Source organism: Vigna umbellata, chromosome 5, assembly GCF_029865625.1.
Source record: "Vigna umbellata cultivar VRB3 chromosome 5, Vumbellata_1.0, whole genome shotgun sequence".
NCBI lineage: Eukaryota > Viridiplantae > Streptophyta > Magnoliopsida > Fabales > Fabaceae > Vigna > Vigna umbellata.
Window position 1 is genome coordinate 68,071,115 of NC_142169.1, and position 140,056 is coordinate 68,211,170.

Below are 140,056 nucleotides of genomic sequence, written 5' to 3' on the forward strand. Positions count from 1 at the left end.
AAAAACAAATTGTTTGGTTGGGAAATAAAATCGGCGAAACATTTCTTCAGGGACTAAAATCTTGAAAAATGGGTTTCTACTTTTATAGGTTTTTTTTACAGTTTTCAAAACGAAAACAACAAAAATATTTTTTACAAGAGTAGCACGTAATATTAATAGTATAAACAATAACCAATGTGATATCATGTATCATTTAACGATTAAGTTACTAAAAATGCAGACACAAAATTAAGAGAAACAAAAATTGGTTAGACAAATTTAGAAACTAAAAAACAGAATTCCATTTATATGGAAGGAGTACAAATATAATTAACTGTGAATAAATAATGACTAATTTATATCATTAAACAAAGATTTTTTTTTTCTGTTCACAATTTGTTTTCTATTTTATTCTTTAAGTAATATTATTTTAAATCAATTTTACCAAATTTATCTTTTAAATAACTTGTTTAGTTTTATCATTTTTAATTTAAAATAATGATTTATAATAAAAAATCTGCTGAATAAATAAAATCATCTACAATTAAAACACAAAATCGAATTATATATTATTTTTTTTTCATCATATAAAAAGTGAATAGATATATGCATATTTTCATTAGTATTTATAGTATTTATAAAGTGTTTCCTCAACCCCATGGTTGATTTTTCATTGCTTAAACTATGTCGGGTCAAACATATAGCCAACGCCCAAAATATTGGGTCTCATTTTAACTTTCGGAGTGATTATCCCTTCACTACCTCATCTTCTCTCTACGTCTCTTTACTTCTTTTTAAATTCTAAATTTATCCTTCTTACTTTTACTTTTATCAATTTTACCTTTCATTTTCTAAAACTCTAATCTCAATCTCATCTCACTTTCACTTTCCCTTTCACTCTCAACAGCAAGCTTCCATCCCCCACTATTACATTCTCTTTTTCTCTTAATTTTCACTTCCATTAACACAAAAATTTGACAGAAAAAGAAAAAGATAAATTGAACTAACTATTTTTTCATTTATTCAATTTTTATTTTGTACTCAACAAATATACATATTTTTCATCACACCATTGTAAGCACAGATGTAATTTTAGGCATAGATTTTCAAGTTCGGTTATTTAAAGATAAGGAAGTGGTGAATAAATTTTTAGCAGATTATATTATGGAATCATGATACTTCAAAACTCATCAGAAATAATGTTATAATTTAATTTAAAATTTAAGTATTATTTAATATAATTTTATATTTTAATAATTATTAAAATATGATTTATATTATAATAATAGTAATATTAAAAAAATAATAAAAAATAATAAAAAAAAGTATAAAATTTGATTTAATATATTTAAATATATTAAATTATATTAAAATATTAAAATAAGTTAAATAATTATTAAATTTTAAATAAAAAAAATTTAAAAATTTGTTTATCACATACCAAAATCAATTTTGTTTTCTAATTAAAATTTAATCAATATTTAATTTAATTGAAAATTATAATATTATTTTATATTTTTATAATTTAATAATTATTAAAATATGATTTATATTTTTATAATAGTTTTATTAAAATATAAAAATAAGAGTAACCATGAAAATAAAAATAATATTAAAAATCACATTTAATATATTTAAATATATTAAATTATATCAAAATATTAAATTAAATTAAATAATTATTAAAATTTAAATAAAAAACAAAATTTTAGAAATCGGATATAAAGATCCGATAAATTTATGATACGAATATGTAGAGTTGTCAAAATGAGTCACAACCCGCGAGTCAACCCGGCTTACCACGGGTTTGAGTCAGGTTGAGTTTGAAAAAATTGTATTTTTTTTATGCGGGTCAGATTTAAACCCGGCTCATGCGTGTTGAATCCGTGGTGGGCCGGGTTGGCTCACCAACCCACCTACCTAATTTTATTTTATTAAATTTTAATTTTAATTTTATAAAAAAATATTTATTATTATTTTTTGCTTGAAAAATTTATTTAAGTTATTTATTTTCAAAATTAATTAAACACCCATGTTGGGAGTTAAATTTGTTTAAATTTAAATTATAAAAAGTTTGTAATTATTTTTTATTTTAAAAAATTGTAATTAAGTGAGCCAACCCGTTTACCCACCAACCCGTGGTGGGTTGGGCCGGGTTAAGATTTTTCTGGCTCGCTAATAAATGAGCCGGGTTGAGTTGGCTCACTAAGTGACCAACCCGTGGTGAGCCGGGCCGGGTCGGGTCGGGTGACCCGTTTTGACAGCTCTACGAATATGGATATCTGATAAATAATTTTTTCAAAAATTTTGATTTTTATTTAAATTTTGATAATTATTTAATTTAATTTAATTTAATTTAATTTAATTTAATATTTTAATGTAATTTAATATATTTAAATATATTAAATGTGATTTTTAATATTATTTTTATTTTCATTATTGTTACTCTTATTTTAGTTATTATTTTTTTTTATTTTTTAATAAAACTATTATAAAAATGTAAATCATATTTTAATAATTATTAAAATATAAAAATATAATAAATAATGTTATAATTTTAATTAAATTAAATATTGATTAAATTTTAAATAAAAACAAAACTGATTTTGATATTGATAAACAAGTTTTTGAAAATTTTTGTTTTTATTTAAAATTTAATAATTGTTTAATTATTTTAATATTTTAATATAATTTAATATATTTGAATATATTAAATCAAAATTTATATTATTATTTTTATTATTATTATTATTTTATTATTTATTTTTATTTTTTTAATATAACTATTATTATAATATAAATCATATTTTAATAATTATTAAAATATAAAATTATATTAAATAATATTTAAATTTTAAATTAAATTATAATTATTATTAAGGTGGTGTATAGTGTCTTTAATAAGAAAGAGAAAAAAATAAAAAGATATCTATTAAAATGTCTTTAATAAGAAAGAGAATAAAGTTAAAAATGAAATTTTTGAAAATGGTTGAGTTAGATGTTAGAAGGATAAAAATTAAATTTTTGGAGGTGCATGATGAGATGTTGGTATAGGATGAAACACTCAAGACCCAATTAATGATATTGTTGGGCCCAACCTAGTTGTATCCAACTATTGTTGCCATCATTAGGGTAGGAGTGATGCTCCCTCCAACACCCCATCTTCTCTCTGCACCTTTCTAATTTTTTTAAATTCTAAATTTACTCTTTTTACTTTTTATTTTTATCAATTATACTTTTTATTTTTTAAAACCCAAATCTTAATTCCCTCTCACTTTCACTTTCCTTTTCACTCTCAGCAGCAAGTCCCCACCCCCCAACTTTCACTTTCTCTCTTTCCTTAATTTTCACTTCCGTTAACACAAAATTTGACAGAAAAAACAAATTTTGCATGGTATAAATTTAAAACATTTATAACTTCTGGTGAGTTTTGAATTATCATGATTCTATAATATAATCTGCTAAAAATTTCTTCCCCACTTGCTTGTCTTTAAATAATCAAACTTGAAAATTTGTGCTTAAACTTGAAATTCTAAACCACCATGAGATAACCATTGCCGCTGTAAATCAAACCGTTTAGGTCGCAGGAGCTGAACTTCTCTTCGATGATCATTGGATGTTTGGTGAATCTCACGAAATTTGAAAGGAAATGAGAAATGTTGTGTTAATGGAAGTGAAAATCAAGAGAAAGAGAGAAAGTGACAGTAAGGGATGAGAGCTTGCTCCTGAGAGTGAAAATGAAAGTGAGAGGGGATTGAGATTAAGGTTTTAAAAAATAAAAAGTTAAATTGGTAAAAGTAAAAAGTAAAAAGAATAAATTTGAAATTTAAAAAAATTTGGAGAAATGTAGGGAGAAGATGGGGTGGTGGAGGGAGCATCACTCTTAACCTAGTCAGAAGCATGTGCGAAGGAAGTTGGCAAGGACTATGATATGTTAATAATTTTTTTAACAACTTTTTGACAATAGATTATGTGTTATTATTTCATTGGTTTGTATATTTGAAACAGACTAATCACGAACCATCACATAAGCGATTATAAAAAAGTTGTAAAAAAAAATTGTTAAAAAAACATTTTTCACCTATTAATTATATTTTAAATTCCTATTCTTTTTCTCAGGGTAAAGAAATCCCTAGTTAACAATTATCACAGATATTATCATTTGTTTATTTTGTATAAAGAGGTTTAAGCAAGATTAAGATTAAATTATACCTACACCAACTGTAAAACATATCTATGATGGATACGAGTATTTTGAAATTTATTGAAAGATTTTGAAAAAACTACAATAAATTTTGAAATTCGTTGAAGACTTGAAAAATCTTCATCGAATTTTATAATCCATTGAATACGATGGATTTTAAAATTCGTTAAAGAAAATGAAATATAGAATTTTTTGAAATATAAAAGATAGTTTAAAAATTAGAAACAAAATGTGAGAGTACAAATAGAAATGTGAGATGGTACAGAGAGAAACCTTTTAGCTTTCGAGGTGGAAGACCCAATGACCGATATTGTTGGGCCCAAACTAGTTGTATCTAACTACTCCTGCCATCATTAACTAAGCATAAGCATGTGCGAAGCAACCTGGTAATTATATTTTAAATTCCTAATCTTTTGTGTATTTTGTATAAAGAGTTTTAAGCAAGATTAGGATTAAATTATACCTACACCCACTGTAAAACATATCTATGATGGGTTTCATAATCAAGATGTGGATGAGTATTTTTAATAAAAACTGCGTGTAAAAGATATTTTTAAAATAAAATTGATATTCCGTCTACATCTCTGTAACTCTGTAGTTACAACTCAATTTATTTAGATCAAAACATGCGTTACGGAGAGGATTGTTATTATGTTATTATCACTTATCTTTCATACAGTATACTATATGTTTCTTATTATTTTCCTTTTTGGGTAATAGCTGTATATAAACTAAAAGAAAACAGCGATATTAATTTATAAAAATGTACAACGTTGCATATGGGTACCTAATTACAAGCTGGAAAAAATAGGTACATATGCAGACATTAAAAGTTTGGAGAAACTAAGAATTAAATAAATACAAAAATAGGTCACTTTCATGACCAAAAGGATCCCCATGCTACACGGAAGCAGAGATTAATACTCACCGCCCTAAGGACAACGGCACCGTCCCACCTTTCTATTTCAAAATTCCCCAACAAAAAATTATTCGATATGACCCTCTTCCCTCCTAAAATTCTACCAATTTTCTCACCAATCACTCGCATCCGATGAATCTCAACCTCACGAAACTCATCACACTTTTTCTCCTCTTCATTTCAATAAATTCTTTAACTAATCATAAGAGAAGACTAAGATTTTTTTTATGCCATTTGCATTCCAATTCCTTGGTACAAAACTGAAGGCAAATTGGTCAATCATGATCATGGGGATCAGAGGCAGACTTCAGTCTCTAAATTGTTCAAAATGGTAGCCACTTGAGCGACAGAAGGCCTACATTTCCGTGAGTTACCGACACATGCTGAAGCAACTTTGGCTAATCTAACCAGAGGCTTGGTGTCAGAAGGAATCACCAACCTAGGATCTAAAAGTTCACTAAAACTTGTTTCTCTAATTAAAGGCAATGCCCACTTCACCAACAACCCTCCCTCACACCCTTTCCCAGTTAAAAGCTCCAGCAGGACTACTCCTAAACCATAAACATCACTCTCTTTGGTAGCTCCACCACCCCTTCTTTCACTCCAATATTCATCATCCACATACCCCACCACTCCTCTCTTTTCCACAGGTGCCAAAAAGTTAAGACCATAATCACAAATCCTAGCACAGAAGTTCACATCGATCAGGATATTAGACGACTTAACACACCCGTGTACAATGTTTGGTGCCACCACTTCGTGCAGGTATTGAAGCCCTCTGCCTGCTCCAGCTGCAATCCTCAACCTCTTGTTCCAATCCAAAAGTGAAGCCCCGTCTTGGTTTTTATGCAAGTAGAAGTCCAAGCTCGCCATGTGCACAAACTCCATCAGAATAACTCTCTCACCCGGTGCTTCTGAGAACCCTATGATCGGAACTACGTTCGGGTGTTGAGCCAAGGAGAGCCATTTCAACACGGATGAGAAACCAAAACCTGCATTGCTCAACACGAGAACGGGGTGAATCCTTTTAACGGCTACCAGCTCTTCTTTCTCCAGTGTACCCGCATACACGGTTCCCAAGCGACCCTGCCCGATGATTCTCCTGTGGTTGAAGCCGTCGGTGGCGGCATCAACTTCCGTCAAGGGGTATGCACGAGCACACAACTTCACGGGAAGTGTTTCTTCGGATTCAACGGGTTTCTTCTTGCAAGCCAGGAAGAGGATGATGGCAAGAACGATGAGAGATACGGATAGAGTGATCATGACCGTGTCATAAGCGATATGCTCCGCAGCGTTCATTTTGAGTGTTTTGAATGGGTTGGTTTGAAGGGTATGGTGTGGTTTGTGATTGGCAGTGATGGGTTATTAGTGGTTGAAGGAAGAAGGTGAGATTGGATGGTTCGTGGAAGAGGTGTGTGTGAAAAGAAGCTTATATACATATGAGTTTGATGGGGAGATATCAAACAGTTGGAAGATAAGTTGAAAAGGAAAAAAGAGAGAATATGCTTGACAAAATGGGTGGATGGATAGATGGATCGGTCGGATTAGTTGTGGTAGTTGATAGCTGGCAACCCTACCTCTCATATTATCAACAAATTGTATAATTTTTTAACTAATTAACATACAACATCAACTTAATCAAATATACAATGAATTGTATGGAACGAACTATTGCTTGCCAACCATATAAGAAATTCATCTAGCAAAAATCGACGAATACTCGGCCTAAATAACTCATTTGTTAATTAATATTCTTAGATTATAAATCGTAATTGAATTAGCTCTAATTAAAAATTCATTTCAAAATCTATAAATACATAGATAACATAATAATTGTATTTATTAGATATTTAAGATTTAATTGTAATAAGATAACTGAAAACTAACTTGTGAGAGTGTCAGCATGTATCTACTACTCGGATTTAAACTCTGCAAAAAGACAATTGGCATGTAAAAAAAGAAAAAATGAAATTAAGAAAAAATATAAGATTATACTGTAAAAGTGTAATTCTGGAACGAAAAAATAAAATAAAATTGTGAAAGTGTAATTCTCTGTCCTTCCTTACGGACAGACATTGTAAAAGTATTATAAGATAACTAAAGTAATTTAACACTCTGTGAGCAAGCCTTTAAATGCTCAATTAAAACCGTTCGATTATTGAAACAACCTAATGTTATTTTTATATCTTACCGATTGTATGTGTACGTGGGACAATCTATGGGCTGTGTAATACTTTTAAATTATATTATCTCCACCAAAGTTTGTTCATTGCATACAAATTTCTTCTCTTTTGTTTTACATTTTGTCTCCTACTACGTATTGTTTATACCTTTTTGTGTACGGAGATTGTTATTCGCCTGGAAAACAGGAGGTTTGGTCGTGTGGTGCGTAGAGCAATATCTGAAGACAATCCAATTAGAGACAGCTTAACAATTGTGTGTTTCCATTTGGGTAGGTACAAGTTTAGAAAATTGTTGATTTAAAACATTAAAGTATTGTTCTCGTTTAAAACTAAACATTTTAAATTCAAAAATAGAGAAACTAATGACATATTTTATTTTCGAGGAAACAAATTCATTTAAAAAAACACATGCATTCAATGTATAAAATTATGTTGTAAATAAATCAACTTATGGCCCATAAGCGATTGACCATTTGAAAAAAAAAAGAATATATAAACTATTTAAAAATAAATAATCATGAGTTCTTTAAATGGGGAAACTGATTTAAATGGTAAAGATACTGAAGAAAAATCGGTGTTTTTCATTATTAGAAAAACAGTATATTGAAAAAATCTTTTCACTTTCAAGAACAAGGATCTGTATTATTATTATTATACACAAAGAAAGGTACGAGAATGAAATATCTGAACTCTCTTTCAAATTGAACAGTAATAATAATAATTGACAGAGATAATAGTAAAAAAAAAATAACAACAAAAGAAGATGCTTTATCAAAAGGTATAATTGAAAGAAAGTGATAATAATAGAATAACAATAGTATGAAGTGAAGCAGAGAAAATTAAGAAGTGTATTGGAATGAAGCAATTTCCCGCCAGAAACATAGCTATAAGGCTACAGGCCTGTAATGGAAACCACAAAATTGGTGAGAAACCTAGGTTGGGGCCCATTGTGTCTTCATGATGATGTTGGGCTTGGCTCGTAGCTCCGATAAGGCCCACCAATTAATGGTGTGAGATGTAATGAATCTCTCATGATGCTTCTTCTTCAGCTTGTATTATTTTTGTAATCAGACAACCCGGAATCTGGTTGCTGGATTTGGTGGAAGGATATGTTGAGTGAGGTTATGAGAAAGAAAGAAGCGATAAAGTGGTAGTAATAATATTAATAGTAACAGTATTAGTATTGCCCCACATCATGCTCTATCTTCGAAACTAAAATCCAACATGTTCGATAATGAGTGCATGATATAAGGTCAGATCAGACATGTATCATCAAAGTTGAAGGAGGAATCTGTAGTGTGCAACAGGTGGCCATACATGGAACCTCTGATTCATGCTCCTATGAATCACTTTAGATATTATTATAATTGCTCTAACTAAATATAACAACGTAAAAACTGAAGGACTCAATTAAGTAAAATAATTATATTAAAAAAAATAAAATGAGTTAATTGAAAATCCGAAACCAATTAAACCAGCCAATCAGAACCCAAAAACAATTAACAAAATCTTAAAGAACCAAAAATGAATTTTATGAAAAGATAACAAAAAGAAAAATAAAATTTACCCCAATTATTACACGCTACCATCACATTAAATCCCTAATCCACTTATAGTGATCGTGATTATCACCTGACGTGATCTCTAATAACGTGGAGTAAAAAATATTAACAGATAAAGTTCTAAAACCTAAAGCTCAATAAAAGTTGGTTTAGTAGCTAAAGTATAAATATTTCAAAAGATACAAATGACAATACAGAACCAAATATAAACCTAAAGCTCAATAAAAAAATTAGATCATTTTTTTATAAACCAAATATGGGCCGGGCCAAAACAGAATTACTCAGCCCACATTATCGTCATCTCTCCAAGTTGAGAAATTGACACTATATTTTGTAAAAAGAAAACTAAATCACTTTCGTTTTGGTAGAATTTAAACCAAAAATAACATATTAATCAAATAAATTGTAGGCTCTTTAAATTGAATTGGATGGGAGGGTTTATTATGATGTCTGTGCCATCAGATGAACAGCAATAGGTTTTATTATTTTGATGATTGGGCCCTTAGGTTAAATTAAAACCCTTCGTATAACTCAGTGGCTTTATCGGCTCATGAAACACAGGGAAAGCTTCGAAACTGTCATCGGTGGCGTAACCAATTTCTTCAAAGTTTTCTACTTTGCGAACAAAGATTAAACCGCTTCCTGAACTCACATACCTGGTTCGTTCCATCCCCCATTCATTCTCGCTGTTTCTACTTGCTACATGCCAATCAATGTGTCGCAATTCTTGTTACTTATATTTGCCTCTTCTTTTATCCTAAATTTCTCTATGTCAAAGTTATGTTTGGAAAACACAGGTTTTTATTTTTTTTTTTGTTCAGGGTTGGTCAACTTTTCATCGTTGTCTTTTACTTTAATAAGTTTTGTGCTGCAGTTTTCTTTTCTGTGTATTGTTTTGGGCCTAATATAATGCATAGGATTTTCGTTGATGTTGTCTTCAACATTGATTTGAGTGCTAAAACTTTCACTACAGATGACTTATGTTATTGGTTCTCTCTTTTTGGTTATCAGATAATTGTGTTTTTTGACTACTTCAAGACTTGAAGACTTCTAAGATGTTGGCCTGTCATCCTGAAAAAAAGTTATCATTTAACCGATCAATTAGTGATGGCGATTTGGTTATTGTTTATGAAAAGCATGAAAGCATGAAGGCTGTTACTGTGTGTGAAGGTTCAGTCCTGCAGAATCGTTTTGGTGTTTTTAAACATTCAGATTGGATAGGAAAACAGTTTGGGTCTAAAGTATTCAGTAGTAAGGGTGGTTTTGTGTACTTGTTAGCTCCCACACCAGAATTGTGGACTCTGGTATTAAACCACAGGACTCAGATTCTCTATATTGCGGATATTAGTTTTGTTATCACATACTTGGAGATTGTTCCTGGTTGTGTGGTTCTTGAATCTGGGACTGGTAGCGGATCTTTGACTACTTCACTTGCAAGAGCAGTTGCTCCCTCAGGACACGTCAATACCTTTGATTTCCATGAGCAAAGGGCCGAATCAGCTAGGTAAAAAAATAAGGAAGAAGTAATGTGATTTTCTATATAGAAATTGACATAATATCATGTTTGGTATTAGCATATTTGCGTGTTGCTTTCTCCTGCTTCTTCTGGCTTTCTTCTATGGGTCTATTTTCACTATCATCCAAAATGGTGTGCTGACATGTAATGAGATGATAGCAATTAAAACATTACTTTGGCCGTGGATGAAATTTAAACTTGTTTTATTAACTTTGCACCGTGGTTTTATTATTCTTATGAAATTGTGGGCAAGATATTCGATGTTCAGAGACTCTATAGTTCATAATTTAAAATGCTAATACCGGAATACTCTGGTATGCTCTTAGATCTTACCATGATTCTTGTCAGCAGGATCTAGCTTGATAGGATGCCTACCTAGAAACCAATCTATAATTTTGCCCTGTAAATTACTCTTTTTTTTTATTCACTTAATTTTTGTCATCCTGGTAGGGCTGATTTTGAGAAAACAGGTCTAAGCAGCTTAGTCACGGTGAAGGTTAGGGACATTCAGGGTGAAGGATTCCCTGATGATTTTACAGGCATGGCTGACTCTGTATTTTTGGATCTACCTCAACCTTGGCTTACCATTCCTTCAGCTGCAAAAGTGTTGAGACATGATGGCACATTGTGCTCTTTCTCTCCTTGTATCGAGCAAGTACAACGAACATGCGAAACACTCCGAACCCAATTCACAGGTAGTTTTGCATTTTCTTCTCTCTGTCCCCCCTCTATATTTCCCTAACTTCATAATCTTTGTGTGCTTGAATTAGACTGATAGAATACCCATGTAAATTTTTTCCTGTGTACAAAGACATAAGGACATTTGAGGTGCTTTTACGCACGTATGAAGTTCGGGAAGAGAAAATGCAAAGCCTAAGTGGGGATGGGGATGATTCTAATGGTTCTGTTCCTAGGAAGAGGAGACAATGCTCTGATGGAAGCTATCTAGTCAGCGGCAGTCCTTCTATTTCTTCTGTCATGGCCAGACCTTGTGGTGAAGCTCGAGGTCACACAGGCTATTTGACATTTGCAAGAGTCAAATGCGTCTCATGAAGAGTGTTCTCATGTCCATCACAATTTTGTATCTCCTTTCATATAGAGCCTCATGCAGAGATTGTTTTTGTTCGTTATAGTAGGGTATGCTCATCGTCCATGCCTTGCTACAAGAAGTAAGGCCTACCTCTTTGCAGACTAGTAATCATTAGTGGCTATTTTGTGCTTCTTCATATTCTTTACAGATATTTAGATGGATCAAGTTTCTTAACATATTAACATTGCTTCAGCAAAGTGGCAAAAGACTTGTCACTATTGATTGATTTGCTCACTCCTATTGCGTGAGAATTTCATGTTTAGACATTGTCTTTATGTAGCAGTATACAGTATGCTGAAAGTAAAAAACTGAACACTTTTCCCTTTACTCTTTTAAGATAACACTTTCTATTAGAGTTTTGAGCTTGCAGAATTAGGAATAGCAACCAGAATAATGTTGTGACGTTTTATAGTTAGAATGCATTATATATCTAATTAAAAGATTTGAAAGAGAAAAATGCAAGATGTTATGAATTCAATTCTTTCCACTAAAAATATATTAATAATTCATATTTGTTAATAAAAAAAAACCTTCTTGAACTTCACAATCACGATTCTTGAACTTTTCCTTCTCTCCATCTTCTCATTCCTCTATCATAGAAGTGGCTGTGTTCTCATTCATTTTCCATTGTAGTAGATGCATTCTCCTTCTTCACCCATAGCAGCAGTCACATTCTCTTTCTTCTCCAATTATTGTATCCGCATTCTCCTTCCTCTCCCATAGCAGCAGCCGCATCCCTTGCACCCTAGTGGCTGCTGTTTAAAAGTATACATTCTGGACTATGCATTTCGGAATTCGGGATGTATTTTCATATCCTGAAAGTATATTCTGAAATATGCAATGCCTATTTTACAGGTTTCCTCCAACAGAAAAAAAGAAGCAAAGATAACAGATGTTGGATAATTCTTCCCTTTATTTTATAAAGAGACTCTTGTAAGAATAGTAATGTCAATAGTCCTAAGGGATACGTCACACAACTGAGAAGCAGATGTTAGAGAAATTCTAAAAACTTGAGAAAATACTACTTTTCCCTTATCCTTATCATTGTTTACTTCATTATGTTTTTAACACTGCAATCGTAGTTATTAATGTATTTAGGTTTGGTATTGTGACGTTTTGTTCCTGATCTTACTACTGAGCTTGAGCTGTTCACTTGTTTAATTTTACAGAGGTTATAAGATTGACTTAATTGTAAAAGTAAAAAATAGAGAAAAATGGTGAGTTCAATTCTTTTATTAATATTTAAAAGATATAAGAGTAATTGGAAAGATTTAAAAAAAAGGACGAAAGATTTTATGATTTCAATTCTTTTCACTAACCAAGTACTCATAATTAATATTTGTGAATAAAAAAAAATTGTTGAACTGCAAAATAACGATTCTGTCCCTTCTTAGCCATGACAAGAAAAATCCGGAACATGTTAAATTTTTTTTAATACATTCCGTAACGTATTTCTACTTTTCCGTTGAAAAAACAACTAAATCAGAGTGTATAGGGATGGATGGGGCGTATGGGGGTGTGGCTACTACTATGGTAGAGAAAGGAGAACCATGTCGGTGAGAAGAAGGAGAAAGTAGTATTATGATTAATTTTCAATAAAGACAAAAATGTCTTTTCACTAGACTCACCTCCATGCATTTACTTCTTCACCCATATAAAATTAATTTCCCATTTTACTACCCTTTGGGAATGATGTAAATACTTGCATGATTTTGTAAACTAACAACACCTAAAGATATTAATAAATATATTAAAATAATATTATCTTATGTGCAAATCCAATTTTAAATATTTCTACTTTTTAATAGCCTCTAACCTTGCTAAATTCTGAAGTAAAACAAACATTTTAACACTGTTTCAACACAGTTTATTATTTTTAAAAAAATTAGTATCTGTCCCATACATTAATTGCTTGCTAACTAATTACTTTCCAAAAAGAATTTATATTCTTTCTTAATTTGCGTTTTGATAAATTATTGTGTAATATAATTAATTTTCTTTTCTTTCCTTTATCCAATGGAAACATATGATAAACAATGAGTAGCCAAATAAAACTTATAATAACTGCTTCACTTGGTCCTTGAATGGACAGGTGGCTTGCTTCTAGGCCAACCATTTATGACTCATCACTTGTCTTGAATTTACCACTCATTTATTAGTATTACCCACGGTCAACACAAAGCAGTCGCAGCTTTGAGGAGCCAATGAACTCATGTTATGTTCGGAGGATTATTATATAAATAATAATAATTAACATGATATAATTTAAATTAACTAATTTAACTTATAATTTTAAATTTTTTATTTTAGTTCTTTATTTCATTACACTATAAAAAAAATAAGAAAGCAATTAATTATTTATTAAGTTAAAATAAATTTTAGTTTTTTTAATTGTCTATTTTTATAATGTAGAGAGGGGTGTGTGAATCGCGTTGCATTTGGCACCAACTTCCGCACGACTAAAAAGAAACAAAAGGCCTGCATACAATGGAAACGCATAATCGGAAAAGCTTAAAAACTGAGTTATCCAGCGTTGGATCTTAGTGTAGGTTAGTACAACTCTTTTTACAGACAACTGAAGAGTATAGTACCCGATGCTGCTGAATTGATGAGCTAAAAGATCAGTATTGTAATGCAGTGATGATTATACAAATTGGTACCCTTCTGCTACATTCATAGCCCATCATCATTTATCTTATGTACTGGTGGTAGGCATGACAAATAGATGGAACCTGCAATTAAACAAGATGGCCCACGAAGGACAAGGTCTGTCCAGCCACCTCATTAACTCAACTCCCATAGCTGTACCCTGCTCATACTTCACACCACTGCCACCACAAGTAAATCTTATGCGGGAACATCCACACAATTACAAACATTTAAGAATGATTTAGATACAGATTCCCCCAATCCGGTGATAATTTTTCCATCACGTGATTGAAGTTAACCCAAATTACTACAGAGCTGATTTTCTACTACAATTTTGACCCACTACTGATTTTACCATTCAAACATTCACCTGACCCACACCAGACCGGTCACGTCTATTCTAATCTTTAACAGTCAGAATATGGTTTCTGAATATACAAGAGAAATTAATGCAGACACCAATTTGAACCTTGTAGGGACGCGCCTCGATGTCAAGCAACTTCAGAGGGCAAAAACTTGAACTTACTCTTCTTTCAACCCCCAAAAAAATTTATGTCCCCTTTTGTAGCCAACGTTGTGAAGCAAACCATGGCCGAAAAAACAGCAGGGGGAATTTGGCTCTGTTAAGTTAAAGAAAAGATTAGACCTTTCCGCTCCCGCTCCAAGAACTTGAACTAAGCAAGACTTCCATGATCAGACCCATCGTCATAGTAATATGGGGACAACTTTCCATCTTTCTTGGCTGGTTTCGTTAGGTTCTCTATGCCCACCTCTTGTAACATCTTCACCACTCTTCTCATCGCAGGCCGGTTGATTGGAAGAGGACTGGTGCACATGAGGCCAATGTTGAGGACCTTGCAAATTTCTTCTTTGAAACAAGAATCAAGCCTCGAGTCAATCACATGCTCCACGCCTTTCTGGTCCAAGGTGGTGCACGCCCACATAACCAAGTCTTTTTCCCCAAATTCAGGGTCAATGGGTCTCCTTCCCGTAACCAACTCAAGTACGACAACACCAAAGCTATATATATCACTCTTCTCATTAACTCTGAGTGTGTATGCATATTCTGCAGAAGGAAAGAATCATATCAGTTTGACTCCATTAAGACTATGAAACTGATCGCTATTGTAAAAAATAAAATAACGAAATGACAACTTCCTAAGCAAAACAAACCATTTGATACCAAGCATAATTTTCTGATTAAAATTGGTATAATTCATTCACATTGTTTCTGTGGGCATAAATCTTCTCCGTATACTTATAGACGATTATCTTTAGATTTAAAGGTTTCTCAAATTAATATATGATAGCAGTGATTAGTGTGTGTTAAGCTGAACTGGCACCATACTTAATTGTGTCACATATCTATCAAAATATGATTGAACGTCAAGAAAAACTGGAAATAAATGACAAAAATTCTGCAAACCTGGTGCTATGTATCCACAAGACCCAGCTATAACAGACATGGATTTAGTTCCTTTCCCGGTGGCATCAACTACCTTAGCTACTCCAAAATCTGCCACCCTTGCACCGAAGTCCCCATCCAACAAGATGTTATTAGATTTCACATCTCTATGAACAATTGAAGGAACACAGTCGTGATGCAAATAAGAGAGGCCTTCTGCAGCATCAACAGCTATCTTATACCTAGTTGGCCAGTCCAACAACCCTCCTTTATTGCTATGCAGTAAATCACCCAGGCTACCATTCGGCATATACTCATAAACCAATAGCTTGCTATCCCTAGTAGTGCAGCAACACCACAGTTTGACAATGTTCTTGTGCCTAATTTTGCCCAAAGTTTCAACCTCTGCGTCAAAAGCACTGTCTTGATGAAATTGACCCCTCTCCACATCTCCGCTGTCTATATCCTTCTTGACGCCGCCCCATATCTTCTTCACAGCAACCACTTCCCCGCTGGTCAACACAACCTTGTAAACCTTCCCGGAAGACCCACTTCCTATCACATTATCTTCATCCAGGCAATTCAAGATCTCATCTTCGCTGAAACCCAGTTTATGAAACGACATCAAAGTCCACTTTGATTTATCAACAGATCTCTCAGCATTCTTGAAATTCTTGTACCTTAAGTAAAACCAGACAACACCGATGACAAACACCAAAGTGGCAACTATAAAAATAGCTCGCAGAATCCACACAAAACCCTTACCCTTATCCCCATTTTTGCCATCACACAAACCTTTGAAATCCTCGCACAAGCCAGGATTGCCAATAAAACTAGCCCTGTACATATCCTTGGCCAGCAGTGGGGGTAGCTTTCCAGTAAGCCTATTATAAGACAGATTGAGCTGATTGAGCTTCAAATTCTGCAATGCCGTAGGAACATTCCCCGAGAATTGATTGTTGGAAAGATCAAGAAAATTCAACACAGCCAAACTGCCTATTCCATCAGGAATCACCCCACCAATCGCATTATTAGCCAAATTCAAGTCATTCAGTTTCTTCCACGACTGAATCTCCTTGGGGAGCTCCCCGGATAACATATTGTTATGAAGATCAAGAGTGCCAAGCTGCCCGAGATTCACAATACTCCCAGGCAACGACCCACTGAGCCTGTTATCACCACCAGAAAACTCTTGAAGATTTTCCAACCACCCAATCTCCTCGGGGATCACACCAGAGAAATTGTTCTTCGTCAGAATCAACGACGACAAATTCCTCGCCCCACCAATGGTCCTCGCAATCGAGCCACTAAACGAGTTACCCATCAGTTCAAGCAAATACACATGCGGAAGGCCCCACATACCCGCCGGAACCTCGCCGGACAACCGGTTCGTACCCAACCTCACACGCGTCAAGCTCCGACACGAGCCCAAACTCGCCGGTATCTCCCCAGAGAACTGGTTCCCGAGCATCAACATCTCCTCCAACTCGCCGTGATCACAGAGGCTCGCCGGAATCCCACCGAAGAAACGGTTGGTGGAAACGTCAAGCCATCTCAAAGGACCGGACTTCCCTAAATTGTCCGGCAATGACCCGGTGAGTTTGTTCCCGAACAACCTCAGCTCATAAAGGTTGGGCGAGTTAGCAATACTGGGCGGCAACTCCCCGGTGAAACCGTTCTCATAGAGGTTGAGACTCTCGAGAGGCAGACGACACAGCTCATCGGGAATGCTCCCACTCAAATGGTTCATGGAAACATCAAAGAGCCGCAACGAAGTGAGGTTGGAGATTCCTCTAGGCAATTCGCCGGAGAGCGAGTTGTTGTACAACTCAATCTGCTTGACAGTGGTGATGCGAGTGAGCGAACTAGGGATGGGTCCATAGAGGTTGTTGAAGGTCAAATCCAAGACGCGAAGGTTTTTGAGGTTCCCGACGGAGTCGGGAATGGGGCCCACGAGATTGCAAGCGCTGAGCCAGAGCGTCTCTAGATTGGTGAGGTTGCCGATGGAGTGAGGAATGGGGGAAGGGATGAAGGGGTTATAGGAGAGGTTGAGAGTTTTAAGGGAGGTGATATTGAAGAGAGAAGGCGGAAAGACGTCGTCAAGGAGGTTGAATACGAGGGAGAGGGTTTGGAGGTTCTGGAAGGTTCCAAAGGAGGGGGGAACGGGGCCGGAGAAGTTGTTGCCGGTGAGGTCAAGGTAGCGGAGGCTGGGGAGGAGGGGGAGTGTATGGGGGAGGGTGCCGGTGAGGAGGTTCTGGGAAAGGTCAAGGTGGAGGAGAGGGGTGCAGAGGGATATTTGGAGAGGGAGGGTTTGGTTGATGGAGTTGTTGAAGAGAATGATGGAGGTGAGGTTGGGGAGGCGGCAGAGGAAGTTGGCGGAGAATGGGCCTGCAACGTTGAAGTTGGAGAGGTCGAGTGAAGTGACGGCGCTGCTATTTGGGCCGCATGTGACGCCGGCCCAGTTGCATGGGGTGGTGTCGCGGTTGTTCCAGGACGCCAGAGACAAGTCAGGGTCGTCGAGGGATTGCTTCCACTGGTACAGATATAAACCGTCTTGGTTGAGAGCAGAGATGAAAAAGTGATTTTGGAGGAGAAGCACGGTGAAGAGGAAGAACAGAGGAAGCAGGGACATTTTGTTGTTTGGTTTTGTTTTCAGTTCACCAACACTTACAATGCTGCTTTCGTCTTCGTCTCCTCGCGCTGCTGCTAATGCAACTTCCAACTCAACTCCTTTGTGGTTGCTACTACTGCTGCTCACTATCTTTCCTTGCCTTTCCTTCAGCTCCCAGGGACCATTTTGCCTCTTCTTTCTCTATAACCCACCTAGCATCAATGTACCCATTATATAATACTCTTTAAAAAATATTTTTTTTATACAAAAATACATTAAAAGAAGTATTCCATTTTCTTTCAAGGAGGCACTAAGCCAAAGCAGCATTTAGTTCTACAAATTTGGTTGGAGATATTAAAACTAATTATTACCTCTATATTGGGAAGCTGTCTAAAAGAATACTGATGTTTTCGATTGAGAAAAAGCCGTGTAGCTTTTGTTTTGTGAAGTCTACGGCCCAGGGATTACTAGATTTGATCCTGAAGATAAATCTTGTTGTACCAATTTAATTATGGCATACTAGGCAGTCCTCAAATGTACTCAAAATACTATATATATATTACCCTCGAGGTCAAGGTTGCAATCCCCAATATGTGATTTTTCAGATCTACCAAGCCCGTTAGTACACCATAATGATGTCAACTAATTAATTGCCTATATTTAAGAAAACTGATTGAGCTAGTAGTTAGAGGTAGATGCACCATGTGCAAGTCCATTTGGAGCAAAATGTTCTCTTTGAGTAACAAAATGATGTTTTAAGTAATCTATACTGATCATTAGTGTCTGGTCAGAGAAGACAAAAATAACACATAACAAGTATTGTGCTATATATGAAGAAAAGGGTTGTATTTCTCATAATGTATCTCGCATCAAAGAATCAGAAAATAATGACGCGTGACTATCATCAGGCTACAAGGAGAGAGGAAAGGATGTAGTAACAAACAGCAACAACCGTTTACTTTGATAAAGTGCAGTGAAATAGTAACTGTAGTGACTCCACAAAGGAAAAAGCAATGTTAGTGGAACACTGGAGTGTTTGTGCAATGAACATGAATTTGGAGACCGAACCGCTGGGAAAAAGATGCATTACCCGTGCCAGTTACAACAAACACATCATGATGGTTTGTAGACCAAGAATTGCGTAAGAAAAACAAACAACAGTGGAGATTCTTGTATGCTATAGCATATTGATTACGAAGAAGGTTATACAAAACAAAATTTTGAGTAATGTTTTAATGGCATCAAACACTACGCTCAAGTTGTCTATTGGTTTCAAAAAGCTACATTTTTTGCGAATATGTATGATTGTGTCTGTGACTCTAGTTCGTGGTATTTATGAAAGAAATGGAATTCTTTGCGTTGATGTCTGCTTGTTTTATTCAACACGTAAAAGTTAAGAGTCTCAAAGCATTCTTATAGCCAAACAATTTTTTTCATTTTGTATTTGTTAGGTTCAAAATTGAGTTTAAGTTTCATAAGTAAAATTGTATAATCTAAAAAGTTGAATACCGTATAAATTTAAAATTTTGAATTAAATGTAGTATCAACCTTTAATATATTGGTTAGATTCATATTTTATCGATTTTATGTCTTTCAAGTAATCCTCTCTTACAAGATCTATCATTGTGAAGGAAAAAATGCTATTTGGACTCGAATAATTGGAAACAAAGGATATTGTTTGTATTATGCTATTGGGACAGCAAAATCAAACACATAAGATCTGATGGGTTGGGATTTGTTTTTCCATTTTGTGTGAATGATATGGAGGAAATATGAAGAGGCCAAGGTTATGAATTATATAGCAGTGCTTGATATTGTTATATATGATTGAAAGATATATATTGTTGTTATCTTTTGGGAAGGTTCCAGTTAGTGCAATAATTTGCCAAAGTATTATTGGGGGAGTGAATGAATAAAGAAAAAAGAGACAGAAGGTAGGACAAAATTATAAGCGTGAATGAAGAGAAGGATTGTAAAATATTGGATTGGGAAGGGCAACAGTGGATGAGATTGAATAACACGAAGTGAAAGGACATATCTTAGGCTGAGAAAAGAGGAAGAGGACAGAGCTTAATGCAAATGGACAATTCTTAAACGTCTCATGTTTCAATGAAACAGCAATACCGTCAATCTCAGTCAAATGTCGGAAAAACCCGCCATTTTTCCTTCTTTTATTTATGAATTTGAAGGCAGGGAAATTCACTATGGATCAGGAATGACAGCAAGGTAAGGTCAGAAATCGATAGGATATATTTTTTATTCAGTGCGTAACAAAAATTTTATTTCATTATCACGTGATATTTGTTTAAAAAATATTTGCAAAATCTTGCATATACTTGTATATATTTAAAAATATATATTTTATAAATTTTAAAATAAAAATCACAGAAAAATATATAAAATATAATATAAATTTAATTAAATATAAATTAAAATTTAATTTTAATTAATTTAAATTTGATAAAATATAAATTAATTTTAATTTTAATTTAATTTAGTTTAATAAAATGTAAATTAAATTTTTATTTTTTATTTTTTGTGAGCAGCAAATACATCTTGATACGAGTAGTATAATACTCACTCTCAACCTGTTTATAAGCGTAGTATTTTTGTCATCTTACACTATATCATCTTAACTATTCTCTCCATTTTCACTCTTAATATATTAATTGATTTCTTTACTATAAATTGTTTAATGTTTAAATATTTTATATTAGTCAATTTAATTTTATTGAATTTCTTTTTTAAATATAATGTTTTAATCATCACTAAATACAAAAGTCATTGCATCCACATATTCACAAAACAAGTCCTACTTGTTGGAAACCTAATAAATTTTTGTGAGTTGCATAATAAATATTTGAGTAATGGAAGATAATTAAAATAGAATAACTTTGTATTATTTAGGACATCTTCAGAGCTTTTTCAGAGAAACTTATGCTTCGTGATGAATATCTGATTCCTCTCTTTAGTATAAAACTCGTAAATAACATTTTATGCTTAAAATATTTGTTGGAAGTATATCACTTAGTATACTCTAAATTTATTTGTTTCTTAAATATAGTGTATATTTACTGTGAAAACATCGATACATTATACTGAAAAATTAAAATAACTAAAATAAATAAATGAAATTTAGAGAAAGATTTTTCCTTTTCATCTTCTTGTAAAAACACAATAAAAGCATATGAAATAAATAATTTATTTTAAAATAAAACACATTAGGAAGTTAAAGAATTTTGTTTTTAACTGTCCCATCTATTTCCTCAACTTTGACTGTTTGACACAAGTTACGAGAACTCTTAGGACACTCACAATGGTTGATCCTATTCCAATGTGACAAGTATTTTCAAATTTAAGGAGTCGTTCGATAGTAGTAACTATGGATGAAACCTTGGCGTTCAAATTAAGGTCTTGTGTTTGAAAATCAGTATGTAGTCAAATAGGTGTTGTTGAGTTTGCCACATTTTGTTTCGGGGAAGAAGATCGCGTTGATTACAGATAGCTTAGTAGCCTATAAAATAATGATGCACCGTAAACGAGCCATGTTCATTTATCACAAAATTTAATTCATTGAACTTAGAGCATTTAATTTCAATTATCCGCGTATCACATATGGTGTCTTGATCTTCAATTTGTAAGATCTTTCGGGATTTATTAAGGTTATACTTTAAGTTTTGAATACTTAAAAAAAATATCTGTTTAAGATTGTTTAATAAAAACCAAGAAACAAAAGGACACTTAAATGATAAAAAGATTAATACTTTATTCTTAAAATAAAATTTAAATATAAAATTTTATTTCAAAATTTCTCCACAAAAGTTAAATATAATTTAATTAGGGATTTAGAAAAATATGAGTATTGTAAAGAGATGTGAAAGTTTTGTAAAATTTTAAGACAATAAATTTATCATTTATGAATCATTTTATTTATATATTAATCATCTTATTTATTTTTATTTAATTTAAAACTTTCAATTTATCTTGAATTCATAACCATACTGACCTCTAATTATGGAAAGTCAGTACTAAACAACCTAAAGTCACTATTTTTGTTTCTTATGAGTTTGCATTATTGATATTACAGGTGATGGTGCTTGTCGTGCACCTTTCTGTTAGACACTTTTTGTGAGTGAAACCTCTTGAACCACTTTTTCTCCTTTGGTTTGGTAGATGGTATAACAAACATATGATATGATTTTGTAGTGGGGAAGAACAAGGAATCATGACTGATTGTAAATGTGTTTTTTTACACTTTATACCATTGCTTCTCATATCTATGCATGTATACAAAATCATACAAAAAAAGCGATTACCTTACACAATTTGGGGAGTTATATACGAGAGAGTCTTTGTTTATACAGAGACAAAGTCATTTTTAACACATTACAGAATATTTAAAAGCGTTTTTCATTATACTTTCATGGTTTGTGAAATTTTACTTTTATACAAATACCATTAGCATTAGGAATGACAAAAAAATCTCTATCTATGGATACTTTGGATAAAATATATAACGAGTACTAAATATATATTAATAGATTTTGGCAAATAATGAACACGGGTATTTAATTATATACTTACTAATGAAATTGCTTTATATTTAAGAAAAGATGAATTCAAATGCTTCAAAAGATTTGGTAAAGGAAAAAGAAAACAGTGAAAAGGGTGAATGTGTATAGTAATGCGTTATGTAAGATTTTACTACACAACTTTTAACAAAGACAAACAGTTGCCAAAAAGGAGTTGCGAAAGAAAGAGCATGAATTAATTATTCACTCCTTTATTTTAACTTTATCAAGAAAATACACAATAATAGTCTAAATTAATAATGTAGGTCGTTGTCCAGGCTAATTAAGTGGACTATTAAAGCACTTTGTTGTCGTCCATGACGACTTAATTAAATCTGCTTTTTTATAATAAAATCAGAAATAGAAAAAATAGTAACAGGTTTCTCATATTGTTTTGTTTGTCGGATGCAAAAGAATTTAGTGGTCCAAGAAACAGAAACCCATCTAAATATTTTCCTGATCCCAAGATGTCACACACTCTCACTAGCATCATCCATTAAGAAAACAACAATTATGAGAGACTTTAAAGGCAAAACCTTTTAGAAGAGTACAGCGCAGCCAGGTTCACATTGAAAGATATACGGTGGAGCCCCAGGGGAAAATCTGCGGGGTCTATAACTAATAGCTTTTACAAACTTTGAGGCATGTTCATGGCCCTTGTTCATTATATTAAGCTAGACAAAGTTACAAAAGCCTAGTACAGCAGTAAAAGGTAATGGTTCCAACCCATTTTAGCCTGTTCCACTCACATACATACATTATTGTCGTCTTATATTTCAACTATTTTCAAACCTTTTTTCTCTCTCTAATAGTGCTACTTTGCAACCACTGTTTTGGGAATTCTTTTTCCCCATTTTGGTGTGGCTTTCTCTTCTTTTCGTACGAAACCTCTTGTTGCCAACTCCTTTGCATGATTAATGAATTAAAGGAGATTTGGAGAAGATCCTTGTGGATGTTTGTACCTTTTATCCACATTGTTTAACATACAACACATGTTTAAAGCATTCTTAGAAGAATATAAGTACAATGTTAGCTGTATATATGTATATAGATTCCAAGCATGATCTCTCTGAGTGCTGGTTTGAAAATAAACCAGGGTTCATGGAAAGAAAAACATGCATATTGCATATTATATAAACCACTTATAAAACCGAAAGGTTATTACGCCATCAAAATTGAACTCCCACCAACCCTCGATCACTTAAGTTTATGCTTCCTTTTCACGAGTCATGATTCCTTCGCTTATCAAGCATCAATCAATTACGAATATTTTTGACAAAAGTGTGAAATGAAGAAAACAATTTCAATTCTCTCATTGGAATTTGCTGCACATTCGAAGCATTTTAAATGGACGCAGAGTTGGCCGGTGAAGGAACATATATGAAAAAAAAAAAAGTTATAAGTTTGTATTTTTTTTATCAAATTTTATAGGTTTAAATAAGCTGCAAAGTCTCTTTTGATTTTAAATATCTTTTATTATCAAATCCTTCTTAATTTTGTTATTTTTAATTAAAGTTTTATTATTTAATATTTCTGTTAATTAAATGATAGAACATATAACGTTATGCGATTAATATAAAAATATATTATGGTTAATATAAAATAAGATAGTTCACTTGATTTATATATTTTTAAACTATAAAATCTTATATTTTCTCAATATATGTATAAACAAGTATGTAAAATAACATAATATAATTAATAATTACATAACTCATTTAATGGAAAAAAAGTAAATTAAAAATATATTCAATAAACGAATAAAATTTAACAAAATTCAATTAAACATATAAAAATTTACAAAGAAATTGAAAGTTAATTTTATATGATAAATTTCAACAACAACAATTCATATTTTCATATATTTAAAAAAAATGCTTATTAAAATAAGACATTAGATAACATTATATTAATACAAACTTTTGTACCATATCGTAAAAGAATTATATACATAATTTGGCTTTTTATTCTATACAATTAACCTCTTTAATTTTCATATTTATTCAAAGAGGTGTCAAATCTGTCTAAAGGGGTGGTGATGTCGATGCCATATTTGATGTCAAAGTGATGGGTGAGTGTCAGGGTCATGCATTGGTTCAGAACGGAACTGCTTACCTAGTATCAAATTCTAGGGTTTAGTTTTATATTATTGTACATTTCTCATCTCTTGTAATCTTGTTGGATCACGTGATTTTGATTTGTTGTTTAGGAATAATGATAAATGAATGGAAAGAAATCTCTCGCCATCGCCTCCATTCATTATAGCATTAACATATAGAATCGTATATGAGTGAATGTTGTTTGTGACATACGAGTAGAATCTCAACAAAAACACCACTTGGCATTTACCACTGAAGAAAACAATGCAACTCTTTCGTTAAATCGAAATTTGAATCATTAAATATGATAGCGTTGCCCTAAACATAGCCATATATATATAGGGACACCCCAGAAAACGATAACCATGGCAGGTCTGTAGGTTTTCCTTCCTTCTACCCAAAAAGGCCAACGAGCGTTGAGGGTAACCTGACATTAATGCTCTTTGGATAGGGTTGCCCGGTGTGGTAGGGCAAGAAATAATGGAGAATAAGCCTCAAAAGTAAAATTGTTTAAATAAAGGAAAAGTGTATTAAAATAAGTAAATAATAATAATTATAGTAGGTTTAATTTACATGATGGGAACGGAAATAATTAAATAATATAATAAAGTAATTTTAATAGGTATAAAAGTAATTTCAAATTTATTAATTATAAAATAATATATAAAACTGAAATCAAAGTTAATTATAAAATAATATAAATAATATAAGTTAATTAAATTTCCAATATAACTTATATTTTTATATAATTATAGTTCATTTTGTTAATATTTATTTTACAAGAGTTTAACAAAAATCCCTTATGTCAAATTAATATTTAATTGAATTTAAATTTATTTCAATCAAAGTAAAACTAAATAGAAAGATTAAAATTTTAAGATCAATATAAATCAAAATTGAAAAAATATGTTAATTATTTTTATACAAGAATATATATATATATATATATATATATATATATATATATATATATATATATATATATATATATTAAATCTTATTAATTAAAATATCAATCTTCATATTAGTTTATAATATTCTTTTTGTTTAGATAAATTACTACTTTTCATAGGATTTTATATTAAGAATAATGGCGTTATTTAACTATGACTATCATTAATTTGCTTGTACGTATAGAATGAAATTAATTTCAAATAACAAAGATTACATAAAATATTTTATATTACAAATTCAATTCAAAGAGAAATGTTAAAAGTTGCAAGTGAAAATTCTTAACATTCGATTTAAACTCACTATAATTAATATATAAATTTTTGTAGTAAATGTGAAAAAAAAAATATTTAACTGTTAGTTTATTATTCTGTACAAATCAGAAAATTTAATATTTGAAACACTTCATGTATATATTTTTAATAAAAAATAATTTATTTGTATAATTATGATTATTACGTGAAAAATTTAGAAGACAACAAAAAGATAATAAGAAAGAAACATAAGTACGGTATAATTAAGTTTTTAAAGAATTTAATTTTGTAACTTCAATTGTTGTGATTGAAAATTAATTATATTAAATAACAAACTTGTATTTGTAAAGTAAAGAAAAAGGAGGCACATAGTAACTTATGCCTCTAAGCATAATAATCATACACTTATGTTTTTAAGAAAATTTAATATAGTTCGCTGTACTTTTCAAACAAAACAAAAAAAAATCACATCGAGGATTTTCTTGGATAAACCTACTATAAAACGACGTCATTCCACTTAAATAGTATAAACCTACTATAAAACATTTACCTTAGACCCACACTCTCTTATATTTTGTCTTTTATTTTCTTCTTCTTATATTTTTTTTATCAAATGTTAGTTATTATTTTTTTTTTTTGCTGAAAAATTTGAATCCAAAATCTGTCATTTTCATTTCCAAACCTTTCGATAGGATATGGCTTAACTGAAAGTCAATTTTTTCTTAACATGTTACCATAGATTCAATTCTAAATTTGTGTATAAAAACACATTGATTAAAAGATTTAAACTTCTTCAATAGGATAAGTAATATATTAATGGATTTGTATTATATGATGGTTGGATGAGTCATAAATTACATTATTATCTTTTATTTAAATTCATGAGTTATTTTCAAGATTTGTGATCATCAAAGTGAACCAATCGATTATAAATAAGAACAATTAACCTTAATAAAGAAATTATTTTAAAACCTATAAATATATATTTAAAATAAGAATAAGAAGATAACGTTAACTTTGATATCGAAACTTACTTACAAGATTTTAAATCAACTATAACACCAAAATTTGGATTTCAAATCAGCTTTTAAACCTCAACTCATCAAACTTTTAACTGTAGAACTCGACCATCGAAAGACGATTAAAAACGAATCTAAGTTCACTCGAAAAAATAACAATTGATCACTTTTTCCCTTTATCTCTCTCTCTTTCTTATCCCAAATTACTATCTTGGACAGACTATTAGAAGTAGTGGTGATGATTTTATGATGGGAGCGAGATTGAATAAGAGACAACATCCCAAGATGGGGAAGTGACTGGTGGAGGGATACCCAAAGCATGTGTCTGGTTCCTTGCGAATTGCAACCATGTATCGTATCCATCCCGTCACATGCGTTTCGAAGCACTACACTACAAAACCATCTTGTTGGAACTTTTCATCAAATGCCATAACCCAAGGTTTAATGTCTTTCTTATTTCAGTATAAAAGAAAAGGACTATTTTCACACCCAAAATTTTCTTTTTCTCTTATTTAACAATATCTTTTGTACCGGAGGAGTCCCGGACGGCCAGCACCGGACAGCAATTGAATAGTGATAAGGACGGACGGCAGCAGAAGGTAAGCGAACTTCTAGTTGATTACAGTAAAGTCCTTGTAATAGAAGATTCACAAGAGGGTCAGAACCGAATGATAAATGAGTAGTGATGAGGCCGGACGGCTGCAGAAGGTAAGCAAACTTCCACCTGACTAAGGTAAAGCTCTAATTAATTAGTGATTGGGCTGTAATTGGGCCCTTATTAAAATCTTGTTACCTCCACCGTAACCAAAACTATAAATACAGGTAAAAGGTAAGTAGATTCATTAATTGCGTATTTATTACAGCACTTAGATTATAGATGAGACTGTTACTAATTTTGGCATCGGAGCACCTTTGTCAGGTACACCTCCGGTCGGCGGTGGATAAAAGATCGGAAAAGAGTATTGACCGGACAAAACTTGAAAGAAATTGTGCAAAACTTAGGTGACTCGACCTGTACCGAAACATCTTCTGTACTTTTCACTTTTTTTTATAAATACAAAAATTTATTTATTTTTATCATGTTTTACATCTCAAATGATTGTCAAAATAGTGTCAAGCAACTTTTTTTAAAAGAAAATTCAAACAAAGTAACCGATGGAGGAAACACAGACGAATGGAAGACCCTTAAAGTGTTATGGGATTGATTCCTTCGTGTCATTTCTTTTTGACATACACCAGTAGTGGGGTCCCCACATTTTGGACAACTTCTTCAGATTATAATGCAGTGCTGTGCTTCTGTAGACCCTTCATACACAAACTCAGTACTGCATACACTGCTATAATTGACTAGACTAAAAAGGTGTAAGAGCACAGCATGTGAACTTACATTTTCCTCATTATATTTTGTTAGTGAAAATTGATTTCTGTGAGATACATATCGATAGAAAGACAAAAAGAAAAACCAATTTCTTGCAAGAAGTTGATATCATCAATCGTCATAAGCAGTGGTGCACTCCATGCACCATATATTATCATGAATGATTATCAATGTGGATATGTTAGGCCACCAGTATCCTAAAATTGAGGGGAAAAGGTCATAAAGAAATCGATTAGTGGTAGAAACAGAAAGCTGAAAACTCTGGGAGTCAATTATTAGGGAGGGGAAAAGATTTTCCCTTCATGATTTCCATGAGCTATTGCGCTATCAACATACTGGTTTGTGCTGAAAACCTATTTGTTTCTTTATTTATGGTCTGTGGCGTAAAAGAGTGGTGAACTTTCACAGTCCATGCAACTCATCATCGCTTTCTCTGTCTCTCTCCTTATGATTAAAAGAATTGAAGTTGAAACGTGGCTTATAAAGTGATTGATGACATCTTTATCAGAGTGATTTACATGCTAGTTCCTTCCCTGTCATTCAAATCAGTGTTTACTGCTGTTATTGACTCAGTTAATTAGTCCAACAATTCACAAGGGTCCACTTCTGCTCATGAGTTTCATAATCTTCAAGACATAAAAAATTATAAATAATTTTAGAGTAGTTTTTAAGGATTGTAATCATCATGATGTTTCGATTCTATTGTCCATCTTTCATCAACTGACCACCATAAATAAAGTACAAATTCTATTTCTTGAAAAAAGAAGATGGTCTTGGTTAATTCTGAGAAATTCACATCACTTTGGATGATAACGTTGCTTTAAAATGAATCTCATTTCTTATGTGTAGCAGAAAACCCAGTCACAGTCCACTTGGATTAACGTACTTTTTTAAGTTAGGCACTGATTAACGAAACAAATCCTTTACTTCCTTAAATGATTTTTTTTCATAACGTTATGAACTTTTACCATATAATAACAGAGTTGGTAGCTGCGTCAACCATATAAAGTTAATCTGTCTAGGCCAAAAAAAAAGGTCATGGAAGTAGTTTTAAAATAGTGCTATATTTATCGTACCATTTAATTTACAATATATTCCTAATCACTCCAACCATTAGCGTCATAATCTAATCTAGCATGATTCAGGGTCTTAAAAATGTTCATGATTATTAATAGCATGATTACAAATTAATCCAAAACGTCCAAGTGGAACATTGAATTTTTATTAGGAGTACATATCTAATGTTTATATATGACATTAACATGGCATTAAAGATGTCATATGAAGTACATATCAGACCAATCTATATTATATAAAACCTTGTCACATTCTAATAAACTAAAATGTTAACTAAATACAATTCACTATAAGTCATTTACTTCAAATACTTTTATATATTAATATTATTTTTAATACTATCGTTATTATAATTACTGATTACCAATAAATTAAAATTATTATTGCGTACCGATAATCTTTAGCTACTACAGTAATAACTATTATGTATCACAATTATTATCTTATAGTATCACTGTTATTGTTAGAATATTATACACAGTATATCAATTTTGACGTTGTTATAGTTAAATTGTTTAAATAAAATATTCATTAAATTAGAAAAACTTCATCCTTATATAATTGTTTTCAAAATTGTCTTTTACATGATGTTAGCATTGCACAGGAAGCAGCACAATGAAGTGAAAGAATAAGACCAACGGTGAAAGACGGAGGTATGTCATACATATGTGTCTCATAAGACAGCAGCAATTTATTCGAGTTTAGAGTTAACGAGTTTAATGTTACTAATAAATTAATTAACTTTTTTAATTAGTGTGACTTACTTTGGAAAACCTTATGTGAGAGAAGGGTGGCATTTAAGCATAATTTAAGGTTAGGATATCGGTACACATTCAGAAATGAACCTTGCGTTTAAAAATCGGGACTTTACTCCCTGCATGTCATAATTACTAACTGCGCCCCTATTTTAAATTTAAATTAGTGACTGTTATATTACCAATTCTGAAATTTTTCTACAAGAAGATTTGGAAACATATAAGATATTTTATAGAACGTGTTTTCGGAATAAGTTTTTTAAAGCATATAGATGTTTATATAGATGCTTTTTAAGAATAAAGTTTTTGAAACAAATTTTTCAACACGCTTGTGTTTACTCTCTTTTCCTAGTTTTCTTTTTTTTAGAGAGTCTAATTAGTATTAGAGTTTAATAATGAGTGAGGGGCCTTGGTCCCCCTAAATTTTTATTTTTATGATATAGAAACTAATAGGGAAATGAAAATATTTTTTTTAAACTTTAGTTTATTTTATATATTTGTATACCCAAAAAAAAAATTACCATACCAAAATATTTTCTTTAAATTTGCTACCGGGGGGTTGGAGGTGCAGCAGAGAATAAGACATAATATAGTAGTAGCGGCAATGAAGTGGCGCCAGAAGAATATTTTAGTCTTTTTAGTATTAGTTTGAGGTGCCGGTAGTAATCATAGCGGTGCAGTAAAAGAAAGACAAAGGGAGTTTCATCAAAGCCTGTTTTCTTAGGTGGACCTTTACACGGGAGCCCAATCTGTTTTTTCTTTTAGGCCGGTGAGTTTAGAGTTCCAGTAATGGATTCTTCTCCATTTCACTGAAATGAATATTTTTTTTTTCTCAAAGAAGAGAAACAGATTACTAATTCGGCAATATATGAATCAAATTTCTATCTTTTCAGTTCGGAGAAAGCTACCAACTGGGTATAGAAATTACTAGGAAAATCAATGTCAATTTAAAAAAAAAGTGAGAGTAGAAGATTTCTTTCTTGCAAGATTAAACTGTCTGTTTAAACGTTTTCTTTCTGAATAAATGATTATGTAAGGTAAAAATAAACAATAAATTTATTGATTAATGATTATTAATTGAGTATATCAGTGAGTCTTAATGATTGAAAAGAAGACCATACAAACCTTGTGTGAGTATGATGTGTACCGTGTAAGTGTTGGATTGTTGAAGTATATGAATTGTGGGAAGAGATTGCAACTGACGTGTAACTGGGGGAATTGTGTTGAGAAGATCCCATGAAACAGTGATCTTATCCTAGTTTTTATTTCTACAAAGGTTGTATTAATAAGCATGAGTTATTTCTAACTAACTCTAACAGGAATCTCGGGAAAGGTGGTTTATAAAGTTTAGTTTGTGTTTCTTGCAAGTAATCACAAACCTTCCTTCCCTTTAGCGCCACTCAAATATGCTGAGCTATATAGATACACACCATTACACAGAGGCTGTGAAAAGGTTCAACAAGCGATGGACATCAAGATAGAAAGTGATGATCGTAGGAATGAGAAGGATGAAGAAAGGGTACCACTGCTGAGAAATAGTGAGGTACCAGAAGCAGAGAGGAATCTGATTCAGAAAGCCATTAGTCAGACATTTCAGAGCACTGCTCATTTGGCCAACCTTTTACCAACTGGAACAGTCCTTGCTTTCCAACTTCTCTCCCCGATCTTCTCAAACGTTGGCAACTGTGACTCTGTCAGCAAGACCATGACTGCTGCACTTGTATCTCTCTGTGCTGCTTCCTGCTTCCTGTTATGTTTAACCGATAGCTTCAGAGACAACAAGGGGAACATCTGCTATGGGTTTGCCACCCTCGGGGGCTTGTGGGTCATTGACGGATCAACCACCCTTCCACCTCAACTTGCTGCAAAATATTGCCTGAAGTTCATAGATATCATGCATGCAGTTATGTCAGTTTTGGTGTTTGCAGCAATTGCGTTGTTCGATCAAAATGTGTTGAATTGCTTCTTTCCAGCACCCTCGACTGAGATACAGGAAATCCTCACGGCATTGCCAGTGGGAATTGGCGTTTTCGGCAGCATGTTCTTTGTTGTGTTTCCTACACAGAGACATGGAATTGGCTTCCCCCTTTCAACAAATTAATCATCTTTTATGTTCTTACACTGCATGTACTTCGTGTTTCTCAGTCACCGATTTCTGTAATTTAACGGGATGAATTCGGCTTGTGTCTGGAACAAATTACTTATATTATTGGAACAGCTGTTCAATGAAATGAATCTTGCTTTGTATAAATTATGTCTTTCCTCGATAGTTTTATATCTCACGACAGGGATTCACTGCCTTGTATAAACTATGTCTTTCCTCCATAATATGTCAATACGTAGGTGTGTCTCATTCCGCATGAATGTTGAAAATGTAAAAGAAATTTAACTACTTGAATCATTACACATTTATTATGTAATTAAATGAATCAATAGTTATATTAAAGAGATGGTAAACTACTGACGCTGTTGCTATCTACATATACTACGTATAATTTGTTTAATTCATTTAGCTGTCAAATGAATTAATTACTATAATTTATTATGTCTGACATATACTCATGATTATAACTATAATCATTAATTATCAATCACAAAATAAATTCACTTTTAATCTCTATCATTTTGTGAATCTGTAATTTTGATTTGCATAAACATACAAACATAATTTATTATCCTATCTGCAATTATTATTACAATCACGCTTATTAAAAAGTTTCTTTTATCTATTTTATTTCTATTTAACTGTTATTTTCAAAACTTAAGATAACATTAATTAGATTATGTATGTATTTATTATAAGATAAAATAGAGGATTCATACATATTTTAATAAAGTAAATAAAACTTATTAGTTTCCTCCAAAAGACTTTAAACGGTACTAAAAAAACACATATCTATTAGTAACAGAATTTCATAACATATTTACTAAAATTTTGTCTTAACAGCTGAAAATGAGTGCTAGACTAAAATTACTTCAATTTAGAAAAATTAAAGAATTATATATATATATATAAAAGTCAGGATAAATCAATTAAGCTGGTTATTTTTTATCGATTACCCTTGAATAGATCATTTATTGAGTTGATCATTCTTAGTTTGATTACCTAAATTAATCATTATTTAATTGACCATTTTATACCAATTATTTTTAGATCGATAACTATCGAGTTGATCAACTTAAACTGATAATCTTGAACTAATTATTTATCGATCAGTTATCCTAATCTAATCGATTACAAAATAATAGTCGGATTAACATTTAATTAATAATAACTACGGTTTCGGTTGAATTTGTCCGAGGGTCGGTCGTTCTTCCTTGCTCTGCTATTCTTTTGATCTTCAATCCTCTTAGAGAACTTGATCCACTCCAATGGATGGTTGACCTGTAAAAGACATTCCGATGCTCAAGTCAGATATGTTTAATAAAGAGGTCTATATTTTATTATCATAGATAAATGTGTCTTTACCTGGGCATTAACCCTATATTTATAGGGCTTATAGCAATTAAACTCATTATTTGATATGACAATAAATCCAATAATACTTACTAATGTACGTGCTAACTGTCCACTAATATCATATTCTTGTGCAACATGATCTGTCAATTAGTCATAAATAACGTATATTCGCATTTAATATAACCATTAAACGTATTAATTGATCACTAATAATATTTATCTTTCCTGACTGGTGTGTCTGACAGGCGGTCGGTTGTTTGTTTTGACTCCGGACTCTCCTTAACTGATCGGTCACCAGGTATAGTACAACTACGAACAAACCAATATATATTAATTATGATATAATTGGATTGTGATTAAACTAAAAAGAATAAAAACCTATAACTATTACTATAGTTCTTTTTCCTTATTTACAAATAAAATTTTAACCAAAGATGCTTCCCGGAGAGAACCAAGCATGTACTAATTAAAACAACCACATGTTGGTCATTCGGTAAGATTAATGATGTAGTTTATTTTGTACCAATATGATTATCAAAACATAAAAAGGACAATTTTTTCACTCACTACAAATTGCAAGGTTTTGACTTGATCGGCCACATTAACAATCATTGTCAAACTTTCGTTAGTTGAACCCTTTTCTGCCTTTGACCATTAGTTTCTGTTTCTTTTTATGAATTTCTTTGACCATTAGTTGAATATTCCCATTTATATAACGTATTGCCATTAATCAATTCAACAAATTTCCAGAACTTAGAAAGAGTCCTCCACACACCAACCAACACGTGTGATATTGTCACGAACTCTTAAACCAAGACTAAAAAATATAATTTTGAACTGCAAACCATTAAATGTTGTAGAAGTACACACATTGGGAAATCGTATCTGATTGTTTACTTAAATTACTATTTTGGGTTCAAGATTGAACTCAGTGTAAATGAACTTTCATTTTCCTGTAAGAAGAAAAAAAAATGGTTTCTTTCGGTGAATGGAAGAGAGCAGCGTTTGAAGAGTGCAGAATCTTGATCCGAGGCCCAAAAGCACTGGAAGTCCTAAAAGAAGCCCAACTCGATGCTGTTAGGCAGCCACAGGAACAAGAACGGGCCCCACAAAAACACAAACCTTAAACATCGATTCGATCATAGCACGCCGAAGATACCGAATCACCAAAACTGAGCCTTGGAAACCAAATCATCTTTGTAAAGAACCAATCCAACGCACCAACTTGAACAAAAACACATTCAGTAATTCTTCTCTCTCCAATTGACCAAAGTTACGTCCGAAACTAAAGTAATATGAAAAAAAAAGGCAAAAGAAAATTCAACGAAAGAAAAATCAAACCCGAGACAAGAAAGAAGCTCAGAATAAAAAGTTCATGGAATTAAAACAACGTGGGGGAGAGAAAGTGATGCACACAAACACACGCAGTGAGAGAAACATCTCATTTTGGTTTAAAAAAAAACAGGAAATTTGGAAACGTAAAGAAAAGAGAAAAAAAGGACACCCTTCTTTCTTCGGGTTTGGTTTTGTTTTTTAGCTGGCCCTCCTGTTTGACACGATCATCAGATGATCACACCGTTCGTTCATAAAATAAAAGAAAAGAAGAAAAACAGATTGAGATTATTATTATCGTAATTGTAATTAATAATTAGAAGAAATTATTATGAAAGGTGGCAGAGGAGTTATAGTAGTCAAGAAGAGGAACTGTTGTTGTTTGGTTATTATTTTTGGTTTCGGATTATCACCCTTTTTATTATTATTGGTTTATTATTTTGTTTTGGATTTTGTTCTTTTATTCTTCATCTTCATTGTTCTATCTTTTCAATCTCTTATTACACGCTGCTTTTCTTTTTATCTTTTCCATTTAAATTATCGTGTTGCCATTTATTTATTTTTCATCAAAGGATAATAATTCTGTGCCTTTCCATTCCTTGACTATCACGGAATTTTTGATTTCCAAAGAGAAAAGGAGATGACAAAAATAAATAAAAACAAAGAAACACTAAAATCGATTCCATTCAGTTGCCCTAATTATTTTTTCCCCTTCCTCTCTGTGCTGCGTGGTTGTGTTTCTTTTGGTGGCTTCGTTGTGGATTCTTAGGGTTTGAAGGGGAAAAGTGGTTCGATCTCGATCCATGGAGGCGGAGCCAGAGAACAACGAGGTGAAGAGGGAAGAAAACAGCAATGACGACAACAACAACAACAATGAAAGTAACAGCAAATTTGGAAATTCTAGTGAGGGTCAGAGCAAGCCCAAGCGCCAGATGAAGACACCGTTTCAGCTTGAAACGCTCGAGAAAGCTTATGCTGGTTTGTGCTTGTTAACCTTTATTTCTTGTTCAATTTATAGGTTTATTGTTCACTGATTTTTATTTTATTTTTTTAATTTTTGTACTTTTGCTCAGTGGAGAATTACCCGTCCGAGATGATGAGAGCAGAGTTGTCTGAGAAGTTGGGGTTGTCGGATCGGCAGTTGCAGATGTGGTTCTGTCACCGGCGGTTGAAGGACAAGAAGGACTTGCCGTCGAAAAAGCTGCGTAAGGCTGCGGCGTTAACTGATTCTCCGGTTGAGGAGCCCAAGCTGGCTTCTGAAGTGGGTGCTGAATACGGATCCGGGTCGGGTTCAGGGTCCAGTCCGTTTACCCGTTCGGAGTTGAGGAATGTGGTGCCTAGGGGGTACTATGAGTCGCCACAGACTATAATGGAGCTTAGAGCAATTGCTTGTGTGGAGGCTCAGTTGGGGGAGCCTTTAAGAGAAGATGGACCTATTCTTGGAGTGGAGTTTGATCCGTTGCCGCCAGATGCATTTGGGGCACCCTTAGGTATGGTCTTTGGTTCTTTGACTAGGTGGATGGTTGTGTATCTCGGTTGAATTTAGGACCGCTATCAATGTATAATAGTGTGTTTTCTTTTTAATTCCTGTTTATATGTTTTTTCTTTTTTTAATTTATTAGGGTTTTATGGGATATGCAATTCAACTGTTTACCGAACTTGTCTTCCATGCTTTGTTTAATGACTTTTCTTTGTATGTTGGTACATAGGTTTCATGGTATTGATGTGAACTACGGACTTTCAATTTTTTATTTGAATGTGGCTTTTATTTTGTGAAGCAGTAATGGGATCAACTAGTGTCTAGGGTGTTCTGTTTAAGTGTATCATCAGAAAGGGGTGTAATGTTCTTATTTTGCTTTTCTTGTCATCTTTCTGGCTGTTTTTCAACATTAAAGGATTTTAAAAAGCATTACTTTTACGTTATAAGTTGGTGATGATTAAAGAATGAACTCTCATTTTAATCTGATAAGCATCTGTTGATCATTCTAGTTGATAAATTTGCTTAATCTCCGCTTTTGTTGCTATATTTGTGGTACACCCTTCACATTGGACTATACATTTTTACGGACAACGATGAATGTTTCCAAATTTTGGGACCAATGTGAAGTTTTGCAAACTCGACTAGAAGGACTAATGCATGCAATAATTTAAGATACTGAAGTGAGGGTTTACTTGATGAATAATTGTTTGTGATAGGTGCATGTGCCTTGATTAACTACTTATATGTCTAGTATTTTCCTTTGGTGCAGCTGTTACAGATCCTCAAAAGCGGCCTAGTCTTGCCTATGACAATAAAATGTATGAAAGACATGATGTTAGGACAAATAAGGTTGGTTTTCGTTATGCTATGACTTTCTAGTGTATTTGTCTGTAAAATTGCGGTAGGACACAGAATATTCAGAAAAGGAAGCAACTGTATATTACCACTGGAGTTGACTGAAAATCAAAGTTCACTTCAAGCTCATCTGTCATCATCCAGAGTTCAAGGCTCTCAAATAACAGCATTGCTTTAAAATGATACAGTCCGTTCAACACCCTACAGTCCTCCTTCGGGTGGCAAACTTGGCACCTCAGTGTTCTTCCTAACTTCCTCTCAGTCTATCTTTTTTCTGGCTTCTGGAATAAACCTTCCAGTTCATTCATTTCATTGGACTTTAATCCAATAATCAGTCCTTGTCCTTTTCATCTCAATGATTGGGCTTAAGCCCAAAATTCAGTATCCCATCAATTAGTCTTGTATTGAGCTCTGGGTTATTAATCATGTGTAATATTGGCGTGGAGTTGCCATTTCAAAGGGTGTTTGTTGTTATGGTCATGCCATCCAAATTGTGGTTCTGTTGCACACAACAGTGGTGCAATCTTGACGGGGGGGGGGGGGGGGGGGGGGGGCGGGATCAAACCCAATGTTGCCCGTGCTCTAGGGTATAAATGATGTAACATTGGTCAGACCTACAAAGGTAAAACCCTAATTCCCCTTTTCTTCTCTTCCATAGACCACTGCATCTCAGGCCACTGCCAGTGCAGTAGCCTTATCTTCGTAAAAGAGTAGGCCATGTCTGTTCTCTGTTAGTCTGTTTACTTATCTGTACCTAGTGTTACTTTTTGTTAGCTTGTGTTATTTACTTGCACGTTTTGTTTAAGATCTATGAATTTTTTTAGACAATTCTTAATATGCCATTAAATTTGGGAATTTTTGGAGCATTTTATAGTTAACTATGCATAGTACTTAGTATTGATTATACATATAAAAATATATTTATAAAATTTTAAATAGCTTTCATCTTGCTGTGATCTATCCTAGAGCATTTTTGGTTTAAGTTACACACTGCTGTCTGAAGTCGATAACTATGATTGAGATGCGTATTAAAAGAAAACCCTTTTTTAATCGTGATTGTGTGATTTAGTTATCAAGATTGGCACACTTCTAAAATTTTTGTCCTTCATGTCTGTATATAATGGTATTCTTTTATTTAGGGTTTAGGGTATTCTTTTATTTGTTGCACTATTTGGTGTTTAGTTTTTTGCCGTTTTTCCTAGTGGCATAGTGGTACTGTCAACTTAAATTGTGATATCAGGCATATTAGTACTTTAGCCTCTATCATTTATTAGGACTTATTTGTGTTAAAGAATAAATAAATTTAATGCACATGCGTTGTTGCGCATATCCTTTGTATGCTGTTTATTCTTTATTTTGGTCAGGGGTATATTTATTTAAATGCTTTCATTCACAATGTTTTTAATTGCTCTTAATAGTCTATCCTCAGTTTACTTATGTTTGAGAAAAAATGGCTTTTATCTTTTCATATTTTGATCATATTTATTGTCAACCCTTTCTCTTCGTTGTTAATATGATATTTGGGTTTTAAATGGAATCCATTACAGGCAATAGCAAGGACATTCCATGAATATCCCTTTCTTCCAAGCCAGTCTGGCATTAGATCTGATGTTTTTGGACAACTAAACCTGCCCCATTTACATGAACCGATGGAGGGTCCGGCAAGAACCCCTTTTCCCCTTGGAAATGAACAACCTAGAATTCATGCTCCTCAAAGTCATTCTGCTCGTGTTCGTCTTTTGTCTCAACCACAGGACAAACAAGTGATTCCCTATCCATCTCCCCCTCGAGAAAATGATGTTGTACCCAAAAGGGAACCTCACATAAACATAACAAATACTGGAATGAACTCCCACTATGCTACTGATCACCCAATTGTTGGACAAGAAATTCCATATGCTTTACCTGGTGGGCAAGTATCCCATAATGATGCAGTATTGAGGATGGAGAGGAAACGGAAGGTATTTCTTGAATTTTGTAATTTTTTTGTCAAGTGTTTTTTGTCATTTTCCTTGGCAATGTTAAAACAATATTACTTGAGGAGGATGATGTATATTTTTGACGTTTATGTAGATTGATGAAGCCAGAGTTGCAAAGGAAGTTGAAGCCTATGAAATGAGGATGCGGAAAGAGCTTGAGAAACAAGATAACCTCAGACGAAAGGTTTTAATGTTTATTAACAGATTTTTTGCTAGCCACCTTGCCACGGTGCATGTTATAGATCTTAAAAGACATCCCCTTCTCTATAGCTAACCCTCTACTTCCCCTCTCCCTTTCAGAGTGAAGAGAGATTGAAGAAGGAAATGGAAAGGCAAGATCGTGAGAGAAAGAAGGAAGAAGAGAGGTTGTTGCGTGAGAAACAGCGAGAAGAGGAAAGATCAAAACGTGAGCAAAGGCGGGAAATGGAGCGAAGGGAAAAGTTTTTGTTGAAAGAACATTTGAGAGTAATTTCCAAACCCTATTGATTATAATCCATTGACAAATATTTAAACATCTGGATTTTTAATGTACGTTGCTCCTTTTTCTTGCTGTCTTTTGTAAAAACAGGCTGAGAAAAGGAGGCAAAAAGAAGAGATCCGCAAAGAGAAAGAGGAAGAGAGGAGGAAAGCTGCACTTGAGAAGGCAAATGCTCGGAGAATAGCTAAAGAATCTATGGAGCTTATTGAGGATGAACAACTTGAATTGATGGAGTTGGCTGCTGCAAGCAAGGGGCTTTCCTCTATTATTCATATTGATCTTGATACTTTGCAGAACCTTGAATCATTTAGGGGTGAGCAATTATCATGATGTTGCTCTTTATAATGTTACATAATTAGGTTCTATTACTAATTCATGTTGAACTTCAGATTCATTGAGTGTATTCCCCCCCAAAAGTGTAAAGCTGAGAAAACCATTTGCTATCCAACCCTGGAGCAACTCAGAACAGAATGTTGGCAACCTTCTCATGGTATGTTTGTATTTCCTCTCTTTCACCATTTTATGTAAGTGTATGTTAATGTTGCTCTGAACCAGTTGCTCTGGTACTGCCCAAACGAGGAAGGGGAATTTTACTCTTTCTCAGTTTCTGAAATTGGTTTATATTAGTCCATGATTTGAAATGTTTGGTTAAATTTACTCGTCCACCTGTATATGATAGTGAAGGTTATTTATATTTAGCTCGTATATGTAATTCTGAGATAATTCATATTGTTCTTTATTATTCTTAAGCTTAAAAATTGAGGATTCTGAATTTAAAGTTTGAAAGCTGTGTTCTACTGCTCTATTTCAGGTTTGGAGATTCTTGATTACTTTTGCTGATGTTCTTGATTTATGGCCTTTTACTCTTGATGAGTTTGTACAGGCATTTCATGACTATGTGAGTAAATCTGACCTTTGCTATTGATTTTGTACTGCGGATGAACTGAATTTTGTGCACTCGTTGCTTATTATGTGTGTTACGTTCAAACCATTTGATTGCAGGATTCTAGATTGTTGGGCGAGATACATGTTGCTCTTCTCAAGGTGATAATAAAGGACATTGAAGATGTTGCTAGGACACCTTCTACAGGATTGGGGATGAATCAGAACGGAGCTGCTAATCCTGGAGGTGGCCATCCAGAGATCGTGGAAGGAGTAAGTTGAAATATATCATAAATTTTATTTTTCCTTTTGAGACATACTAGTTTTGCCTGAGACTGTTGACTCAGACAAATACGTCTTCATTATGGTTTAGGCATATGCATGGGGCTTTGACATACGAAATTGGCAGAAGAACTTGAATCAGTTGACATGGCCAGAAATTTTCCGACAGTTAGCACTGTCTGCAGGATTAGGACCACACCTGAAGAAAAGAAGTATTGCATGGTCATACACAATTGATAAAGACGAGGTTCACTTTCTTTATTTGCGTATAAATATTTAGATCAAGATCTTATGTTAAAGGGATGCTGCGATATTTTTAGTGCCCATAGGCTGAAGCATTTGTGTTATCATATCAGTTCACTGAGCATTTGTTTTTTTGCAATTGTTTTAAGCCATGGATTTGTGTCCTTACTCTGATTAGTGGTTAAAAATGTATTTGTTATTCCAGGGAAAAAGTTGTGTAGATATCATTTCTACACTTCGTAATGGTTCGGCAGCTGAAAGTGCCGTGGCCAAAATGCAAGAGAGAGGTCTATTAGCTCCCCGAAGATCAAGGCACCGGTTAACTCCTGGAACAGTTAAATTTGCAGCATTTCATGTTCTCTCATTGGAGGGTAGTAAGGGCTTGACAGTACTGGAGCTTGCAGAAAAAATTCAGGTGAAATGCCTATCTTCTTATCAGTTGATCTTTCTAAAATTTTCAAATTTGTTCTTATGTTTCTTTTCTGTCAGAAATCTGGTCTCCGAGACCTAACGACCAGCAAGACTCCTGAAGCATCAATTTCTGTTGCTTTGACAAGAGACACTAAATTGTTTGAAAGAATAGCTCCATCAACATACTGTGTACGAGATGCATTCAGAAAAGATCCTGCTGATGCTGACTCCATTCTTTCAGAAGCAAGAAAGAAAATTCAGATATTTGAAAATGGGTTTCTAGCTGGTGAAGATGCTGATGATGTTGAAAGAGAAGAGGAGTCAGAAAGTGATGAAGTCGATGAGGATCCTGAAGATGATGATTTAGTGAATCCTTTGAGTGCAAACCAAAATTCTGAACAGTATCCTGACACAAACATTTGCTCATCAAATGGAAAAGAAAATTTGGGTCACAACATAGATCTTATTCAAAATGAGTTTGATACAGATTTACCCTGTCTTCCTAAGAATGGTTCAACAAGTGCTGATTGTCCCAGTTCTGTCACCAGACCTGTTGCTTGTGGAGATTTAAATGCTGGCAATCTTGATCAAGATAATATGGAAATTGATGAAAGCATATCTGGAGAGTCCTGGATTCTTGGACTTGCAGAAGGAGAATATTCTGATCTCAGTGTAGAGGAGCGTCTAAATGCTCTTGTTGCTTTGGTTGGTGTGGCAAATGAAGGAAATTCAATCCGTGTTGTCCTTGAGGTAATATCTTTTCTGTCTAAAGGGTACTGTAAGTTTATTTTTCTATAGTTTTTAAGTTGACATGATGAGTTTTCTAGGATCGACTGGAATCAGCAAATGCTCTGAAGAAACAAATGTGGGCAGATGCTCAGATTGACAAAGTTCGTCTGAAAGATGATAATATTAGTAAATTAGATTTTCCATCTCTTACTGGAAATAAAGTTGAAACACAATACACATATCCAGCTGCGGAGGGACACCAAAGCCCAATAATGCTTGACATTAATATTAATAATAATGAAGCATCACCCAGCACTGCAGAAAACCAAAAGGGAGCTCCTGTTGCGCTGAGCATGCCTATGGAGAAGTCCTCATCAATTCAAGATTTTGGCATTGGTACTGGTGCAGACATCCCACAGACTCAAGTACCTGCACAATATTCAAAAAGGTCACGTTCACAGTTGAAATCTTATTTTGCCCACCTAGCGGAGGAGATGTATGTCTACAGGTCTTTACCCCTTGGCCAAGATCGCAGACGTAATCGATATTGGCAGTTTGTTGCATCTGCTTCTAGCAGTGATCCTGGTTCTGGCAGGATCTTTGTTGAATGTCATGATGGCAGGTGGTGGCTCATTGATTCTGAAGAGGTATCTTGTGTAAACTGTATTTTACTCGAAATGATCTCTGCTTTGCTGATAAACTAAATTGTAAATTGATTTTGACATGTTTATTATATTTCATTGCATGCTTTTAATGGCATGTATGTTAGGACTTAGGGCACAGCAAGTCTCCTTTTAGATATCCAACAAGACATTCCCTCTAAATTTATATTTTCCCCCATCAATATCTGATTATTAGCAAATGGAATAATGAGGATAGCCTTTGAATTCAAACATTTGCTTGCCTGTTGTTTTATTCATTGTAATTATTTTGTATGTCTTTTATGTAAGTTTCATTTTTCGTTATCATCAATTTGTTGACACTGCCATGAAAATTATTTAAATGTGTGATTCGTTTAAATCATGAGGGGCCAAATTTGTTGAAAATATGATGCCTTTATTATCCTTTGGTTTAGTTACCACGTTATTTATTCTACTGTTAAAATGCAGGCCTTTGATTCTCTTTTGACATCATTGGATTCACGTGGGCTCAGGGAATCTCATTTGCGCTTAATGTTGCAAAGGATTGAGAATTCCTTTAAAGAAAATGTTCGTAAGAGGAATGCACATTGTGCCAAAAATGGAAGCAGAGGCGAAGTTTCTATTAAAGTTGAAGCTAATGAACCATTTTCCATCCCTGACCACAATGCTGGATCTGACAGTCCTAGCAGTATCCTCTATGACTTGAACACTGATACATCTGAAGTTTCATCGTCCTTCAAAATTGAGCTTGGGAAAAGTGAGAGTGAGAAGAAAGCTGCCTTGAGAAGGTATCATGATTTTCAGAAGTGGTTGTGGAAAGAATGCTATAATTCATCAGTTTTATGTGCAATGAAATATGGGATAAAGAGATGCAAACCTCAGATGGACATTTGTGATATCTGTCTCGATCTTTATTTTGATGAAGACTCCCATTGCAGTTCCTGCCACCGGACTTTTTCCTCAAATAATGGATTTAATTTTTCTAAGCATGCATTTCAATGTCGAGACAAATTATCCAAAGATAATTGTATTTTGGAATACTCTCTTCCCTTGCGGACAAGATTGCTTAAGATCCTGTTGGCTTGTATGGAGGTGAGTTAATGGTAACTCTGCTTTCACCTTGAACCCTGGTTTCTATTAAATTTTAAGCTGTTATTTTGTCCTGTTAGTTTGACTTTGAGGAGTATATTGTACTCTTTTCGTTTACAGGTATCTGTTCTATCTGAAGCGTTTGGAACAAATTGGACCGATGATATTAGGAAGCACTGGGGTGTAAAGTTGAGCAAATCATCTTCTGTTGAGGAGCTTATACAGGTTCCATTTCAATTCTTAAAGTTCTAGCTTCTGTTGATCTGAATTATATGCCTACTCAGACATGTATGAATTAACCAATTCATTCTGCAGATATTGACCCTATTTGAGAAAGCACTACGGCGAGATTTTCTGTCATCTAACTTCTCTACAACAGATGAATTGTTGGGATCAAGCAGTATGTTAGAATGTTCTGGGCAGGCTTCAACTGATCCTGAATCTGTTCCTGTGCTTCCATGGGTTCCACTAACAACTGCAGCTTTGTCTCTCAGACTTTTTGAGATTGATTCATCCATCAGCTATGTAAAGCCCGAAAGACTTGAGCCTTCTGAGGAAAAAGAAGCAAGAGAATACATAGTAAGTCTCAATTTTTCCTTTATAGTGTATTACTTTTAGTCTTATGTGATAGGAGATGTTATCATGAAATTTTTTCTATGCATAAGCTCTGCCGCAGCTTTTCATTTTAATCTGAACTCAGGCTGAGCAAATGTGTCCGACAGACTAGAAACAGATTGGGTGTCAAGTTCCCCTAAATTTCTGTTCCTTTTGTCATATTTCCCGTGTCGGGATCTTTTTATCTGTGAAATATTCATGATATTGTGATGACAAATTAACATTTAACTTACTTTTTTTGCAGAGGTTTCCATCAAGATATACTCACTTGAAATCTAATAGGGAGGTTGAACCAGCAGAATTCGACCATGATGAATTCGCTAAAGATAAATCTGTTCCTAAGAAAATTGTACGAAGTGGCAATAAACGTCGTCGAGGGAGTAATGAACAAAGACGGGGCAAAAAACTGGCTAAAAGAGTGTACAATTCCAAACGAGACGGTGGTCGGAAGAATGCTAAGGTCACTGTCAATCTAAGTCACAAATTAAAACAGCAGGCACGAGGAACACAAGGACAAGGTGCTGGGCGAGGTCGCCGAACTGTAAGAAAGCGGAGAGTGGGAAAGCGAGCTGTTGAAGATTTGTTGCTGGGCCATACAACAGCGAGCCATAGCTCCAAGATTGATAGAGAACCACTGAAAAACTTGGATGAGGAATGGGATGGAGAAAAGGCAAGTCCCATGACTCCGGTGCACATTGGGGTTGCTGCTGACCATAGTAATAGTGCTGAAGAGGTAGAATCTGATTATGACCACGCTCAAGCTGTGGAATATGATCAAGGAAACTGGGAGGTAGGTTTTAACGGTGTTCCCTCCAACAGGTGGAGTGGGGATTTGGTTGGAATGAGTGACGAAGATGTGGATGCTTCTGAAGACGACAATGACAATGGCATTGAAGAGAATGAAGATGAGGATTCAGAAGCGGATGTTATGAGTGAGGAGGGTTCAGATGGGATGGGAAATAGGGTAGTAAACGTTGGAGGCTCATACTCAGCTTTGTCCGAAGATTCTTCAGATTAGAACATCCGATTTTAATTTCTCAATGAAGGGATTCGCACCTGAAGGCTGCGTTGCATTTTTTATATTGCAGCTTTACAAACACCTGACCTCCAAGTCATGTCATGGCTTTGACGAGTTTATGGTAGAGTAGATTTAGTGTATATTATCCATGCAAAATGGAGCCTTGTATTTTAATAGTCTTAAGCAGAGGGCATAGTAGTAGCCAACCTCATTTTGTTTTTGTAATTTTTTCTCCCCTCTTTGTAATAGATACTCATTAATTAATAAATTTTTATTATATCATATTGTTTGAACTATTTTGAACTGAAATTATTATTTACTCCGAAATACGAAGAAATTAAAAATCAAATCTAAAGTATATCAACCATTTGAGCAGGTACTTAACCCTGTGGTGTTTAATACACCTTATTTCTTAATGATTTTTCGAATTACTGCTCTTCAGAATTAATTTAAAAGGCATTGATGATGCCACACAGTTGAATTACTCTGTTACCCATAATTTAAAAAATATTATACTTACGTGGATGACATTGTTAACGCAACTCAGAAACTTCACCAGTCACATACCATCTAAATGAAGAAGGAAAAAAAATGTGAATACCAAAGACTACTATTATTATATACTAGATACTCTCTGCCACAGTTGGCACTCATGGTGCCAAAAGTTTCTTAATTCTGGCTTTCCACTCAGGCACCGACTACATCTGGGATTTCGATGTTGAATTTGATCCTAAGGTTACCCCTCTTTGAAGGATCTTTCGCAATTGGCATGCCTTCCCCGGTGACGACTTCTTCGTAATCTGGATCAGTGGCGTTGTTTATGGCGATGTTCAGATCCCTGCCATCAAGAGTTGTAAGTTGGATGGTGTAACCTGGTAGAGCTTCAGCTTCCGTAAGAGATATCTTTTTTGTCACAACCAAATCATTACCAACTCTTGTAAATATACCGTGAGGTTTCTCATCAATTATAAACACAAGATCAGCTGCAATGACATTTGGCTGCTCATTTCCTTTCTCTGGGAAAGTGATTTTGGTTCCCTTCTTCCATCCCGGTTGGATTTCAATGTTCAATATTTCCTCCACAGGAAAAACTCTCCTGCAAACATAAATGTATTATATCAATTTGACTGTGCTTATATAGGCATACACAAGTGAAAGAATAAGCTTTTGTTTCTTATCATTGAGACAAATTTGCAGAGCTCAAACAGAAGAAAGGGTAGCTGAGGGAGTCGGGTATGCACCCTTTGCACAGTTGAGTGATAAATTAAAAGTCAACATCACTGACCACCTATACTTTCATGCATATCTTCAACCTTTAAGTGTATATAGGAATTTTATAGCAACCTGAAAAGGTTTTGCCAAATGGGTATGGATTTGACCAAAATTGAATCAGGAGATTATAAAGCAGGTCAAGCCAAGCTTGGCAAGACCTTGACCTCACTTAGCTATTTCCATTCCTAAGTTTCTTCCAATTAATATTCAATAAATCACACTTCGGAGCCAACAATGAGTAATGCCACAAATGCAATGACCATATCAAGATTGTAGCAATGAGTCTGTACACCAATCCTTACCCAACCACAAGAACTCATTGACCCAAAGAAAAGGAGGGGAAAAGTTAACAGATTGCTAAATTTGTAGCATCAACTGACTATCTCTGAAGCAATTATATAAAAAGAGATGGAAATACAGCAAATCAAGACATCTAACAGACAACTATCTAAAGTCGCAATCACATTTTTTTTTTGTGGCTTAGATAAAAATATTAGAAACATAAAATTTTAGTTGACACATCCAGCAATAGAACTCATTCTGTTCAAGACATTTATTAAGAGAAGGCTTAAGTACAAATTGTTCTAAATTGAAATGACAGTCAAAGAACACTAACCCGCTTGCAAGTGCAACTTCCCTTGAGATTTTCATCTTTCTGGTACTGCCCTTGTAGAGTTCCTCAAGGCTGCAAAACAGTGTATTTTGGATAGGAGGAGCCTTGCGGCGTGGAGCTTCATTCATTGGCCTGCCTTCTCTGAAGATGTCATTGCCAAACATTCCGCCAAAGGATCTTGATACCCACGATCCCCCCCTCATGCCCATGCCTCTGCCTCTGCTACCACACTCAAACCCCCTTCCCATTCCCATTCCTCCAAATGGGGTTGAACTCCCAAACACTTCTGCAAAAATGTTGTTTGCATTTCTGGGATTGAACCTAAATGGTTGTGGGCCATCCCCAGTTCGGAAGAAGGAAGCCATACCTTCATCCCGTGTTGGTATTCCACCTTTAAGCCCACCTTCTCCATACCTATCATAAATTTCTCTCTTCTGAGGATCGCTCAGAACCTGCATCAAAACAAATAACCAAACAGATATACCAAATCACATTCCATATTCATTTCACAGTTTACACAGCCTCCAAAAGAAAAGTAGACTCAAGGGGAGAGATTAATAATTGAAACAAACACAAGGATTCCACAACTTAGTATGTGAACAAACATGCACCCAAGCAACCATGTGAGTTATGCAGAGCAAACTGTGTGGCAAGCAATTAACCGAGTCCCCAAACTTATCTCACAAGTAGTTTATCTCAAAAAAAACTTTAACCATACAATATTGTAAGAGCCCTTGCAATCTAGAGGGTGCATAAAAGCATGAAAAATAAAAAATACAACTCAGATGATTGATCAACCATCACCAAGTGAAAAATACAACAAAATAAATTTGGCCAGAAAATTAAATCGTGACCTAATTACAAACAAATTAACAGGAACTGAAGTCAAACTAGGAACAGTGTCATCGAAGTGCAGTTAAAGTATGATCAAGGTTTAACCATAAAATCAAGTTCAAGGTTTGTCACTAAGTAAAAGGGAGGATCAACATCATGGATAAGGAATTGGAAAAAGGAATGATAGTAATGACTAAAATCAAACATAGGATCTAAATCTAACATCTTTACCACACCGACAAAGCAAATCAAGAACATTGACGGTGTTACCTCGTAGGCTTCAGATATCTGTTTGAATCTAATCTCAGCCTCCTTTTTATTGGTTGGGTTCTTATCAGGGTGCCATTTCATTGCAAGCTTTCTGTAGGCTTTCTTCAATTCTTCATCTGAGGCATTCTTGTCAACTTCCAAAATCCCATAGTAGTCCATCTGATTCACTCCCTCTTTTTCACTTTTCTCTTTCTTCACAAAGTATCTTATGATCAACAACAATTCTGGTGAAAATTTTTGAGATTGTGTAACAAATGTTTGTTTTTTTGACTTTTGATCAATATATCAATATATGTCAACTCTGTTTAAAAATGGTTGTTTGTTTCTATTTTCTTATGAAACTTAATCATATTATGTCTGTTTATATTTTATTTTTATAATATATCTCCTTGCTATACACGAGCCGAAAATATCACTTGAGATTGATTTACAAAATGGTACACACTGAATAGAGAATAAAGATGAGTGTGCAGTGATGCCCAAAAGGATAAAACCGTAATAAAGGTTTTAGATAAAGAGTTATTCTAAAGTAGAGTGAATATTTTAATCCCACCATGTAACCTTATCACTTTGTAACAATAGAATAAAGAAAATAAATCCATCAGATTTTCTTTTATTTCAAAGATTACATTTTATTTATTTCTTCGTAAAAACTAAAATAACTATTAACTTATATATTAAATAATATATAATCATTTATGGTTAATATATATATATATATATATATATATATATATATATATATATAATATAGTTTGCTAACTTGGGTCTGTTTTCAGTTTGTATATTTTAGTAATAAATATCATAATGTATCATGAATTCTAAGTTTATATTTTAATAATTTTCATTCTCGAAACTAAACAAAATAACAAACTCTTCAAACCCTTTTTCACCTCTTTCATTCTTCTCAACTCTTTCTGTTTCATTTTTCTCACTCCAACATTTTCTCGGTTATCTGTACGTTAGCCCCAATTAAAAAAAATTAGAAATACTTGTCTAACCCTAATTTACCTTCCTCACTTATCCAATTTATTTTTCTCTCATCAACATACTCTCTTTCACCCACACAGCAACCCGCGACACCGTAATTTGTTATTCTTGCTTTCTTCGTTCATTTGTTTTCCAGTTTAATAACAAAATTATGTTGATGTTAATTTTTGATTGGAGAGTTGTGTAATATATTTTCCCTTATTATTATTATTTTTTTTTAAATTTTAGAATTAGTAGTTTATTTTTAGAGAAATTTGATATTTTGACTATTAAGATAAATTTGATATTTTGACTATTAAGTTGTCCGATTAGAGTTAGGTAAATTAGGATAAGTGAGGAAGGTAGATCAGGAGGGTTAGGCGAGTCTTTCTGATTTTTTTCAATTGGGACTAGCTTAGGGATGACAAATAAAATGTTGGAGTAAGAGATATGAGAGAGAAAGGGTTGAGAGGAATAAGGAAAATGAGCAAGGGTTTGAGTTTTTTTTAAAAAATTATTAAAATACTTTAACCTTAAAACTTATAATTTATGATATGTTAAAGTATTTTTGTCTACTAAAACCCGGTACACAATGCTAAAATGTATCAACTGAAAAACAAGCGTATACAAGTTATATATATATATATATATATATATATATATTCAACTCAATTTAATTAAATAATTTTATATTTTACACGTTGCTAATAAATTTCTTTTAAGTTTATATTGTCCTTTTATGCCCAACAAAAAAAAATCATAACTAAATTTTTTATCAATTGATAAAATAAAATATCTATTAATAATTACTGATAAAAAAAATTATCAATAAATTTTGTAAATTTTGTAGTAGGTAAAATATTTGTGTTCAACGACACGAACCTATATTATCACACATGACATAAAAATGTCACTACATTGTATCATATTCATGTTTCTTTCTTGTCATCAGTTTTATAAAGATCGTTTGAGTATTCATTAACCATTATAAATTGAAGCTCCATCCACATGTGTAACAACACAAATGGCACATATGAACTATGATCACTACATGCAAATCATGTGAAACCTTATCGCACCCTTGAAACGTATGTCGACACTGCATACCACGAGCACTACCATTCAACTTTATACATCTTCTCCTCCTTCTCACTTTCTTTCTCCTTTCTTACCTTATCTTCTGCATCTAACCTACCAATTTAATTTAAAATATATTTCTTACCATATCTAGACAAAAAATTTATCACCGAAAAATTTGATTATTGACAGGTTATATATGAATAGATTTTAAAGTATGAAATTACCAACGGATAAATCCGTAAATAATAAGAATTTTTAATTATCAATGAATTTTTCCAATAGATTTTAAGGTAGGTAATTATTAATAAATTTAAAAATTTGTTAGTAATATCTTAAAATTCATTGATAAAGTTGATTAATAATTCAAATTTACTGATGAATTTTATGGTATGTAATTATTAACAAATTTTATCGACACACAAAATCAATTGATAATAAGAATATTCAATTATTGACAAATTTTATCGATATATTTTATGGTATATAATTAAAAATAGACAAATTTGTAAATAATTTGAATTTCCAATTACAAACAAATTTTACGGTATGTAACTAACAAATTGTAAAATTCGTCAGTAATTACATATATACCTTAAAATATGTCAATAAAATTAATAGGTAATTTATACTTACGTGTTTTTGTGTATATACCTTCATAAACAAATAAACTATTTTCATAACTTTGATCTTGTTTTGTTTTCATGTTTAGTGTGTTTTTATGTTTTATTGTGTTTTAGTTAATATACCTTTGTTTTACCCCTAATCTCTCTTTGAGTGTGTAAAATAAGAAAATACAAAGCAATTTTGCTGGAGGAAAATAAGCTAGAACTGAAGAAAGCATGATTGGTAATAAATAATTATTTTTAGACAAATACCCACTTAAAAGGCTCTAGAATCGCATTTATGGTTGTAAACATGAATAAAATACTCACTTGTAGGGTTATATTGTCATGGATCACCCTTGAACGACCAGAAAATCATCATTGGGCGTTAGGCTGACTCACTGGGCAAGTTAGTTATAGTATTCGAGCCGTTAGACAAAAATTTGCCCTGCTCAACGAGTTACAAGTTATACATCATCAATTTATGGGCCTGTTAGGCGAGAATGAAGCCGATGGATGAGTATGTGATATGAAAAAATGGGTATTTGATTCATGTTTTCGCGATGATTTTCATTATACGTCATTTTCACATAAATAGAATCACCTAGGGTGCTTGACAGAGACTCTTAGAGATTGTTTAAAGTATTGGGAAACTCTTCCTATCTCCTTGGGATTCCGCCTTCATCCATGGTGGTTTCCCTCCTTTTGGGAGAGGAAGAAAGGTTATGAATTGAAGGTGTTGAAATTAGAGCATGGAGCAACTGCCAATAACCTTAGGAGAGAGCTTGCTTCTTCTCTTTGATTTTCGTTTCTTTTCTATCTCTTCAATTTGTAGAACATTAAGTTCCCCACCATGGATGACTATTCTTATTTGTTGAGATTAATTGTAAAACATGGAACTCTTTGAGTAATTTTGTGTTGATAATGATATATGTTTTTTTAATTCATGTTAGTATTGAATTTTCATGCTTAGTGTTTGTTATGACTTGATCTGTGATTCTTGATGTATTGAGAAATATGACTTGAACCTATAATTGAAATTAAATACCTAATGAATGCTTGTATATAGGAATGAAACATGATTCATTAATAATTATAAGACTCTTAGAACTTAATGCATGGTTGTTTATTAAGGATTCAAGGAATTAAAACTTGATAAGTTATCATATGTTCAAAGTCACTAGAGATAAGATTTGAGTATATTGGTGAATTGATTTTGACTTGAATATATAATTGAGGTGTTTGTTAATGCATGAAGGTGAAGTGGATGAACTTTAGTCTTAATAAATTGTAAATAATCTGTTACATTTTCTTCCACACCAACTGTTTGTTAAAAATGTAAAAAGAGTTTATTGTATTTTTGTAAATATTATGGTCTAATTAAGTTATTGAGTGCAAGAGTTGTCGATTCTTGCACAAATTTCTTAGAAAAGGAACGATATTTATTATTTGTTACACGAATGCATATGTTTGTCTTTATTTAATTTGTGTGATTATAATTTTTAAACTATTCATACTTTCATGGTATTATGAAAACATAAAGGATGAGGAAAAGGAGAAGTGAAAAGAAAGAAATGAAAAAAAGAAAACTAAAAAAAGAAAAAATAATAAAATAAAGGAGAATAAAATGCAATCACAATATTTATTAACAAATTTTTTTAATGATCCAAATTCATTACTAATTAAGATATTTACAAACAAAATTGTAATCTTTGATAATATATCAATAAATTTAAATTATCAACAATTTTATTGACTAAATCTATTTATAAATAATTACATATTTTATTGCACTGAAAGTATTATTCGCATCTTACTTTTCTTTGATTTTCTACATTTGGATAATAAATGTAAATTTGTCTACTTCGAAACGTTTTTATTTTGATTTTATATGTGATTTTGTGTGTGATTTTGTGTGTGATGTACTTTTTCAAAAAAATTTAAATTACCGATATATAAGTAAGTTAGGTTTCTATAACATTTATAAAGTTATATAAGTAAGTTAGGTTTCAATAACATTTATAAAGTAATAATTTTATAAATTATAAAATGATAAAATGATAAAATTATAAAATTATAAGGTTGTTAAATTATAAAATTACAAAATCAGACATTATAAAATTATAAATTATAAAATGATAAAATTAGAAAAAGTTAAAAAAATAAATATTACAGAAATAATAATAATCACACTATCAATTTAATAAAAAATATTAAATGACAAATGTTCTTTTAAAAGTATAAAATATTTTAGAAGTCAATAAAAAATTAAAATTTAGTTTTTTTTAATTATAAGATTATTAAATTATAAAATCAAACCATCATAAAATTACAAAACCAAGATTTACCAAAAAAATCAATTTATCCAGTTAAAAAAATTAAATGACAAATAGTTTATTTAAAAGTATAAAATCTTTTAGAAGTCAATAAAACTTAATTAAAACTTAGTTTTTTTAGGTGTGTTCGAAGTTTCTTATCAAATTAAGAAATGTAATAAATTGTTTTAATAAAACATTTATACAATTTTTTAATTTATTTTAATTTATTTTTACATTATAAAATACCAAGTAAAATTATAAATTAATTAGTATTGTTTTTAAACTCTCAAAAACTAGATAAAAACAAAAATATTTTAAAATTAGTGCTCAACTTACCTTGTTAACTGTTCATTATCGGAATACAAATTATTCCTTGAATTCACAAAACAGTACTTGCTAGACAATCAGCATCACAGGGTGCTTCGAGCCGCCCTGGCCACCACCACCCATCACCACCTTCTTTGGTTTTGTCCACTGTCTGTTATCGTCGAAACAGAGTTGTTTGTTTTGCAAACTGTTGCTTTGTTGTGGATACAGTTGCACTCGAAATTGGATTTTGAGTGGAGATGGCAGGCAGAGGGCGAGGAAGAGGAGGACGGGGATGGGGACGAGGAGGTGGATTTACTACATTTGCTTCTCAAGTGCCGTTTGATCTTTTTCCTGAGGTATGTTTTTGTTTCCTTTGTTTATATTAATTCATTCATACCCTACTTCCCTTTATTCTTCATTCTCTGTTGATGATCCTTTCCCAATCAGAAAAAAAGACGGTCTCAGATTAATAATTCACCATTTTTTTTTTCTTTTTTGTGGCTCTCCAAATCCAAGGCCCTCTACTATAAATGATTTGTAGCTTTCAGTTCTTGTTTATTGAAACCTCAACATTATCTCCTTACTCGAAACTGATAAATAAAGAGGGTGGATGGTATGTTTCGATGTTTCTTTTTTGTCTGCATAATGAACTACCTATGCTTATTGCTTGTCACCATCTTTCTGATGTTGCAGGATGTTACTTTGCCTGAGTTTAAAATTGATGATATAGATGTTAATACCAAAAAGTTGCTTAGTTGGAGTAACAAGTTACAAAATTACTGGAAAGCCTCTCCTTATCTTTTGGAGGAGACAACCTCAAAGAGTATGCATTTAATTGTCTTTACCTATGCATTGTGACATGGGCTTAGCTAAATATTTTACTGTAGTGCATCATTATATCATTGTGTAAAAGAAACTGAACCATAGAAAGTCTTGCAACAAACTGATAGGCTTATGATACCAAATTATGCTCCCCATATCAGCAGCGGTATTGAGATGGTTTCTGGAATGAGCTGGTTTACACCAGTATACAGCCTGACATACTATTTCTAAAACATGTTTTATGCTTTCACTGAACCATATTTATCCTAAATATCTGCTTCCTTCATTCACTGACGGGCATACTTTCTTTTCTTGTGTTAACTTTCATTGGAAGATATTAATTTTCTTGTTTTACCAACAGAGAGGCAATCAATGCACGTAGATAGGTTTTCTGATAAGAAGACAAACGAATTTACCCGTGACTCTCTGTCACAAGTGTTAACGTTCAATGGTTTTCCTCATGAGTTGGTTCAAGGTATGAATAATGGAATGGACTGTCAAGGCAATGGTTATATTTAACATGAAAAACCATTCTGTTTTTCTTATCATGGATTTGAGGTTCATGCTAGCAAATAATATCAACTTAAATTGGTGTTTTCAGGTAAATCCAAGCGAATGTCAAGAAGAAAAAAGTTTCGATGGAACCCAGAGTCAGGTTTAGTGATTTCCTATGACCTTTTTGCCTTTTATGCAGTATTATCAATTGGTTAAATCACTATAGCGTGTACATTCTGAATTTGAGATTAGCTCAAAATAAGCTTAATCTTTGTAAAAGGCTTTTACTCTCTTTTGAGAAATTTATGAAAATTCTCATGTTGTTCTTCTGATTGTTGTATGTACTATGGATGCAACATTCTACTTTAGATTGTAATATTGTTGTATAAATGCTTGATAGGTTATGCTGTAGAAACTATTATTTATTCGATAGAAACATGTTATGGAACTTGGGATAATATCCACATCTATAAAGTGGATCATTGTTTACTTATAACAATGATAGTAAGCACTAGATTTCTATTTAGACTGATAAAGATGTTTGTGTGACAGAGATGAAGAAAATGGATTTCTTTGAACAACAAGAGAAAACAAACCAGGTAAAGCACCTATGTTTAAAACAACTTCCTGTGTATGTATGTGTGATAACAAGACACCTAACACTTTCATTCATTTCATCTCAGAACATACCAATTATCGGGATTTGGGTATTGAGGGGTATCTAAGTTCATGCTGAATAATATTTGGTTATTATAAGATGCTCGATAAAGTATTTAAGGTTTTTCCTGTAATAACTAGCTTTTGAGGATAGGTTCCCCGTGTGCTTGGATGCTTATCACTTTCAGTACACATTATGGTTTTTTGTGGCCTTTGGAATGTAATAGGAATCTACAGTTTTTTATTTCTGCCTTGATATACATTGTAAACTCAAAATTTTAATTCCTGATAGCATTTTCAAGGAATTGAGCTATTACTAATTGAATATATCCTCAGTTCTTATTCTAGATCCTTAGATTTCTAATTGAAAGAACCTCAAATTATTAAGAGGCAGTTTCTGATCCACACATACGGTAAAATAAGTTACTGCGACCTCAGTTTGATACCTTTAAAACCCACTCCTGCTACTTTCACGTTGCCTCTATAATTGCCACCATCATTGCAAACAGTGCCACAACCTTTGCCATTCAACACCAACACCATAATTGTTCTCACCACGTTGCTGATCCCATTAATATTGCTTCCTTCACTGTTTCCATCAATTTTTTTATCTTTACATCCACCATCCCTTTTACTGCCACCATCACATCTACTCCCACTGCTGCAACTCTCCATTAGCTAAGTTAAAGGAATGTTGACCACTAGATGATTAATTTTGGGAGTAAGATTGCATTTGGTCCACATGAATATTGTATTTATTCTTTTATTCCAGTGTTGGACTACCTTTTCTTTTCCAGTGAAATATGTTGATGATGGTTTCACTTGCAGGGAAAAGAGGAAACCGATGAAACCGAAAAGAAAGAGGGAGAAGATGAAGATGGAGATGGAAATGCAGAAGAGGAGGATGAAGAAGATATGAGTGATGATGATTATAATCAGGTTCCACTATAGCCTTTATTTTGATGTGTTAATTTTTCCATTTGTCTCTGATAAGAACCAGCAATTTCTGCTGGGCCCTATCGGTCTCTATGTTGTAATAATACATTTAAGTCACAAAAACTTACCCAGAAATATTTTCAAATTGAAGACAAAGGTAAATAGGGAAAAAACTAAACCTGCGCAGCTCTCGACCATGACAAAATTGCATTTACATGGTTTCATGTGTCTAAGTTAAAACCTTATTGTTGAATTTAGTCAAGGTTACCTTAATTTTTTAACTAGATATACTGAAAACAGTAATATGATGATGGAAGCAAGTTTTTAGCTGTGTCAGCTATCATCTTTGATATTCCCCCTCCTTGGTAGGAGAGTCTAACTAGCTCTCGTTTGCAAAAATAACAAGTGTACGTGGTCTTGCAGATCCAACTGATGACTCATTAGCTGTCCACAATGGTCCTCTGCTTCTTCTGACCCCATACATAAATACAAAATTAAATAGGAGAAGACCCCATACATAAATATAACATTGAAAAGGAGAAAATATTAGGATTAGAAAATATCTTGTGCTTGCTCAATACTATGTGAAGTTTCTTTGAAATTTTAAGTGGATTCCATATCAAAATTGCCCTGTTCAAATGTTACACATAATATGCACTTCACGCAATTGGAAAGTAAACAATAGAAAATAGTTTGACCTTTGAAGGAAAAGGACAATTCGATGGTCAGAATTGCGATGTTTGGTTTGGGCTATCTTGTTCTTCCTTTCCAATTTTTGAGGTTTCTTTTAAATTATAGAAGTGAACTCTATGAATGTGGAGTTTGTTTTCACCTATTGCACTTTCTTCCATCCACAACAGGTGGTGGTATAGACTTTTTTCAGCATTCAATGAACTGTTACTAAAATTAGATTTTGGCAATTGCTTAATTTGACATGGTGGCGGCATAGGGAATGATGTATCACTTCATATAAATTTTTAGCGGTTGGGGGGCTCTGGTGGTAGTAGTTTGAAGAGTATTTATTTCACTGTTTTCCCTCTTCTTTCTTAATATGCCTGTATGTTTTTGTCTTGTCTTATTTAGCATACGGTTGCTAGGCTGTGTTTTTCGTTTCCATGTTAAAACGAACAATTAAAAAATTGAAGTATCTAACTCAAATAAAATCTTGCAGAATATAGATTTTGACGACGACGATGATGATTTCAATGATGTAGATGACGGGGATGGTATTGTCACGTTACTTTCTCATTGCATTTATCATTTACATTCATTTTAATAATGTTAATAAATTCAATTATAACATGTTTTATTGTAATCACTTTACATAAATATTTTCTGTTATTGCAGATGAACCTATCTATTAAATATCAGTATGGAGAAAGTTCTGCCCCTCCCGTGACAGGCTATAGCTTCTGTAATTTTAACAGGTTGGGAGTTCAAATTGTACGTTAGCCTTATCTGGCTTATATTTTTCTGCTAATTTGTCTACCTCCTTGTAAATGTTTAGTTTAAACAAGTATACAACTTGAGCAGAGAGAAATTTTGTTTACAGAAAACTTGAAAAACAGCATCTATTTATTTAGTAATGTGTTAGTTTGTAATCTACCCGAGTAACTTTAATCCTGTTATGGTAGGTTTTCTTAGACCAAAACGAGTGTCACATTTGTCATGTTGTGACTGATTTGATCTCGTTTAACATCAGCTCGGTAAGTAACTCTTTTGTATCCATCGATTTTGCTAATTTCCAATTTGCCTAAACACCTGTTCTATAGTAACACACCCTATACAGATGAGACATTACATTTATCCACAATACCAACTTAGTATAAGATATTCATAGCCGCGAGTTGCACCACTGTATTTGATATATATCACTTGAGTCATTTAGGTAATCTTTTTATAGTTGATATAATAGTTCTAACGAAATATTTGTCTCATTTTTTTGGGTTTAGAGCATAAAGTCATGGAGGTATTAAAACTTTAATCAAATCCACCGACATAAATCATGAAATTTAGCTTATAGGATCTGTTTGAAGGAAGGTAGGAAAGAAAACTAAGAATTCTTTTTCCTATAAGCTAAAGCTTTAGAATTTAATTTTAGTTTGTGCATAAGATAATTTTAATTGATGACAGTTAATTTCTTTAGACGTGTTCCTGACATTCTCATTATAATATTGAAATGAGAGATAAAGGTAAATTACGAAGATCGAGTCACCAATTTGCCTTAAGATCGTGTAACTCTGGAGGGAAAGAATGATCTTCAAGCAATGTTCTTTGTCAACATATTTTAAGAATATACAAGACCGCCAAATTTTAAGTGTGATAAAATATGCTCTATGTCCTCTTTCTCCATGTTGATCATAAATGGTTTCTCTTGGAATCATTCATTTTTTAAAATCAACAAAAGGAAAAAAACTCATTAAAAAAAAAGACAAATAGACCAAACATAAAATATACATGTACACTACAGATGTATACTTAGATTTAATAAATACAATAACATCTAAAACTTAATCATTTTAGGATGCATGGATTCCATAAATATAATAACATCTAAAACTTAATCATTTTAGGATGCATTTGTAAACTATAAAATATAGTTTTTAAATATAAGTAACGAGTGAATTTTTTATGCGACTCAGGTGGATAAATGTTATCTGTATCTGATTTAATCCGATATCATTCTCACCTCTGACAGTTAAAGAAGGAAAATATATTTAAATTATTCTTAACTTTTAACAATGTATGTAGATATGTATAAGAGGGTCTAAAAGTAAATATTCATTTCTCTTAAATATTAATTTAGAAACTTATTTTGGTATTTTCAATGTTTCACATTGTTTAGCACAAAAAATAAGTTATATAACGTTATCTTTTAACCAATTTTTAAAGATAAAACGATAAGGAAACTCTAAACTCAAAAAATACAAAAGGTCAGATACAATCATTCACCCTAATTTGAAGTTGAAAAAAAAAACATATATTTAGAAAAAGCAATTTTGTAAAAAATTTTGTTTTTCTAATCAAAGAAAATATAAACATTAGTAAAATATATCTTCAGTTGTTTCTTTTAATTTTACAAACTTTATTAAAACTAAAATATTATTTATTTTTTCTTTAAATAAGTTTGTTCGATGAATTTATTATATTAATATAATATAAAAATTGCATAAACATGGACACCCTTTTTCTAGCTAGGTGAGGACACATAAAAGTAATATTTGACTTTATAATTGCGGATTTATTTTAAAAATTACATAAAATATTTAATCGATAGGAGAATATATTTAGAAGAGGTGAAAGGACGTGGTCCTAATATTTATTTATTTTTGTGTTTATTTGTATTGCATATTCGGAGAAAATAAGTTTGGGTTCGACCGTGTGAGCACTGAGCGACATGGGCACGAGTTGCATATCATAAGCTTCTTGCCTCCTCTTATCGGAAAGGCAAACTCCTTTTAAAAGTAGTTAGTTGAAACTTGCAACACATCACGATTCCCGCTATTCTTTTCTCTTTCTTTCTTTTTTCTTTCTTTTCTTTTTCTCACTGTCATTTTCCATTTCACTCATACAACATTCACTCATGTCACCAATTCACTAATTCCAAGTTCTTTCCCAAAATGCAAACACTTTCATTTCCTCTCTTCACTCCCTCACTCTCATTTCCGATCACTCCACACTCTCCATTCCCTTCTCTCACACACTTATCCTCGCTTACCGAGCCCTACGCCACCGCTCGTCGGAGCATCCCGTTGCAAGCTTCCGCCAGCGACTCCGCTTTCGCCTCCTCCTCCACCATTGCCGTCGACAACTCCGACGCTGATGACTCCACCGCCTTTGTGATCCGCGCCCGCAGCCGAATCGGCCTCCTCCAGGTCATCACCAGGGTTTTCAAGGTCCTGGGCCTCACCGTCGACCGCGCTACCGTCGAATTCGAGGGCGACTTCTTCGTGAAGAAGTTTTTCGTCACCGATTCTCATGGCAACAAAATTGAGGACTCCGACAGCCTGGAGAGGATTAAGCGAGCGTTGGCCGAGGCGATCGGCGGGGACGGCGACGGAATGGTCTCGGTGTCGAGACCGGCAGTGGCGAACTCGGGGGTTGTGGTAAGGAGGTCTGGGCTGGTGGATGGCGTTGGCGAGCGTCGCGCGAAAGCGGAGAGAATGTTTACCTTAATGGATGGGTTTCTGAAGAACGACCCTCTCAGTCTCCAAAAGGATATTCTGAATCATGTGGAGTACACTGTGGCCAGGTCACGGTTTAATTTTGACGATTTCGAAGCGTATCAGGTACGCTGCCTTTCAATTCCATTGCTTTTGGTTTATGGCTGTGCTTCTTTATGATTTGCTCTGGTATGGTACATTTTCGTGTGTGTGTGGATCAAGCGTGGTTATCCGAAAAGAAAGAGGGAAAAGGAGAATTTGTATTTGTGCATTTTATTTGAAAGGCAGATAGAGGCATAACCAAGAGTAATTGATTTTCTAAAAAATCCATAAACTTGTAAACTTATTGCATAAGTAATAAGGAACAAATCTTATAATAAGGAATAAATCTTATATGATCATCACTTTCTGCTTTTTAGATATTAGATAGATAAATTAAATTCATTTTTGTGTTAGCTCATCATGTGTTTATATTATTATATTTGACTAATTTTGTTTATAGATGATTTTGAAGATGTAAATACATAATGATCTAATATATTGATCCGTGTCCCTGTCCTACGTTTTAAAGACTATAGATCTAATATATAGATCCGTGTCCCTGACCTACATTTTAGAGACTATATGTGTTGAAGTGCCCGTGTCATGTCTAGAGTCTGTGTTACTATTCTAGACGAATCAGGTACGACCACAGTTGGTTTTTTTTTTTCTTTTTCTTCGAGTATCTAAAACAGCTGTGCAGGAACAATGATAAGATCTACAAAGTGATAGTTAGAGAAAGAGAAAAAGAATATTAAACAGAAGTGTAAAATGAGTAATATAATTCGAGAGTAAAAGGGTATTTCATTGTCAATGGAGGCTATATGTCAGAAAGATTTAAGTTACTCCTCAAGTTTCGAACCATCATTTTAAAAAAAGTTTTTTAATAAACTTTGTTAGCCCTAAGTCCACTGTGGCAACGATTTGTTATATGTACATTAGACTATTTTATCAAATTTGCTAAGCACTGCACAATATTTATTGAATAAATAAATGAAAAGTTTTACTTAGAAATTATGACAGAGATACATTGATGACTTAACTATAACATTTATTGATAAAATGTTTTCTCTAGTGTTGTAAACGAAATTTCATCTCTTTAATTCTTCAATCATTAATTAGGGCAAGAAAATGGTTTTCAGAATCCTTTCTTTTCGAGTTCAATTTAGAAATCCATCTTGTTTAAACTTCATTAAAATCATTAGGGGTGTTTGGGGTTCCGTTTGGCTTGGTTTGGTTTTAGTTAAAAACTAGTTTTAAACCCGTAAGCATGGATTAGTATTTGTTTTGTTTGTGTTTATTAAAATAGATTTAGAAGTTAAAAAAGGAAATAATAAATCTTTTTTATTAATATATATATATATATATATATTGTGACATAAATACTAGATAACCATTCAATATATCTCTTATAAGCCTATCAAATCTAATAATGCACAAAATTCAAAACATAAACATTAAAATTCGGTCTTCTATTTTGTTTCCTTTCAATTATATTGTATGTTGTTTTAGAAATTTTCTCTTCCTAGATTGATAATGTAACTTTTACACTACCAGGGTAACCCTTCTTCCACCTCATTCATATATTAAACATATTGTTGCTACTCCAGTGCATATTTATAGGCAATAGGTAATTAGATTTTTGTCTCCAGTAGACATCTCTCATATATAAGTGAAGTAATCGGTAATATGATAATTTTAGATAATTGATTTCAGTTCAGTTTGGATTGGTTCCGAAATTTCAAACTGCAAATTGATTCAAACTGCTTGGTTCTGTGAAAAAAAATCCTAATCGATAAAGAAAATTGTTTTTGATCGGTTATTTGTTTTTTGGATCAGTTTTTCAGTTATTTTCTTTTGTATCCGTTTGGATCTGAACAACCCAAATGAAGAAGTTTACTGCAAATTCAAGGTTTTCTACATGGAAAAGAACTAACACTACCCAGTCGATTATTAGCAAGTAGAAATTGAAAGTATTTATTTGGAAAGAAAACATTTATTATATAAAAAAACACCAATATTATTATGTGCATGTTTTTTTCATGTAATTGTAATGAGTATTTAATATGATATATTTAGTACTCCTAAACCAACACTCTTTTCGAGTGTTCATTGGACCCTTTCTTTGACTAAATGATGTTGAGAGGATGAGTGTGTGACTAAGTAATTTTGATGATAGATGTGTCAATGATCTGTTTATAGGAGTTTTTGGTATTGACCTTGAAGGAATACATCGAATATTGTTATTTAATATGATATATTTAGTACTCCTGAACCAACACTCTTTTGAGTTTTCGTTGGACCCTTTCTTTGACTGAAGGATGTTGAGAGGATGAGTGGGTGACTAAGTAATTTTGATTATAGATGTGTCATTATGATATGTTTATAGGAGTTTTTTGTATTGACCTTGAAGGAATACATGACATATTGTTATTCATGTTTTCATTTTATCCAGCAAATCTTGTTGTAGAGGAACTCAGTCTTCATTTATGGAACATTAAAGCTTATTCCACTGTTATCTGTTTGAAGATCTTGAGATTCAATTCTTGTAGGTTATAAAGGGCATCAAATAATATATTAAAGTGTTTTGACCTACTGCTTTCCATATTCTTAATGGCTATTATACAAAAGTTGATTTTTGTGTGATGATATTTGTAGGCTTTGTCACACAGTGTCAGAGATCGGTTGATTGAACGCTGGCATGATACTCATAGTTACTTCAAAAGAACAAAACCTAAGCGCCTCTACTTCCTTTCTCTTGAGTTTCTCATGGGTAGTTAAAGTGATGCCCTAAATTTTGTTTGGCACATCAGCCATTATTTATTATTTATGTGCAAGTTCCATGTATAAGTTTAATCAGTTATCTATGATAAAAAAGTATAATAAACTTTCTCTTGGATAGTATCTCTCCTGTTTAGGGGCTGTATTTTCTGACTTATTTTCCTCTCTAAGTTTCCTCAAATTAGTGAATGTTAGTCATAATTTTTTATGCAATTGCACTGAGAATTACCTATAGTGATTCAGAAATCTTTCTTCCTTTTCAAGTCTTTCTTTACTTGCTAGTTATTAATTAATTATGAAATTCTACGTAACCAAATGAACTCACAATAGAATATATATTTACCTGTAATGGTTTGAGTTGCAATGAGCAAGACACTTGAATTGAGTGGGTGGACCAAATTTCATATCTGGAAGGGGCTCCTAATTAAGGGGTTAGTCTGACAGTAATTCCATTGGGGATACCCAAGTCAATAACCAAAAGATAAATAATATAAGAAATGTTTATTATTTTGAAAGAGAAGCAAAAGCACGAATTAATTCCTGTTTAAGGTTATGATGTGTGATCACTGTGAATAAGATTTTTATTATATATTGTGTTCTGATATAAGTATATATACGATTTAGTACTCTGGTGGTTTAAATACGAAGGAAACTACAGCAGTCCAAAATTTCTTCTTAGATTTGTTATATCAAAGTCAAACAATTAAATAAATTGATACCTCATTCTTTTCATCTATTTGATGAATGATTAATCAATGGTTGTGCTTGAGAAAGTGTACAATTACTGCTGTTCTTGTATCCAATTCTTAAGAACACGTGGCCTTTTTGATATCAGGTCGTTCCTTGTCAAATAGTGTAATCAATCTTGGCATCCAGGATCAATATGCAGAGGCCCTAAGCCAACTTGGATTCGAGTTTGAAGTTTTGGCCGAGCAGGTGTTATTTATGTTTTTAATTTAATCATTTTGTATTTCCCAGTCTACCGTTGTAGATTTTTTATCTCAGTGAAAATTCAATATGGTTATCCTTATCTCTTGTATGTAACATCCCTGACCAGGAAGGAGATGCAGCCTTAGGGAATGGTGGCCTTGCTCGTCTTTCAGCATGCCAAATGGATTCTTTGGCAACTTTGGATTATCCTGCATGGGGGTATGGTGTGATCTTCATATTTGTTGTAAACTTTTTCTAGCAGGTTTGAAATAGTAATGTTTTCACCATGTTAATCTCAGTGAGAGAGAGAGAGAGAAGAAGTAGAGACATGTTTAACAAGACTGATTTAATTGCAACTTAACAGATTACAAAGTTCTGTACATGTATGTATTTATACTACAAGATGTAGAGGACAACTGTCTAGTATGGTCAACTATTGACTATAGTTGACCATTGACCATAGTATAGTTAACCCCTAACTATAAGATACAAATCAACTATTAACTGTGTACACAAACAACCCCCCCACCCCACTAAACTGAAGGTGAAGAGTTATCAACAGAGAAACTCTTGACATTGAGTTTGGCACATAGTAAAGCTAACTGATTGGAGGAAAGGGGTTTAGATCAAGAGCAAGAATAGGACAAATCTTTAGTTGTTTGGTCATGACTTTATCTCTCCAAAAAAAACTTCAATCTCCATATGCTTGGTACGTTTGTGGAAAACTGGATTGTGAGCAATGGAGACTGCTGATCATCGCACAACAGAACAGGAGTAGAAATCTGAACATGCAACTCTGTAAGAAGGGCAGAGATCCAGGATAATTCAGCAGAAGTTTGAGCCAAACTTCTGTACTCAGCCTCCGTACTGGAGCGTGCAACAACCTTTGCTTTCTAGACCCCCAAGAGATGAGATTTGGACCAAGGAAAATAGCTGCCTTGGATGTAGACCTTCTATCATCAACATCAGAAGCCCAATCTGCATCACAGTAGGCTTTTAAAGAAAAAGAGCAGTGTGGAGAAGCAATTTGAAAATGAAGTCCGTGAAAGATAGTACCCTTAAGATACTGCAAAATTCACTTCACTATATTCAAGAGGGGAGGCCATGAATTGGCAGACTTTGTTTACAGAAAAGCTGATTTCAGGACGAGCTAGAGTGACATATTGGAGAGCACCCCCAACTGATGTATATAATGTTGGATCAGAAAACAAATCAGCTCCATGTTTAGAAACCTTGCAATTACTAACCATTGGTGAATAAATAGGATGAGCCTCAATCATATGCGTTTCGGATAGCAAATCTCTGATGTATTTGTCTTGAGTCATGATAAGAGAAGAATCAGGTAAATATTTGACTTCAAGACCCAGAAAATAATCTAACTCTCCCAGTTCTTTTAAGGAAAAAGCAGCATGAAGTTTCTGTGTAATGGACTGAATAAGAGCAGTAGAGGTTCCAGTGATGATTATATCATCCACATAAACTAGAAAATACACCACTTGTGACTGATTTCGGTAAATGAATAAAGAGGAGTCACAGGTACTGCTGGCAAATCCAAGCTGATGAAGTGTGTGCTGTAATCTGTGAAACCACTGATGAGGGCCCTGCTTAAGACAATAATGTTGACTGAGAGAACTTTCGTTCAACATTAACTAGGATTTCTTTTGTCAATGTTGGTAATGGAAAATTTTCAATAAACATTGTTGGAAAGGTCAGGAAAGAAACCCCAACCGGCAGTGTTGTAAAAATAATCTTAATTGATGCTAATCTAAATAATTATGGTTGTTATAAACCATACAATCATGGACAACGTCAATTGAAAATAAGCTTTATCAATATCAGTTGAAAAAATCTTGATGAAGTTGGGCTGAAAAATAAAATCATCCAGGATCAACTAACAAATATCTTTAATATTGATATTTTTTAATTATTAGCAATTTATCTGACATTTAAATAATTTTTGCATTTAGTGGTAATTGAAACACTCTATCCAAACAAGAAAATTAAAATTCAATAAATTTGAATTACTTTATTCAAACAAAACATCTAGAAAATGAAATAATTTAAAATGAGATTAATTTAAATTTTATGTTTTGGATGCCTTAAAAATTGTGAAATTTTGTATCCAACACAAGGGAAAAGTTTTCCAAGTGTCAGCAGTTTGTACATCATGTGTAGTTATTGTCAAATAAGAATGAATTTGTGTCTCAACAGCTTAGTGCTTAAAATTTAGTTCACATTCTGAGTGTCTTGTCCTAAAACTATGAATTTGGAACTTATTGTACTTATTGTCATCAATACTTTTTACCACTTTCTGTACTGATTGTACCTATAAAATCTTGAGTACCATACAAGTTTACATCCAATTGATCAGTTATTTTTGGAGAGTTATTAGTATACTTCTTTCAAGTCCCAACCTACTTGCTGATTCTGGAACTGTGCAGAAAAGACAAGTGTATATATTTTACTTTTTGTTGTATGGAAAACAAATATGCCTATTATACAAAGACAGGCTGCTGTCAGCTGAGTTTGTGGGCTTGATCTTAACTATGTAGATATGGGCTGCGATACGAATATGGGTTGTTTCGTCAGGTCATAGTGGATGGCTTTCAACATGAGCAGCCTGATTATTGGCTGAACTTTGGAAATCCTTGGGAGATAGAGCGGATTCATGTGACATATGAAGTGAAGGTTTGTGCAGCTTCCATCTTTCATGTCTTTTTTAATCATTTTATGGTTTCTGTTCATATTATTGCCCTTTTTTTTTCACTTTATCACCTCAAAATTAGAAATTGACTGCATCTCTTTGTTATACTGGATGAATTAGTTCTATGGGACAGTTGAAGAGGTTGATATGAATGGAGAAAAGCAACGAGTTTGGGTCCCTGGAGAGACAGTAAGAATAATATTTTTAATTTGGTTTGTAATGACACTTCTTTCTAATATTTTAGATTTATTTCTACTGCTACCTGTGTTACATTTCTTTTAGACTCTTTGATAGTGCATAATGTTGATGACAAACTTGTTCTTTCTGAACTACAGGTTGAAGCTGTGGCTTATGACAACCCAATACCTGGTTACGGGACAAGAAATACCCTCAACCTTCGACTATGGGCTGCAAAACCTAGTAATAAATTTGATTTGGTAATTATTTTCTTATGAATAAGCATCTGTTCTAAATTTGAGAATAAATTATAGGCATGATGGTATCATAATATAGCTTTAAGCAAATAAGAAATAAACTAGGAGTGGTTGTGCGGCTTATGTGGCTTTTACATAAATTATTCAATTTAGGTCATTAATTAAATATGATCATACCTTCACCGAGACTGACTAAGCATGGAATACGATGAAAAGTGGTCTGCTGCAGTTCATTATTCTCTGTTTAGTTTGGCATATATTTTACTTTATTTGGGCTTAGAGTGAACTATTGAACCCTTTTTTCCTAATCCCTATGTAGGAGGCTTATAACACTGGAGACTACATTAATTCTGTTGTTAACAGACAAAGGGCAGAAACTATAAGTAATGTTTTGTACCCTGATGACCGTAATCATCAGGTATGGCTTTATTATTATTTTTAAGTTCTGATGTAGTTGTTACTTTGAACTGTTCAAAACTTCTACCCTGTCTCTGTTATTGATAATAAAAGCTAGCTGTGCCATATGTTCGGTTGTGGGTTTATGATTGTAAGAAACTGATATACCAACATTGATTTCATTGAAGATTACTTATTTTAGTTTCATCGTTTCCTTGTTGCATTAGATAATTTACGTATAAGGCTTTACTTTGTTAATGGATTCTTGCATTTTGATCTTTCTGTGTCTTCTGCAGTTGTTTTAAAATGATCTTTTATATTGAAAATTATCTCTTTTTTATTGAATTAACATATTTATTTATAGAATTTATTATCTGCAAAATTTTATGGTGAAAGCTCACTGAAGGAACTTGGTGCCAATTGTTGAATGTGCAAAGTTTTTTTTTTCTATCTTCTGCTTTTGTTCTCAAAGTTTTCATTCGTCAATTTGTGCATTACTTTCTTATGTTTCTCAAGCCTTCAGTGTAAGATTCCCCGCATTCTATTTTAGCTTGTTTTAGTAGTCTCCCACACAATATTGACTGTCTCGTTGGGCATACCAGTTGGTCTAGAAACATTGCATTAGGAAGTTTATAATTTTTCATGAATATGGTAAATTATGGCTTTGTAATCATTTTGCCCCATTCAAAAAGTTGAGGAGTATTTGATTCCTCTTATCACATTACCACTTAGGAGTGGCGAATCCAAGACCCAAATTAGTAACGAAAAATAGTATAATTACACATTCCTGCATTAGCTTATGGGTTTGTCACTTGGTTGTAGGGTCAACATTTCAAATTTGTGATGATAAAACATAACAATTTAATACATTTAATTGTAACTTTACAAAATTGAGAGGGTGCAACTGCCCATCCTGGAATTCTGTCGGTCCACCACTGACACTTTTAGTGTATTTTTCAGGGGAAGGAGCTGAGATTGAAGCAACAATTTTTCTTTGTCTCGGCATCTCTGCAAGATATCATCCGTAGGTTCAAAGAAGCACATAATAACTTTGATGAGTTGCCTGATAAGGTTCATTGTCAAATATTTTGTACTTGCACATTTGGCTGTTAATTGGTATGGTGATTACTACTAATCACTATTGCAATACTATCAATAACAAGTACTTTACATATTTTTTAAATGTTCCTCTTTCCTACGGTGAGAAGGTTCCCAAAATCAATTGACCAATCAAAGTTCCAGGTTATCGCATGGTCATTTCTTGATGGCACTTCCTTTTTTTTGTTTAATTATTCATTTGGTCCCTGCAATTTTTTTTTTGGTCCATACACTTAAAAAAGTACCCTTTTAGTCTCTACGCATAATTTTTAATCTCTTTTTGTCTTTGCTGTGGGAACTAAAATGGATTAAAATAGTGTTAGGACTAAAAGAGATTAAAAATGGTATGTTCAGGGCTGAAAGAGAATTTTTTAAGTACAAGTTTTTTTGTATCTATAGCAACAAAATGAGTAATTTAACCCTTTTGGTTGTTTTAGTGCTTTTATTTCATTAGGATTGAGGGAGTTTTCAGGTTAACCCGGGTTAGAAATGGGTTCTTTAGAGTTTTTAGGAGGGAGACATGAAAATCGGAAAAAGAAAAGGAAGAAGAATGCTTTGGCAGCATCCAGCGTTCACTGAATTTTAAAGATTTAAGGAGAGGGTCGTCCTTCAAAGGGTTTCCCTTTCATAAAAGGTTTCTCTCCTTTCTAAAACCAAGATAATGCTCAGTTCCCACGTGAAAACAAACAAAATTCCCACTCTTTTCCCGTCATGCTTCTGTCTCTACAACTTTATTTGCTAACTATTATAATTCCTTAATAACCATGCCACCATGCCAGATTTCTGTTTGTTGCTTCAGTATATGTGAAAGTGGACTATGAGTTTGTTAGAATAATTACTGTTACATATCATCATTAAGGCTAGTCTGTTAGATCAGTAATGAGTAGTACCTAATTTTGTACCTAGAGGTCTAGTGCAGACTCTTGGTGTTCCATGTACTCTTGCTTTTCAATATATAAAAGAGAATGAGAGGGATCTGATAAGCCCTCAAGAATATATTTTTATCAGTTTTTAATCTCAAGTTGGTATCAGAGCAGGTTCATCCTGGTTTCTGTCCTGGGTTGTCTACCAGCCGTTCGCATCTGTCCGGTGCCGGAGTCTGATTCTCTGTCCGCCGCCGTCCGCCGCCGTCCGCCGCCGTCACTGTTCCGTCTGGCGACCACTGAATCTGGTTCGTCTCTTCACGCGACGACCACCCCCACCAGTGCTGGAGTCTGATTCTCCTCCACGCTCCGCCACGCGCCGCTTCTTTGTGCGCTGCGAACAGGCGCATATTGTTCACGCGCCGCCCTCTGGCCGTCGGAAGGTCACCGCGACACCTCCATAGCTGTCGCCTGAGCCTCCTCTCTCTGTTCTAACCCTCAAAACCCTACTTCAGTGAAGTCCAGAAGCTCCCCTTGAAGAAAACCCTAAGAAACCCTCTCGGTTTTTTGGTTCCTCACTGCTGCGTTTTTTCTTTCTCCTATTTTTATCAAGAATGGCGTCTGGAAGTGTTCTTTCTTTCTCTGGAAGTGCCTCCATTACTTCTGAAAAGCTAAACGGAAAGAATTATCTGTCTTGGTCTGCTGCCATGGAAATGTGGTTCCTCGGTCAAGGACATTATGACCACCTTGAGCAGGATGGAAGCCAAGTACCTTCTGAAAAGGCTGAACAATGGAAACAAGCAGATTTCCAATTGTGTGCCCCGTTGTGGCAATTTGTGGAATCCCGACTTTTGATATCTCTTAGAGCCTTCAAAACATGTCACTCTTTTTGGATGAAAGCTCAAAGCATTTATGCTAATGATATTCAACGTCTCTATGATATAGCAAACAAGCTTGCATGTCTCAAAATGACAGACCATGATATGGATGGTCTCCTTCATGACTGAAGCCCAAGCAGCTGTGGAAGAGTTGAGAATGTTCTTGGAAGTGGAATCTTCGGAAGACATCAAGAAGAAGCTTGACAAGTACTATATGGTGATGATCCTCCGTGCTTTACATCCAGATTTGAATCATATCAGAGATCAACTTCTGACAAGTCATGAGGTCCCTTCCTTGGAAGCCTTGACCACACGTCTTCTTCGTGTTCCAGTGCCTCAATCTCAGGAAGCTCATGAAACAATGGAACCATCTGTCATGGTTGCCACGCGAGGAAGAGGAGGACGTGGCACTGGAGGAGGAGGACGTGGAGGTTGAGGACGTCCACAGTGCACTTACTGTAAGAGGATGGGTCACACCCAAGAAAACTGCTACTCCTTGCATGGTTTTCCTTCAAAAACCGCCAATATCTCTAAGGCTGAAACTCCCACTTCTGACTCCAAGTTCATTGAGGAAGAGTATCAAGAGTATCTACGATTAAAGTCTAACAGCTTGGCCCAATCATCTCAATCCCCAAGTACATCCACAGCTTGCACTTCTCAATCCATGGAAGGTCAAAATTCATGGGTAATTGACTCGGGTGCTTCTGATCACATCTCTGGTAATACCTCATTGTTCTCAACCCTTTCCCTCCAAGAAAAACCCCATTTCATTACCCTTGCAAATGGCTCTAAAACTTGTTCAAAGGGAGTCGGTCAAGTCTCCCTGTCTCCCTCTCTCACTCTGAAATATGTTCTTTTTGTCCCGAACTGTCCATTCAATTTACTTTCCTTAAGTCAGTTAACCAAAATGTTACATTGTTCAATAACTTTTGATTCAAAATCTTTTGTCATACAGGAGCGTGGCTCGGGGAGACAGATTGGAGAAGGATATGAAGCTGGAGGTTTATACCATTTTGGATCTCGTCCACGGGTATCCTGTGTTGCAGCTCTTCCCCCTAAAGTGTTACATGACCGATTTGGCCATCCTCACTTGTCAAAGATAAAAAAAATGTGTCCTGAACTTAGTGGTCTTCAGACTTTAGAATGTGAGTCTTGTCAACTAGGAAAAAATGTTAGATCTATCTTTCCTAAAAGGTCTCAATCAATGTGTAATTCTAGTTTTTCTATTATTTGTTCTGATGTCTGGGGATCTAGTCGCATCTCTTCTTTTGGTTTTAGGTATTTTGTTACATTTATTGATGAGTATTCTAGATGTACTTGGGTTTATCTAATGAAAGATCGCTCTGAATTGTTACCCATCTTCACATCTTTTTGAATGAAATCAAGAACCAATTTGGTCAAGTAATTAAAATCTTAAGAAGTGATAATGCTAAAGAGTATTTCTCCTCCACTTTTTCTGCAATCCTTAGCTCCCATGGTATTTTGCATCAGTCCACTTGTCCTCATACACCCCAGCAAAATGGTATAGCCGAAAGAAAAAATAGACACTTGGTTGAAACTACTCGTACCTTTTTGCTTGGTGTCCATATACCTGTTCATCACTGGGGGATGCCATCTTAACTGCCTGTTTTCTTATTAATAGGATGCCCTCCTCCTCTCTCAATAATAAAGTCCCTTTCTCCATTCTCTTTCCCAATGATCCTCTCTTTCACACCCCTCCTCGAGTTTTTGGTTGTGTCTGTTTTGTTCACGACGTGTCTCCGGGGCTAGACAAGCTCTCCGCTCGTGCAATCAAATGTGTCTTTTTAGGCTATTCTCAGCTTCAAAAAGGGTACAGGTGTTACTCTCCTGAAACCAAGAAGTACTACATGTCTGCCAATGTTACATTCTTTGAACAAACACCTTTCTTCTCTCCAACAGTTCCTTCCTCTTCCAGTGGTTGAGTCCAATATCTCCAATGTCTCAGTCAATCCAAGTCATGCTCAAGGTCCTCCCGAACCTTCCTCTCCACATATTGATATCTTCCGCCACAGTACCCCGATGGATAGTCCTCTTCCAGAAAATGATAGATCTCCTCCTTCAGATTCTTCTCCCTCACCGCCTCCTGCCACGCCTCCTGGTGAAAATGATTTTGGTTGGCCCATTGCTCTCAGAAAAGGTACTCGTTCCACTCGAAACCCTCATCCCATTTATAATTTTCTTAGCTATCACAGACTGTTGCCCTCCTTTTACTCCCTTTTATCCTCAGTGTCTTCTGTGGTTATACCCAAAAATGTGAAAGAAGCACTTGATCATCCTGATGGCGACAAGCCATGATTGCAGAAATGCAGGCTCTTGACCACAGTAATACTTAGGAGCTTGTGTCACTTCCCCCGGGCAAAAAGGTTGTTGGTTGTCGATGGGTATATGCAGTTAAAGTCGGCCCTAATGGTGACATTGATAGGCTAAAAGCCCGGCTAGTTGCAAAAGGGTACACTCAAGTTTATGGCCTTGATTATTGTGACACCTTTTCTCCCGTGGCCAAGATGACTACCATTCGTCTTTTCTTCGCAATGGCAGCCATTCATCATTGGCCACTTCATCAATTGGATATCAAAAATGCCTTTCTCCATGGTGATCTTGAGGAAGAAGTTTATATGAAGCAACCTCCTGGGTTTGTTGCTCAGGGGGAGTCTGGTATGGTTTACAAATTGCGCCAGTCTCTATATGGGCTCAAGCAATCACCACGTGCTTGGTTTGGAAAATTCAGCTCCATTGTTCAAAAATTTGGGCTAAAACGCAGTGAAGCAGATCACTCAGTCTTTTATTATCATTCGTCTCTCGGGAAATGTGTTTACTTAATAGTATATGTTGGTGATATAGTCATTACAGGAAATGATACTTCTGGAATATCTCAATTGAAGGAGTACTTGTGTAGACATTTCCAAACCAAGGATCTTGGAAGCCTCAAATACTTCTTAGGCATTGAAGTAGCTCAGTCAAAAGATGGAGTTGTAATCTCCCAAAGGAAGTATGCTCTGGATATTTTGCAAGAAACAGACATGATTGATTGTAGACCGGTTGACAGTCCTATGGACCCAAATCAAAAATTAACAGCAGAAGGTGACTTATTCTCTGACCCAGAGAGATATAGGAGGCTTGTTGGAAAACTAATCTATCTCACTATTACAAGGTCAGATCTATCTTTTGCAGTTGGAGTGGTTAGTCAGTTCATGCAAGCTCCATGTGTTGGCCATTGGAATGCTATCATTCGCATTCTAAGGTATGTGAAAAAGGCTCTCGGGCAAGGGCTGTTATATGAAGAAAAAGAAAGCCTTCAGGTATCAGGATATTGTGATGCCGATTGGGCAGATTCTCCTATTGATAGACGATCTACTACTGGATATTGTGTTGTCCTTGGAGGAAACATTATCTCTTGGAAAAGTAAGAAACAGAATGTAGTGGCTCGATCAACAGTTGAAGCTGAATATAGGGCAATGGCGTCACTGGCATGTGAACTTATATGGGTGAAGCAGTTCTTTCAAGAGCTTAGCTTCTATGACATCCAGAGTATGAAGATGTATTGTGATAACCAAGCTGCTCTTCACATTGCATCAAATCCAGTGTTTCACGAGAGAACTAAACATATGGAAATTGATTGTCTTTTTGTTCGGGAAAAGTTATTGTCAAAAGAAATATGTATCGAGTTTGTTGGATCAAATGACCAACTTGCAATGTGTTGACCAAGTCATTAAGGGGACCTCGGATTGAGTTTATTTGTTCCAAGCTTGGTACATACAATCTGTATGCTCCAGCTTGAGGGGGAGTGTTAGAATAATTATTGTTACATATCATCATTAAGGCTAGTATGTTAGACCAGTAATGAGTAGTACCTAGTTCTGTACCTAGAGGTCTAGTGCAAACTCTTGGTGTTCCATGTACTCTTGCTTTTCAATATATATAGAAGAGAATGAGAGGGATCTGATAAGCCCTCAAGAATATATTTTTATCAGTTTTTAATCTCAAGTGAGTTAAACTTATTTTATGCATTAGATTATCACTAGTGACATAATTATGTTTTCACTACTGTCTTGCAACTTATGTTCTTCCTTTATTTTATTAGGTTGCTCTCCATCTAAATGACACCCATCCATCCCTTTCAATTGCTGAAATTATGCGAATATTGGTAGATGAAGAACATCTGGGCTGGAATAAAGCATGGGACATTGCATGCAAAGTTTTCTCTTTTACAACTCACACAGTTGTAGCCGAAGGACTAGAGAGAATCCCTGTTGATCTGCTTGGCAGCCTTCTCCCTCGTCATTTAGAAGTATATTCATCAGACATGCTTTGAGTTTCTGCATTTTATTTTTTATTTTACCTTACATATGTATTTTACCAGCTTATTAAATGACACCGAACAGGTATGTTTGATTCTTTTTTCATCTTTTATGTTTAGCTATAGCATGGGAACATTTGACTGCATGGTCCACTCATTTTCTAGGGAGTTTTTCATGTTACAGCATAAATTTCAGTAATTTGGAATGCAAATGTTGAGGAATCTAAATTGTTTTTGTTCTTGTTCTCATAAAAATACTTCATTTTTCTTAATTATTATTGTAGTATGATTATATTTACAAATATTGTAAATGCTCTTTTCAGATTTTATATGAAATAAATTTTAATTTTATGGAGGAGTTGAAGAAAAAGATCGGTTTAGATTACAACCGTCTGTCCCGGATGTCAATTGTTGAAGAAGGTGCTGTGAAGGTATTCTAGAACAATTTGTCAATGCTTAATCTGGTAAATTTGGTAGGCTACAATTTCTTTCTGCGTGTGCTTATCTCTTGTAGTGCAATATATTTTAAGTTATTCATTTTAACTATCAGATAACGTCTAGTGTTATGTATATGAATTCTTAAAACAAAAGCTTAATGAATGACTGAAATCCAGTGGTTTGGTTACAAATACGACATTATACAAGGATTAACCTACCCACAAATCTGCTTTAACTTGGACTAGGCTGCCATATTTAGTGCTGGATTTGGAAAAAAACTTGTTATTTATGGGAGTACCATGAAATAAGGTTTGGAGCAAACTAGATGGCTGCTTCTGATGTCAACTTGCATTCATCAGGTACAGTGCCTTTTAGCATCACAATATGCCATTATTGACAAGTACTGATCTAGAGAAGCAGGAACAAACCGTAAAACTGTTTAAGTACCTTAGGATCTATTTAACTTCAATCCAGTGTGACTTCAGGGGATTTGCCTTAAATTTGTAAGCCTTGTTGACTGCAAAACCTTTCTCGGTCTAGTGATGTTCGCTTATTGTTAGTCCAGCACCCACTTGACCAGTACTTAAGTGGATCCGGCAGCAAACTTTGACAATTTAAACATGGTGCCAATGGAGAGGAAATTGACTTGGCTTCAAGCATATTGTTTTTGCTGAAAGGTCCTTGCAATACTTGTTTTGAGTGAGCAAGAGAGTGCCACCAGGTTGGCTTTAGACTTCGATGTCCAGAAACTAGTCAAGATCACCCAACTCAACTATAGTGAGACTAAAAAAGAAGGAAATATGGTAACCAATTCGAAGTGTTAACAAGGAAACAAGAAAACTAATTCTAGAAGATAATCTTAAGTATCTTCTTATATTTTAATTTGTTGCTTGGAGTAGAGTGTTACCACCCGTATCCATTCAGCTTTGTTTGTTCTCACTTTCTTGAAGCATTCTAGCTAGTAGCCATTCTTACCTTGAGGTGTCCCTCTTGTCTCTCCAAAAGTTGCGTTCATTAGCTAGCTATACCGCTTTAATCATGATTCATTCCACCCTTAATATTTTCATACTTTTGAACTCCCGAATACATATAAAGTTTAGATTCAATTCAACAACCATTTAGGCATTGAGTTAAATGACTGCAGTGCATGTGGCTCCTGATTTAGATGGCATAGAAATCCAAAACATATGCAAGAAATATGAGTTAGGATAGGAGTTTGTGGTAATTTACGATCATACAATACAACTTTGGATGTCTTTTTCCCTATAAGCTATTTCACTAACTAGCTTCTATCCTGAACAAAAGATGAATGACTCTGTATTCTTGTGCACTGAGGGATAGTAATTGCAGCATATTGAAAAATTGTTTCTGAAGTCGTAGAAATTTTTAATTGTGGTGCTTGTTTTCTAGATATGTTATTCAAGGAAGGGTTTGTTTAATGTATAGTTTTTCTGATTTTGTATTGCTTTTCCAGAACATTAGGATGGCCAACTTGGCAATTGTTGGCTCCCATATTGTGAATGGTGTTTCAAAATTACATTTAGATACACTGAAAATGACAACATTTAAGGTATGAATTAATTGTGCCAAATCACTTAACTGTTCTTATCACCTTGGCTGTTGGTGAAATCATAAAGCAATAAATTATTGGTTCGACTTTGCAGGACTTCTATGAGCTATGGCCTGAAAAATTTCAATTTAAGACAAATGGCGTAACCCAGGTAGAAAATTAGTTACTATTACAGCATATGTATAATGCAACTGTTGTTCTCCTGCTATGAATGTATAGTTATCTGAAATGGCTCATGTGGCTTACTCTCGAATGGAGTTGTATATGCTGGAAAAGTTATCTTTCTACATGTAGAATCGTTTTTTCTGACTACAAAGGCTGTCAACACTCTATTGAAATACACAAATCTAGTTTTTGCTATATGAAACTTTGTTAGCTCCTTGTGAGCACCGATGTTGGGAGACTTGTGTGTATCTTAATTACATTTTAAATAGTGTTGTCCATTGGCCAAATAAGTTTAAGATGTTTGTTTTACAATTATTTGTTCATACTTCTCTACAGAGTAAATTTTGTTTGTGGTTCTTGACAATTGCCACTATTCTTCATTAAAAAAAATGTGTGATTATGTATGCACTGTGCAACAACTAATAAGTCAATGAATTGATATTTTGTCAGCGTCGGTGGATTGTGGTGAGCAATCCCAGTTTATGTGCTCTTATATCAAAGTGGCTTGGAACTGAAGCCTGGATACGTAATGCTGACCTTCTGACAGGATTGAGAGATCATGTTGACAATCCTAATTTCCATCAAGAATGGAAAATGGTAATTTTTCAAGTTTTATCTATTACTTATTATATGGAACAGCAGAATTCTGGTAGAATACGTCATCCGTTCCACAGGAAAATCATCTTTTGAAATTGTTTGTCAACATCCCCGTCTGTGATTTTTACTTGGGGAAACCCATGTTCATTGTGTGACTACAGTACTGTTAGACAATGACCCATTGGCAGCTCAAATTCCAATTGCAGCTTGGACAAAACAGTGAAGAACTACACTGATGTTCACGTTTTCATGTGACTTATGATGAGGGTGATTAGGTGTGTGCTAACTTCGACCCAATAGGCCGCAATCTGTTGCCTGACAGATTAGCCCCTAGTTGTCTCCTCATTACTTTGGCCCTTCCCAGGTAGGTGGGGAGGTTGCTTACAAGCTCTAATTGCCAAGTTCTGCCTGCATTCACCTGGTCTTCCATGTTTCTCACTTAAATGATCTCTAAAGAGTGGCTCTGCTGTGATTGTCCTACCGACTGCATTGGAGATTGAAGAATCCAAAATCCCTTGTCCAGAGGCTGTGCTAGTCGGCCCTGAAGGCAATCACCCTTTGGAAGTCTTAACCAATAGAGGAGGAAACCTGGGAGACAGCTGCTTCCATCCAGGAAAAATTCCCCTATTTCTGCCTTAAGGACAGGGCAGCTTCTGTAGTGGGTCGAATTAATAGGAAATTAACTTCTGAGTGGGATAAGCCTTTTAAGGTGTATCCAAGAAGGCCGCCCAAAACTGTAGGGGAGGGACCTACTAACAAGATCTTTATCTGTGGGGAGATTCTGGAAGTTAGTTAGAAGAGAGAAAATGTTACAAAGGAGGAGATTTTGAATGGGAACTGGGAGAGCAGAGAACCTTTCTCTGTCTTGGGGGAACATTTTTCTCATTAATCTTTTGTGCATTTTCTTTTATTTTCCTTATTTCTTCGCACTTTGCAGGGGATTAATATCCAATACGCATCATATGATCTGCTTTATATCTCTTTCTATCCTTTTGATATTGTAGGTTAAAAGGATCAATAAAATGAGGCTTGCTGAATACATTGAAGCAATGAGTGGTGTGAAGGTTTAAGTACTTGAACTTTTCTTTTCTTTTTCATTACTACAATAGAAGTTATTTTTTCCGATATCTTTCACAATTGCAGGTCAGTTTGGATGCAATGTTTGATGTTCAAGTGAAGCGGATACATGAATACAAAAGACAATTTCTTAACATACTTGGAATAATCCATAGATATGATTGTCTCAAGGTAAATGTATGTTCCATTGGTGCCAAAAGATCTTATAAATAAATAATAATTTTAAATAGCAAAATATTTTTTTACATTAAAATAAAAACATGTTTCTTTGTTATGGTAATCTTTTTCCACTATTTATAATGCTCTTTGTTCTTTCTGCACTTGAGCAAGAAAGCCTAGCACCTAGAATCTGATATTCCCCCCAGCTATGGTTTAAATTCTTTCTCGTCTACATTCAAACTGACCACACACTCATACATACTGATCATGACTTTTCACTTGAGGTTATACTGAGACATCAACTATTTTTTTGCATTTATTCCTTGGTTTCTTGCAGAATATGGACAAGAATGACCGAAGGAAAGTTGTACCCCGCGTTTGCATAATTGGTGGGAAAGCTGCTCCTGGTTATGAAATTGCTAAGAAGATTATCAAGCTTTGTCATTCTGTGGCTGAAAAAATCAATAATGACGCTGATATAGGAGATCTTCTGAAATTGGTAATTTTCTAGTTTCTACTCTTCATTTGTGATTTTTTTTGTTATCCTTTTTCTTTCGTTTTGTTAGCATTTCTCTCTATGTAGTACAACTCAAGATGGACCTGTTAAGTATACTTTATTTTTGTTGGCATATCTCTTGCTGATCCAGTCTCTATTATTTTGTAGGTTTTTATCCCTGATTATAATGTCTCTGTTGCTGAATTGGTAATACCAGGGGCTGACCTTTCTCAACATTTAAGGTCTCCTAATTTAGCGTTCATCGTAGTTCCCTTTTCATTCTCAATATAGCTTCATCCTCATTTCTCATCATGCTTGATATTTGTCATGCTCATAATGATCAAGAACGAGCACTAAGTTTAAATAAAAGATATGGAGAATGATGCTGGGATACTACACAAATGAAATATCTATTTTGAAGGATTCCTCTTTTGACAGAGTTGAGTTTAATTTATAGTCAGTGTATTGCAGCCAGCTTGAGCAACAACCTATATAGTCCACCCATTGTTTCGAAACTGGGCATGGTCTTCATATTCTCTCTGATTTTTATGCATTTGAAATTTATTGACGACAACATGAGGACACGCAGAACAACATAGGACAAGAAGTTGATTCAGCACTATTTTTTTATTTCTGGTCTGTTCTTTGGTAGTTGATACACAGCCCAAGCAATTTTAGAGTTGGAGCAGGTGGTTGTGCTGGGTATGAGTTGGATAGGATATAAGCCCACTTGATCTTGCTAGTTGTTTCCTATTGTTTTGATGTTTACTAGAAAATATCCCCTATTTTTTGGCTTAAAGATATTTAGACCTCCGCTTCCTCTTTTGTTTTATCAAGTCTCTTCATTTTTTAAACCAAACACGCCAAAGTATTTTGATGCTATTCAATCCTTCATCATTTAGCAAATCCAACTAACCTTCGAGGTTTTTGCAATGTTGTATTAATTGCACCAATTATCAAATGACAAATTAGGCTGTGTGCTAGCCAATCTTATTGTTGCTCAACGTTGTTCAATTTATACTTTCCATACATTCGCCCTGCCTCCCCTCTTAGTTTTTCAAATTTAGTTGTGAGAAATGCGATAAAAGTTTCTTGCATATTGACAGCAATTATTATCTTGTAGCACTGCAGGACATGAAGCTTCAGGAACTGGGAGCATGAAATTTTTGATGAATGGTTGTTTACTTTTAGCTACGGCAGATGGATCTACGGTAGAAATAATTGAAGAAATAGGGTCTGATAACTTGGTGAGTTATAACATAGATGATGTTTCCATGTTTCTCAACACAATCAACTAGTGCTCTTAAGAAAATTAGGAAAGATTTTTAAATTTAGAAATCAAGTTGCTTTGGCATATTTCTTAAGTTCTTTTCGTGTATAAATTTTGTCTGCAAATCTGCTAGGGAGATGTGCTGGTCTGTAATCAGATGATGCTTTTAAATGCTGACGTATTCTACTCTGCTTCCTAGAAGGGATAAAATAGTTGGCTTGACTAGACCCAGCCTTAGCTTCGTAATTGCCTACCAAAAATTGGTTAAAGAGGAAATATATTTCATGCTCGCGCTTTATGAATAATTGTAATATAATAATGGAGGCTTTCTTTGATCATTTTTGGAGACTAAGGTTCATAACTCAATTAAAAATGTCTACACTTGTTTCAGTTTCTCTTTGGTGCAAAAGTGCAAGAAGTTGCAGAACTGCGTGAAAAAGGATCTACTTTAAAAGTACCTCTACAATTTGCTCGCGTGTTAAGGTAAATAAATGGGTAGATAACTTCCATCAAAGAATAAGTGGATTATTAACAATTACAGATAAAATTTCTGGTCAGGGTTCAATTGTTATTTTGTTAACTATTAATATATTACACTATGACGAAAATTATGCATACTAAAATAGGGAATGTTACTCTTAATTGTTCTTTTTTCCTAATACATAACTGATGTTAATATGATAATACCATTAGGATGGTTCGAGATGGATATTTTGGTTATAAAGAGTACTTCGAATCCCTATGTGACACGGTGGAAATCGGTAAAGATTTCTATCTCCTTGGCGCCGATTTTGGTAGTTACCTCGAGGCACAGGTACTTTCATTTTTCATTTAGTATCCAAACCCTTTATAATACCGTCAGTTTTTATTTAATATAAGAATTTAACCTTGATTAAATACCTAACAGGCTGCTGCAGATAAAGCATTTGTTGAACCAGAGAAGTGGATCAAGATGAGTATCCTTAGCGTTGCTGGTTCTGGGAGATTTAGCAGCGACAGGACCATTCAAGAGTATGCAGAAAGGACATGGAAAATTGTTCCAAGCCGATGCCCTCTCTGATCACTATTGTGCCACTAGACGAAACAATGATGAATAATTGGTATCTGTATATATAGATTAAAGTGTTTATTACGCGTTTTAGTTTTTTTTTTGTTGAAATACCCTTTTATTTTATAACCAATAACGCAGAATTCTAACTTTCCACGCACCTTAATATTTTTAAGTGTAGAAAGAAATGTCGTGTACTGTAACATGTTTCTTGGAATGTAAAATTGAAGATCAATACTAGATACAAATGATGTCCAAGCTACAATTGCTTTTGGACGTCGATCCAGCTGAACTAAACATTCGAGTGCTCAGTTTTTTTACAATGTTCACTAGTTAAAATGCTTCCATTCGATTGTGACAATCATACAATCAAGAACTTTTTTTTCTTCAATAAAATGGTTGTAACTAAATCTGGACGTACAGGAATAAACTTGATGAATAAAATACGCTTAATGACAAAATACGCTTAACGAATAAACTTTATTTTTCTAATTTTTATTACTTAACGCGTGTCATTATGTTTGAAAAAAATGTATAAAATAGATATTGAAAATTCCCAAAGAAAGAATTTCGAACAGAAACATTAGTTTGATAGAAAATTGGAAATTAGCTCTACCTTTGGAAACAAGATGCTTGATGGTATTTTAGTACATATTTAAAATTTCAGCTGATTTTACAAATTGTCTTTAAATATAAAAAATTCTACCGACAATAAAAGCATTTTTTAATTTAACTTGAATGTTTTCGATATATAAAAGGTTTTTATATCAGTATCATATAAATAATTTTTATATACAGTGTGTATATAAAGTAAGTAAAGTTTTACTGAGTTTGTTAATCACAGATTTTATGCTTTATATGAGAACTAAATTTATATTTTTGAAGAGTTTTTATGCTAAAGAAAGACTTTTTCATAAACAATTGTTCAAGTAAAAAAAGTTTTCTGCTTTTTAAGTTTTATATTAAACCGAAAAATAGCAATTTCAATTTTTTTATAGAGTTCATCTTATAAAGGAGCATTTTATTTGCATTTAAAAAATGGAAATATCTTTGCATATTCAGACTCTGTGTAAAACTTATATGAACTTACGAAGGTTTATTTAATTTGTTGCATAATATATATTTATATAGTAAATGCGAATTTTATTTATGAAATTACTTTAATCTGTAGATTTAAATTGGTCAAAAAGTGAGGGGTGGATTAAAGTTTGAGATTTTGTAAATTTCAATAATTCTAGGAATTAAGAAGAGCAGAGAAGAGAAGAGAAGCAGCTGCACTGCATCACTATGGCGATGGCGCTGCCATACCTTCTTACTTCCATTACCGCCTTTCTTCTTCTTCACACTTCGCTTTCTGCTTCTGCCCAACCAATCCACCACGAAATCAACCAAATCAACGTCAAAATCTCTCACTTAGGTCATTTTCATTCAACTTTATACTTCATATAACCTGCATCACTATAGTTATGTTCTGCATATCATTTTATGCTTCTTTTTGCATTTCATTCTGAGGAATAATTTCAATGCAGAATCGGTTCTCGAGGAAACCAATAAAAGATTGAAGGAAAGCGACGTGTACATGGAGGAGTGTGATAAGCGAATGGGTGAATTGTTGGAACAAATCCACCATCTGCAATCTACTCTCTCTACAATGAAGGTTTGACTTCCATTCTCTAGAATGGGGGAAAAGAGCAAAACGTTCATTATCTTATTATTAGATTATAGGTCTTCTGCTAGACCTTATTCTCTTAATTCGACCTTATTTATCCAATGTATGTGTCACCAATCAAGTCCTCTTTGTTCTTTATTTTGATAATTTATTAATTATTATTTTTGTCGGATAATCGGAAATATATGATTCAATTTATTCATCGTATCGATGCCTACTTATTTTTTATTTGTTTTTTTTATATATGATTCTTGCAGGCTGATTCATTGCTTGTCGAAAGACAGAATAAAGCTCTGGAGGAAGAGGTATTTTCCTCCAATCCAAGGCTCCTCTCCCTCCTCACTCCCCCTCTTACCTTTGGTTGTTCATATATTATAGCCGAAAATTATGTATAGCTCATGGATTTAATTGAAAGTTCGACTGATTTGAGAAATAGGATTCAAAATGCATAGGTACAACTTCTTTGGCATACCTTGAGAAGGAACAACTTTGATCTTCATATTTTGAAATCTAAAGCACAAGAAACTGAGGAGAGACTAGAGGAGGTCACTTCAAAAGTTGAAAAGGTTTGTGCGTTATGCTCTATTTTATTTTATTTCAGGTATGATATGTCCTATTTTAGACCTTCTGGTTTTAGTGGTTAAGAACTTAATATGCTGCAGTCAGTGAGACTTATGTCTTGTGCATATAAAGAAATGAAAGATTTCCAAGCATTTTGTAAGTATTCACTATATTTTATCCTTAATACTCACCGAATCGTATATTTAAAAACATACATATAGCCATGTAATTTTTCACATATAAAAAGAACTACTGATTGTGGGCGCCTGGAAAAGGCCTTTAGTATCGAGGGCAACTGCAAATATTATATAGAGGAAGTCGATTTTCTATTTTCTGAAATGCTTGATCATTCATTATTGTAAGATTTATTGTCAATGCTCCAAAATTAATTTGGTCTCAGACTTATAAATTGTATTATTTTGTCATAGGGAATTTATGTTGCATGTTGTTGATTCTCTATTCTTTTGGTAGGAATTTCAAGCTAATGATGACCAAAAGGGAAAACAGTGGTTTGAGCTTAAATTGACTTGACCTGTTCTACTGAACTTCCAAATAGTAAGCTCTTTAGTGTGGATATTAAGGCCCAACGCTGATGGAGCTGGGGTTTGAATGATATACCTCACAGGAATTAGAGGTATCTAAGAAAGCTCGTTAGTGGCTAGCTATCGTATAGGCTTAGATGACTCAGATGGTTACTGGAGATTGGGCAGTTAAATTGGGGACTCACTTTTCTTAAAGTTAAATTCATTTTCTGATAATTGAATGACAGAACTATCTTTGGTTTTAAGGGGAAACCCCTGGAGAGACTCTCCCTTTTATTTTCAAAACTTTTGCCATTCTACCAGTTCTCTGTTCTCTTACTGTAATCTCCTTATATCTGGGATCCTAAGTCCGGACAGTCTGGTAGTGGTCGGCATGCATCATCAAATTGAAGGTATAAGCATGTGGCACGAACATCAGTTTTGGAAAACATATATAATCAATTCTAATTCAAAGTATAATGGATTTTAGTCAAGGATTTCAACTAATATAATGCTCATTATGAATTTGCATTCTTCGTTTGCAATTTAACATTTTCCTATACATCAATGAGACTTGGTTGCGATAGATTACGGGTCCTAGTATTAGTTGAGGTTATTCGTCTTTTCCATTTCAGATGGATGCCATTGTGAATGAACAGTGGATTCAAGTTCAGCATCTCGAGCAGGCTCTTCACATTACCAAAGTATGTACAGTTTATTTTCTAGTTTATATATTTTGGGAAACCTTAGCAGGATTACATCATTTGTTTTTTGAGGTTTTCATTTATTTTCTATTTGCACACTTGTGTGTGTATGTGCAAAGATGAGGACTCTAAGGGCTCGAAGGCTAACAAGCGTTACAAGATGCACATTCTTGAAGGTAAGTTTTAAGTGTTTTGAGTATCTAGTTTGAGCGCTTCACTAATTTTTTAGTGTAAAGATAATTAACACTTTATCAAGTCTGCAATGGGATTTAGTACAATCGTTCAGAGTGTTATTTCTTGTTTAAAGAGATGTGAGAAATTGCTAAAGCTTCTAGCAATAAGCACATCTATATATTCCATTAGCCATCATTTCTCATCTCCCTTTCTTTATCATTGTTTGTTCCGTAGTTTTTCAATATCCTTCTTGATGATCTTCGGGCACTTTATCCATATGTATTTGGCGAAAGGACTGCAGCCAGTTCACTCATCTCACAGGCTATGGATAAGTTGAAGAGATGTTTTGCGCTAACAAAAATGTATCACCATCAGGTTTGCATGGAACTTCTATAAGCCTTTAGTTAATAATATTAAATACATGTTTCAAATTTGTGGATGAAAGTGATATTTTATTTTTTTACGAGGGTGGGAAGTTCATTTAATGCTTCGGGATCACGTTATTCCGGCATGTGCATGCTGAATTTAAAATTTTTGAACTTCAATTTTTTTGTTTAATGTGTCTGTGGGGAAACTTTGAAGCCGCTAGAGTTTTAATTGTCTTGCGTAGGCTTTCAAGAAGTTAAATTTCTAAGTGGCTGCAAAAATTTAACATGTGTAGCTTCAAGGTTATATCAAAGATCAGATGGAGAAAAATGAATTGACTGCATCTCTTGCAAATGATGAATTAGTCTTCTTCCTGGTATGCTTATTTCTTTCAGTTTACTTATCAAGTACAAAACTTAGATGAATAAATTCTTTATAACATGTGCAATTCTTTGACCAATATTACATGTTTTCAGGCTTCTGCTCTAATCATCTTTCCATTAATGAGTGCTTGGATGTTGCTCTCTTCGTAATTGCCATGCTGGCAAGGTTTTTCTTTTTAACTGAACAGGAATACCGCTCTCTACAGAGACTACTGAACTTTCTTCCAACGCTTTTCTCTACAGTGATGGTAGATTAGTGTAATTTTGATATTGTATCAGTGTATGGTTGCAAGGAGCCGGTAATAGTACCATTACGTGCAACTTTATTTCTTATACATATCCCTCTGGAAAGTAAATCTAAAGAGGTGGATCAATTACCCGTGTTTCCAAATACAACTAGTAAGCTTGTAGTTTTAGCTTTTCGGTGGAATTTTTTTTTTAAATCATGTTGAAATACCGAATATTATAACCTTATGTAATTTTTCACATAATCGATTTTATGTTGAAGAATTACTTCTGAATTGAAACAACTTAACATAATTTTTCTATTACATGATTTTTTTATTGAATGTTCTAATTAATTTGTCTTTATAATAAAATATTCAAATATAAATTATATTACTTCAATTTAATAATTATACAATGTATACTACTAAAACACCACTTTTCTAATTCGAATTCTCTTTAAATTATATGTATAACTTTCCTCTTACTACACATGTCAATTTTGCTTACATATACTTACATATTTTTACGTTTGTCAGTGTTTTATTTTATTTTATTTTATTGCAAATATGAAGTATTCCTTATTGATGATTAGAGAGAGATCATGTGATCAAATTTAATTATCTATATTACGTTTTATTTACCCATACTAATATATAAAGAAATTTTATTTTAATTTTGTACATTTATTTTTTCAATATTATCTTTCAAGTAATTTTTATTTTAAATTAAAATAAGTACATTTTATTTTTATCCTTTAAATGATCAATAATTTAAATTTAATTATTTTTAAAATTAAAATAATTATTTTAATTTCTAAATTATTATTTACTTAAATTCAATTTTTAAAATTAAATTAATTATTTATGCTAAAGAAAAAGATATATATGTTCATTAATCATTATATAAATATATATATATATATATATATATATATATATATATATATGTGTGTGTGTGTGTGTGTGTATTTAATTTTATTTTTTAATAAGTAATTACTTCTATAAACTAAAAAATTATTTTATTAATTTTATCCAATCGTAGTTTAAATCCAATTGTTTTCTATTTAACTTTTTAAAATTTAACTATTTTATTAATTAAAATAATTATTTATAAATAAAAATCTTGCAAAATAAAAAAAATACAATTATAATATCGGTACTTTTATTATATAAAAAAAGAAAAAAAAAAGACCTGCCTGTAGGATTTTCCCAAAATGTTACAAAAAATTAAAAGACACATTTTGTTTCTGGGTGTGACGAACTATGTAGAAAGTGTTAGTCTGTTGTTAATCTATGTTTGAAGAAAACCTTATCTGTTCTTAGGTTCATCCTCAACCTTGTGTGAACCAGGAGGGCCATGGAAGAAGCACCATGGGAGCAGAGGCTGCAAGCCTTAACCCATATCCTTACGAGCCCCACAACCAGTCCATCCCTCCACTCCCAACTCTTCATCGCCACCCAAATCCCCTGCTACATCAACTGGGACTACCCTCCCTTTCTCTGCTCCAACCCCAACATTATGAGAACATGGCTCCGCTCATTCTTCCTCAAAAGGCTCTTGGGAACCGCACCTCCTCAGACCTCTTGGCGATCCAAGTGCCCCTTCCAACAACCCCAACCCTTGATTCTCGCACAGGGACTCCACCACCCCAACTGGGAACCCCAACATAGAAGAGCTTATGTTAGGAAGAGAATGGCTCGGAAACTTCGCAAAAATGTTAACCCCGTTTTACACATTGTAATACCAAATCTTTTGTTGTTGTCGATTATGATTTGGAACCCCTTTCGATCTCTAGATTGATTCACACCACTTTCCTCCTCTAATTTCGGGCTTTCGGCAAACTCTTGTTATAATATTCCCTCACCATCATTTTTTTAGGAAAATAACTACTTCTTGTATTTAAGTCAAACTTTATTTTAGTTGTTATACTTTTAAATTGGTGAAATCAGTCATCTAACTTTGAAAAAATTGTTATTTTCACATAGTTTACTATATCTCTGCATAATTAAATTGTTGGGTCGAGTGGTTGGTTAATATAAAGAACTAAACAAAATTGGTTCATAGAGAAGCGTGTGTCTTATAGGTATTGTCATTTGACAGTGTATGGAGACATGTCCTCAAATGTAGGGGAGACAAGTAGCCTCCAAACTCATTGCAACATGATGGCACGCTATGTCAAAGGAGCTTAATGATGTTCTCATACATTCCTGTACCTTAACACAAAACAAACACTTCCTTCTCATATTCAGATTTGGACTTGAGTATAAAAATGTGCATAGAAGTTGAGTTTGGAAGTGTTCTATATGTTTTCGTTGGTGTATTTATGAGAAAAATGATGAAACTTTAAGTTCTGTGAATAAGGCAGAAAAAAAAAATCGAAGTCTTTGAAAATGGAACGTGTTTCCCTTCGTCAACTTTGTCCTTTTTCACTCTTTTTCTTCTTTTTTTTATATATTTTCTTCTGGAAAAACTGGCTAGAAAGACTCGTATGGTTCCGCCAATTACGCAATCAATTTCAGGACCATTTTATACGAAGGAAAGAAAAAATTCCAAGAGAAAGGGTTATTCAATCAAGTTGGAATCTTTACTCCATTCACTAACCACCCAGCTTTCTTTTCCTTTATGGAGTTGGATTGAATTGAATTAGCTTGCGGATTAAACTAGAGTTTATCATTTTTTACACACTTTCAATCTTTTAATAATATCCAATGGTCATTATCAATTTCACCTCTTTAGACCACAACAACTTCATACAGTAACTGATCCCAATCAAACCAGTATTTAAGGATCTAGCCACCTTACTTGTGTTTTTCCTTTGTAAAATTAAAATCCATGAAGTTGTGGGTGCATCTTCTTCTCCCCACCATTGTGGGGTATCTAATAACCAAATAAAAAATAAATCCTAATCAGCGGAAAGCACAGATCTCAGATCTACTTAGAAACTTCTGCCATAATTTTCTCACTTTCAGATTGTTCATCCCACTCTTTCTTTGCTTGTGATGGCTCTCCTAATTGCTTTAACTATTTACCACAAATGAAATATCTGAACATAATGAAGTATTCATACCCACACCCACGCTTTCACCCATAAAATAAAATAAAACCTCTGATTTGGAATCACTCCCTTTTGTCAAGACTTGCACCTATTATATGCAAGATTTTGGCAACCTATTCAAGACTTTTCTTTTTTGTTTCAGATTAATGCAACCAATTCAGTTACATGTAGATCCCACCTTGGCCCCATCCCTTCATTACATTTACCTACGTGAAGAAAATTCAGTAACATCACCCTCCCTAATTATTTCATATGGGTGCCCCCAAAATAGTTGTTGGCATGCTTCACACACAATTGCACCCTAAAAATGTATCAGAGCAGGTTAGTAACTCAACAAACCTAACAGAACAAAAAGGATAAATTCTACTCCCTCACATCTTACATCTAACACAGTCACAAAGTGCCCTTTATCTTATCAACTCCACGCAGCACTTGGTTTTGAAGAATGATCTGAAATAGTACAATCCAAAACTATGCTTATTTAGGCTAAGGAACCCATTTTGCTTTTGCACAGTTTGGACTAATAATACAACAATACTTGAAAGTGAATTCACCCTTATTTCATTCCTCGTATCAAGCAAAATCATCTATTTTAAGGTATCACTTAACAGCATCCTAATTAGTAGTTACGATGTGAGAATGTGTTAATCTCATTTTCTATTAAGAATTCTTTCTTCTTACGCAGTGGTCTGAAAACTGGCAAAGTTTGATTGAGCAACTTAGATTTCAGCACCTAGTGCACTCTTTCTAGAGAAACTTTGAAGCTAGTTGGTAGTAGTCTTCTTCAAAAACGCTAAGAAAGTCAAATATTTAAACCATTCAATTAAAAATTGGGAAGTGTAAGTCTAACTCGGTTGTAAATTTTAAAAGGCCAAAACCAAAGGAAATAAAAGTCTGAGTTAGAGACCCTGCACTGACTTTGAGTATGTATGCACATTCACAGAGAAAGATTGAAGAAAGCTTACTTTTGGAGCGTCACTCTCAACATAGACAAAGCATGGAAGGCACATGCAGTGTGCACCAAATGTTATTACTTTCGTGTCCTACCAACTCCTCAATCCACGCATAATTACTCGCTCAGGCCTTCCTTTGTCTCCTTCTTTCATTCTTTTCTTGTCTCCTATCTTCTTCCAAAGTTTAACTCTTTTACAACAATATTCATTTTACAAATGCCTTTTATTTTTCGACTCAACCGTAATCAATCACCGTATTTTCGTTGCCATGAATACTATGATCCATCATGAATAATGTCCAAAAATACTAAATGTGAAAGCTAACTACGGAATCTATTTAACATTAATCAATACGTCAGGTCTACCACGCGTAACCATTTAATTAATCACCACATTTATTTCCTTTAAATACGAGTTCAGTGAACATTAATTTGACTCCTTAAAAACGAGATGTATTTTCTCAACATAATGTTATAAATAACAGCTAGTTCACAAGAATAATGTATTATACATTTTACTTGTATCTTGTCTCTACATAATCTACGAATAAAATACCACGATTTAGGACCAAAATCTTAATCAAGTGGATATAGAGTTGGGTTGCATCGTTTTTGCCATACTTTTTTTTTTTACAACTGATAGCATCATCAATACACTTTATGGACCTCTCTGGATATAAATGAAAATCAAATATGGAACCTTTTTATTAGGCTGGAATCCAACGGTGTGAAAGCTACCACCTATGAATGTAATGGTTGCGTCATAATAGATGGCACAACTACTAATTAATAAAGAGTTAGCTTACACTAAAGGAAATCTGAAAGAGGCTAATTAAATGTTAAGCTCTCTTAAGGATGCCCTGAAAATCTGATAACTGGCCTTTTGCCCTTGAAATGATGCTGTTTTTCCATGACCATATCCTCGGTCTTCAAAATCTTACGTACATAATACGATCATAAACAAAATAATAATGTAATGTGATGGCGTCAAAAATGTACTAACAACATCAAATAGTTACTCCATGACCACATCCTAAATGGATGGGATCCAAATGTTAATCAGCTAAAGTTTCATAGAGAGGGTCCACAGCCATCCAACTTTGCTCCATTTACACCTAATAAGTGCGAAAAAAATTTATAGAGAGAAAAGAAAAGGTTTAAGAAGCTCTATATAAAGATACTTATGCAACCATAACTTCTCATCAGCATAGACCATCTTCTTTCTGTTGTGTAACCAATGGCTCATTCGTCAAACTACATTTCTTTCCTTCTCTTCACCACCCTTTTCTTGGCTCTTCAAATCTCTGCAAGAGACAGCCAGTTCTTCAGTAAAGTCTCCCATTTCGACAACAACAATGTCAAAGAGACAGAACTTCCCAACAAAGAAGCACCAGAAGCAAGCAAGGTAGATCAACAACCAGCTTTCGTTCCCGAGACTGAAAACAGCTATGGCCTGTATGGTCACGATGAGTCTAACCAGGTTCCTTCCACCACCACAACAAAAAATGCCGATTCTTACACCACCCCAACTTCTTACCACCCCTACAAGACCGAGTTTCAGAACACCAAGTACTTTAACAACGATGCCTACAACAATAGGTTCGCGGAAACGAACGACAACAAGAATTCTTACGAGGGTGACCAAGATGAGTTAAGCGACACAAAGTACGCTGAACAAGGTTACAACAATAACTATCAGAACAACAACCAGAAATACTACAACAACGATGCTGCCAGTTACAAATCCTACGGCAACAACCAGAAATACTACAACAACGATGCTGCCAGTTACAAATCCTACGACAACAACAACAATCAGAAGTACCAGAAGAGCAATAATAATTATAATGGTAACGCTAACAGGTACAATGGTGAGAAGCAAGGTATGAGTGACACAAGGTTTTTGGAAGGTGGAAGGTATTTTCATGATATTTACGCGGAAGAGAACCATCCTACTAACTACGATGATTCATCCAGGGGAGTGAACAATAACAACTGGTACAACAACAGAGGTGGAAATTACAATGGGTACCAGAACCAGGAGGAGTTTGAAGATGAACATGAGAACTTTGAGCCATGAGCTTCGATCACTGTCTGAGTGAAGAGCTCACTATACTTTTGAGTACCACTGTGGGTGTTCTATGTTTTTATTGTGCTTTAGATTCAAGAAAACACAAAGTAACAGTTTACGTTAATTATGGGGGACTTTTATTTTATTTTTTACTTAGTAGTACTTCTATTAAGTCCTGTTTAACGAATTGCATTGTCTCTGTCATCATCATCTCAAAATATAGCGTCAAGTGCAAGAGCATAAGCAACTTTTTTGCTTATCACCTATTAATAAGTTGTATAATGTTACCTAAGCTTGCATGTTACTTTCTCATTTTTTTTTATTCCCCTGTTATGTTCCCTTTTTTGTTTAGTTACACAATTGTTCTTCCTTTTGTCTCTGTCTTTCGAACCAGCGAAATACGAAGATGGAATGCTAGAAAAGTTGTACACAGACAAACATCGATTGCAACTTATGAAAGTTTCAAAAATTCCCATTTTGCCCGACCTACTCTACCTGCCCTGCAATTCGGATATATATCTTTCTTACTTTAAACATTGTATAGTGAAGTGGAGTGTCACAAGTTATTTCTGAGACATTTGTGTTGGATACAAGAAATTTCTGTTGGGAGACATTTGTGTTGGATTCGAGAAATTTGTGTTGGATCTATGGAGCAGGAGATTAATATCAATGAAATGAAATCTGAGTCCAATTACGTAACTAATTGACATCACTCTCTCTTCGATCTCTCTTCAATTCTTCAATAGGTTAATGCATCTTTCCCTTTATACAATACTTTACTTTCTCATTTCTATTTGATATAAGAGTTGGCCTGACACTTGATTCCCATCAAAGAAGTTCATTCACCGAAAGATTTCTCCCTTTCTTTGACTTCTGAACTGGTCAGTTTAATTTTAGCAGCAACCAACTTAGCTAGAAATTTGAGCATCTTTATAGAAAGTACACAATATATTCCACTAAATTGAGGTAATCTTTGTAGGGATTTGATGCAAATTGCTTACATATAGGTGCTTAATTAGTGAGAATAATTTTGTGGAAGTAGTGTATTATTTATTGATGAATGGTTAATTGGTATGGAAAGGAAACAAAGAAATACTAAAGGTATGGGTAGTGTAGGTAGCAGATTAATTATTGATTGCGGCTATATTGCTTGGTTTGGTGTCTGTCTTTATCTTCTGGCTCATAAATTGCACTGTTTTGGCCAACCATTTGACAAAACAATTCACAAAGAAAAGGTTCCTTACAGACGAGGATACTGAGCACAAGTTATTTATTTATTACGTTGAATTCAAACAAATCGACCTGTCAGTAGTTCCTCCGCTGGTTACGGTAAGGAAAAAACATGTTTTTTGTTTTATGAAAGAAGACTTTGTTCATTCGTATAAGTCGTAAATCATAATTGTAGGCTTCATGGCTCTGAACTCAAGACTTCACCGTGTTGGAAAAAAAATGTGCAAATGTACCAAAAGAAACACATCATATACTTACTGATTATAAATCTAAAGAATGGGCTTTAGTATTCTGGCTCGGCTATGTTTGTCTCCCTCAATTTGTCAATTTGGTACTTTGCAGAACATATCATTATTATTTTAAAAGGATATTTGATTTTTTTTTTCAAATTCTGAAAAGTATTGCACTTTAAAGGTATATTTTTAAAACTTACATATTAAGAAAGGAAAAATGATTTTATACATTATGGTAAATAGAAGTTAAAGAAATTGTGATTTCGTTCTACTCTAACAATACTATTTTTTAAAAGAACATAATTTTGTTGTATGTTTCTTTATTCATATACTCTTTTTGTGAAACAACGAACTTCTTCGTTATATTGATATAGGTCAGGGAACATTTGTTTCAAAAAATATGGTGAATGATATATCTGTAAACATTATAATCAGAATGATATTCTTAGACATTTAAAATATTTGTGGTTAAATTTCGATAGTCTCCTAAATACGTAAAACGTAAAGTTACATTAGAGTTCAAAACAATACAATTGCATTAGGGTTAACAAAATAGTTTTTTTCTTTCTGATGAAATTATAACTTTCTTCGCCTTATATAAAAGTAAGAAGAAAAAAAACAATACAAGGGAATGCAACTTTCTTAAAATAAATTATTTCCAATCAATTTTTTTATAACCTTGTGAAAAACATAAGAATAAATATTGTCATATTTTCGTGAGTGCAAAAAGGCATTTGCGATGTCAAGATGTGTCAAAATGAATTTTACTTCTACAAGAAAATCCATCAAATTGTGTATTTTTTTTCTCATTATTAAATCAAATTTTCTTACTCACTTATGTTATTAGTATTTTTCACCATATTTGTATCATGGAAGGGAACATTAAAATTTTATATTGAAATAAATGCTAATTTAAGTTCAGTTATCTGTATATAAGCTATTCTTATTTGGTGTACAACTTTTTTTTTTTCATTTTATCTTTTATGGGAAATCTATACTATTATAAAACAGATTTGATTATTGAAGATTAATATAATGACTTACTAATTTTAATTTTTACTTCATTTATAAAAATGTAACTGTTTTTTATTTTTTATTTTTTTAATTGAAAAACACTTGTGTAATGACCAATCCGTAATGTATTACTGGTATGGAAGTTATTCTAGATTGTTCAATTCGATACTCAGTCGTGATATCTAAAATAACCAATCCGAAATATAGTATCAGATTCAATATTGCATTCTCAATTGGCAATTCTAGAACACAGTAATATAATTCAGATTTATCAATTCGTAATGGATTGTCGAACTCAGGAGGCTTTAATTGGTGGAAGATTGACGTATTTGAGCATTATATAGTTCTTGAACCCTTTCTTCCTCTCTTTTTTTCTCCCCTCCACAACCACCCCTTTTACCTTAAAGACAACAATCACAAAACACAAACATTCTTGGACATACTTGTGCTTTCCAACAAAACAAGTGTTGCGCAGGGCAAGATAGAGCTGCGTGATGGATCTATCTCCTTCATTTGCGATGGAGGTGCAGTCTAGAGCTTGGTTTGCGATGGAGATGGGATGCAGTGTGACGACGGGGAGAAGAAAGAGAAAGATGGAGAACAGAAAGTAACTAGGATTTTTAATTTGAGTGGAGGTAAAAGAGGTATTTTAAAAGTTAGGGTGTTGCAGAAGAAAAATGGGGGTTCAGGAAGAAATGACCTTCCAAACAAATTTATGTAAGAAAACCCACTCATATATTTAGATAGTGGCCCAAATCCTTGCTTAGTAATTGTCCTGGATCCATGGCTGCTCCATATTTTTGTGCATGCACCCTCAGAAATTCAAATATCCCATTATTTCTTTTTGCCTGCACTGTATTATTTATTTCATTCTTTATGCGTAAGATACATAGACTAGATTAAAAATAATAATACAACTACAGGTATACGAACCACCAAATTAAAAGTAATGTATGATTGCTATAAAGATAATTAGTAATAAGTCCTTTTCAATATCTAAAATATTAATAAAACAGTAAATTTGTAAGTTGTTTCATTTTTAACAAGTTTGTTTTGAAACATCAACTCAGGTAGTAAAATAGTGAAAAAGAAAACACGTAAACAATGTGAAAAGACATCTTAGATTATCTTGATCTATGTTGGGTTGAGTTTTTGATAATTTTTGTTCATGTTGGTTTTATATATTTCGGTTTATGTTGGTCTCATATATGTCAAGCATATTTGTACATCTTAACCTATATTGACTTAATATATTTTAGACTATGTTGAACTGATACATCTCAGTCTATGTTGGTTTATACATCTCAATCTGATTAGTCTCAACTTATGTTGTCTTGATACATTTTAACCTATAAAGATATGACACATTTTAACCAAGCTTAAGATGATTTGGAATATCTTGACTTATAAATCTCAACCTTTTATAGTCTAAAATATTTCAGTCTAGTAATTGTTCTCAACCTAAAATGACTCATATAATTTTGGTTAATTAAAAATGTGACTTAGAGTTAAAAAGGATTACACAGTTTACAGTTTGTTAATCAAAATTAATTAAGATAATTGTTTATAGGTCAAAGTCCAACCTCATAGGTTTAAGTTTAGTATAAATATAGGTAATTAGTGAGATAATCATTATTATAGGATTTAATGTTATCTGACATATTTAACTAATTTTATAGATATAACTAATTTGAACATAAAAATGTTTTTATGGACTTATAACATGTAGACTTGAAGACGTAAAATTATAGTTTAGAACGTGTGTGAATAGTTAGAGGATATCTTTGCAGAAATATATTCCTGTAACAAATATCAGCCGTGTAAAGATAAAATATAGAATTATAAATAAGTTTTTCAATTTAACCTATAGTTCATAGAAATTTAAAATGCAAGTAACCAACAATAGGAAGATCAGACTGCGCCAAACAGTATTCTGGGTAAACAAATTTCAGTGTCGTGTAACGTTGAACATAAATTTCAGTTGCGTGTTGCGATAAGCAACCACTGATTATAAACTGTGAAGTAACTTGTTCACCGTTGTTGACCTACTACTTAAGCGATTTTTTACCAATCAATGGTGACAATAAGTGTTTAAAAATCCAACACTTTTGCTAATTAAGCCACGCCACGCATAGATCAGACATATCTTCCCAACCGTTTTGATGTCTACTTCTCCACCAAACTCAAAAGCTAAAAAATACCCCGTAAAAAAAATAGCACCCATTCTCTTCAATCACTTATCAATTACTACACCCCTTTTAATTTTTCTTCACTGAAATCTGTTAACAGTGTTAAGTCTCTTCAACCCTTTACAACCATATGTTGCTCTACTTGTTAATCTTATTATTATTATTATTTATAACTGTTTGTTATGTAAATTCTTTACTTTCGGTGTACTTACGAAATTTTGAATTGGTAGGATAAAATAAAAGGGTTGTATGATTCATTTCATACCTTTTTATAGTATTGTTTTTTATTCACCTCTTTCTATTAGATAGATCCTCTATGATACATTTATTTCTCTCAGTTGTACCGTGTATTTTACTTTACAGTTAAATTATATACATACAATTTCTCAAAAAATAAAGCTTGGCTCAAGTAATGTTGTACAGGTCCAGTGGGACCAGGTTCTTAAATGTCTGATGTCTAAGGAAGAATACTAGTTAGGAGACACGTAAATTCACCATTGGTTTTCCAATACATTTTTTACTTTGCTCTGAGTTCTCTCTGCGATCATCATTTTCCCATAAACTTCTCTCGGGCAGGCAGAGACACCATGCTTGCAGAGGTACCAATTCTGTGCTTTCCTTGTATCTTTTGCATAAATAAGAACAAAGATTTTCTCACATTATGCCTTTTTTCTTCATTTTCTTCTGGCATTCAGCATCTCTTGTCCCCATATACTTCCTTTTCAACTGGTTTATCAGTTGTTTCACTGTTTTGTCAGCGAAAGATCAATACATTTTTTGAGGTCTGTTTAATGCAACTCGATCCACAAAGCTGTTCTGTCGAGTGTTTAAACTGGAATGAAACTGAACAGCCTCTGCAGTAGATAAGAATCAGTTCTCGGCACACAGACTTTAAGTTGTTTGATCTTGTTAGATTGTTAGTATTCTTGATTGTTAGAATTCATGAAATAAGAATTGAATTTCTGCTATTGTGTGAGTTTGTTGTTGGTTCTTCTAGGATTTGACATGCTTTGGGAACAATTTTGTGAAATTGATACTGCATGTCAACCGAGATGCAGAGTTTGTATTTTCTGAATGGATTGATTTGGAAAAGAAGATAAACGAATCCACCAAGTTGCAGAAAAATTGAATTTTGCAATTGGAATGACACCCAGAAAAGACCCCATTAGTGTATTTGGTTACCGCCATAATGCTAGTAGTTGTCAATTCAGTAGACACATGGATTAACGTTTCATTAAAACCATCAAAGTTTGCTGTCCGAACTTAATGTTAGGAATGTAACTTGAACTGATACATCAGTCCTCATTTTAATGCAGTACAGAAAAAAGAGAGGTGAAAAAGAGGTCCCCTATCAGGATGTTAATAATAATTGGATGATTTTAGTAGCTAAGAGTTATAGCAAGGAGAGAGGCAGATAAAAATGTTCATTTTAAGCATAACATGTCATAATTACATGGCGTAGGAGTAGTTTCACCGAAGTGTCTGCCTCAATGTAAAAGTTATACGTGCAACCATCCATCTTATTTTGAGTGACTATTTTTTATATTTTATATTGATAAGTAAAAAGGGCTGAGTGAGTTGCACATGAAGTGGGCCAAATCTAAAAGCAAGAGATAACAAAATAAGGAATAGTTTAATTTAAGATGTACAGGAGTGAGAAATATATTTCAAAATATCTGGAGAAATCAACCCATGATTAAGCTGAACACGGGTCATTTACTAATTATGCCGACAGTTCAATCTCCCAATTTTTCCCTTAATAATTCTAGTATAATTTTCTTTTACCAATTCACAGATGATTACAAAGCCTCAGTTAGGTATAATGCAGATACAAAAACCAGAAGGAACAAGCAAACACTTGATGCTTTGGTTGTGACTTGTTAGTATTATTTATCTCATGTTCTGTTACTTAGGTGTTTTTAACTTAGTACTATTCTCCTGTCACATTAGAGTTCACTTTGGTAATCTGGGTAATAAAGGTTAACAGAGTAAAACTCTAATTCTTAAATAAGTGTATAAACAAGGATTAGGATGTTTAGAATTTACTGTGATGGAACTTACCACCCAGTTTATCAGAATGAATAGTCTGAACCTTGGAATCTATAGACAGAATCAAATATCTTGCCGACTTGATCCCTCTATGTGATTATTTTTATGGATATTCTTTATTACTACAAAAGCTTATGGGCTTTAGAAAAATAATTTTAAGACTTGACCCAGTCTGGTAGGAAAGAGTTGTGGTGTGTGTAATATATTCTTCTACCACGAGGAGGATAGTAATAGAACACCAACAATGTGAAGAATGTGACACTGTTTCTCTTTCACTCTTTACCCTTACTGAAAAAGTGGCAACAATGGTACCTTCCATATTGTTCTACTTTGTTTTTAGTTCACTATCTATTGAATAGAAACATCACTACAATTTCTCCAATTCAGTACAACCTCACCCCCTTCTTTTCCTTTTTTTCTTAGATCAATTGCTTTTTTTTTTTACATAATTAGAAGAAACCGACACCACCCAATTCATATTTATAAAGCGGCTATGTTTGATACCATTTTGTTTACTCTTCCAACTTAAGTTATGAGAATGTGATAAGCAGATATTTACTGGATCAACTACATCCATGGTATATTTTAAAGTTCCAACATAGATATCATGAATTTTGGGCTTGTACTTTTGAATGTTGTTGAAATTAAGGCACCGAATTTTTAGGACATGCACAGATGTTTTTCTAATGTCGGTAATTTCTACTATGATATGTTCTCAGAATGATGACATGCCAATTGGTTGGCCACTTGGACTTGGCTTCTTGAACATGAGACTTAGAGTTGGGGAATCCTTCCCTACAGCTTCAATGGCACCATACCAATTGCACGTGCCATCCACCAGTTTCTCTTCATTTTCATCCTCTAACCTAGATACAGAGGTACTCTATTCTTATTCCTTTGTCAGTGTAGGTTGCAAAATTTGTTTTAACTACGTTATTCAGTGCGACTATTTCATAAATTGGTTAAATAAGTATTATGACTCTTTTTATGGAACAAGAAAAATTAGAAGGCTTATTATAGTTTATTACATACTGCTTTTGTTTTGCAACAATAAGTCGACGGCTTCCTTCTTCCAAGACAACAGTGTATCCCTTGCGCAGCTAATCGGAGTTAGAGCAGGAGAAAGAGGAGGGTTTGAAGAAAGAAAAAAGAAATTAGCTAAGGTTCCTGCTTCTCAGGGCTCTAAAATGGATATGTCTCGAGTCATTTGCATACCCTTGCTAAAAATTAGGAAGAGTAAGAAGAGTTCAACCAATTAGAACACCATTGTAATGAAAGCCAATTCATATATCTCTTGTTGCCCGAGTGACGATAACCGGTTATTTCAGTCAGTTTACCTCACCCGTTTTAACTTCCTCAAGTTTGTTCTGTCGTTTTTTCATTTCATACCATACCAAAATAATAAAACAAGGTTACTTGTATTTTCTTATGGAAATCAAGTTTATCTGCATTTACGTTTGACCCTTGAGCTACTATAAACTGCATTTTCTTATTTTTCTCATGTGTGCCACCATTATTTTCTTTTCAATATAGTAAATTAAAAATAATTTTTATCTTTATATATTTAAAAAATAGTCATCAATAAAAAAGAGTTATTATTTTTATATGATAAGCATGCAAGTCATTCATTTATATGAATATTGAATCATTCCTTTATGCAAGTTATTATTTTATATGAGCATCAAAGTCATTTCTTGACATAACCATTCATTCTTTTATATAAACATCATCCTATCATTATTTTATATGTGATCATTAAGTCTTACTTTATATAGTCATTTTTATATGGAATCAAAGTCACTCTTTATAAAACTACGAGCTACTTTTTATATGAAAAATTGAGTTGTTATTTTATGGCTATTAAATAACATTGAAATTATATTATTTTATCTTGTTTTTGTATAATTTTTGTGTCTCTTTTACGGTTTTTGGTAGCGCGACAAAAATAAGAAAGACGCTATTCAATTTTATCTATTATTTTTTAACTTTATAAGCTGGCGAGACATATATTTCAATACCGAGTTATGTACAACTTAGTATAAATTACAGTTTTACAAGTTGATGACATAAATAGTTAAATATGTCTATCCAAAAAATTATCAATTAGCAATCCATATAGTTTGATATAATAATATATCAGGTACAATTTTTATCAATATACATTTTTTTATATGATAGATTGTATACATTTTTTATTAACAGAAAATATTTTCGCTTAGAGATGTACTTATCAATATTTTATCGACTAAATTTTAGTATTTTTTTTATTACACTTACGTATTGATGGACATTTCGTTGATTTGATTACATTCACAAAAATATAAAACCATTTAAAAAATGTAATAATAGGAATAGGGAATCTGAACAACCTATTTTATTATTCTTATGAACTAATCAAGTACGTCTTCATTTAAATTAAATTCTTTGATCTAGGACCTAGTGATAATTTTAAAATAAATAATATAAAAAAAATGAAACGAAAATATTTGAAGTTTAGAAGATTCTATATGTAATATTAATCCTAAAATAATGATATTTTGATAATATTTTAACATTATTTACGTGTCATTGATTGGTTCATGTTATTGTTTATAATTATTATTATTGATATCACTTATATTAAAATATGGTAAAAAGAATATTAGATTATCGTTGGTCTGATGGACACCGAAGGCAAAGTACAAGAAAGCTGGCAACATACGAGAAAGTACATGCAACGTGCGTATCCCACTTAGGAGTAGAGATATATTCGCTACAATCTGAACGCACCATTCCCTGTTGCCCTTTCTACTTTCCACAACAATATGACTGGAACCCATATGAGAAAGACATTACTAAATTACTCAATCCAGATTTTTTATTTTATGAAAACAAGACATTAAAAATAAATAAATAAATTCGAGTTATGTAATTTATAAGTCATTTTTAATTTTCAAATTATATAATTTAAAAATAATAAATAATTTTCAAATTATGTAATTTACAATTCAAAAATACCTTTTGAAATATACAATATAGAAGCTTCTTTATGCAAAATAATAACTTCCAAATCAAAATCAACTTTGACCTTCTTAAATACAAAACCTATAAAAAAACGTTATATATTTATGTGGGTGCAAAAGAAATGCATGGGTGCAAAAAGAAATGCAGACACTGGTGACCCATGTCATGACTCTTTAACAAAATAGTAACAAAAAAAATAGTAAAACGGAAATATCAAAACCCCAGAAGGCCAAAACCCCTTTCTGTTGATTCTTCACGATGTCCGCCGCCAGGTGTTTGTTGCGCTCCGCCACGTCCCGCGCTGCCGGTGCGGCCAATCTCGCAGCCGGAGCTAGAACGAGACCGGCACGATCTCCGTTTCGTCTCCCAAAGCAAACCTCAATCTCGAATCGCGTTTTCAGGTAACACTGCTCCTCTCGATCGCATTTTCCAAACATTTTCAATTTGATTAAAACATTCTTTGTTTGGGACAGGTTACCGGTAGAAGCGAGTTTCTGCTTGGAATCGATGCTTCCTTATCACAGTGCTACTGCTTCCGCATTGCTGAATTCGATGCTCTCTGTGTCTCGCCACTCCTATGGTTGGACCCCTGAAGGTATTCCCTCCAAACACTTTCCTCCCATTATCTTCGACGTAGTTTTGTTGGATGTGTATGTGATACATATGATAGAAGAGCTAAGTTTATCAAATGCCAACATTGGATTCTGAAATGAAATGAAATTAAATGTTATTGTAACTTACTGGACCTACCCGATTGTCTGCAAACATGCTCATTCTACTTGGCTTGTGAATTATATATTCTAATTGTTTTTTTTTTCTTTATTTGATGGATGGTTATTCGGTCTAGAGAATCAAGGAGTGAAAGTTTTTTCTCTACGCCATTTTGACTTCTGTAACAAAAATCATATCTTGTTAGCCAAACTCCATGGATTATACATGCTGCGTTATGCGAATTGTCAAAGTTTCTAGGTTTCCCAGAAAACTTATTTATACCCTGCGAAAGTCTGACGCATTACTTTCATTACTACGCCATGCCACAGTGAAATACTTCTTTCTTCCTTTTTTTCTTGGGTTGCATAAAAATAGGATTTAAACTTTTTGCTAAATAAAAAGTGTTTTCTTGTCGTGCGTTGTCCCCTTTCTGTGTGGTAGTTAAGGTTTGTGTGAACAGACTGTGTTAAATGAAAGTGTTGGGTGCATGTGGGCAACTATTTTGCTGTTCAAACATTTCGTTTTTTGGGTTAGGTTCTCTCTCTTGCTCTCACAATGAAAGGATGTATATTTTTTCCTCTTTGTAGGGCAAGAGAAGACTAGATGAAGATCAAGCATCAGAGATGGTGTCACATGGATTTGTTTCAAATTTTGGTTTTTTTGAAGAATTGAGAACTTGACCTCTGTAGATTAGGGAGAGCATGAAATTTCTTAGTTGAATGTAAAAATGAGCACCATATCTCATGAAAACTAATATGGGAGCTATGGTGTTATTCAATGGTATTTCTTAGAAGTTCCCTGATTATTATGTTTAATTTATCCGCAACAACTTCTCGTGACATTTTTCATTTTGAGTTATTGGGCAATTATGCTCTTTCTCTTAGAAAAGGTGTTATGGATTGTCGCATTTAGTGCATACAATGTTTTAAAATGTCTAGACTTATATATTAGCTAACATTCACTTAAGAGATAATCACATGAAGATCATACTGATTGATTGTATTCACTCAGATTGCAATGATGATGTATGATGAATGACAGAGGGTTCGAGCACAAGTTTTATCTAGATGCGCTTGAAAAAAGGTGGTCAAGTAAATTTTTCGTTTGAGATTTTTAATTGTTACTGTACACCTTAACGTCAAACAGGCATTTGCTAAAAGTGTATAAATGACTCAAACTTAGCAATAGTTTGTTTCCACATTAAAATTGGTTTTCGATATTGATTTATGGTTACTATTTGGGTGCATACTCTGCATTTTGATTTCTTACTCTAAGATGTTGAGTTTATGTATGGGAATGATTTTTGTTCATGCATGAAGTTTAACATCATCCATTAACAACCACACTTATGCAAACTACCAGTCACTAAGAATACATAGAATTTTAAATCAACCTCAATACAGAAATCAGCTATTTCTTATATAGTTTGCTGGTGCAAAAAGCCATTATTGCGATGTTAGAGTGTCATTGAGGCAAACTGGAGATTTTGCTAACCGTAATTTTAGAATTGCAGTTCTTGTTGGCTTGGAAATTGTTAATAATCTCCGGAATGATGCCAGATGCTGGTCTGTCAGCACGTGTTTTGGAATGTATAAAATTTAACACTTCTGTGTAAAATGAGCAATGTGTTGAAATGACTTCTTTTTAATATGCTGGTGCTCCAAAGTTTTTTTATACATGCTCTTTGCAACTCCTCATTTTGACTTGGCTGTTTCCTTGTCTAGGGTCGTGATCATTTGCACTTTGGCTTTTAGGCTTGAGGACTAGCCATGTAATGTTTCGTCATTTCCATTCTGCTTTGCTCCTGTATCTAAACGATTTGCATTTTAAATTTACTAATATACTATGGATGACTATTAGATTATCTTGACCTTTTGATTCTGATTTTGTATGTAAAATTGAGTTTTCTCAAAGATATTTTCTTTTTTAATTCTAGATGGATGATGATTGCTGTCTGTGGGTGCGGTGCATCTGCTCCTACTTTCCGTGGATTTCAGTTTACTTAGTTAGGCCTTGTTAGAGATTTTTTGTCCTTGGTCGAATATGAAACCTCCAAGACTTGACTTGTACAAGCACCGGAGCTGGAACCATGCTTAGGTATGATTACTCTTTAGAACATTATTGCAAACATTTCTTTACCTGCGATTTACGATAATTCACCCTGTAATTGGAAATGGGATTTATTCCCAGTGCTTGCAAACGTTACTATCACCCTTGTTTTAAAATGTTACACGAACAAGCATGTGCGTTAAGAATTCATTAACTGGAACTTTTGTCAGTGTGATTTTTTATTCTGGCGGAGTGGAATTATGCTCGCGAACGAAATGCCAAACATAAGATATGAAAAATATAAAAGCAAACGAGCACTTTAATTGAAGGCCTGCAAAGAATCCAAATTCATTGCCTACCTTGCTAGACCAATCAATCTTTCATCCTATTGTCAAAAGTTTCACATTTCATTTTACCTTTGATTGATGAAAATACAACCTATCTTTTACGTTTTCAATAACTGAATAAGTAGGAATCATATTCGTTATTAAGTTGAACGCTTTATCATCAGGATATAGGTTGTTCTATTAATTGATTTTAATGCCCTCACTCACGGTTTTTCATATTTTAAAAGCATATAACTTGGAAAGTTGAAGTTTGAAAAAATTGTCGACAGTTAGTCGAGGAGTCATGTGTCCCGCTTCAAATGAATTTACCAAATAACATTATACGGTTGATACTTCACTGATTGATATTCATTCGATATATTAAATTCTTTACAAAACCAGCCAAATCGACGTGAAGATAATTCACAAATTAAATAATAGAAGAAAAAATAAACAAGAATTGAAGACACGAGTTTAAAAAATTTCATTATAACCTTAAGAAGAATAACTGATTATAAATAACAATTCCGGATCAGAAAAAGATAAAATACTGAACGTTTTGCCTTAGAAGAGTTTTCTAAAACACTTGATATATTTTGACAGCTGGAAGAGAGTTTAGAAAAGAAAAGAAAAACAGAAAGAGAATGAAAATAACCTTTTCATGAACCAAGTTACCTCATGTACGTACAGTTAATTTTTTTTAAAATGAGTAAGAGGGCTTCAATTGAAGGTTGGAATACATAATCTGAATCATTAACGCAGATAGATATAAATTAATGAAATATACAAACAGTTAAAATTGATTTTCATTTATTACCGTAGACTCACCCACCTTTGTTTTGACCTCAACATCGGAAATGCAAATTAGTGTCATATCTATCATCACTCATTTCCAACATCGCCTTTTTTAACGTCTTCCCAAAGCTCTCGTTTACCAAACTACATTAATTGCACGCCCATTTTCATATAATGAAGGTAGTGCGGTAGAGAAGAGGTCGAGGAGATGGAAAAATATCAGATTCGGTTCAGTATCTGGGGATGGTGGATTTTCATAAATTATAAATCAATTCAGATGTTGAATTCATTATAATTTTCCATGTTCGATGCGACTGGAGAGGATCAAGATTTGCGAATTTTAGGTTGGCATGGTATATAACCTTTGAAATTTAATAATTATCATACAAAGGTTTATTTGTGCATTTTCACAAACAATAGACAACAGCGTGCCTTCTGATTTTGTCAAATGAGAAGAAAATACACCGCATGTGTTTAATCTGCATTATACAAAGATGAATTAACAATAAACATTTAGAAAAGAAATAGAAGCTTCCACGCTATCAAACCAATAGATTTGAATGGACATACATATACGTGACTTTTCAGACAACAAATTTTTAACATTCTGGTATAAGCTTCTAATTCGAAGCCAAAAGACTGTTTAGTATGTTATGAAAATTTAAGTTTTCAATTGCCTCTTAACTTTAATAATTCAAGACACTACTACGGAACAGAATTCCTTATCATGGAAAAAAAACTTATGAGAATTTAAATTTTCAATCGCCTCTTAAGTTTCATAATCAATACACTAATAGTGAACAAAATTCTTTATCATGGAAAAAAGTTATGACGAACCAAAAAAAAAACATATTGTGAGCATGAATGACACTGGTCATGGAATTTCATTAGCAGAAGAAACAGAAATTATGGACTTTAACCCAATTTTTAAAGCACTGTCTTCTCTTATTTGAGCCAAAGATACGAATAATGATTGCGCTGCTTCATTAACTCAAACACAGGCATACCTATGTATATCGATGCACAGGAAACTGCAAAGAAACATGTGATACGGATAACTATATTAACATAATACTATATGTTCATTGAATACAGTTGCTGATGAAGATAATAGCAAATCTTGTTCGCTTGACACAAGGTTGTTCAAGAGACATCAACTTAACCCAAAATCATGTCAAGCATGTTAAAGGGGAAATACAAGCTAATTAAAGTGAGAACGTTTACCAACCATCCATCACCAGTTAAGTTTTACCTTTGGGGGTATCCAATGCACCATAACCAAATCATAAAGCTGTTCTTGCACTCTTCGACGGGATTATTCTTCAACCACGTTCACCAATTCATATTCAACCAGGGATAGGTTATTATCCTCTTTAACTACAAAATCTGCAGGTTCAGTTACCTCAACACGCCCCCATTTGTCAACAGCCAGCCTCATTGATCCCTTGAACATGTCAATCTTTGCATTACGAAGAATTACAGTTGAACCAGCCTTCATCAAATCAACTGCACAGAAGAAAAGGTCATCTAATAACTTAAACATATAACATATATTAGTCCCTTGATCTCTGCCTACATTTATATGAATTATCAATACCTGTAGGTTGATTACCTACCAAGGAAGTACATCAAGGTAACTTTCACTAAACGAAATCAACTGAAACTCTATGCAAATGCAAATGCTCATACATGCAGACTTGCATAGTATGAACTGCTCAAATAAAAATTAAACTCATCACTCAAGGTTTTGTCTGTTCAAAATAGAAAGAAGGAGAAAAGAGTGAAAATAAGTAATGTCAGATCAATATTCTGTCTATATACATTGAATTTTCATAATTCAACTCCTATTTTCTTCCTGATGAAGTATAAAAACAGAAGGCACCGATGTTATTCAAGAACGTGGATCTGGAAAAGTATAAAATCAAGATGTTGTTCATCCGGAAAGGCATGATAACATTTAAGTCAAAACCCATAAGTTTGAAAGAAGCCAAGATTAATCAAGAAGTACTAAGTACTAAGGTAACGACAAGGTCATTCCTGGTTAAACAATCCCGTGATTCATGAACAATATAGATGAAGAAAAAGCAAGAGAAATATTAACAAAAAAAGTTGGACCAGGAAAAATATAACTAACTTGGCGCAGACAAGCATAAACTAAAACACTTTGATAAAAGTAATTTGAGTTAGGAATATAAAGTTAAAAGGAAGACACCTAAGATCGTTACTATCACCTTCTAAGCAAAACTTCTTTGTAATCGCAAAACACAAAAAAGGAACAATATTAATCACACTTTCATTACCACAAAAAATTCACCCAGCATGTCAAATCATATTCATAGTTCGTATCAACACCTCAAGGAAGAGGAAATACAGTCTTCATCACGAGAGCAGAGCAAGAAGCACGAGAATTTACCAAATCTACGCCGGTTGACACATTATAGAACCGAATCAAACCTCTTGGAGTAAGATCAGTAAAGAAAAAGAAGGAGATTTCAACCGGATTAAAAAGGATTAAGGTATCACGCAGTCAGACCAATATAATATATGAGAAGAAAGGCTTATCTTATCTATGGAATCAGGCACTCATGATCCACTCACCACCATCATAGGCCCAGATGCTTTATTGAAAGCAGGGCACCAAACACGCGCAATCTCACAAACCCAAGAACAATGCGGATCGCAAAAAGAAAACCCCAAAATGAAAATAAAAACACAAAATTGAGACAAATAAAACAGTGCCCGTGTGGAAAGTTTCCGTTTTGATAAAAGGGAAATTGAAATAAGTAAAAAAGAATAAGCTTTACGAGGATGGGTAGGCGAAATTGGAGTACCTTGTTCGTTGCGAGCGGTGAAGATGATGGTGCCGGTGTCGTCGCCGATGAGGCACTCGGCGATGACAGTGGGTTTGATGTTATGGGCAGAGGAAGGTCGCGGTTTGTGCACGACGGTGTCGGAGGACAAGACCTTAGCCACTAAAGTGTGACCGTTGGTTTCGGGTTTGAGCTGATCGACTTTGGTGAAGACGGGTTTTCTCTTGGCAGGTTTGTTGACATCTTGCTGAGTGGAATTGGATGATGCCATTGGAATAGAACACTCGATCGATCCGAATAAAATCACTCACAGACACACTCACTCCTCGCTCACTCACTCTTCTCTCTAACACTCTTCTACCAAACACAAGCCCTACCTTAAAACCGACCAGTTTTATGCATTTCTTTCGCACCTTCCATTGCACTTCCCTTCTGAATCAAGCGACACGTCGTTTCCACTCCCATCCTCTAAACCTCACGTGACTTCACTTTCCCATTTTTCTTTTATGCAATTTACTTTTATTTACTTTCTATTGCATTACAATAATAAATAATCTCCGTTTTTACATTTTTTATAATTCTGAATTTCGCTCATTCTACAAATTGTAAAAGTATAAGATCCAAAATCATCATTTTTATATACAAAGATTAAGATTAGTTACGACTTAGAATAGAAAATTGAGAAAAACAAAACACGTTTAATGTAAACATGTTTTGTTTTTCATTGCAATATCTTTAGTGAAACTTTTTAAGCTGTAGTCTAATTATTTCATATTTTCATTTTTATGATGTTGCCTACATGCCAGACAAACTATCTTACAAGCATGTTTAAGAAAGGAAAATAAGAACAAAGAAAATGGAAAGACTCCATTAGCTAACTTGTTTTATTGCATAAATTATTTTATAGAAGGTGTTGGCAAATTTCTATGGTAAACTGAGATGGAGCTGTGTTTCACTCTGCAGCAGTAGCTACCTGTTGCTACTTTACAATCGGGACAATGCGTTGAAATAAATGTGGAAATAAGAGCTACTTGATAAACGAGTGAATACGATCTCATGGGTCTTTATTTGGCACTTAAACTTACAAACAAATGTATTATTAAGAGTATGGATAGCACACTTGTTGGAAGCTTATTATTTCTTACTCATGATTACTGATACCCTAATGGCATAAAGTCATTTCTGCAATTGTAGAAAGAATTGAATTTCTCAATATTTCTAACTTTGCAGACAATTATATGAGCATTGTTCTGAGCAAGAAGAGTGACCAAGTGTGATTACAAGATCTGTTAATAGATATTACATGCAGGTTCTGTGAATCAGATTGACACAACACAAGGCATTATTCAAATTGTATTTTTCTACACAATCATTTGAGAGAAACATGTTACCTTTGTTTTCCCCTCTCTGTCCCAGTTTATTTTCCAGATTCTATGTAATTTCGTCAGAACAAAGAAAGTAGTGATGAGGTAAACTAGCACAAAATTTATGAAGAATGTGTGGCATCTGTACATATAATTTTCATGGTCTAATTAAAATATCATTCTATTGAAACGCCTTGAAAGTCATATATATCATTTATCCTCCTTTACGTGCATGATTTATGTTCTGCACATTTTTTACCTTTGATCACTTTTTTTCTGCTATATCAGGTCCTGACTCATTAAATATTACCTTAGATTGAGTTGAACTTGAAGCATACTGCTTCCAATTCCATTCTGATGCTTCATCAATCACCACATCTCTACTAAAAGAGACTTGGTTAGTTTGAGGATCAAAGAGTTTGTAGCCTCCAATTGAATGGTAACCGACGGACACTTGTGGAACTCCCTTATCATCAAGTTTCTGTCTCAACTGATCCGGGACATGTTTCCAGCAAAGAGAACCAAAAATCCTGAGGTGTGATACATTTGGTTTGACACCTGTCCACACTTCTTCATGTGTTAAGTCATCCAATTTCTTGGTTGGACATTTGTTCAACACGTATGATGCTGTGCTGACAGCTTCTCCCCATATCATGCAATTTCCTCTCATTGATTATGTACTCATGAGCTTCGACTGAGTGCTGCAAATCTTCTATCTCCATTGCCTCAAGATCTCTCGTTTCTTCAATAGTCATTACCACATGGTCGAATCTTGGAGGCAAAGTCCTCAAGATTTTTTCTACAACTTGTTGGTCAGTGATGATGTCCTTGTAGGCTCGCATAGCATTCACGTGCTCCTGCGTTTTATAAAAGTATTCAGCTATGGACTCATTTTCTTACATGCTCAGAAACTCAAAATGTCGCCGCAACGTCTGTAATTTCTCTTTGGTTCTTGAAATTCTTCTTGTCTTCCTCTTTTGCCTTCCACCCAAGGTCTTCAAGACCACTCACAATCACATCTGATACATCTTGAAAACCATAAATGGTCATCATCTTGATTCGCCAATCGTCAAACATCGTCCCATCAAAAACATGTAGAGCTCCTTGGATGATGCTTCCATTTCTAGTCATCCTCCTTTCCTTCTTTGATTGAATCTTCACAGGGATCTCACCACTCTTGACATCAATGCACTCATTCTTGGATTATCAAAATAACCCTAACTCAACAAAAGATCCTCTTGATTTTCACTTACCACCACCATACCCTATCTTCTATATCAAACCCTATCTTCTATATAGGCTCTAGACACCATCTAGAACTTTTTTAGGAAGAGAGAAGATACAAAAACACATGTACAGAAACGTGAATGTTTTCATTAACATATCAGTAGCAGCTATATCGACTATATAGCTAGCCAACCTAACAGTACAACAAAACTGAAAAAACAGAAATAATAGAACAAGATTTTTAACTCAAGTTCCTACTGTCATTAATAAATTATTATTATGAGTTATTATTTTCAATATTATATTTTCGTTAATTAGTTAATTAAATTATTATTATTATTATTATTATTATTATAATACAAAGGTAAAAGAATATCCATAGTCAAATATGGGTGTAACTCAATCAATTGTATTATATTTGCATATACAAATCATAACCCAATGTGGCTTTCATTCAATTCCCATAGTCTTTGCAATGAAAAATCCTCAACAATCAATTGTATCATATTTACATATTCAATTGTAAAATAGGTGGAAGCAAACAAGTCCACAAAGAATATTGTTACTTTCATTTTCTATGTGAATTCACAAGTAAGTATTAATGTTTCACTAAGAATATTTATGTTTTTTTTTATTTAAAATGAAAATGTCTATTTTTTTAATTTCTTTTATGTACCCTATAAGATATGATTATTAATTTTTCATTAAAATATTTTTATATTATCCGGTGAGTAGAAAATATGTATGTTTTTTCTATAACTCCAACACATTATTGTTGCTCCAATGGCCTAAGTTTCAACTTTTTTATGATGTCCAAGCTTAGCATAGTAAAGATTTTGAAAAAAAATATATATTTGGCGGAAGGTGTTGTGTATAGAAATATTATAAGCCAAGTTAGAAATTCTTAAAAACCATTTTTATCTTATAATATAATTTATTAAGATTAGTTATGGTGCAAATTGAATCATTTTTAAATATATAACTTTAATAACTATCTTCTTTTAAATTGGTTAAGTTAATAATGTAATTGATGAGGTTAATTCAAAAACAATAAAATTGTTTTTCTATGAGTTTTAATTGATTTAGTGTATAACATAATTGATTATTCCACTGAAGGCTGAAAAACTTAGACTCTCTCTTTTAATTGATTAGTTTACTTATATAATCAACTCTTGTTTTCTGAAATTTAAGTACAAACCATTTTAATCAATTAGACAACTCACATAACTTATTAATATTCTTAGACTTTGTTTTATCTTTAAAATCTATCATTTTTTCTTTTTCAAATAAAACACATTAGAAAGTGAGAGTGGAGAGTTTCTAAGAGTTTCTTGCTTGGCACTAAGTGATATTGTGATATCAATCAAGTGTATTCTTTCCTGATTTTGTTTTTTGCTAATTAATCTTTTGCATTCTATTTTACTGTGTAAGTGAAAAGTTTAGAACAAATATGTGAAACATTGCTTTTGGTTGTATTTCTTGAGAGTTATTTCAAGATTCTTTGTATGGAGTAGAGATTATACCGGTGCATCTTGTAATATTTACCTCTTAATTTTAATAGTGGAAATTTAGTTAAAATTGTTAAATAACTGTATGTCAACCAGTATAAAAATTATTTTCTATTTTTTTCTTATATATTTGAAACTAAGTGATTGAAAAGGCATCCTAATTAAGTATTATCCATACATACATCTTGTTAATAAATTAAAAATGTGTTAAAAAATATTTTGAATAATTAAAAAAATCAAAATTTCAAAATAATCAATTCACCTCTTTCTTTTTTTGAAAGATATTAGTGGTAACATTTTTAACAATAATTTTTAATGTTTTTCAAGAGTATTTTTCATTTGTGTTTTCAAATAATGCAATTCTTTTACAATAGCAATATTTCAATATTTTTTTCATAGTGCAACAGTGAGTTAAAGATATTCAAAGTGTAATTTTAAGTTAAAAATCCTTAAATTATAAAGTTGAATTAAAGATTTTTAACGTGTGCAACTAAGATAGTTAAGGTATGAAACTGAATTAAAGATTTTTAAACAATAAAGTTGAACTAAAAAGCAATCAAAATGTTGAGTTAAATTAAAGATACTTGATAAAATGGTATTAAAAACAAAAAGCTTCTCCAACGGGCTCTCAAATTATAGTAATATCTTTGAGTTATTAAAAACAAAGGAAAATAATATCAATATATGAAATATACACAAAACTTTAACCTTGTAAAGTTCTATAAGAAATATATTTATGACTTCTGTTTCTCAAACGTGCTTTCATAAACTATAATGATATCTTCGGCTTAAAAAAAGGAAAACAATGCATAGTGTTAATATGCGGGGTGTTGTTCCCTCCACCACCACCACTTTTCCGTCCACCATCCTAGTCATCTGTAAAAAAAAAATTTAATTACAAAAATAATTTTTTTTACTTTTAACCCTATTTATTTACTTTAAACTCAAACCTTATCTTCCTATCCATTTTTACTTTTTACTCAGCCCCACCACTCAACTCTCCTTCTCTTCTTTTCAGATTCTCACCCCCCAAACTCCACCACATCCGATTGTTTTAATTACAAATATTAATATAATAAAATTATATATTTCATATAATTAAACTAATAAATAATTTTTTATATAATTATAAAATTGTTAAAGAATACAAAAGCCATATATAAAAAATATATATTATACAAAAACATTAAAACAAAAAACTAATTATATATAACTGTAAAATACAAAAAAAATATAAATATAAACTAATAACAATAAATATCTTCAAAAATACATTATTAAAATACATCAAAAATATATTCAAAAATAATACATCAAAACGTATAAATTTCATTATTAAAATATCTCCAAAATTAATATAAAAAAATAAACTGGAAAATAAACATGTAACTTTAAACGAACGGATGTTGAGGGATGCTCATCCGTTTAAAGATTATACGTTTATTTTTTTAGGGTTTATTACGCACCTTCATGACGGATCCTTCAAGCACCACCACACACCGATCTTGGCACGGTTGATCAATTGCTTCTACCACCACTTGTAATCTCTCAATAAACACACTCGCTAATGAAAGTCCACCACACTCTGAGACCACAATTAAAGAATGAGAGGAAGAAGTGGAACGTGAAAAAGAGGAAGAAGAGCACAATGAAACAATGAGGGGACGAACGATAAAGAGAAAGAAGAGTTGTCGTTGTATATATGTAGAGGATTGGAGTGGGTAGAGGTTAAAAAATATTAACCCTAAAATTTTACTAAGGGTAAAATAGGAATGGAAAAATAAAGAGAGGGGTAAAACAGGAATGAGATGGTGGAGGGAGTAAGGGGTGGTGGTGGAGGGAGCAACACCCCTTGAGTTCGTACCGTGAAAGATGGCCCAAGTCCAAAATTGAATGAAGAATTCGTTGGTTTTTTACATGAGGTCCGAGTCCATTAAGTTTAAACTAGTTGGGCCTAGTCCCGTTCTGAGTATTGGTTTTACTAAGAAGCCCAAAAAGACCGAAAACCCACAATTTAATGAATGGAAAGTGTAGTTCAATTTTGACGGAATTCATGAAACTCGCAAAATTGGTAGTTAAAACTGATTAACCAAGACACAAAGTCCATTCATGCACCTTATACTTCTCAATTTTATTATCCTCTATAACAGAGAATTCAAAACGAGTAATTCAACTCGATCCGATGATCATCACAAGTTGGTTACTTATTATATTTTTGATAAAAAAAAATTAATGTAATTTTTGAAACATTAAAATTTCAAAATGTTACACAATGTTTATGATTATTTAAAAAGAAAAAGTTTTCTTGTCTTTTACAGCAAATCCGTGAGTTACTATAATTATTTTCCTTGATCCACGGTTAATATATATTAATTAATAATTAAATCTTTTAGTTTTAATTGATATAATAAAAGCTTATATTTATACCGTTTTGACTATGTCTATTGTTTGTTGTTTTGCATTAAATTTATCACCTAAAATAATCAAGTTTGGGAAACATAGTTATTTGTATATGCATATTTGAACTATACATTGCTTTAGATTACTTTTTTTCATTTTTTTTTTGGCAATGAAACAGTACTACAAATTTTATTATATGGAAAAAATCAAATGAAGGAGGCATGTCTTCTTTTATCTTGTTTTTTTCTTTTATAAATTTCTAAAAGTCTTCTATTTTCTATTTTATTGGTGTCTACTTAAATTTTTCCTTCATCCTCCTCTATATTGGAATTGTATATTCAAAAAATCTCAAGTTTCACGTCATTATATATTTCTTTGGTTTGTAAATTTAGTTATACGTTTTTTTTGTTATTTATTCTTCTTCTTGATTTAACTCACTTTTTTACCAGTAATTTTCCTCTATGTTTCTTTCACTCTGACTTCTTTGCCCGTCATTTGTTTCCAATAACATTGTCTCTTCCTTCATATACAATTTTGCATGTACAATATTTTTTAAAACTGAAGACGATTACTACCATGTCGAAGTTTCTATCTATGAATAAAAAGAGAGTCGAGCAATATATATTTGAAAATCTCTTTTTTTTGTATTATATTTTGTTATGTTTTTCAAATACACGCGTTATCTTATGATAAACAAGTAGTAAGAGTATTTTAAATTCTTTATTTTTTTATAGTTTTTAATTCAACTAATAAATTACTCAGACTTCACTTCATTTATATAATTTATACTTTAAGACAAGTCTTACAAATAACTAATTCCATTCAAAACCAATATAAAATAAAATCTTATTCAAGACGATTAATTTTGATTTAAACAATTTAAAAGACTGATAAACTATTAACGAAGTAATAAAATGATATTTTTGTCCTTCTAGATTACCCGTAAAAAAGCCTTCTAGGTGTATTTGAAGTCCACTTCACAGAAAGTTTTTATACAAGAAAAATTTCTAGAGAGGGAATTAGATAAAATGAAACAGAGAACTGTGTACTTACCTTTTTCAATTAAGGTGGGCTTCTTTAACCAATCAAAGAGAGACCTAATTGTATTTTTTGTTCATATGTCTGTCAGGTCAATTTCTTTTATTTTCCACCAAATGCAACCTTAGACACGGGACACATGTTTTTTTTTTCTCTTTTTTTTAACACAATTTGTTGACTCCTGAGATGGACTCTTCGTTTTCAACGTTTTCTTTTCCTCCAAGGTGTCAAATTCTGAAAATGCATAAATTTTGAATGATATATATATCCCAGTTTTGGGTGTTGTGAATGGTTTGACCCTATGTTTGCCATTATTTTATCGTGATGTGTGCTTTACATTTGTAAAATAGCTAAGAGTATAATTAATTATTAAGATATAAGATATTAAGACGAGTGATGCTTTCGGAATCTAAGTGTAAATTTAAGTTTCAGATTTGATAGAAATAAAAAGGTAAATAATTATATAAAGGTGAAAGATTCGTTAACCTATTATCTTAAGATTTTGGATAAAGAAGGACGTCGATCTCTTATATAATTGACTTAGAAAACTTCCTTCTTGATAAACCAAACAGTGATATCAGAACCAGAAGAGGAATGTATTGAGAGGAAGATTGTTAGAAGGGAAAGCGTGAAAGATGCATTCTCTTTCTCCTTCTCGATAGACCCAACACTCTCTTCACCCAGTTGTTCCAAAGGATTTCTAACTATAGATTATCATAGCTGCGTATCAACAAATTAGGGAAAAATATCTCACAATAGGTTAGTGTCAATCATTGATGCAGTCAAAGGTTCATATGTGGGTACACTTAGTTTTAGTCGTAAATTTATAATATACTAATGCAGTGGATCATGTCGTTGGTTTGAGGAACAAAATGGGAGTAGTTTTTTTATTCTTAGCAAATGGGAACAGAATTTAAGAATATGAAACCCCAACCGGAAGATCAGGAAAGGTACAACGTACGAGTTGAATGAACTAACTTGGGCGCAAGCGTGTTATAATAGAAAATATCAACTGGCGGTGTTTAATTTGGTATTCTTTCTTCTTAAGAAGTTCGTGAATCATGTCGCTCTTAAATTTAGACGATGATTACTTAACTTTCGGAATTTTAGTCTATCTTAAAGGTTGCTTACTACTCATGCATGTCTCACCAAACACAATGTTTTCCATTTGGAACCATTTATGGACTTTGTTGTAACGCTCTTCAATACAACTTTTGACTTCTCCAGGGAATCTTGTCAGGTTTTAAGTAACTAATTGTTAAAACATTAAAATCCATTTATTACATTTCTCCATCCATCTTTAATACACGCCAAACATAATAGATAAGAAATTGATGCTCTTTATACTTTATATTGTATAATTTTGTTATTTATAAATATTATAACTATATTGAATAATTAGTTAAATTTTGAAAATTCAGAATATTATTTAAAAAATAATAATTAATCAATTGTGTATAGTATGTGTTTCTGTCGGGGAAAGTTCCTGCTACCTCCGTCCGGAAACACTCTTCCTTCCACGCTCAAGTCAGAATGGGCTCTTGCAAGTCTATATAATCATCAAAGAACAGAGAGTTTACCTTTTCCTTTGACTGCTATTTATATGATTTCAGATAATATTACACATTAATTTACCTCTTAATGGCTTTCAATGCACACTTTAAATACTCGACAATGACTGTTACCTCATTAACTACACATTCATGAGCATTTAACTGCTGTCTCTAGTTCACAGTTTTATACATCTGCCCGATCGGACACGTTGTGCTAAAGAGTTCCGATCGGACAAATCAGACTGGACCACCCGCTCGAACATGTTAGCCTTGCTTCCACCCACTCGGCCTTGTCCAAACCTTCCCGGTTGGTTGCCCGCCCTCGGTAGTAACAGTATGATAGCTACCGTATAATCTAGGTAGTCAACTGTTTGGGCAGTCAGTCATGTATTAGTCTTGAGTATAGACAAGTGAGTATGTTTGAATACCTAGGTGATCATATATCAAACATGATCGTTTCTGTACAGAGTTCGAAGATCGGTTTTCCTTATTCTAGTGCAGTGTGCTAAATCTTGATCGTCCAACTTGTCATTATTGTTCTTTAATCAATCGATCTGCTCGAGGTTGACCTATAGAAAACACTTTGATGTTATGTTTCTTAAGAAGGTTTAATAAACTCATCCTAAAAGAAGGTTTAAAAAACATACAACCGTCTCACATTATTTTAGTAACTTTTTAACTGAAATTTCAACTTTACATTAGCCCAATAAAAACATTGGAGTCAAATACATCGGTCAACACGTTTATTGAGTCCAGGACGGCAGCTGAGTAGGACACAAATTAGCCCAATGAGCCGCCAGCGTTTTTTATCTTTCTTTTAAAATGCCAACTTCTTCATTTTTTTTTATTTTAAAATAATTTAAAAATATATTTCATCTCACATTTTATAGCATAGTTTTAAGAAAAAAATTGTTATACCAAAATAGTCATTTCAATAGAAAAATCTGTGTTAAGTTGAGTGAAAAACTAATTTAAATGTTATAAAGACGTGTTATGCTACGGATTAAGTAAATGTGAATGCGAAGGTTGACAACCTAAGAAGGTAAAAGAAAGAAACACGTGTTAATCACATGTGCAATGCTGTGGGACCAACCACCAGGGCATGGTTAATGGGTCGTGTCTTAGTTAGAAAAATGTTCACACACTCACTTGTCGACGCGTGTTGGACATATCGCAATGGCTGCTGCTACTATGTGTCAAAGTGGTACGGATAAAGATGGACAATGTGGGAAATTCTTGTACACCAAACAGAACACGCAAGAATTTCACATAAAACCAAAACCCTAACTAAACGTCATTTTTTTTATGTAGGGTCTGCAATTCGCTCAACCCGTGTCGTGTGATCTTGTGGATAACAGAGTACTTCTATTTCAGAATAGGACTAAATTTACATATTATAAAAAAGAAAAATTCAAAGTTTGCTGGTAGCTATTTATAAGAATTTTGAAGAGCTCAGACTTCACTCATTCAGATTTTTAGTGGTAATATAATGGACCACTTGACTTTGTCTTCATATTCTTTTTTTTTTCTTAAATGGAAACGAACACCTTTTCCTTGTATCTCTTTTACATTCTTTTTCTTTTCTTTCTCAATAATCTAAATTAAATAAAGATGTGAAAGGTTCAAATGATCTCTAGATTTAGTAAAATAACATATTTAATTTTTTTTCTAAAAGTAAATTTCATCAATTTATTTTTTTCATTTCAATATCAAGATAGTTTAGCTAAGAATATTAATGGAAAATTATCCCACAAGAATACTGTGAATTTAGGGTTGCATGGAAGGTGTGTGGGTAAAGAATGATGGAGTGTGTGGTTTTTAACTTATTAGGCTGTGAATTGTTTGCGTGTTGAGTTGGTGGAGAACACATAAATAATTGGGCTTTCACACCAAATAAAAGTTGACCACATGCTTATGTCTTCTTACTTCTTTTTCAATGTTTCATCTCACCTCAGTAACAATTTTTTATAACATTTTAATGTGTCATCATATAATTAATTTTAAATTATTTTATAATTAATAATAATAATTATAAATACTAATTTTTAAACTAATCATCATGACGTATAAATAATGATAAAATATTATAAAAAAATGTTGTCGAAATATTCTATGTTTCTTTTTAACGCTAAGACGCTCTGCTCCGTTTCAAATTTTTGTTGTAAAGCCTCGCACACATACTGTTATACCTGTATAGACCTATAATCACGCTAACAATCAATTCAACACGTATTAATGGATCAACCTTCATTAATGCTTGCAGCCCAAGAACCGTATGCCCATGTTTTTCCAACACCTTCAGTCACACTGACGTGATGTGTTTTTCTTTGTCAATTCTTTAACAAAAATTCACTGTTTTATTTGTTATTTTTAAATTTTGACATAATAATATTGGTTTAATTATATCTTCAATTTAATTAATTTCTTTTATCTTTTTGTTTATTAAACTATTTATTAATTTTTATTATCAAAAACAATAATCCAAAAAGGTTGAAAGAGTTTTTATTGTATAACTATACTATTCACTATTAAAAACAAATTAAAATATTTTATATCTATTTTTTATTCAATTTTTATCATAATTATGATTTTTTATTTTATATAGAAATGCACTACTGTTTTTATTATATAATTATAGCGTAAAAAAAGTAATAGAAAAACTTTTATAATAACTTTTTACATATATTAACTTTCTTATAGCTTTAATACAAATTTTAATAATGTTTTTTAATTAATTTTATTATAATAATTATTTTTTGAAATATAGATTTATCTTTTATTATCATGAAAAAATAACCACACTCTATGCTTTCACTAGTTAAATAGGACAAATGAAAAGTCAAATGGATAACTAATTTAAAGTTAAATACTAAATAAATATTGAAATATGTTTCTTTCCATAAAAAACCAAAAAAATATTTCGAATCAGTACGGATACTGTCTGATTTGTAATAAAAAAATTCTCTGATTACTCATCTCATTATTTATTGAATATTTGTTTAAAACTTACCTATAGAATATTTTAAAATTTACTGGTATCACTGGATACTCACATGTATTTAACAAAAGATATTTTATAAATCTTTAAAATAAAATTTAAATAAAATTACAATAATAAATAAAATTAAATTAATTAAAATTAAATTTTATTTTATAAAATATAAATTTAATTAAAATTTTATTTTTTTAGATAATTAATACTCACAGATATATTAATGATATTTACACCAAACTCATTTATAAATAAATATTAAAATATAGTTACTCGTAATAATTATATACTATACTAACTATATTTTATGCTGTAAAATTTATTTGCGATCGTATATACAGATATTTTTGTCATTTTAAAACTATCATATTGAACACGTTTTCTAATGTTATTTAATAACACTTTTTAAAAATATAGTTTTTAAATAATAATTTAAAAGTTACAATAAATTCACGTGTGAATTATTTTTAGTAGATAAGTTATATAATTGTATTTGAATGGATAAACTGTGCACTTCGGCATTTCATTAATTAAAAATAAGTTATTTTTATATATTAAAAGATAAATGATTTAGTTTTATATTTGTCTATTAAAAAGTAAATTGTCTTATTAAAAACGACTGGCTAAAAATATTGTATCTAATGTATAAAAAAAAGTGAAAATAATTATTTTTATTGATATAAAGATGTATTTAAAATATTTATTATATAATTTAAATTTAATTTAAAACTGTTGAGTTTTTTTAAAGTATTGGTTGAGTTTAATTATTTTGTTCTTTTCACACGGTATAATCTACTGTTGATATAATCAAAGTTATTAAAACATTTTCACTTTAATTTTGAAATAGAAAAATAATAAAACATTTTCATTTAAGTTTCAAATACAAAATTATTTAAGCATTTTTACTTATATTTGAAATAAAAAGAACTTAAAATATTTTAGCTTAAATTTGAAAAAAAAATAGCACAGTACTAAATATAGTGTTTTTTATGTTGATTTGCAATAAAAGACTTTAATTTCTAACTTATTTGAAAATTTTTATTACAAGGTAAAATTTGTGTGAACCAGAGACAAACATACTTTTTTTAATGTATTTGAATTTATGACTAAGAAAATGATAGAATTATTTATAGAAGTAAATAAAATTTATGATAAGGTTTGTATTTTGGGGTCTTGGTTCCGATTGACTGGGAAAGAAGAATATAATTATTGCAGGGGTTTAAACATTTTTTCCTTCTTTCCTCTCAAAGGCAGATAATGTAATATAAAATAGGTACATCAGTTGTAACGGAAAGGGAGGAAGTTGGGCAGTCCCGTATTCCTGTAAAGTTAAATAATTTAATTAAGTATTGAATTTTAAAAATTGAAGGTAGAAGAGAGAGAAGAAGAGGAATAATTAAGTTAATTAAGTAGATTATAAATGTAAAAAGGAAGTATAATAATAGATAGTAGTGGAGATGTGAAAGAAAAATAGAGGGTAGGAAGGGAATGTAAGATAGAGAATGAGGTTATTGATTGATTGGTTTGGAATAATAATATAATTAGCCGCCGCAGATTGATATGTTATGTCATTGGGAGAGGGAACGAGTGAGCGTTTCCCATGCCCATAAACAATAGCAGCCACCATCCTTCCCTTCAAAATCATTCTCAAATCAAATAATAATAAAAAAATAAAAAAACATCAGATATAGATCCAACTATCAAGTCACGCGGCGAGACAGAAGATTCCGCCGACAACATTTCTACGTACTACTACAATATCCACCCATTTTCAAATCCACACACTTTTCTTTAATAAATTAAATATTTTTACATTCAATATTCCATATTAAAAAAAACAGACGAATGAGCACCACAGAATAAATACATAGAAATGAAATAATAAATTATTAATGAGAGAGGGTTGTCCGGAGGCATAGGATAAGTGGGGTGGATGATGTGATCATCAGACGAAACCAACTGCTTTGTCTGCTGTCTGTCTGGACAACCCACATGCCACGTAACTCTGTAACTTCCACACTGCAATGGTAATTTCCATGTCCAACACCCCAGTCAAATTCATAGTTGACTCTCTCTCTCTCTTTATTTCTCTCTCTGGATTCATCATCCATCATGCACGGCCCATCCATCCCATCCCCATCTATAAAAAACGCACCTGCTCCCTCCCACTACCCTGCATCCATCGTCTATGCTCTTCCTTTTCTCTCTTTCCTCTCCCACTCTCAACACAAACCAAAATTAAATTCACTCCATAACAATATTATGGCGCCCAGGGACAAGACCACTGCCGTTAAGGTTAACACTAACGCTAACGCCGCCGGAGTCAAGGAGGTGCATTTTCGGGGAGTCAGGAAGAGGCCGTGGGGAAGATACGCCGCCGAGATCAGAGATCCCGGCAAGAAGAGCCGCGTTTGGCTAGGCACCTTCGACACGGCGGAGGAGGCGGCGCGTGCCTACGACGCCGCTGCTCGGGAGTTTCGCGGCCCCAAGGCCAAGACCAATTTCCCTCCTCCGTCCGATAGTAATGTCAAGAACGCCAGCCCTAGCCAGAGCAGCACCGTCGAGTCTTCCAGTCGCGACCGCGATGTCGCCGCCGATTCCTCCCCTCTGGACCTCAACCTCGCCCCGGCCGCCGTCTCCGCTGCCCGCTTCCCCTTCCAGCACCAGTTCTCCGTTTTTCCGGCGGCGGCCAACCAGGTTATGTACTTCGACGCTGTCATACGCGCCGGTTTGGGCCGCCCGCGTGGGTTTGGATTTGGCTACAATCAGCATCCCGTTGTGGCGAGCGAGTTCCACGCGACGACCAGCGACTCGGACTCGTCCTCCGTGATCGATCTGAACCACAACGAAGGCGATGTGAAGGGGAGCGGTTCCAGAATTTTCGATCTCGACCTTAATAACCCTCCTCCACAGGAGATGGCCTGATCCGGAATCTGACACACCCTTGAGTTTTTTTTTTTTTTAATTTTTAATTTTGTTTTTCGGATTATGAATTTCTCTTTAGTTTTTTTATAAGTAGAGAAAATAGCAGCGTCCGATAACCTAAAATAACAGGAAGGAAAGGAATGGCACTGTGTGAATAGGTAGGCGATATGATTGTCTGTATTTTTTGCGACAGATGAAGAACCGAACCGTCGGTTTGATGCTGTCGTTTCTTAAATGAGGAAACGGTTATTATTATTTTGGTTTTGATTAGTGGTGAGTAGTAGTATTGTGTAAGGTGTAATGTTGTTGGTTAAATGAATTTAACAGCAAAGTTTTGATTATACGTTGATTGTGATGTTGTTTTAGAATGGGAAAATGGATAGGTGTGGTGTGGGTGAAGCGTACTTGGTAGTAGTGGTCGTTGTTGTGGCGTTGATTTATTGACCAGCCGCCACGTGACAGCTGGCCCCTGTTTCCTCTTCGAAAGTTTAAGGTGACACCACACGTGTCCCACTTCCACACTCATTCCTCCATCTTCCGAAACCCATACCATTACCACTCTTTCCTCAAAATCTTTTATCCTTTAATTCTTCTCATTTCTTTACAGACGTGACACCAGATAACCCATCAATTTTACGTTTCCTCCTCCTTCCACATCCCAAACTAACTTTCCTCTTTCAATATCATAACCATATCTGCATAGGATTTCCATTAACTATTTTAATAAACCAAAAAATCAAATTAATTAATATATAACTCTTTCACTCATTATTTATTCAATTTTAAAACTATTCATAATTCAGGATATTTACATAAACCACAGACATGAAAGACAATTGTAATGACATGCAACTAGGAAAAAAATTCTGGAAATCCTATGACAAGTTCAACCACGTAATATTGACATTCTCAAATTAACTCCCGACAGGGAATAACTATGCATCATTTACACATGACTTCAAAATTCTGACTCGCTTTGGAGTCTACACAGATAAACCCGTGCTACATTATCCAATGGCACAATTCAAAAGATAGTACGGTGGAATCTTCTATAATACACAACAAAAACCTTTCACATTAAATATTTTTTCCTTTTACAATATATATGTCTGTTTTCATTTTTTTTTTAAATGTAAATAAAATTATTCTGTAAGCTTTGCAATCGAAACTACGTTTTACTCAATATTACTATATAATATGTGTAGTTTTATGCGAGATGAAATTGCACAAGTGATTGGAGTTTAAATATTTTGAATTCCTTTATTTGATCGAAACTGAGCATGTGATTTTAGGTCGATTAGACGAGTTTGCGGCTGAACGAATGATTAAACGTTAGTTGATTCCACAAGACGAAGGTTCCTTGACAAAGCAACGCAGAAAAAGAAAGCAACATTAACGCGGCTAGATATATTGAATACGCAACCAATTCTTTAATATGCGTCTGATACAAAAGAAATATGGGGGAGTGCATCTTTGCGATCTTTTGGTTCATTGAATCCCATTTTATCGTTTTCTATTTTCTTTCCTCCCTTTTCATCATACCCTTATTAAACTAATTACTCCAAAACCAAAATTGGCCTATCGTTATTTCATTTGGACTTTTCACAAAAGGAATAACATAAATTTATTAATTCCTAAGATGCATTCCACGTGGAAGGATGCTTAGAAGCAGATGTTGTTGCCCTAATATTTTACGGATAAAATTACAACAAAAACATCAAATTTCAAAATTAATAATGTTTATCACATATATAATAAATGATTTTAAATTTTTAAAGATATTGTCTTAATTTGAAACAATTCATATTTTGTATAAAAATAGATAAGAGCATTCCAACTTATTTTTGTCCTTTAACTCTAAATAAGAAGGTTCGTTATGACATATTTAAAAGTTTGACATTCCTGAGAAAAAAACTTATAAGCATGATCATTTCTTAGTATATTGATATATTTTTTAAGGATGGAGTAAGTTTTATTCAAGTTATATTTTAAATAATATAATTAATCCATGAAGTATCATGATAACATCACTACGAAAACCATTGAAATTATTAACAAAAATAAATTTATAGATAAATTTGAATTATCAACATATTTTGATAAATTTGAATTATTAACATATTTTGATAAATTCATCAATAATACATATTTTATTTATTGATGAATTTTTTGTCATTAAAATTCGTTGATAAAATTTATTGATAATTTAAAATATTTATTAGTTATGAATTTCTCTGTTGAGTTGCTGTCATTATCGAGTCGGCTGAGTTGTTAATTAGTTGAGCTGCCGAGTTGGTAAAGCTTAAGAAGACAAATCAATAGTTGGAGTTTTCCCTTAAGACTAAGGATCTCTAGAGTTAGTGCAAGACATGGTAAAAAAACAAAAATTTGGAGGAAAACATATTGAAGAACTGGTGGAAGAAGAGGAAAGAGGAAGGATAAGAATATGAATCAGTTTGTAATAGTTATCATTGGAATTTTTTTTCTAATAATTACCAACAAATATATACTTTTTTGTGAGTACAATTTCATGATTGAATTTTTATCAATGAATTTGATTTTATTCAATATCTTTTACAAAAATAATTATTACTAATCAATCTTTTATGTTTTCCGATAAATTTTGACAATCAATAATACTTGTTTTTATTTTTGTAGTGTATTAATGTTATCATGAAAGTAATTTTTTTTAAAGAGCTCTTTAAAAACGTATTTTTAACATACACTTTAAATGTTACAATTCATCTTTGATGACGAGACTTATTTTACCATACATTTTTTTCTCTTTAACTCACCAAGATTCCTTTTAAGAAAGAGACTAGAACGAAAGCATGAAATTCGTTATGTGCCAAAATTTAATGGAATAATCTGAGCTAAGACACATGACATAGCGAATTGTTTGGGAAGCTTCTGGTAGGTTGAAGTTGAAAATTGTTGATATATGTAGAGTGCTTTAGTTTTGGGTTTGGATTAAAGTAGGTGGCAATAAAGGGAATAAAATGGATTAAGCTTAATATAAAAGAGTAATCCAAAGGAGAGAATAAAATGATGATGAGATGAAGGTTCTTTTGTGTGTGTAGCTGCCGACTTGTAAGAGAAAGAGATAGAGAGAAGAAAGACGTAAGCGTGGTTCACGAATTGGTTTGGTAGTAACCAAACATTTCATTTGTTATTCCCATTTTAGCGTACCTTGCCCACCAAACCACTCAAGTACTTCCCTTCCTTTCATACACAACACAAACACTTTTCTTACTTCACTCTTCAATGTGGTCCTGTTCTTCAAAATTCACATGTTGCAATCACCGCCCATTTTCTATCATTTTTCATTATCATCTCCTTCTCTGCATTAAAAATATCTCTCCATTGTCATCCTTTATTCTTCTATACTTTAACTACTTTGGACTTTGACTGATCAGTAAATGGAATTTTAGAATTACAAAAATATCTAATTATGTGTTTAATTAATTTAATTGTAAAGCAACTAATGCGTGGTGCTTCTACTGACATTAGTTGGGTCAGGATGCAAAATTTATTGATTGAAGACTTTGAAAGGATTCCACCTGTATGAATGAGGCATCCATTAAAAAAAACAATTAAATAAGAGACATGAATATTTAACGGTTATGCAGACCTTCTTCCCATTCAAAAAACACTTTTTCATAAAAAGAAAAAACTGACTAAAATACGATAAAGCTAAGCAATGAAGAACAGGAAAAATACTGCAGAAGCCAGAAGTAGTGTATGTTTAGTGCGTAATTGATATTGGTCAAGAAGAATAAAGCCTGCTTACCATACATGTGTTTCGGATTATGTGAAACGCGATAATTGGTCAGGAAAAATAAATGATGATTCAGATGAAAACTAGTGATCTGAAGAAAAAAAACAATGAAAAATAAGTTAATTTAATTTATTGAAAGATAATAATGAATTTGAATAAAAAATTGATTGATAGATATAATTAATAGATTATTTTAAGTGTAATATTAAAATTATTATTTCTTGTGTAGTTTTTTAAAATATAAATATTTGTTAAAAAAATTAATTGAAAAAAATTAAATAGTACTTATTAATTCTCAATAAAAAGCAATATTGTTGAAACTTTTTTCCTCATTTCACATTTCTTTTTTTAGAAACTTTTTCTGTAAATCCTCACAAATAACATAAATCAAATGGATCCAAATCATCTCAAATCAATTTTCACAAATAGTTACCTATTGCGAATAACTCCTTAAAAAAATTAAAAACCGGTTGTAAAAGAGGATATGCATAATTTATAAACTTAAAATTTGGCATCTAGAAACAATTTAAAAAAGGTGAAACTCCATTGCAGAAGCAATGAAGATCATTATTATTATTAGTTACAAATATGAAATTGGAAACTTCCATGTTGTACCCGGATTTTGATTTGAGAAATCTGTGCTAAACTAAAATAGGTATTATAATTAATAAAATCTATATTAGTTGGGTAAAGATTGTAGTTGCAGAATAAAAAATTGATGAAAAATGGGAAATTGTTGGCTAGATTAGGTAGCTAGCAATGATTGATTCTCCGAACACCAGGCTCGTGTAAAGGATGCAGCGCAGCTCTTTCTTCCGGGTCGTAACGTTTCATTAGTTGCATTGAATTAATACACGACATGTCAAATTAAACTAAACAATGATTCATGCTCTGGTTTGTCGATTTGATAAGGTATTGATTAGATTTGATATACGAAGATGCTGCTTTATGATCAAGGATCAAAGTGGGGGCAAATAATTCACGATTCTCTTGTTTTTGTTTTATAATAACTATTAATTATCAATATGAAGTTTATCTGTCTTGATAAAATCTTTATTGATCACATTTGTTGAATTGGACTTAACCTGCAGTGTATAATTAAATAAAATTTATTACAATAAAAAAAGTTGGTGATAAGTATGAAATTATTTAATTCGAATGGTAGTGTGGTTGTTGTGATAGAAAATGAAAAGTAAACAGTGAATGATGGGCATGAAGAAGAAATAGATAATAAAATGATGATAAAAACAATAGAGTGAAATGGATTGGAAATGGGAAGAAAGAGAAAAGGGTGCACGAATCAAGGTGACGTGTCGGACTGAGACAGACAGCTACGCCGGCGGGTCGGCAATTTTTGGCAGAAAAAAAATATGTTTGTGGGTGTGGGACCCATTGCGGCTATTATCTTCTGCAGCGCTGGGGAACACTCACTCTCTCACAACCAAAAATGAAAGACACAAAGGTTAATCATATCACCCCAATCTAGAATAAATATTATAAATATTTAAATATCCCTATTCAAAAGTCACCACTATCGTAGTCCATAATAGTTATGTAAAAATAATTACTAGAGGCACGATCGCATAAGAAAAAACGAAATGTTAAAAAATTGGTTAGGTGTGGGCGGCTGCTGTCCTTTATAATAATATTATTATTATTTTGTTGGTGCTGATTATAATTTTAAATTTTTTGTTGTGCATTGAGGTGACACCTTTTGTGGAAAGGGAAAAGAATAAATATCATAAACATATAAATATAAAGGCCGAGGCTACTTTCAATTATCCATTCCACACTCTCTTCTCAGCGCGTTCAACTTCAACGTGGAAAACCAAATTTCGTGGTCTGAAAAGTACTGGATTTGGAATATTTGACCATTCTACCCTGTCCTTTAGTAATCACAAAAACAAAAAACAATTAAAAGATATATAATTTGTTACAAGAAATAAAAAGTAAATATTGTGTATAAAATAATATTGTACCTTCCCACAATCATTGTTCAAAATATAAGAAATGAAAAAAAAATAGAGTAATATATAAAAATAAAAAACTTATTGACTCAATATTTTAAAGTTTTTTTGTAAATTGTGATATTAATCATATCTTATTGATGTTTCTATATCTTTTTCGATAAATTCAACAGAGAGATAATCAAACATGTTGATAAATTATCCTCATTATCACATGGTCATAAAACAGTGTCACGGTTAACCTACAAAAATATTAATTTTAATATTAAACAACTTAAGATAAATTGCGTCTAAATAATTCTTAAACTTTAGGCTACGAGGTCTATTGCTTGTTGGTATAAATTTTAAATTTAATTATAGAGTAAAATTTGTGCTTAATCATTTTTCTAGGCTTGGAATGACGAATTTGGTAGATGAAACATTGAGTATCGATTATATATTTGAATTGCAAAGCTGTGAACAGTAGCAGAGTTGACCCATTTTATATCGTGCCAAATGAATTGCTGTTAAAACTTACAAGTGAATTGTTTGGAGACTACCATGTTTGTATTCCATGATAATTACTTTTTGACAAAAGCATTGAAGGACGAGATTTTTTACCAATTTTCAATATTTTTCAACAATTAAAACAGAAGTATGAGATAAAATAAGTGAGATAGAAAGGAACAATAATAACAAAATGAATTATAAGGAAAATCTCGTTAAAAAGAGAAAATAGTACAAGTCTTGAATAATTAGATTTTGAGTATCTAAATTAAAAAATGTAAGGAGAGAGATGCACGTGGCATATGGTTGTGGTGTGGAGATGGAGAATGATGAGGCATTTTGGCTTCTATCAATAAAATAACACCAATACGCGGTGGAAACAATTATTACTCATTTTATATTCAAACTGAGATGAAAAATAAATAGATAATGATATTTTAATAATATTTTTTACATTTTAATATCATTTATATATTATTTTGTCATTGATCCAAAATTACTTCATAATAATAATAATAAATATAAATTAATTATATAATGACACAAATAATCTTAAAATATTATAAAAAAAATATTGTAAAATTATCATTATTCAATTGAATGTAAGTAAGGGTGCGTTTGTGGGAGTTATATATGTGACTAAATGCGAATGCAAGCATCGTTAAAAAATCAACACGTTTTCCACACCTTGGCTATTTGGTTACCCAAAAACATTCATTCATCTAAATTCTGCAGAGAGAAACCTTTCACACGCTGAATTATGCAACTATTCCTTTATCTTTCTCTCGGAGTTAAGTACTCAACTTCTTGTGCCCAATTTTCTGATTCATAACAAGTTAAGGAAAAAAATTAAATGAAAGATTCATTTCCTGGTTTCGTTTTATATTCTCCTGCTAATTAATTAAAATGAGAAAACTCAACAACTTTTAAAAATAAAAATTCATAAATTTATTATTTTAAGATTTTGATTTAAAAAAATGAAATTTTGTTAAATAAATTTGACTCAAACTTATTAATATTAATTTTTTCTAATAAATTCTTAAAATTATACTCTTCTCAATATATAGTCGTCTCAATAAATTGTTTTGAGTTCTCATTAAATTATGAATTTAATTAGTTAAATCTATGTTTTTACGGTACAATAACACGAATAATTTTACTTAGAATTTAGACACAGTTACAACATAAAAAACGTTGGATAATGATAGACAACATTTTTTTTTATAACATTTTAACATTTCTGTGTAATTCTGTGATTGGTCCAAGTTGATATTTATGATTATTGTTATTGATTGTAAAATAATTTTATACCAATCACATAATGTGATGTAAATGATGATAAAATGTTGTCAAAAAAATGTTATCAAAATATCATTATCTGAAAACGTTACCCATAAATTCGATCTCCAAATCCGAAACATTTCGTTATTTATATTTGAAAAAAACGTAGTGAGCTCAAAAATGGCTCTGCAGAGTTACGAAATTTTTCTCACCAAATGACTGTGTAACCCTGCTATAGTGAAGCGGCAAAATTGCAAGTTCTTAAATATTAATGGTGAATGGATCCCATAAACATACCCCTATTTATGATTTGTTATTTGAATTTATATTTTTGAATAAACTATATATATTCTTTGATAATTACCATTTCCGATCATGATACTGTTATCATCATGTAAGTGATGAGTTTCCTATTTAGAAGACTTTGTCTCTACCTTGTGAAAAATTGAGCAATGAGATGGGTCATGGGTTATTATTACCATTGTCACTGTCAAGGACAAGTTGTTTATAGAAAACACTTGGAAGGTGAATATCACTCTTGCTTTTTCTTTTGTAGAATATAATAATAACAATATCGTACCCCATGCTGGTGTGCCTTGTTGTAATCAAATGCAACTGCACACAATGGTTGCCCCCCACCTGCTTTGTACAAAAATTTATTCTTAGCATGAATGAAGCGCTGCTGCTGCTGCTGCTGTAGAGTGTGGTATTGTTGAAGGTGAATGGTTTTGCGTATGAATTAAAAACTATGTTTAACAGTATATGACAGTACAAAATGTTAGTGGGGCTGCTTTATATTTTACAATCATGGTTTCCACTATGACCTGAAAGTGAGGCTTGACCGTTGGAGATATTAGAATGGACGACCGATCTGCAATTGGGTTTTGCGTTGCTTTTCTTCAACTTTCAGGTAACTTTATTTCTGCATAAGGGTGCATTTGGTTTGACGAGTAAAGCCTAGAATCCGATAAAAAGAATGGCCTAAAAAGGAGGAAGCAATGAAAATGGAGGAAGTGATGTAACAAAGATTTAATGATGAAGTAATTGACTTTATAAAAGAGGCAAATGATAATTCTTTATAGGACCTTTGAGGAATGTCTGTTCAGCTGCATGGTCATGGCTGAATGAGACAAAAACTAACACGATCTCCTACTGGCCCATCAAACAAAACAACTTTTGAATTCAAACACTGCCTTAGAAGAAAACTATGAATGGTCCCCGCTTTTCGTTTCAACTTCATAGGCAAATTCATCACCATCATTCAATGCTTCTGCTTCATCACATGAATCACGATAACGACCATACTATATATCGTGTCTATTAAACAATTTAGCCGTCCATCATATAAAGTGTGAAACAAAAGTATGGTTTTTCAAATATTTCATGCCCTATAAAATTACTCGCCCTATATTTTTTATTCACATAATACTTTTTCACGTAGGTTGTATATTTAGGTTGGTACAATATTATCTAATGTCAAATCTAGTATATATTAAACAACAAAAACTAGTTGAGTGATTGATACTATTGTTTTTAAATGTTCCCAATGTTTGAAATACGTAACCTACTAGGTGAGTCTAGCCAGTAGGGGCTAGATGATTTGTAAAAAGTCTTAAGTTCTAGAAATACTATATATATATTATTGTCTAATAATCAATTGGTTCATTTCTTTTTTCTCTTTTAATTTCTATAAATATCGGAAGTTTCCATTTTATCCAAATAGGAAGTCGTGAAATTAATTTAAAGACCCCAAAAGAAAAATGTGTAACTATTAATAAATGCAATGGGAAACAAAAATTATAATGAAGCATTGATATAGTGGTTAAACACTTTGCCCTACTATTTATAGAGATAAATCCATACTATCTTGCAGTCCCTAAAATTGTCTCATTGGCCATATTTTAGTGTCTAGCCTATTGAATTAAAAAAATTGTCACGAGACGCAAAATTCAGGTAACAAAATTCGTTACTATCATGTATCCAAGTTAAGTTATAATGAATATGAATTGAATAGGTCAAAAAATATTTATTTTTTTAATTTGAGTCAAACTTAATTTAACTCATTTAAATTTGAAATAAACGCTTTTATTGGAGATGAATTGATTTATAATTACCCATAATAATTCTTTATTATTTTTTATTGAGTTGATTTATTTTTGGGTTAAATATGTTTTTAGTCCCTAAACTATTAGCCGATTCTGGTTTTCGTCCCTGTTTCAAAGTAAGGTACAATTTGGTCCTCATTCTTTTCGAAAAGTTTGTTTTAGTCCTCGAAAACTAAACACTGTTTAAAAATTTGGTCCTCATTTAGCAACAAATGAGGACTAAAACCAAAATTCTGAGGACTAAAACGAACGTTTCGAAAAGAATGAGGACCAAATTGTACCTTACTTTGAAAGAGGGACGAAAACCAGAAACGGCCAATAGTTTAGGGACTAAAAACATATTTAACCCTTTATTTTTTTTAAATTCAAACATATAAGCCTGATTGATACGCTTAATAAAAATCTATTTCCTCTAATTCCTAACATAAGACATAGTTTAGAAAAAAAATCTATGGCTTTTTATGACACTTTATATTTTGATCTAACATTAAAGTCTTACTTTTATATAGTAGCTAAATATCACAAAGTATGTGTTTTTTTATCAACAAATAGTAAGAAAATAATTTTAAAAGTCATTGACAATAAAAGTAAAAGTTATGTACATTGATAACATTATTTGGAAAAAGCAATGACATAAATTAATTACTTTTTGTCGTTAATAATTATTTAGAAGTGTCTTAATATAAAGATGATATGAGGTATGGGATAAAAAGAAGTTGGATGGAAAAAAGAAACATTAAAAAATAAAAAATGGGAGGTCCAATAAAAAGACAAGTATTTTTAAAGATAAAACCTGAATTAAGACTATTAAATAATGCAAAAGGTATAGTATAACATCTATAATAAGAAGAAACTGACATACAAAAGAAAGTTTGTTAAAATAAAATGTTATTGGTGATTTAATGAACAGTTGTGGAACTTAAGAAAATGAGAAAAGAGGAAGTTAGTTGAATAGCTTAATGAGCCCAAACAAAGTGGACCCAGCTGTTTAACAGTCGTAGTTGTTCACAAATTTGACTTGGTAGTTTGTTTACAAGTCCAAGTAAACTGAAGAGAAGGTTGCAATAATTATTAAGAGCGAGTATGACGTGTACACATGAATGTCGTTTAAATTGTAAAGAAAAAGATGGTATAGAATCTATGAAAAAATTGGTGTACGCGTAAAAGCAGATAGTATGTTCTTGACTTTGTGGAACCTAAGAGCCCACTTTCCTTTTGTATGAACATTGTACATTTTGGTTTATGGGTCCTACGAATCTCTGCCTCGGATTGCCTTCATCCAACAATATCTTTAACTAATAACTCTTTTTATCAAATATTATATTAACACTTTCATGTTAATATAATTTACAGAAAATGGAACCACCTAAAAATGAATGTAGAAACAATCAAACAAGTGTATATATATTTATATATTAGTTTAAGAACAAATTTCAGTAATAATGATTTAGCACAACTAAATTAAGATAATTGCCAGTAAAAACCGTGAAATATTATAAAAGAATTCAGAATCAAGGAAGCTTATTCAGTAACTATAAGTTCAACTGAAATAAAAAAAAAGTATAAATACAATATTTAAAATAGAAAAAAAAAGATAAAAGATAAATACTAAAATGCTATAATTCAAGGAGATTTGAAATTCATAATATTATGTGCAGATAAATTGGTGTTAAAGAAAACCATGAACAATTTAGAATGATTAATAGGAAATCAGTAATTGATGCCAAAAAATATTCCAAACAATGGGCACATGACCTGTAACGTGAAGAATTTATTTCCAACATGGAATTAATTATCACATCTTCAAATGGGAAAACTAAGATTTCATTCACTTCTTGACATGATACTTCATTGAATTTGATTTTATTCTACATTTCATTTGACTGGAATTAAATTTCAATAAATATAAACATTTCCATCTGATAAAAATCTTTATTAATTTTATGAAAAAAAAATAGTGATCTATCAAATTAAAACACAAAAACAAAATTAAATATTTATATGATGAACCGAATTAAAAGATCTGTAAAAAACCCGAAGAAAAAATAGTCATTACTCATGAGGTCATTTTTGTCACATTCTCTTATATATGACAATTATATTTATAAACATTCTATTAAAATATATATATATATATATATATATATATATATTATAATAGTTATATATATATATATATATATATATATATATATATATATATATAATTAAAATTAATTTGTATTACTATAACTAATGTAACAATTTCAACATACATAATATAAATAAAATACAACATATTGAAAAACTTGATCACCACAAAATGATATGCACATAAGAGGAAGTCCTGATTTTTTATAATTATTTATTTGTTAATATATATACTTTTATCAAATTTTTACTATTTAATAGTTTTATTTATACCATTTAATATATTTATTTATGTTTTAGTTAATAAACATAAAGTCTATGGTATACAAAAGTGTTCATATTACTTTTTGTCTTATAGGCTAAATTAATAAAGTAGATTAAGTTACACTGAATTTTTTATTTTTTCAAATTTATCATAAGTGTCTACAAAAGACATTTACACATTCAAATAAGTTTTAGGTCAAATTAATATAACTAATAAATATAATATTTATGATTCACTTACGTCTTATTGAACTACCTGTATTTGTAATGATGGTAGATTTTGAATTATTTTTGAATTCAGTACGTATCCAATTATCTTATAAGTGTTTGGTTCTCGTGATCACATGATTAATGTTATAATTGTATTCCTAATCTCATGTTATCAATATTTAACTTTTTTAAAAGTTCAGTGTTTGTAATCGAAAAGTCCTATGACTTAAATTGGAGTTACTTATTAACTTATTAAGTTTCATGGTTCAGGCTCTCCAATTCACACTTGCAACTTTAAGTTTTCATTCAACTATTTTTAACTCGGATGATACACATTAAATTTTCATCATACTATTATCAATTTTGATAGTACACATTTTATACTCTCGTTTTTTATCTTAATTTTAGCATTGACTAATGACTTGATTTGCAAATAAATATCTTTGATAACTACGTGTATAGTACAATTAATATTGAAGTGAAAATTTTAATTTTACACAATAAATTAATTATTTATTTTATGTTCTAAAATCAAATTCTTTAATTTTTTTATGATTCACCTACCTACTTATTTTCTAACTATGTGTATTTATAACTATGGTAGTATTTATAATTATGGTACACTTTATATTATTTTTTGAATTTAATGAAGGTTCAACTATGTTCTAATCGTGTTTGGTTCTAATAATCACATTGTTATAATTGTATTTTTAATCTCCTATTGTCAACATTTAATTTTGTTAATAATTTGTCAAAAATCTATTATTTGTATTTGTGAAGTGCTTCGACTTGGATTGAAGTTACTTATAACTTTATTAAGTTTTATGATTTAAATTCTCCGTATTTATAGCTTTAAATTTTCGCCTTCTATTCTCCACTTTGATATACACATTGTAAACATTGTTTTTTATTTTTATTTTAATGTTTAACTAATGACTTGATTTATAAATAAATATCTTCTTGACTAGGTGTATAATACAATTAATTAGTATTAAAAGCAAATTTTTAATTTACACTAAATATTAAAGATAATTATTGAGTAACAAAACAAACTAATTATTTATTTTAACTTTTAATTTAAATTTAGTAGTGAATAGTCAATTCAATAACAATTACTACCTGAATAATATAAAAATATTGGAAATAAAATATTGTAAATAAAGTGGTATTGTTTATACAGTAACATAAATTCAGTGAGTCAATTCATAACACAGAGAGTTCAATTCTTAATATATGAACCAAGCTAGAATTTATGAAACAAAGATTGTTACTTTTTGCATTTAAAATATCTTTTTACTTGTTTATCACAGTTCTTAGAAAAACCAAATTATCAATTTACTAATGTCAAAATGTCAAAGTTGTATTTATGCACACCCATGTTTCTATCACTCACAAGTTGTATTCGCACACAAACACACATAATGACAGTTATTTGTAATTATTTTAAAATTATGTAGGAGCAAAATAAGTTTTGGTATATGAAGGAATATTCAGAAAGAAAAAAAAAAGAAAATGACAAATAAGTGCTTGGTCCGGCCATCCACCTTTGCGATATTTGATGGATGAGGGCACGGTCAACAACCAAACTCCACTATGATCATGGTGACATAACATGCCCACATGTTGCATGACGTGTGAATACACAATGATGCATGCATAGCATGAAATGTGAACAGGTTTTGCCATTTATTCTTCTTTTCTAACATCAATTGAGTGATTAATTAATTAATTAATTAATAGAAAAGAGAATGAGTGGTGTTAAAAATGACATCGGTGCGCCGCCGCAGTCAATGGAGAGTAGACTGCGCCACCACAAAGAGGACAAAAGCAGAGCAATAGGGAAAATGACAAAGAGAAAGGAAAGAGGAAGGAGAGAAGGAAAGACCAAAGAAAAGACCCAATTACGTCTTGGTGTGTGTGGTGGTGTGTGTCTGCAAAATGTGTTTTTGCGTAAAGGAAAGAGAACAAAAGGAGATGTGTTGTGTTGCGTGTGACATTGTAAGAGAGAGCAGCGTGACGTGTGCGGTGCCGACAGATTCGGTGGTGATGGGGCTTCTCACCAGAAACACGCCACGTTTTCCTCTCACCCTGTGGGTCCCACAAGGCACCGCCCCATAATAATAATAAAAAACATAGTAAGAGGAAAAACAGGGACCACATGGAAGAAGGGTCAAATCAGACAGGGCAGAGAGAGATAGAGAGTTGTGTTGTGTTGGTGTGAAATGACGGCCGGCTGGGCGCAGGTGGAGCAGCTTCAGTGCTGTTTTATTTTATTTTATTTTTTTATTTATATTAATAGAGTGATAAAAATAAAGAGAAGTAATTATAGTAATGGGTGTTGAAGAATAGTGGGGGTGTTGCGTGTGGGGATGGTGGGGTAATGCACTTTTACAGTTTTGCGTCTTTTTGTCACTCAACTGTGTGCTCATAATAGTTTTCTGACAACTGGGTTTGAATTGGTCACATTCTCCCTATAATAATATCACTGCTTCACCTCACAAAAACCCAAGCTAATCCCTTCTCTCCATTTCATTAATTACTTCCCTAATAATATCACTTTTGCCTAATTTTTATTATTTATTTCATTTTTAACCTATTTCTTTTGGCACCCGAGAGAGAGAGAGGAAGGAAGGAACAATCAATTGGGTTCTTCCTTCACTTCCTTCCGTCACATCCGTAGGCTTATATGCATCTTTCTATAGTTTCATCCTATAAATGTTAACCCACTTCATACACCGCACTTTCCTTCTCCTCCTCCTCCTCATCATTTACTATGTTTTTCAAAATATTTTATATTTATCAACTTTTTACCCATTTTACTGTTAAGAAAAAAATAATCACATATTCTTAAATAAACTGTATAGTGTCTTTTATCACTTTAATACTTTATTTAAATCAAAAAGGGGTCTTCCAAAATTTAATTTTATTAAGTTGGTTTTCTAGTCCAGTTATTCTATATTAATTTTATCATTTAAGTTTAGTAGTTTTTTATTATGATAATTTTTATATGTAACTTGACAATATGTCATCCTTGTTAGAGTTGTCAAAATGGGTCATAACTTGCGAGTCAATCTGGTTTATTAGAGATTCGAGTCGGGTTGGGTTTGAAAAAATTGTATATTTTTTATGCGGGTCAGATTTTAATCCGGCTCATGGGTCGGGTTGACCTACCAACCCACATACCTAATTTTATTTTATTAAAATTTAATTTTAATTTTATAAAAAAAATTTATAGAAAAAATTATTTAAATTTCTTATTTTCAAAATTAATTAAACACCTATGTTGGGAATGAAATTTGGGAGTGAAATTTGTTTAGATTTGAATTATAGAAAATTTGTAAAATTTTTTTATTTAAAAAAAATACTAATTAAGTGAGTCAGTGAGTCAGTGAGCCAACCCATTTACCCACCAACCCAT

At 32.8% G+C, this 140,056-nt stretch overlaps 14 protein-coding genes and 1 pseudogene across 22 annotated transcripts; 11 read left to right on the top strand and 4 right to left on the bottom strand.

The window, feature by feature from the left end:
* Nucleotides 1-4,910: 4,910 nt before the first annotated feature.
* On the bottom strand, nucleotides 4,911-6,759 carry LOC124833169 (Protein kinase superfamily protein). Its single transcript, XM_047307573.2, has one exon. The coding sequence runs from the start codon at nucleotides 6,399-6,401 to the stop codon at nucleotides 5,397-5,399; it is 1,005 nt and encodes a 334-aa protein (XP_047163529.2). The 5' UTR covers nucleotides 6,402-6,759; the 3' UTR covers nucleotides 4,911-5,396.
* A 2,496-nt stretch (nucleotides 6,760-9,255) lies between these two features.
* On the top strand, nucleotides 9,256-11,780 carry LOC124833221 (S-adenosyl-L-methionine-dependent methyltransferases superfamily protein). The gene is made up of 4 exons (XM_047307642.2): nucleotides 9,256-9,506; nucleotides 9,859-10,351; nucleotides 10,814-11,058; nucleotides 11,175-11,780. Exons 2-4 carry the CDS (start codon nucleotides 9,903-9,905, stop codon nucleotides 11,414-11,416), a joined length of 936 nt encoding a protein of 311 aa, XP_047163598.1. The 5' UTR covers nucleotides 9,256-9,506; nucleotides 9,859-9,902; the 3' UTR covers nucleotides 11,417-11,780.
* A 2,171-nt stretch (nucleotides 11,781-13,951) lies between these two features.
* On the bottom strand, nucleotides 13,952-18,348 carry LOC124833183 (uncharacterized). Its single transcript, XM_047307592.2, has 2 exons — nucleotides 15,529-18,348; nucleotides 13,952-15,168 (listed from the first exon to the last, which is right to left on the bottom strand). The coding sequence occupies exons 1-2, from the start codon at nucleotides 18,137-18,139 to the stop codon at nucleotides 14,777-14,779; spliced, it is 3,003 nt and encodes a 1,000-aa protein (XP_047163548.1). The 5' UTR covers nucleotides 18,140-18,348; the 3' UTR covers nucleotides 13,952-14,776.
* Nucleotides 18,349-31,590: 13,242 nt separating this feature from the next.
* Nucleotides 31,591-32,473, top strand: LOC124833202 (protein DMP4-like). Its single transcript, XM_047307619.2, has one exon. It carries the CDS (start codon nucleotides 31,688-31,690, stop codon nucleotides 32,321-32,323), a length of 636 nt encoding a protein of 211 aa, XP_047163575.1. The 5' UTR covers nucleotides 31,591-31,687; the 3' UTR covers nucleotides 32,324-32,473.
* Nucleotides 32,474-34,839: 2,366 nt separating this feature from the next.
* LOC124833184 (homeobox-1) lies at nucleotides 34,840-45,998 on the top strand. The gene is made up of 18 exons (XM_047307593.2): nucleotides 34,840-35,992; nucleotides 36,088-36,504; nucleotides 37,264-37,343; nucleotides 38,897-39,310; nucleotides 39,423-39,512; nucleotides 39,629-39,793; nucleotides 39,897-40,119; nucleotides 40,196-40,296; nucleotides 40,618-40,704; nucleotides 40,809-40,961; nucleotides 41,062-41,217; nucleotides 41,419-41,628; nucleotides 41,703-42,374; nucleotides 42,452-43,000; nucleotides 43,463-44,086; nucleotides 44,204-44,308; nucleotides 44,399-44,662; nucleotides 44,943-45,998. The coding sequence occupies exons 1-18, from the start codon at nucleotides 35,818-35,820 to the stop codon at nucleotides 45,714-45,716; spliced, it is 5,259 nt and encodes a 1,752-aa protein (XP_047163549.2). The 5' UTR covers nucleotides 34,840-35,817; the 3' UTR covers nucleotides 45,717-45,998.
* A 162-nt stretch (nucleotides 45,999-46,160) lies between these two features.
* LOC124833197 (uncharacterized) lies at nucleotides 46,161-49,033 on the bottom strand (annotated as a pseudogene). Its single transcript, XR_015786936.1, has 3 exons — nucleotides 48,706-49,033; nucleotides 47,605-48,053; nucleotides 46,161-46,812 (listed from the first exon to the last, which is right to left on the bottom strand). The product of XR_015786936.1 is annotated as an uncharacterized LOC124833197 (transcript).
* Nucleotides 49,034-54,044: 5,011 nt separating this feature from the next.
* LOC124833223 (uncharacterized) lies at nucleotides 54,045-58,519 on the top strand. Its single transcript, XM_047307644.2, has 8 exons — nucleotides 54,045-54,339; nucleotides 54,677-54,806; nucleotides 55,167-55,280; nucleotides 55,407-55,460; nucleotides 55,853-55,899; nucleotides 56,786-56,896; nucleotides 58,065-58,119; nucleotides 58,241-58,519. Exons 1-8 carry the CDS (start codon nucleotides 54,241-54,243, stop codon nucleotides 58,255-58,257), a joined length of 627 nt encoding a protein of 208 aa, XP_047163600.1. The 5' UTR covers nucleotides 54,045-54,240; the 3' UTR covers nucleotides 58,258-58,519.
* A 1,677-nt stretch (nucleotides 58,520-60,196) lies between these two features.
* Nucleotides 60,197-82,628, top strand: LOC124833186 (uncharacterized). 3 transcript variants are annotated; one of them, XM_088116738.1, is made up of 23 exons: nucleotides 61,054-61,182; nucleotides 63,551-63,643; nucleotides 63,754-63,868; nucleotides 64,712-64,812; nucleotides 64,934-65,025; nucleotides 67,359-67,494; nucleotides 67,631-67,699; nucleotides 67,846-67,947; nucleotides 68,264-68,362; nucleotides 69,301-69,411; nucleotides 75,282-75,488; nucleotides 75,821-75,928; nucleotides 77,410-77,505; nucleotides 77,600-77,656; nucleotides 78,121-78,267; nucleotides 79,272-79,331; nucleotides 79,411-79,515; nucleotides 79,841-80,002; nucleotides 80,168-80,241; nucleotides 81,123-81,246; nucleotides 81,661-81,752; nucleotides 81,963-82,083; nucleotides 82,177-82,628. In XM_088116738.1, exons 3-23 carry the CDS (start codon nucleotides 63,865-63,867, stop codon nucleotides 82,327-82,329), a joined length of 2,220 nt encoding a protein of 739 aa, XP_087972864.1. In that variant the 5' UTR covers nucleotides 61,054-61,182; nucleotides 63,551-63,643; nucleotides 63,754-63,864; the 3' UTR covers nucleotides 82,330-82,628. The 3 variants fall into 3 exon arrangements, 2 of the variants coding, with proteins under 2 accessions (XP_047163551.1, XP_087972864.1); XM_047307595.2 differs by lacking the exon at nucleotides 63,551-63,643 and having other exon boundaries at nucleotides 60,221-61,182; XR_015786976.1 differs by lacking the exons at nucleotides 63,551-63,643; nucleotides 81,963-82,083; nucleotides 82,177-82,628 and having other exon boundaries at nucleotides 60,197-61,182; nucleotides 81,131-81,246; nucleotides 81,661-81,683.
* An 887-nt stretch (nucleotides 82,629-83,515) lies between these two features.
* LOC124833228 (myosin heavy chain-like protein) lies at nucleotides 83,516-87,246 on the top strand. The gene is made up of 9 exons (XM_047307650.2): nucleotides 83,516-83,734; nucleotides 83,847-83,974; nucleotides 84,244-84,291; nucleotides 84,439-84,552; nucleotides 85,704-85,772; nucleotides 85,892-85,948; nucleotides 86,181-86,321; nucleotides 86,608-86,688; nucleotides 86,789-87,246. Exons 1-9 carry the CDS (start codon nucleotides 83,605-83,607, stop codon nucleotides 86,843-86,845), a joined length of 825 nt encoding a protein of 274 aa, XP_047163606.1. The 5' UTR covers nucleotides 83,516-83,604; the 3' UTR covers nucleotides 86,846-87,246.
* Nucleotides 87,247-88,073: 827 nt separating this feature from the next.
* On the top strand, nucleotides 88,074-88,903 carry LOC124833199 (uncharacterized). The gene has a single exon (XM_047307615.2). The coding sequence runs from the start codon at nucleotides 88,280-88,282 to the stop codon at nucleotides 88,721-88,723; it is 444 nt and encodes a 147-aa protein (XP_047163571.1). The 5' UTR covers nucleotides 88,074-88,279; the 3' UTR covers nucleotides 88,724-88,903.
* A 3,215-nt stretch (nucleotides 88,904-92,118) lies between these two features.
* On the top strand, nucleotides 92,119-93,323 carry LOC124833232 (protein E6-like). Its single transcript, XM_047307654.2, has one exon. It carries the CDS (start codon nucleotides 92,168-92,170, stop codon nucleotides 93,008-93,010), a length of 843 nt encoding a protein of 280 aa, XP_047163610.1. The 5' UTR covers nucleotides 92,119-92,167; the 3' UTR covers nucleotides 93,011-93,323.
* A 4,796-nt stretch (nucleotides 93,324-98,119) lies between these two features.
* Nucleotides 98,120-101,177, top strand: LOC124833213 (uncharacterized). 2 transcript variants are annotated; one of them, XM_047307633.2, is made up of 3 exons: nucleotides 98,120-98,266; nucleotides 100,436-100,594; nucleotides 100,772-101,177. In XM_047307633.2, exons 1-3 carry the CDS (start codon nucleotides 98,255-98,257, stop codon nucleotides 100,973-100,975), a joined length of 375 nt encoding a protein of 124 aa, XP_047163589.1. In that variant the 5' UTR covers nucleotides 98,120-98,254; the 3' UTR covers nucleotides 100,976-101,177. The 2 variants fall into 2 exon arrangements, with proteins under 2 accessions (XP_047163589.1, XP_087947804.1); XM_088091678.1 differs by lacking the exon at nucleotides 98,120-98,266 and adding an exon at nucleotides 100,212-100,294.
* A 1,726-nt stretch (nucleotides 101,178-102,903) lies between these two features.
* On the top strand, nucleotides 102,904-105,708 carry LOC124833220 (protein NUCLEAR FUSION DEFECTIVE 6, mitochondrial-like). 5 transcript variants are annotated; one of them, XR_007028400.2, is made up of 5 exons: nucleotides 102,904-103,120; nucleotides 103,193-103,314; nucleotides 104,442-104,513; nucleotides 105,155-105,201; nucleotides 105,367-105,708. XR_007028400.2 is itself a non-coding variant. In XM_047307640.2 (4 exons), the coding sequence occupies exons 1-3, from the start codon at nucleotides 102,978-102,980 to the stop codon at nucleotides 105,160-105,162; spliced, it is 273 nt and encodes a 90-aa protein (XP_047163596.1). In that variant the 5' UTR covers nucleotides 102,904-102,977; the 3' UTR covers nucleotides 105,163-105,201; nucleotides 105,367-105,708. The 5 variants fall into 5 exon arrangements, 3 of the variants coding, with proteins under 3 accessions (XP_047163596.1, XP_047163597.1, XP_047163595.1); XR_007028401.2 differs by lacking the exon at nucleotides 105,155-105,201; XM_047307640.2 differs by lacking the exon at nucleotides 104,442-104,513.
* A 1,924-nt stretch (nucleotides 105,709-107,632) lies between these two features.
* LOC124833205 (Nucleic acid-binding, OB-fold-like protein) lies at nucleotides 107,633-109,810 on the bottom strand. Its single transcript, XM_047307621.2, has 2 exons — nucleotides 109,432-109,810; nucleotides 107,633-108,106 (listed from the first exon to the last, which is right to left on the bottom strand). The coding sequence occupies exons 1-2, from the start codon at nucleotides 109,679-109,681 to the stop codon at nucleotides 107,916-107,918; spliced, it is 441 nt and encodes a 146-aa protein (XP_047163577.1). The 5' UTR covers nucleotides 109,682-109,810; the 3' UTR covers nucleotides 107,633-107,915.
* Nucleotides 109,811-123,644: 13,834 nt separating this feature from the next.
* On the top strand, nucleotides 123,645-124,758 carry LOC124833210 (ethylene-responsive transcription factor 4). Its single transcript, XM_047307629.2, has one exon. The coding sequence runs from the start codon at nucleotides 123,755-123,757 to the stop codon at nucleotides 124,415-124,417; it is 663 nt and encodes a 220-aa protein (XP_047163585.1). The 5' UTR covers nucleotides 123,645-123,754; the 3' UTR covers nucleotides 124,418-124,758.
* The last annotated feature ends 15,298 nt before the right edge of the window (nucleotides 124,759-140,056 follow it).

Excerpts from the sequence above, each read along its gene's own strand:
- LOC124833199 (XM_047307615.2), top strand. The coding sequence starts at position 88,280 with ATGGAAGAAGCACCATGGGAGCAGAGGCTGCAAGCCTTAACCCATATC.
- LOC124833205 (XM_047307621.2), bottom strand. The coding sequence starts at position 109,681 with ATGGCATCATCCAATTCCACTCAGCAAGATGTCAACAAACCTGCCAAG. Across the intron at positions 108,107-109,431 it reads CACCGCTCGCAACGAACAAG|TTGATTTGATGAAGGCTGGT; the intron begins GTACTCCAATTT and ends TCTTCTGTGCAG.
- LOC124833228 (XM_047307650.2), top strand. The coding sequence starts at position 83,605 with ATGGCGATGGCGCTGCCATACCTTCTTACTTCCATTACCGCCTTTCTT. Across the intron at positions 83,735-83,846 it reads CGTCAAAATCTCTCACTTAG|AATCGGTTCTCGAGGAAACC; the intron begins GTCATTTTCATT and ends ATTTCAATGCAG. Across the intron at positions 86,689-86,788 it reads ATGAATTAGTCTTCTTCCTG|GCTTCTGCTCTAATCATCTT; the intron begins GTATGCTTATTT and ends ACATGTTTTCAG.
- LOC124833183 (XM_047307592.2), bottom strand. The coding sequence starts at position 18,139 with ATGTCCCTGCTTCCTCTGTTCTTCCTCTTCACCGTGCTTCTCCTCCAA. Across the intron at positions 15,169-15,528 it reads TTGTGGATACATAGCACCAG|AATATGCATACACACTCAGA; the intron begins GTTTGCAGAATT and ends TTCCTTCTGCAG.
- LOC124833210 (XM_047307629.2), top strand. The coding sequence starts at position 123,755 with ATGGCGCCCAGGGACAAGACCACTGCCGTTAAGGTTAACACTAACGCT.
- LOC124833169 (XM_047307573.2), bottom strand. The coding sequence starts at position 6,401 with ATGAACGCTGCGGAGCATATCGCTTATGACACGGTCATGATCACTCTA.
- LOC124833186 (XM_047307595.2), top strand. The coding sequence starts at position 60,514 with ATGCAAACACTTTCATTTCCTCTCTTCACTCCCTCACTCTCATTTCCG. Across the intron at positions 67,495-67,630 it reads ATGTGACATATGAAGTGAAG|TTCTATGGGACAGTTGAAGA; the intron begins GTTTGTGCAGCT and ends TGGATGAATTAG. Across the intron at positions 68,363-69,300 it reads CTGATGACCGTAATCATCAG|GGGAAGGAGCTGAGATTGAA; the intron begins GTATGGCTTTAT and ends TGTATTTTTCAG.
- LOC124833223 (XM_047307644.2), top strand. The coding sequence starts at position 54,241 with ATGGCAGGCAGAGGGCGAGGAAGAGGAGGACGGGGATGGGGACGAGGA. Across the intron at positions 54,340-54,676 it reads CGTTTGATCTTTTTCCTGAG|GATGTTACTTTGCCTGAGTT; the intron begins GTATGTTTTTGT and ends CTGATGTTGCAG. Across the intron at positions 56,897-58,064 it reads GTGATGATGATTATAATCAG|AATATAGATTTTGACGACGA; the intron begins GTTCCACTATAG and ends AAAATCTTGCAG.
- LOC124833184 (XM_047307593.2), top strand. The coding sequence starts at position 35,818 with ATGGAGGCGGAGCCAGAGAACAACGAGGTGAAGAGGGAAGAAAACAGC. Across the intron at positions 36,505-37,263 it reads TGCATTTGGGGCACCCTTAG|CTGTTACAGATCCTCAAAAG; the intron begins GTATGGTCTTTG and ends CCTTTGGTGCAG. Across the intron at positions 44,087-44,203 it reads TCCTGTTGGCTTGTATGGAG|GTATCTGTTCTATCTGAAGC; the intron begins GTGAGTTAATGG and ends TTTCGTTTACAG.
- LOC124833220 (XM_047307639.2), top strand. The coding sequence starts at position 102,978 with ATGTCCGCCGCCAGGTGTTTGTTGCGCTCCGCCACGTCCCGCGCTGCC. Across the intron at positions 103,121-103,192 it reads ATCTCGAATCGCGTTTTCAG|GTTACCGGTAGAAGCGAGTT; the intron begins GTAACACTGCTC and ends TGTTTGGGACAG. Across the intron at positions 103,315-104,017 it reads CTATGGTTGGACCCCTGAAG|GGCAAGAGAAGACTAGATGA; the intron begins GTATTCCCTCCA and ends TCCTCTTTGTAG.
- LOC124833202 (XM_047307619.2), top strand. The coding sequence starts at position 31,688 with ATGGACATCAAGATAGAAAGTGATGATCGTAGGAATGAGAAGGATGAA.
- LOC124833221 (XM_047307642.2), top strand. The coding sequence starts at position 9,903 with ATGTTGGCCTGTCATCCTGAAAAAAAGTTATCATTTAACCGATCAATT. Across the intron at positions 10,352-10,813 it reads CAAAGGGCCGAATCAGCTAG|GGCTGATTTTGAGAAAACAG; the intron begins GTAAAAAAATAA and ends TCATCCTGGTAG. Across the intron at positions 11,059-11,174 it reads ACTCCGAACCCAATTCACAG|ACATAAGGACATTTGAGGTG; the intron begins GTAGTTTTGCAT and ends CTGTGTACAAAG.
- LOC124833213 (XM_047307633.2), top strand. Across the intron at positions 100,595-100,771 it reads CCTCTAACCTAGATACAGAG|TCGACGGCTTCCTTCTTCCA; the intron begins GTACTCTATTCT and ends TGCAACAATAAG.
- LOC124833232 (XM_047307654.2), top strand. The coding sequence starts at position 92,168 with ATGGCTCATTCGTCAAACTACATTTCTTTCCTTCTCTTCACCACCCTT.